This window comes from Ciconia boyciana, chromosome 8 (genome assembly GCF_034638445.1).
Source record: "Ciconia boyciana chromosome 8, ASM3463844v1, whole genome shotgun sequence".
NCBI classification, from domain to species: Eukaryota; Metazoa; Chordata; class Aves; order Ciconiiformes; family Ciconiidae; genus Ciconia; species Ciconia boyciana.
The window spans coordinates 51,938,280-52,060,175 of NC_132941.1; the positions used below are offsets into that span (position 1 = coordinate 51,938,280).

The window sequence follows — 121,896 nt, forward strand, 5'->3', positions numbered from 1 at the left end:
CCCACTGCGCAGGGGATGGTCTGCTGGGGACCCCCGTCCCCATGCAGGGTGAGAGGGGCAGGACCAACACCAGGACCAGCTGTGAGCACCAGGATGGGCAGGAGGGCTCCTCAACCCAAGCACCCCCACAATAGACAAGGTAGCATCCACAGTGTTTGCACCCTCCCTCACCCCCAGAATAATCCTTGTGGGTACAGGACAGTCGCCTGGTCTGTGTTAGCTTTGACCTACATGTATATTTTAACTAACATTAACTGAAATGGCAAAGTTTCAAACCAAAAGAGCTGCTTGGAAGAGAAAACATAAAGTCGGTCGAAAAAGGCCAAAGTGTTTCTGACCACATGGGTGGTTGGGCCAACGTTGTCCAGCAGAGCAAAGATAGCACTGAAAACCACAAGTGTCTCGTTTCCTCAAATCACTACTTTTCTGGTTAAAAACAAACCAGAAAAGAAGGATGTTTTGGCAGCAAGTTCCCCAGGTCCTGGGGAGAAGCCTGGCTGTCCCTGCTTTGAGGGACACAGCTTAGCCCTGGGGGGTGACATGCTGGGTGTCACAGCCAGGTCCCGGCCCTCCGCTCTGGCTTCCCCAAAATGCTTTGCACAGGGCTGAGATGCCCCTGCCCTGGCCTCCCTCTCCTGGGGGGGCTGCCTCCACCCCCAGCACCAAGTCCTTGTCACACACAGCGTGGCTGTCACCGCAGCGTCCCACCTGCCACCACGTCCCCTCTCGGTGCCAGAGGACAAACCCACCCTGCCCCAGGTGGAGCTGCCCCTGGTCCCAAACCTGTGCCACCAACCAGCCTGTGTCCCCTCCCCAAGCACCCCCAGCAAAGGGATGTGTCACCCTGTCCCCCACCCCCGAAAAAGAGGCTGCTGTGCCAGGACTGTCCAGAGAAGGAGTTTTGGGCTGGGGGATGCTTGCTCCGGAGATGTCCCTGACCCCCAGGAACAGCCACCATGGGCAAGGCGATCTCTGCAGCCAGACATCCTGTCTCCGGGCTAGTAATAGTCCTCCTCACTCTCCCTGTAGTCCTCAGGCGTCGTGCGGGGCTTCGGCAAGGAAAAGCCTGTCAGGTTGAGCTGGTCTGAAACAGCAGCGCGGGGATAATGTGACATTGTCCCCTCCAGTGCCTGTCCCCTTCCCCACCAGGACCAAAGCCAAACCGTGCACGGCAGCTTGCTGGGGCATCCCCAGCACAGCCCTACGCACCGGCAGCTCCCACCATACCAGTGCACCCTGCCCGAACATCCCCTCCCTCATCCCCATGAGAGCGTGGGGACAAGGCCGTGGTGCTCACCCGGCGTGAAGACAGTCAGGCTGGCTAATGCCACCACCTCCCCGACCCGGTTCCTGGCGAAGCAGCGGTAGGTGCCTTCGTCCGTCACCCGCACGCCCTGGATCTGGAGCCAGCCTGTCACTTCGTATTTCTGGGGGCCGCCTCTGAACTGCAAGAGGGGGGATTTCAGTTAGCCCTGGCGTGAGGAAAGCCCCGTGTGGGGCTGGAATGGATGGGAAGGGGGACACAAGCCCAGAGAAACTCTTTTTCCCCCCTGCCTAAGTACCACTCTGGGGGCAGGCACAGACCCCCTGGATGCAGGTCCCCCTTTTTCCCACTACCCAGGGGAGGTGGGGGGAATGGGCATCTTCTTGCCCCCGGGATGGCCTGGGAGCCCTGTTTTGGGCAGGACCCCACAGATGTGCGCCGGACTCCCAGCTGTGCCCCCAGTGCCACCATGGTCCCTGAATGGTGGGAGGATGCCAGGGTCAGTGCTCTGCAGGGTGGCTGAAGCAAGGGGGCACACAGCTGGGATGGTCTGGGGGTTTGGGGTCACACTGGGGAGCAGCACAGCCGGGGATGGGACGAGGCAGGGCAGGAGAAGCAGCTGAGCTGCACGGGCAGACTGGCAGCACGGGAGGACCAGGACCCTGCAAACTCTACCAGGGGCTTCACGAGAGGCACAGCTACCCCAGGACGGCTCAGAGGGGCCCAGAGTCCTCCATTTTGGCAGGCAGCAAGGTCCCAGACTGCTCTGGCATCAACCATGCTATTTTCTGTTTGTCCCCAGCGAGAAATAACCTTTTCCTGACCCAGCTGGGCTGCAGCTGTGTTTGCAGGCTGCTATTATGGTGCGGTGGCTGGGGGCGGAGGACAGCCGAGTCTCCTCCAGCCAGGCAGGGTAGCCCTGCTTGGGGTGAAGGTCCTTGGCTAGACCCTGCGACATGAAGGTCAGAAAGATGGAGGGGGACCAGCACATCACCCCGCAATGATGCTGGGTTACAACTGCTCCCTTGGATCCCCCCATCCATCCCACCACAGTTTCCTCCCCACCGGTGCCTGGCTGTGGTGCATGGCTCCTGTGCCTCTGCCCACACCCTCTAATAGCTGGGTATGCCCAGCTGGGCACTATATTTGGGGCCAGCTGCGGGCAGGATGCTGAATCCTGGGTGTGCCAGCCCTGGGAGGGGAGCCCTGTTCGGAGCAGCAGGCAGCAAAGGGCAGGGACTGCCTGCTCTGCTGGTGGGAACAGAGATAACCCAGGCTGGAAGGGGCCTCGGGAGGTCTTCTCCTCCAGCCCTGCTGGTGGGCCTGCGAGTGAAGCCAGCAGGCAGAGCAAGCTAAAGGCAGGGATGTGGGGAACTGCCTGCTGCAGGACTCTGAATATTTTTTAGGACCTGCATAAGTTCAAAAACTACTAGAGAAAATTGCAGAAGAGACCTATGCTGATGGCTCCTACCACCAAGACACCAGCCCTGAGCCCTGGCTCAGCCAGTCTTCATGGTGTGCAGGCTCTGGTCACCCCTTATCATCCCCAGGCATCCAGACTTGGCCACCCCTAGAGGGTGACCACCCTCAGGTCTGGTTGCCCACGAGCTCTGGGAAGGGCTGGGTCACCCTGGGACTGTGTCCAATGCCCTAGGCACACCGCTCACCTGGACAGAGATGTGAGGGTCATCTCCGGGCAGCAGCATCTCCGTGCCATCCTTCCTCCACTCGATGGATGCCATGGGGTAGGCGAAGACCTCACAGCCAAAGATGACATCCTGCCCAGTGATGTTCCATGTGTCATAGGGAGGAGAGGTGATCTGGGGCTCTGGGGAGGGAGGACAGGAGAGCAGGGTGGGCTCAGAAGAGGTCCCACCCTCGGCAAGTCCCATGGGCTTTCCTGGGCTGGTCTGAGCTGGTCTCTTCCGGAGTGGGAGCATTTGGCTCATGTAGAGATGCTGGGTCCCTTCCCATGCCCCTCTCCTCTTCCACCCATGGCAGACCCTCACCTGGGACTGGGGCCTCCCTCCCCAGCCCCCCCTGTTCCATGGGGGTTTGCTATCCCTCCTAGCCTCACTTTCCCTGCTTGCGCAGTGATGCTCAGGGACACACGGGCGGCAGGAACAGTTCAATAACAGCAACGCTACAAAGCAAAGCTCTCCTGCGCAATGGAGGCACGCTCCTCCTGCAGGGGAAAGGCTGAGGGGCACTCATCCAGCCCGAGGCTGGTGGGGATGAATGAGGTGGGTGAGCTTCCAGCTGAATGAGGCCTCTGCTCTGGCACGGGCTCGTGCCAGCGATTAAGGGAGCTGGCAGGTCCCCAGCTGCTGTATGGAGCCAATACCTCCAGGTTCCACATCCCTTCCCTAGAGGGATGGAGTGAGGACCACCCTTCCTACCCACACCTGCTCCAGGATCTGACCCATAGCATGAGCCAGAGGTCAAGGGAAGGCCTCCACCTCCAAATATACCTGGGGGAAAAACTCAAGGACATGATGATCTACAGAAAATAGTCAACCTTGGCACCCCTTGGGCTGTGGTGACAGCACTGGGCGACCTGTGTGGACTGGGCAGGCTGGGGCATGGTCTCCCCACTGCTGCCTGCCCCCCAGGACCCCACTGCGTTTTAAACAGCAGATGGAAATCGCGCAGCCAAGTCAAACCAACCCAGGTTTCCATTTGCAGGAGGCAGCCGCGTTTCTTGGGAGCACCGGGCCAGCGTGAACCCAGCACTGCCGCCAAGAATCCGCTAACAATTCCCTGGAACTTCCCCATCTGCTCCGGCAGGATTTGCTGCTTCCCATAAACCCCGCTCTCACTTGGCAAAGCTGCTCCCAGACATCTCCAGGTGCCAGATCCACAGGGGCTGCCCCAGAGCAGCAGAGCCAGGGGGACTGGGGGAGAGGGACCCCGGAGGGTGGGTACCCTGTACCCAGCCTCTGGTGCTGCCATGTCCCTGTGGATGCTGTGGGTTTGCTGCCCGGTGAGATATTTAAACCAGACTCTCCCTTGCTTGTCCCTTCCCGAGAGGTACAAGCCTCCATCCCGCTGCCGACGCAGCTGTTCCTGGGGCACTACCTGACTCGCAGGGACCCTCATGGGCCACGGTGAGGTTGGTGTCAGGGTGGGCACGGGCGACCTCCAGGAACCTGCAGATCTGGGCGTAGGTTTTGCCGTCGGAGCCGCAGAGGGCCAGGTGGGAGAGGCAGGTGCACTGGGGCTCAGGCACCTCTCCGTGCCGCAGGTCCCCAGCATCCAGCTGGCACTCCAGGTGCTCCCCGCACTTGCCGTAGAAGTGGTTGGTGTTGTCCAGGTCACAGATCTGTCCCTCCAGGTTGGCACACTCCCAGCAGCAGTCGCAGGCATCCCGCACTGTGCCAGCCAGGCACCCGCGTGGCACCGGGCACTCCTCCGGCCGGCACTCGGCACAGCCCTCCCCTTCCTCCAGCAGCCGCTGCCAGCCCCGCTGGAGGTAGTCAGAGGTGCTGGGAAAAGCCTGGCCCAGCTGGAGCGAAGCCCAGTGCAAGGAGAGCAAGGAAAGCACGAGGCAAGAGGAGCTCAGGGTCTTGGCTTCAGACATCCTTGCGGCAGTTCCTCTATCCTGGTCCCACCATCACTTGGACAGGGATCTCCAGCACTGCTCTGGCCTCCCTGGCTAGATCTGAGGAGCCATCCTGGCCTGCGAGGATGGAGGACGTGTGTTACCAGTGCAGAGAGCGTCTACCATGCCTCTGGTTCCCAGCTGGCTTGCCCTGAGTGGCAGCGCTGTATGATGTGCAGGGGATGGGCAGTCCCAGCCCCTCTCACCCCCAGCCCTGCAGCCACATCCTTCCCACCCTGGGGCTCCCCAACCAGCTCCTGCCCCGAGACGCTGAGCATCCTCCGGTGGGATGGGGCTGCTGACCCCAGACCCACCAGGTTTCATCCTTCTTCCCTGGCAGCCTGGCGGGTAGAGCCCAGCCTGACCCCACCACAGCCTGGGGAGCCATAGGCTGGTGGGGGGCTGGGCAGGCTGCTCTACACCGTCATGGCTCATCTGGTTTGTACCCTGCTCCTCTTCTCTCAGGAAGCCGCTCTCAAGCCAGGCACCCCTTTCGTTTCCCCATCACTTTGCAAGAGTCACGAGCCTTTTTTCCTCCCTTGCCATCCAGACAAGCGCAGCAGAGCGGCTGATCCTGCAGACAAGGGGCTCTTTCCACACTGGAGGCAGCCAGCCGAGAGGAGCCGAGCCAGGAGGATGCTCCCGGTCAAGCCTGGCTTTTGTCCTCCTCCCCTCCCTGTGCCATAACCCCTCTTTTTAGGCACCACCTGCCTGAGCAGGGGAAGAAACATGCCCCCAAGAAAGCTTTGTGACCCCCTCACTTATCACACAGGCAACTGAGGCTGAGCACTGGGGAACTCAGCACACAAGTGGGCAGTCAGCAGACTGGCAGCAGGCCCAGTGTGATCAGCCTGTACCAGCACAGTGGGTCCTGTCCCCAAACCCCAAGCCTGCATTAACCCCCCCCACCCCGGGTAAGCAGAGAGGCTGATCTGCCCAGGGCTTCCCATCTCTGCTTGGGAGATACATGGGGTCTTGCAGCCTGTCCCCAGAGGGGGTGTCGATGAACCAAACCCCTTTGTGAACACCCCCCGGCCCCCGGTTACACCCTGGCCACCTTCCTTGGGATGGAGTGAAACTACGGTCCCCTGCCCCAGGACCACCCAGCACGAGTGAGTGGGGCTGGAGAGAGGACCCAGGCAGCTGGGCTGCCCCCTCCCCTCCTGCTGGGAACAGCACCGAAGGGCAGGCTGCAGCCCCCCTAGCTGCACCCCGCAGCCCCCCCACCCTCTGGGGCTAACGCAGCCCAGAGCTGGGGTGGGGTGATGGGGATGGCCAGGTCGGTGGGCTACACGCACATGCACCCCCCGGATAACGAACCCGTTTACCGGAGACCACCGAGCCCCCCAGGGGTGGAAAGGGGCAGGGGGTCCCGGTGCCGGAGCCCCCTTCAGCCCTCCCTACCCCGGGCTGTACGGAGCAAGGCTCCAGCCCGCGATGGATGTGGGGGGCCAGGGAAGGGGGGGATGACTGCAAAGTTGGCCTCTGGCTCCCCAAGTCCGGGGTGCAGGCGCTGGAGCTCCTGGCTGAGTCCTGGGAAGGGGCACGGCGTCCCCTGGGGTCCCCCGGGAGCCACCCCGCCGTAAGCCGCCACTTACCGGAGGTGCCGGTGCCGGGGAGCGGCGGTTTCGGGGGGCCGCGGGCGGGCAGGCGCGGGTGCGCGGTGGCCGTGGCGGCGGGGCTGCTGGCCCCCGGCTGCTCCGGCACCCGCCGTGATGTCAGCGAAACGTGAGTCCCCCCGCCCCTCTCCGGGCCCGCGGCCCATCCCTGGACCGGGACCCGGGCTGGCCGGCACCCCTTCCCTGCCGGGGTCCCGCCACCCACTGCACCCCTGCATCCTAGCCCCGGGGCTCCGCCGGCTCTGGCCCCCCGAGACCATCACCTCTCTGTGGACCCCGACACCGGGGTCACCCCAAGCCCTGTGTCAGAACCTGGGCTGATGCTCAGCTCCATCCATGGGGCAGGAAGGGATCGGGGTGGGGGGCAGAGACCAGCTTTGCAGGGGTCCGTGGGGACAAGTGAATGAGAGGGAAAAAGCCAGGGGTGGGCATGGCTGGGGAAGTGGGCAAAAGCATCTCTCTACCTGTAATTTGGGTGGGAAACACAGGCTGAAACACCCAGCAGCTGCTGTAATTAAACGGGGGGATAATTCCTGGGGGATCTCTGCGCTCACCCCACCCCGGGAGCCAGGTATGAAGCGGGTATTGGGGTGCAAGCAATGGCATTACCTTGGCTGGAGCGGAGCTGTCAGGAGCAGTGGTGGGGCTGCTCCACACCACAGCAGTGCAAAACCTGCGTGCACAGGGCTGGGACTCCAGAGCCCCCCGGCAACCTGCCTCGCTGCTCCCTGCCTCAGTTGCCCTGGCTCCGAGGAGCGGGGCACCCTGCATGCCTTCGCAGCACAAACACGCTGTGCATTTGTACCTTGCTCCTGCCGCTGTGCCGGGGGGATCCCACAGCCCACTCCCCTCCTCCAGGCGAGGAATTTGTGGGATTTGCTTCCCCAGTGAAGCTCAGGAGAAGCGAAACAGTTGCAGGACCCCTCGGAGGATCTGGTTTCCTGCACCACGCTGCAAAAATCTGCTTTTGCTTTCCAACACCCTCCTGCAAACTCATTCCGGGCTCCGGGGCTTTCGCTCGGTCACGTTGCAAATCCAGCCGTGGCTAACGATGGAAAATGCGCCAAGCTTCAGCCCCCCTAAATCCGCTTTTGCCAGCCAAACCCCCCCTCCAACCCTCCACCGCAGAGGGGGGTTTCCTGCCAGCTCTGCCTTCAGCCTCGCCTCCCGCTCCCCCTCCGTGGCCCCCAGCCCCTTGGCTGAGGGCTGTCTCCCTCCCCAGCTCCCCTCGCCCGGCCCATCGAGCGCGATCCCGGCATGCCACAGGCTTTTGGGCCCCTCATCCATGAGTCGCCAAGCAGCTGGGGCTGCAGCTGCTTTGGGAGCAGGGAAGAAGTCGTGGGGGGGCTGAGGTTTTCCTACATGTACCCCCAGAGCCAGTTCCCACCCTGAGCAGAGAGGGGACAGGCTGTAGGTGACCCAGCTGGGGGCGCTGAGCCCCCTGGGCTGCCCCTGCCATGCCCCACTTCCCTGCCTTGGGATGAGGCATTGCCTGTGTGTTTGGGCATCCCTGCACCAAGCACGCCCTCGCTTGCCCCTGCCCCACACAGGGTTCAAAGCAGTGGGGTGAGCCTGGCCCCAGATGCCACCTTCAGCCCACACAGCTCCTGGCCGGCACAGAAATAGAGCCAACACTTAAATCCCAGGCATCACTGAAAAGTTGGGCCAGTGATAGTCCCTGGTTATTTGCTTCTCTTGCTCTTGGCAGGGGGGCAAGGGGGGACAGGCCCCGATGCTGCTGTCCTTCCCCACACACACGAAGACCCCAGCCCTGGCTCCTTCTCCCACATGCCATGGCCCGGGTGCATGGCATGTCCCTGTGCCATGGGGTAACCATGGCCTCTGGGTGGCTGGATTCATCCGAGCATCACTACAGCATCTGCCACTTGCAAGGTGGGGAGAGGCCATGTCTCCAGACGGAGATCCCCTGGCCAGAGGTGAAATCCAGCCACAGATCTGAGCAGGGAAAGCTCCAGCTGTGGTGCAACACAACCCAGTGCCTGGAAGCCATGGGCAGCGCAGCGCAGCGCAGCTCAGCATAGCTCAGCTCAGCGCAGCTAAACAAGATGGAGCTCAAACCTGGCAGGTAATTAAACCTCCTGCTTAATGAGACTATTGAATGTGCTAATAAATAGTAGCAGCTATGAATGAGGGGTGGAAGATCTAACCTGTGCTTAACAAGGAGCTGCGCTCAATCACACCTCGATTCAATCAGCGCAGCCCCCGGCTGCACCCGGGGCTTGTGGCTCTGGTTGCTGGGAACAGATATGGGGGGAGAAGGGTGGTCGCAGCCCTGCATGGCCTGGCACTGGGGTAAATCACATTCCCAGCTCCCCGCCCATGCTAGCCAGTTATCCCTCCTTTCTCCTCACTTGCCCCGAGCCCAGTGAAGCTCCTGAAATTGGGCTTTGAAGGTGCAGCGAGCCTCAAGCACCAAAGCCCCCTCCTCCCTCCCTGGTGGGTTGCTCCCCGCCACCATTTCCCCCCCTGTGATGGTGCCATTGAAGCCAGGAGTCTGTGAATGCTCCCAGCAGACCCACAGCCATGGCATCCCTCCAGAACTCTGTCATCAGGATGTGCCCCTGATGGCAGAGCTGTCACAGCAGGTCCAGGGTGCCCCACTGACCCCCTCCGGCCCCAGGCTGATCTCCTGGACTACCCCACAGGGATCTGGGGCTTCCAGCAGTTGAGGCCAAGGAAAAAAAACACCCTGGAAAAAAAGTCCTGGGCCAAGTGACTCAAGGCACGTCATGTCAGGGAGGGTTGGCGAGCGACGTCAGGGCTGGCGGGGACAAGAATACGGGTTATGTCACGGCAGAAGCAAATGCCACTGGGAGAAGCTGGGGCAGGGGGTGCTGCCGGCACACTGCCTGGGGCCGCGGGGGTCTCATTCTGATAATAAACCAAATCTCCCTCGTTTTGGCTCAAACCCACTGCTCCTCTCCATTTCCTGCTGTTTGGAGAAGCCTGACACAGCCAGGATCCTGCCATCCCACCCCAAGGCCACGCAGCTCTTGGGGGTCCCAGCCATGTCCCGGGGGTCCACCGTGGGGACCAGGGACGGGCAGCAGGCAGGTCCCTCCCGCCTGCGTGCCAGGCAGGACCCGCGCTGGGAAGCAGCCAGGCTCAGGTTTCTCCAGGCTTTTCCAGAGCAAATTCCTCCCAAGAACAAACCCGTCAGCAAATTCTTGGGGAAACGGTTGCAGCTGTGAGCAGGAGGGACGGGGGGCTCTCAGGACGGCCCCGAGGAGCAGTGGCCGGGTGGCGAGGGATGCTCCGGTCCCCGGGCTGTCGCGGTGTCCCCGGCCGGAGGCTGCCGGGCCCCTTCTCCCGCTGAGGCAGGAGCCGCGGCTCGGCTCCTTCCCCGCAGGAACCCCCCCGCTTTCCCGGGATTTCTCCACCAGCCCCATCCAAGAGCGGGTCGTATAGCCCTGGGCCGGGTTATTCCCGGGGATGCCCCCCCTCTGCCGCCGCCCGCCTCCCCCCCCCCGGCTGACACGGCCGTGCCAACTTTGGCACCTCGGGGCCGGCTTAGCGCGGTTCCCGCCGCCCCGCCACCTGCCGGGCTCGCCCCGCACCCCTGGCTCCGCAGCAAACAGGAGCACCCCTAAATGTCCCTACCCCTGCCCCCCCTCCCGCAGTCCCTGCCTGGCCCCCGCACCGCCTGAGGGGCTGACCCGGTGAAGAGTGGCAGAGAAGTGCAGGCAGGAGGTGCAGGCAGCAGGCTGCGGGGTCTCTGCTGCCACCTCCAGGGCACTGCTGGCCTCGTCCCCGTCCCCTTGCCGTGACACTCTGTCCCTGTACCTGGGGCCTGCAGATCCTGGAGCAATCCATGGCCACCTCAGTCGTCCCCCCCCATCTCCCTGCACCCCAAAACAAGCCCCCCCATGAGCCCACCCTGGGGACCCCCATGGCAACGTAGTGTCCTGAGGGGCTTTGGGACCCTTCTGGGGAGCGGGGACCCTCTGCTCAGCCTGTCCTGGGTGCACGGGGCTGCACAGCCCCCCAGCCAGCGTGGGTGCTCTGGAGGGTGCTGCCAGCTCGGTGGCACGGTGCCCTGTGCCCGCTGTCCCCTTTGCCACCCTCCCTTTCCCCAGCCTCCAGCAGCGCCAGCGGGGCTGGGACGCAGCCAGGGAAGGTGACCCACCACCAGCGCCCCGGCACCCCCTGCCACCGGGGACAGGCGCTGGGGAGGGGGAGCCTGCCCACCTCCCCTGCAAGAGGCTGCCCATTTCCAGGCGTCATTAAAGAGCAATTAGCTGGAAATTAAGCTGAGAACAAGTATTGATTAGCTCATTAAGGCTGGGGGAGCCGGCTGTGGCGGTAGGAATTGCTGCTGCTTGCCCTCATTATGGGCAAGGTTAAAGCTTGCGGTCGGGCAGCTCATTAAAAATGCCAGGGACCAATCGATGTCCCCGGCCCAGCACAGCCCAGCACCCCTAGCACCCCTGGGGACACCTAGCCGCTGCCCTTCGGGGACTGGCCCGTGACCGCTGGGATGAGCCAGCTTGGGAAGGGACCGAGCATCCTTGCTCCCCCCCCGCATCCACTGCTGCACCCTGCCCCCCCCCGCAGAGGCAGCATTGTCGTCTTTGGACTTGTCAACCCCCCAAAACTCACTGGCTGGGGGGTGATCTTTCCCTCTCCCCCTCAACCAGGGGACCCATGGGGACAGGTCACCTCCAGCCCAGTGAAGTCACGGAGTCCATGGGCTCTCAGCAGCGCTGCCAGCTCTTGGAGAGAACAGCCAGCATGGCTGATTTGCAGGGCAGCACCCCAGACCTGCTCCCCACCAGAGCTGAGTTTTTCAGGTCTCAGTCTAGCAGTCCCAGCTTGTGGGGGTGGCGGACAGAGCAAAGGGGATCTCAGGGATGGGATGAAAGCAGCGGGGGAAATGGGGACAGGTGAAAGACACCCCGTGGCTCTGTGTGGCTGAGTGCTGCTGTGCCACCATGCCCTGCACCCCAGTTCCACAGCTCTGGAGGCTCTTGGGGTGAGCGCAGACCCTGCCTGGCCATCTGGCCGGACCCAGCCATCCCAAGCCCCTGTGTCTCCAGTATCCTGTCCCCTCCAGTGTCCCTCCCATCCCCATGTCTGCCTCTCGTGGCCACCGGCAGCTCAGGGGCCAGCTCCCAGCCAGTGCATGCACAGAGCGTGTCCCCGCGCAGGCTGGTGGTGCGGGGGGGGCAGGTGTCATCATTATTTTTGTTTTCTTTGCACTGCCCTGGAAATATATTGTATTCTCAGCTAATCCTGTTCAATTACACCACAATAAAACACATAATAAAAACGTAATTCATTTTTCCCGAGCGCTCCATCTCCCTGTGTCTTGGCAAGCTATTAAAAATTTGTCTTCATTTTTCTGGCAAGAGCCTTGTACCTTTTCATCTTTAATTTATGAGAGCAGAATAGCTACTGACAAGCCCTTATTGCACGGCGAGGGGCTGCATTATTTATAAGCCGCCAATGGCTGGCTCAGGGGAGATATTTGCAATATGCCGGGGCCAGCAGAAGGAGGGGGACAGATCCCCGATGCGCCTGTCCCAATCTGTTCCCCCACTCTAGGTGGGTGCTGGGTGCAGGTGTCCTCCTGGCTGCCCCTGGGGGGAGCACCCCCTGCCCGGCTTCTGCCAGCACCTGCCCTCCAGGGAAGCTCCAGCGGCACAGGGTGGCTCTGGGCTGCCTGGCCCTTATCCCGCCAGCTGCTGCATCTGCCCATCTTTGGCTTTGCAGCGACTCTTGCTCCTCCGTCCCGGCTCGGCACAGGGGCTCTGCAGAGCGTGGTTCCCTCCATCCTTCCTCTCCTTGCACGGACGTCCATCGCTCCTTCTGACTGCCCTGGCCTGTGGGTGACACAGCTGCTGCCTGCAGGCTTGCCAGGGTCCCATGATAGCAGCGACATGCTCTCCGATAGCTGTGCATAGAAAGCGGGATAAAAATATCCTCGCTGGAGAGGCAGGCGCAGGCCTGGGGCCGGGATTGAAGCAGAGCGTCCTGTGAGTGGGCTGCGAGAGGGGGTGGGAGCGTGGGCAGAGCCAGGGGATGCTCCAGTCTCTCCAAACCAGCAGCATCCAGGGCAGCAGCTTAGCAGAGCCCTCTGCGCAGTGGCGAGGTGCAAAGCCCTTGGTGCTAAAAAAAGCCCTCCTGACAGCTGGATGAGCTTAACCACAGGCTGAGCCAGCCAATGCCGCTGCAAAGGCAGCGGGCTGGAAAACAGGGAGCAGAGCCCGGCCTCGGGGGGCACAGGGGCACCCCGGTGGCCAACCTGCCCGTCCCTCCTGCTCCCATCCTCACCCTGACGGCAGTCCCTTCCCACTGTATACAAATTGGCAAGCAACATGCTTCTCTTTGCTTTTGGTTTTGTATAAACAACCTGCCTTTATTATTTGGTATATATAGGTACATTATATGTATATAAAAAATAACTAGAGGAAACCACAGTGCACTTAAAGCTATTCGAGAAGGTCCACCTGAAAGCAAGCACTCCAGGAGGGGGTAGAGTGAGCCCTCGGGGGGAGCCCAGCCCTGAACAGAGATAGCATTAAAATGAGAATAAAAAGGGGGACTCTCTGCTGGGATTAAAATGTGCCATTTGCCCTGGGGATAGAAGGAGCAGAAAGCCAGATTAAATCCCCGTAGCAGCCCAGAGGAGAGCAGAGGGTGAGCTGAGAGTGTGCGCCCGGGCTGGGAGAGCCCCACCCGGGTTCGAGCCACTGTATGCACTTGAAATCACTCACCCCTGATTTTTGGGGGGGGGAAGTTTCCCTCTCTAGGAGCCACTCTGCCATCCCCAGGGGCCAGCTGGGGAACATGGGTACACGGCACCATGGGGAAAGAGAGTGGGGGCTTGGCACAGAGGGGTTCAACCCTCAGTCGCCATGATTGTCCGCTGCCTCCTAAAGCTGGGGAGCACCGTTTTCTTCCTTACCCCACATCCCTGCTCGCAAGGTCCCTGGTGCTGCTGCCCACGCTCCCCCGTGCACTGCACACAGCTACACGCAGGGTGAGCATGGGAGACATGCACAGGGGTGCCAGACAGGAGGTCCCCAGAGCGGGGCTGAGCCCAGGCGTGGGGACAAAGTTCGGCATAGTGCAGGGCTGCGGGCATCCTGGGAAGCAGGGCTGAGCACCTGGGACCTACGGATACACGACGGCCAAGGGAAAGCGGCGGTGGCCCCGAAGGGATCTGAGGGGCAAAGCTCAGCAATGCGCTGGCCTGGCGGCTCTGCGGCACGCATCTCAGCTGCCCCGGGCCCCTGTTCAGAGCCCTTTGTTGAAGTAGACGGTCTCCAGCTGCGGGTCTTTCTCCCGGATCCGAGCTTGGACTTCAGGCTCCAGGCGGCTCACAGGCATGGAGCTGTTGAAGGGACACAGATACAGAGGATGGAGGGGGAATACCTACCAGTGGCCTTGGGTTGGGAAACCACCTGCTGCCACCCCTTCCCCGCCTGCACCCCACGGGGACATTGTCCCCATGGCCCAGCGCAGACCTTTGGGTCTGCACAGCTGGTGCACGGGGATGTGTGTGTGCACACAGTTTCAAGCCTCTTACCACTCGAAGGAGCAAAAATATCTCTTAGGAGTCAAAGAGCACAAGGAGCCCACGCACCCCCCACCTTGGGGGGTGGGAGCGACAAAGGCAGGCAAGGTGCCCATCCTTACCTTTTCTGTGGGAAGAGCGCGCAGCACAGAGGGGTCGCGAACACCAAGCTACAAGGGAAAGGCATGGAGAGGAGAAGCTGGGCTGCGTAAATCACCTGCTCCCACCCGTGGCCTGACCCCAGAGCAGCAAGGAGGCAGCCCAGAGCCGTGCCAGGTACTGAGCCAGGAAAGGGGTAAGGAGATGCCCTCTCCAAGCTCCAGACCCTGCATTCGGCTCCTGAAGCGGGGCAACGCCTGTCCCCATCAGTGTGGGGGAACAGCAATGCTGAGCAGGAGCCCATGGCAGGCTTGAGAGACATCAAGATGGAACAAAACAGCTCCCAGCCCCAGGATCTCATATCGCATCCCACCTGCCTGTGGGGCCACCAGCCTGGCCGAGCTCCGGCATCCCCCCGAGGAGCTCTGGGGCGGCTCTCACCTCCCCTGCCAAGCAGAACCCCCAGCAGCACTGCCCCCCATACCTGGGCTCGATCTCCACCCAGGGAGGCAATGCTGGTCGGTGGATGGTGACTTACCAGAGTCCCACCAGGCCGACCTGCAGCGGAGCGTTCAGGTATGGGTACCGCTGCCGAGGACAGGGAGAGGCCGCACATCAGTGGGGTGGACGGGGTGGGAAGGTGTCTGTTCCCCGACGGGGTGCCAGCCCCGAGGGGTGCCAGCACTGTGACAAGCTAGGTGTGGGTCCCCCTGCCCACCCTCCCATCCCAGGACCACCAGTACCTTCAGGAAAGCTCTCTTCTCCAGCGCGTTCATGATCACCGGGGGGATGGCTGGGGCAGAGGGGAAGAAGATGAGCTCCCAGTGCTCACAGCCTCCCTGCCAGCCATGGGACCCCGTCCCACGCTGCCAGGGACCAGCGGCAGCTCCCAGACACAGGTGGAGAAGGGGACACTCACCCATGGCCGGGGCTGCCATGCCAATGCGGGACACCACCACCTGGAAAATGGCCTTCTGGGCTGCAGCCGTGGACTCGCCCAGGCGGTTCCCATTCTCATCAGTGACGGGGATCCCCAGCTTGAGCTCTCTGCAGGGAGAGTGGGGGTGAGGGGACCCCAGGGCACACGGGTGCGGGGATCAAGGGACAGGGCAGGGACACAGCACAGGGGCACGTCTCCAAGGGATGTTGGCATCCTCCTGTATTCCCCATCCACTGCCTACGTAATAAGTCGGCGGGGTCTCAGCTGGACCCACATTCACACTTTGGGGGGGTCCTCAACAGGGCTGGATAAGGATGGGGAGCTCACAGCCGGCTGAAGCGATAACCCCTTGGGATGCAACTGGGTGCTTGCACCCTCAAACCAACCCCCCAGGGTAAGGGATGCCAGCAGGGACAGGAAGAAAGTCCCCTGCAAGCCCAGGGCACTGCTCCCCACGTCACCCACCAGTGAACTCCAATGTGAGCCCGACCACCCCGTCCCAGCTCAGGGGCTCACCTCTGCCTCATCAGCGGGATGTTGATGCAGTTGGCAGCAGCCACAGCTGCAAAAGGCACGTACCGGCCGATGATGGCTGGCAAGTGCTGGGGGGGCAAGCAGGGAGCATGTCACGCAGGGGGTCTGGGTGCAGAGCTGGCTGTCCCTGGCTCTGCCACCGTCCCCCTGCAAGACTCTGGTGAGTCCCAGCCCCACCAGGGAAAACCGCTCCCTCCTCCCCTACAACTCCCAGCCCATGAAAGCTGGACAGCCCAGCGGGTCCAGGGGGTCCCATGTCCCCTCCCAGCCCTGGAGGGTGGCCGAGGGATGAAAGCTTGGAGAGATCCAGCTGGGGATGGAGCGGGGCTGGAGGGACAGGCCATCTCCAGAGCCATCACCGCGGAGAGGGGCTGCCTTCTGTGGGTGTCCCCAGGAAACCCCTTTCCTCCATTTTCTGCCCTGCCCCGGGTGATGGGGTGAATCCCTTGCTCAGCTCAGAGGGACCCCACGGGGAGGGTCCAGGTGCCCCGGCCAGTGATGGCCAAGCGCCACCTTACCTTGGTGAGAGATTTGAGCCCCAGCGCTGTGACGACTGCCCCCGTGGTCGCGCTCACATAGGCTGTCCCCAGCTGGCTGCAAGAGCAGGAGGTGACACCGATAAGCCAGGGTTCCCCCATCCCACCACCCCCCCAAAGGAGGACACAGCATGCCCTTCAAATAGCATCAGGACATCTGGGTTCCTCTGCCAGCTCTGCCGCTAACCCTGACAGCCCCATCGTGTCCATCTCTGGCTGCGCCAGGTCCCCATTGTCCCATCTCACAGCCGGCTATTCACGGAGCTATTCAAGGCACCCCCCTGGCATTTTGGGGTGCCCCAAGGACCTGGTCAGAGGGATGCTTACCTGGGGGTGATGGGTGCATCCCCGCTGCGGTTGGTGTAGTTGACGATGGCGTTGAAGGACTGGTTGACCCACTGCCAGAACAGCACGGCCGGCGTGGTCCTACCAGAGAGAGGAGGGTGCTGGTGGCACTGGGGGATGCCACCCATGCTCCTACGGCACGGGTGCACTGCGGGGAATGGGACATGTGTCCCCTCCTCACCCCAGGACCAGGGGTGAGGAGGGGACAGGTACCTGTAGAAGGTCAACATGCAACCGGTGATGGTCATGTTCATGGGGACCTGGGCAGACATGCGTCCCACGAGGAGCATCTTCTCGCCCGTGTCGGGGTGGAAGGCCGAGTCGTAGATGTACTTCGCCCGCCAAAGCTGGTCCTCCGTCAGCCCCGGGGGTACCGTGCCCGCCCTGCCAGGCAAGCGTAGCACCCGTTGGGAGACCCTCTGCCAGCACCCGTGCCCTGCCTGGTCCCCCACCCCATGTGGGGCAGCTGGGAGATGCCTTAGGGACCAGCCAGGCAATTTGGGGGGCTGGCTTTGGCCAGGGGGGGCCAGCACCGCTCCCACCCCTGGGATGGCCCTGAGGCTGTATCCTGCCTGCAGGCAGTGCTGAGGGTACCCCCCCCGGGTACCTGTAGTCCTCCACCACCCGACGGGCCTCCTCCAGCGTGGCCCCCGAGAGCAGCAGGTTTCGGGGGTCGGTCACCATGAAGAAGTGCTTGGCCCGGCCCTGGAAGGTGCTCTGGTCCCAGCGGGGCTCCCGGATGTTGATGGTGGCAGGGAGGGACGGTGGCATCTTCTGGGGGGGGGCAGTTAAGTGGGATGCAGTGCCCGTGTGTCCCCCCGCCGCATCCCTGCTGGGGCAGCTCTGGAGCTCCCCCAGCCTGGGGGAGACACGGGTGGGGGACAGGGAGCCCCTTTGCAGTGGAGCCGAGTGGGGACCCCCGAGCCCACCCAGCAGACAGGGCAGCTGCCGGGTGGGGTGACCCCACCACTGCACCCCCCTCACCCTGAAATCTGTCAGTGGGGAGCCCCCAGCCCGGCTTACAGCAGCCCCCACAGCAGTTAGGGACCCCCACCCCAGCAGGGCACCCCGGCCACGGGGGGGGGACAGGGACCCGCCGCCTCGGGGCCAGCGCTGCTGCCAGTCACAGGGGGGCGAGGAAGGGCACGGGAGGGAATATCCCCCCCCCCACGGGAAGGCACCAAAACACACGGCACGGCCCCGTTTCCACGCCCGTCCTTCTCCGCGAGAAGCGGGGCTCTGCTCCCCCCCTCCCCGGGCCGAGCATCCCTCCCCCACGCGTGACCCCCCCCCCCCCAAAAAGGGCCCGGGCAGGGGCTCCCCCGCACTCACGGCTTCCCGGGCAGTGCCCGCCGTGCCCGCGCCGCCGCCGCCACCCCGCTCCCGCCCGGCGCGCTGACGTCCGGCCTCGTCACGGGGGGGGCGGCCCCGCGGCGGGGGGAGCCGGGCGGCGCCGCGCGGGGGGCGGCGGGGGCCACGCGGGACCGGGCCGGCGGCGGGGGGGACGGTACGTGCCAAGCCGCACGCGGCGCCTGCTGCCCCCTCCCCGATCGCGCGCGTGGGTGCGCGCGCGCGTGGGTGTACTCGCGCGTGGGCGCGCGTGCTCACGTGGGTGTGCGCGTGTGCGCTCACGTGCGTGTCTGTGTCCGTCCGTGTGCGTTCACGCCGGCTTCCGCGCACCCGGGTGCTCGCGTGTGTGTTTTCACGTGGGTGTTCACGTGCGTGTTTCTGCGCGTGGCAGTGCGCGCAAGGCCGCCCCCGTTTCAGCCGTGTGTATCCGCGGGCTCACGCGGGTTTTGATGCCCGTGCCACGCGCGCGCGTGCTTGTAACGTTGTGCTCACCCGTGTCGCGTCGGTGTTCACGCGTGGCACGGCAGGTGCGCGCGAGTGCGCGCAGGGCGGCAGCGCCTCTGCAGAAGTGGGCGCCTGCTTGTGCCTAGGGCGGCGCGTGCGGGCACACGCGTGTGCACAGCCGCGCCTGCGCGCGTGCGAGCAGGGCTGCGTACACGCGTGTGCACCGCTGCGCGTGCAGCGGCGCTCCGTGGGCGCCTGTTGAGCGCGCGCGCAGGCGGCACGGCTGGGCTCGCAGGCGCGGGCGTGCGCAGGGGTACAAACACGCATGCCGTGGGCGTGCGCGTGCATGGGGTGCGTGTGTGTGTGGGTGCGCGTCCCCACGCCGGCCGTGCCCCCCCAGCCCCGAACCCCGGCGCTCCCCCCCCGCCCGGTGTCGGGGTGCCCCGGCGGGGCTGCCCCCGGGCGCGGCGCGGACCCCGCCCCGCCGGCAGCGGGGGGACGCCCCCTCCCCGCTGCCCGCCCCCGCCGCCCCCCCGCCGCCCTCCCGCAGCCCCCCCGGCCGCCGCGCATCACCTGAAACCGCCGCGGTGTCGGGTTCGCGCTGGCGGCGCCGGGCCCCGCCGGGGGGTCACGGCCAGCCCGGGGGCGGAGGCGATGCCCCCCGGGGAGGGGCACACGGGGGGACACGGGCGCGCATCGCCGGAGTGAGCGGGGGGCGACGACGCGCCCCCTCCCCTGGCCGTGCCTCAGTTTCCCCTGCGTGCCGCCGGGATGCTCCGCGCTAAGGGCGGGGCTCGGGGGGACACACGCCACATCCCTCGCCCCACGCGGCCCCGCGGGGGGACGCGCCCCCCCGAGCCCCCCCGCCCCGCGCCCGCCGGGGGGACACGCACGCAGGGCTCCCCCCCAGCTGCAAGGCCGGCCCTGGCCGCTCTTGATTGACAGCTCCCGCGCCCGATGGCCGCGCCGGTCCCGCAGGGGCAGCCAATCCCCGCGGGCGGGGGGGCGGGAGGCGGCGCTGCCCCCCCCCGGCCTCTCCATCCCCCCCGCGCTGCCGGGTGTCTCTTTCGCAGGTGGCACCATGGGGACAGGTGAGGAGGGCACGGGGCGGGGGGGGAGGGACGGCGGTAGGGGGGTCCCCAGCGCCCCTTCGGGGAGGGGGCACCGCCGGCTGATGCTGGGGGTGGGGGCAGTGGGGGGCGCCGTGGGGGGCTGGCAGGCGGCGGGGACACCAGCGTGTCCCCCTGGCCGGGGCCATCACTTATTTATTGAGGTCAGGCTGGGGCGAGCGGGGGACGAAGCGGGGGGGGGGGGGGGGGGCCCGTGATGGCGTTTAACCCACGCCTGGAAAATCCCCGCGGGAACTGCCCCACGGCAGCTCCCGGCGGGGTAAATCCGGAGGGGCTCCGGGGAGGATGGGGAGGGGCTGTCCCCCCTTCTTGCTGCAAAGCTTCCCCAGGGAGGGGCCGGGGGGGGTCAGGTCCTGCTCTCTGGCGTAAAGCTGAGGTCCCCGCGTCCCCTCTCCGGAGCCTTTCCGGATTTACGCCGCCAGGTAAAGCCCCTTTGCGCCCCCTATTCCGGGTTTATGCTACCAGCTAAAGCCCCTTTGCGCCCCCCATTCCGGATTTACGCTGCCAGGCAAAGCCCCTTTACACCCCGGCATCTTTGCCCCAGGGCAGGGCAGCCTGTGCCTGCCCACCCCCGTGGTGGTACCCCGCAGCCCTGCAGCAGTTTGGCCCCCAGGGCGCTATAGGGCGGGAGGGGACAGGGCTGCAGAGGGGATCACGAAGCTCCTTGTCCCCCCAGGCCGTGCTGCTGCGCCCAGGACCCGTTCTGCCAGTGCCGAGCACCCACGCCAGCCGGCCCTGGCATCGCGCTGCTAAGAGGGAGCAGTGCCCAAGCCCGGGCATGTGCTGCTGGACTATGCCATGTCCCCCCCCGGCCGGCGGGCAGCCCCAGCCCCGTGAGGAAGCGGCCAGCCCCGAGCCGGACGCCGGGACGCCGGGGTGCCCAGCGCCGCCATGGCCCAGGGCTGGGACGCAGCGCTGTCGGGGATGACGGCGGGCAGCCGGTCGCAGAGCTCCAGCAGCGAGGCCAGCCTGGCTCCCCGCTGCCTCCTCAGCAAGCAGAGCCGCCTGCTCAACGGGGCCGCCCGGGGCAGCCGTGCCGCCTCCCCCATGGGCCGCGTCATCCTCATCAACACCCCCATCGAAGGTGCGTGGGGTGCCCTCGCAGCCCTCTGCCCACCCGCATGGCCAGGAGGGCCTGGACGCCGGGGTTCCCTGGGTCTGGGGTCAGGGAGAGTTGTCCTGGGACTGGGGACATCCCCCGCAAGAGAGACACCCCCCTCCCAGTTGCTCGCACCCAGCCTGGGTGACACGTCCCGTCCCCACAGCCAGCAGCAACGAGAGTGACATCATCAATGCCATCACGGTGGAGAAGAGCGTGGATGGCAGGCTGGGCTTCAGCGTCCGCGGCGGCTCTGAGCACGGGCTGGGCATCTTCGTCAGCAAGGTGGAGGAGGGCAGCGCTGCCGGTAAGTGGGACAGGGCGAGGGACGCCGATGGGGACAGGCACGTGCCAGCAGGACCCTCTCGGGACGCTCCCAGTGACATGGTGCCACAGTGGCAATGCCACCCTTCATGGTGGCAAGCCACTGTTTGCTCCCTGCCGCCTCTGGCCGTGGGGTTTTCAGGCTGCCCATGGAGAAGGGATGGGGATGGGAGTGGGCAGCCCTGTGCCGATGGCTCTGAGCTCCATCCCCAAGCTACAGCAAGGTGACGAGGCCCCCGTGCCTGCCACGGCCTCGGTGCGATTGCCAGGCATCCCCGCCTCTGTTGCCGTGGGGTTTGGATCAGGTTGGGGACACATTTACGGAGAGGACACCAAACAAGGACATTGGTGCCGGGTCAGGTGCCCAGCCAAGCTGTGTGCCCCTCGCAGAGCAGGCCGGGCTGTGTGTTGGTGACAAGATCACGGAGGTGAACAGCGTGAGCCTGGAGAACATCACCATGAGCAGCGCCGTCAAGGTCCTCACTGGCAACAACCGCCTCCGCATGGTGGTCCGGCGGATGGGCCGTGTGCCGGGCATCAAGTTCTCCAAGGAGAAGACAGCATGGTGAGCAGGGCGTCCCCCCATGACACCACCCCAAAGCCCAGCCTCATGGAGGGCATGGTGGGGAGGCTCGGTGGGGGATGCTGGGTAGCAGGGAGGGCCCCAGAGCTGGGGGACCCCCAGGGTGGGGGGCATCGGAGGTCTCTAACAAAACTGGGGAGAGCCCAAGGTGGGGCACAGGATGGGATAGGAAGGTCTGGAGCAGGCAGGGTGGGTGCAAGCCCCATCCTCAACATCCCCCATCCCCATGACTCTTCCTCTGCTGGGTGACACCAATGGCCCCATCCTGCTGGAGGACAAGAGCCGGACCCCTGAGCCCTCCCCCCCCACCACACTGTGCCCATGCTCCAGGGTGGACGTGGTGAACAGGCGCCTGGTGGTAGAGAAAAGTGGCTCAACGCCATCAGAGAGCGGCTCCGAGGACGGGCTGCGGCGCATCGTCCACCTCTACACCACCTCCGATGACTACTGCCTGGGCTTCAACATCCGCGGCGGCAGGGAGTTCGGCCTCGGCATCTACGTCTCCAAGTACGGCCACCCTGGGGGGCACGCGGCACCCCGATCCCTGCTGTGCCCACGCTGGGGCTCGGCACCCCCTCCCTGGCTGAGCCCCCCACCCTCATAAGACTGTGGGCATCACCACTGTGGGTGCTGGGGCACAGGGCCGCCCGGGTGGAGGCATGGGGCAGGAGCAGGGCTCCGATGAGGGCTTGGCCCCATCCTGCCCCCCTGCTGCCCTAGGGTGGACCCTGGGGGGCTGGCAGAGCAGAACGGCATTCGAGTGGGAGACCAAGTCCTTGCAGCCAACGGAGTCAAGTTCGAAGACATAAGCCATAGCAAGGCAGTGGAGGTGCTCAAGGGGCAGACCCACATCATGCTAACCATCAAGGTACCCGCGCCCGGCCCTGCGGGAGCCCTGGGCGAGGTGGGGGGGGTCGGTGCGTCCCCGTGCTGGCACTGCCCCAGCTCAGCCCAGCGCCCGTGGGGCTGGCACAGCCGCCGGCTGGTTGGGTTTCAGGCGGGTGTGTGTGGGGGGATGCATTATTCATGGCTGGCACCGGATCGGGTTCATCCAGGGCGGCCGGTGAACGCTGACCTCCACGTCCTCTCCCCCCATGCCTAGGAGACCGGCCGGTTCCCTGCCTACAAGGAGATGGTGGCCGAGTACTGCTGGCTCAGTCGCTGTAAGGGCAGTGCTGTGCGGGTACCGGCAGGGACACCGGGCTGGGGCGGGGTGGGGCTGGGACCCCCATGCAAGGGGCGTCCGGCCCCGGTGGGGAGGGAGAATGTCCTCGTGCCATGGGGTCCCATCCCATGGCCTGAAGAGGGGGCCTGAAGCTCCCTGTGCCACGGTCAGCATCCCCATGGTCCCCATGGCCTCGCAGGGTCCTACCTGCCCCCCATTCTTCTAGGGGACATGGAGAGCCCCATGCTGTGGCCGGCAGCCCCATGGTCCCTGTGATCCTGCAGGGTCTCACATGTCCCCATCCTTGTAGGGGACATGAAGAGCCCTATGCGATGGCCAGCAGCCACCTGGTCCCCACAACCTTGTGGGTTTCCACACGTCCCCTGTCCTCGGGGCGGAAGCAGAGCTCCCGGAGGCCTGTGGTGTGTCACCCCATGTCCCTGCTCTGCCTTTGCAGTGACCAACGGGCAGCTGCAGCAGCTGTCTCAGACCTCGGAGACCAGCTCCTCCATCTCCTCCTACTCCTCGGGGCCAGCACCAGGGGCAGTGAACGGGCTGGGGACGGCCACCCCGGGGCCCCCCACCCGCACCGTGGATGTGGCCATCTCCACGGAGGATGGGCCACGGCGGGGCTGGGCGCGGGAGCGTGCCGAGCGGGCCATGCAGACCGAGCCGGCCACCGAGGGGCTGCCAGAGATGCGGCGCACGGTGCGGCCCCCCGAGCTGCTGCGGGACACGGCCATCCGGGGCCAGGGTGCGCGCGAGCCCCCCGGCACCCACCCGCGCCGTGCCTTCGCCCACTCTCCCAAGACGGCACTACTGCTGGCGCTGAGCCGGCCCCGGCAGCCCATCACGCGCTCCCAGAGCGACCTCACTGTCGCCGGTAAGCACCGGGGCACGGCCCCACGCGTGGGACTCACCCCTGGCTAGGGTCCCCCTCCAACCCTGCACCCCAGCCCTGGGCGTCCCATAGCTCAGTCTCTGCCCCATGTGGGGCTTGTCCCCTGCTTGGGCATCCTATAGCCCCTGCCCCACACGGATAACCTCGCCCCCGCTCCTGGGCATCCTATAGCTGAGCCCCTGGCCCCTACCCCGGCACCCTGGAGCCCCCACCCCAAATGGACCCCTGGCCACCAGCCCTGGGCATCCTGTAGCCCCAGTCCTGTTCTCAAGGCTTGCATGGCACCCCAAAGCCCAGCCCTCCAGCCCCTGGAGACCCCCTGCACCCCACAGCAGGTCTCTCTTCCAGTCAGTGCCCCCCAGTAGCCCCCCCACTCCCCCAGGTTCCCAGCCCAGGCCTCTTCCCAGCCCCCCCAAACATCATTTGGGGTGGCATCCCCTGGCTCCTCCGCTCCGACCCACCCCTTTCTGTCCCCAGAGGAGAAGCGGAAGAAGGAGAAGCCCGAGGTACAAGGGGCACGGGGGGCCCCCCCGGGGCTGCACCGCTCCAAGACCCTCGTCAACCTCTTCTTCAAGGGGGGTCGTGCCACCAGCCAGAGCTGGGCCCCACCCAGCCAGGAGCCCCCCGCCTCCGACCGCCGGGCACGCGCCAAGTCCCCAGGGCGCCCTGATGGGGACAGAGGTACTGGGCTGGGGGACATGGCAGAGAGGGACCCAACCTGGGACCAGTCCCACCTTCTGTGGGCACTGCGGCCCCATTGTGGCATCCCTGGCATGGGGGGGCATGAGGAGGGGGTCTCCAGGCATGCAATTTTGGCGATGGGCAGCGATGCTGCTGGCCCCCCCCAGGCGCTCACCCCTCTCCGTCTCCCTTGCAGTAGGTGCTGTGCAGAAGTTTGTCATCCGGAGCCTGAAGCGGGGTAACGGGGGTGCCCGTGTGCCCGGGGGGGCTGCGGGGCAGGCTCTGCATGCGCCTGGCCCCATGCTGTGTGTGTCTGCCCGACTCTGGTGTGGATCGAGCTAGTGAGGGGGGGAGTGTGGGGTGCCTGGGGTGGTCCCTGCCCCGCTGGCCACCCCTCCTTGCTGTGCCCCCCCAGAGAAAAGCCGGCGTGCCAGCATCCTGGGCCCGGCAGGCATCGCCGCCTTGCAGCCCAACGGCAGCGACCCCGAGGCCCGGCTGCCGCACATCCAGGACACAGCCGCACGCCTCCTCAGCCCCGACGAGGTGACAGCCGTGCTCCGCCACTGCTCCCGGGTACGGTGCCGCAGGCAGGGTGCGGGCAGGGCAGCACCGGCAGCTCCTGCATCCTGGGGGGTATTGCGACCAGAGCTATGAGCCCACATTAAGCTCTGGGAGGTAAACTGAGGCACGAGGTGGGGGACACCCATCTGCTGACACCCCTCCTGCGCCTGCAGTACCTGCATGAGGGCAGCGTGGAGGATTTGGTGCGGCCGCTGCTGGCCATCCTGGACCGGCCCGAGAAGGTCCTGCTGCTGCGGGATGTGAGGTGGGTGGTGCCAGAGGGTATCCCGGGGTACCCCAATGCCACCCGGCCGGGTGGGGCAAACCCAGAACCCCACATGTGCTCTTCAGCCCCGGTCATGCTCCATCCCGGAGGCGGCCACAACTTGTCCCCTTCCCTCCTTGTCCCGGCAGGAGCGTGGTGGCCCCCACAGACCTGGGCCGGTTTGACAGCATGGTGATGCCCCTGGAGCTGGAAGCTTTTGACGCCCTGAAGAGCCGCTCAGGTAGAGCCTGGCCCCCCGGGGACCTTCACTGGGGGGGACAGCAGGCAGGGGTGGGCACAGCCCAGGGGGAGACACAGCCCAGGGGGGTGACCGGCAGCTCTCCCTGCCTGCAGTGCGCTCACCTGCCCTCCGCCCAGCCCACCACGATGTCCCCCCCAAGAGACACCTCATCACACCAGTGCCTGGTGAGTGCCACCCCACGGGGCCTGCCTGGCCCATGGGCTGCCCCAGGAAGGGGTGGAGGGGTGCAGGGTGGAGGGGTTATGGGAGCAACTTGGGGGAGGAGAAAGGGAGCTGGGATGCCTGGGTGCAGGGGGTCCCAGGGGAGAAGGGGTCTGGTGTCTCTGGGTGCTGGGAGGTCCTGGAGTAGCAGGATCTGTGAGCCCTGGGTGCTAGGGGGTCTTGGGGAGGAGGACCTGGCGTCCCTGGAGAGAGCTGGGGTGCCTGGGGGTCCCTGGGTGTCAGAGGTCATAGGGAGGGGAGCCAGGGTGCCTGGGTGTCCCTGGAGGAGGAAGATCTGGGGCCCTTGGTGCCGAGGGGGTCCCTGGGTGGTGGGGGTCCCAGGGATCGGGGCTTTGGGGTCCTGGGGAAATCCCTGGGTGGTGGGGGTCTGAGGGAGCAGGGCTGTGGGGTTCTGGGGGAGGATCCCTGAGCCCCTCTCATTGCAGACTATCGGGGCGGGTTTCTGCTGAAGCCGGCGGCAGCCCCGGAGCCCGAGGAAGCTGGGGGGCTGCAGGCGAGCCCGGCCCGGCCCCGAGCCTCTCCCAGCCCCCGCCGGCTTCACCCCCGCACCTACACCCCACTCCCTGACGTGCCAGTGGATGCCTACGCCTGCGCCAGCCGCCCCCCACCCGCCACCAGCCCCCAGCCCCCCAACTGGCTGCTAGCTGAGCCCCCCCCGGGCGAGGGGCATGGGCGCTTGCGCAGCCCCCGGCCCACCTGGCACAAGGAGCCCCCCGGGTCAGTGCCCGACGGAGGGGCCGACGTGCTGGGGAAGCCCCGGCGGGCACGGCCCCTCCTCGCACCCCTCTTTGGGGGGCCAGGGGGTGAGGCGGGGGCTGGGGCGGCCACCAATGGCCCTGGGGATGCTGGCAGGGAGGAAGAGGAGGAGGAGGAGTACCGGCTGCTCACCGTCACCCTCTCCAAGCTGAAGCACTCGCTGGGTGGGTGGCACACGGGTGGGACCCTAGGGGTGGGGATGGGGTGGGGACCCTCCTCCTGGCACCAGCATCACGGGGATGGGTGGGACCCTCTTGGCAAGGGGCACCCCATTTAGGGGACGGGGCAAAAACCCGAGCACTGCCCCTACCTACTCCTCCAAAACTAGATGGGGAGAAGAGAAGCTGCCACCGCCCAGTGCTCTCGTCCCTGTAGGACCTACCAAAACAGGGCAGGACAGAAGCACGTCTGCCCAGGGGAGAGGGGTGCCGTGTGTGGGAGCGGGTGGGGATCCCAGCCTACCCGGGCGTGAGGGTCTTGTGGCTCCCTCGCAGGGATCAGCATCTCCGGTGGCATCGAGTCGAGGGCACAGCCAGTGGTGAAGATCGAGAAGATCTTCCCCGGGGGAGCTGCCTTCCTCAGCGGCATCCTCAAGGTACGAGGGGACCTCAGGGGGACCCAGCACACCCCGGGGGGGTGGGCAGGCATCCAGACATCCCCATCCTACAGTGCTGCTGGGTGCTGGCAGCCCCCTGGCACCCCAAAAGCAGCTGCATTTCACCCCACTGCCTTCTCTCACGGGGAGTCAGGCCGGGCAGGAGCTGGTGTCGGTGGATGGGGAGAGCCTGCAGAATGTCACCCACCAGCGGGCCGTGGACATCATCCGCCAGGCCTACCGCAACAAAGCCAAGGAGCCCATGGAGCTGGTGGTGCGGGTGGCTGGAGTCCCCCCGGAGTGACACTGCACCCCCCCTTCAAGGAGCTGTCCCATGCTCTGGAAGAGCTGGATAGCTCATTCCTGCACTGAGCTGTGGCCGGTCTCAGCACAGGCAAAGGGCATGAGAGCCAGAGCCACTCCACGGGCACGGAGGAGCTGCCTGCAGCAGGAGCTGAGGGTGGGGGGGACAACGCTGGTGAGGCAGGATGGGGACAGGCGGCCCCCAACCCTGCTCTGGACAGACAGACACAGCCCTGAAAAAAACACAGCCCGGGCTTGTTTTTAATGGGTGTTTCCAGGTGGTACACGGGCGAGCCGGGCTCTGGGAACGGGACACAACCGAAATAAAGTACAAAAATCCCCCCCTGGAGCCAGGGGCGACCAAGCCACAGCTGGGCACGGCCAGGCTTTTCCTTTGGTTTGACCCCCCTGGGTGCCCAGTTGGGCCCCCCACCTCTGCCCACCCCCGGGGTGTCCCCGGGGTGTCCCCATCCCCAGCTGGCACCCCTGGCACCGCGCCCCTCTCCCCTGGCAGGCTGGGCATCACAGGAGCGTGGGCCAGGCTTTTTTTCGGGGGGGCGGGGGGGGTGTGTAACAGAGGGATGCCAGGGGCAAGGGCATGGGAAAGGCACTGAGGGCAAACTGCCCCATGGCAGGGGTGAGGGGGGCACAGACAGGCAGGGTGTGAGCTGGGAGAGGGTGATATGTTTTGGTAGGTCCTATAAAAATAGAGTTATTTAAAATGGCACAGAAACGAATCCCCTGACAAACACACGGGAGGGGGGGGAGGGGGGCAGGGAGGAGGCTGCCACGGGCAGGGACAGGGCACCCGCCGTCCCCTCTGGAGGTGGCTGGGTGACAGTGCCCAGCAGGGGCGACAAGGAGGGGACAAGCCAGCCCTCCCCCTGCCCAAGGTGACTCTGGCCGAAGCCAGTGCCACTAATCCCCCGGGCGCTAAGAGGATCAGCGGGAACCAGCTCTGCGTGGCCCTGAGGCCGGGACTCAGCCCCCACCCGGCCCCACATCTCACGGGCACCCCCCTGCTGCGGTGGGTGCCGAAGCACCCTCACCCCAACACCTCCATGCTGGGGAAGGGGCAGTGCCTGCGGTCCCCTCTGCCCCCTCCCAGTGCCAGCGGTCTCTGCAGAGCTGGGGGGAGAGCAGGGATCCCATGCAGCCCCACGGCTCCCAAAATCCCAGGGGCTGGAGGCCCCCCCAACCCTCTGAGCACGGGGCGAGGGCAGGCAGTGTCTCAGATCTCGGTGGCCGTGATCTCCTCGAAGGGCGCATCGGGGCCGGGGGGGTCGCAGGGCTCGGTCACGGGGTCATCACCCTGGAGCCGGAGATGCTGGAGCCGCTGCTCGAGCCGCCGGTTGCGGCGGTACATCTGGATGTAGCTGTACTGCAGCTGCTTCTGGTAGCGGATGACCCGCTCCTTCTCGCCCTGCCACGTGCCACGCTCCTGCTCGAAGGCGTCCCGCTGCTCCTGCCCGCGCCGCCGCTCCAGGGCGACCTCCGCCCGCAGCCGCTCCAGCTGCCGCCGCAGCCCTGCGCCGCCCCGGGGCTCCTCGCCGGGTTGGGGGCATCCCTCGCCGGGTGGGGGGCACCCCCCGTGGGCAGCTTCCCGCAGCCCCGCCACCTCCTGCTCGAGCCGGCTGGCTTTGGCGCGGAAGAGGTCGGCCTCGCTCTTGCGGCGCTGCAGTTCGTTGGCGCAGACCTCCAGCTCCAGCGCCTTCAGGCGGGCGGCCTCCTGCAGCCCCTGCGCCCGCCGCTCGCCCACCTGCAGCTGGGCCCGCGCTTCCCGCAGCTGAGCCCGCAGCCCCAGCAGCTCGGTGCCCCGCTGCGCCAGCTCCGCCTGCGCCTCCTTCAGCTGCTGCTTCAGCAGTGAGATCTCCCCCGACTTCTGGCACACCTGCGGGGACGATGGGGCTCAGGCGCTGGCTGGGACCCCCCCAGCCGAAGCCTGCCCCCCCCGACTCACCCAGCGCCGTCGGGCGACTCACCTCCCACTTGGTCTCCTCCAGCCGCGGTGCCAGCTCAGTGCGCTCGCGCTGGAAGGAGGCGCAGCGACGCTCCAGCAGCTCCCGCTCCTGCAGCAGCTGGGCGAAGTCCTCCTGCAGCTGCTTCTTCTCCTGCTGCAGCTGCAGCACCTGGAGCTGCAGGACCTGCTGCCCTCGCTGCGCCGCCTGTGCCGCCTGCCGTGCCTGGGCCGCACAGCGCTGCCGCAGCCCCTCCAGCTCCTGCTCGCAGCGCCGCTGCTTCTCCTCATACACCTGGGGGCAGGGGGGCACGCTGGGGGGGCGGCACGGCACCCCCCCGCTTCTGCTGCCCTCCCCCGGACGGGGACCCCCTGCCCACAGGGAGGGGGGTGTCATGTTCCCCCCCCCAAGCAGAGGAGGGGCTCAGAAGGGGTGCGATGTAGTGGTGCTCGTGCTCCCCATCCCTTGGTGCGCTGGTCCCCAAACGTCAGCACCCCCAGAGTCTACAGGGCTCCCCCAGCCCCACCACCAGCGGGGAGAAGCTCCAGGTGCATCCAAGGGAGGGCACCCCAAGACGAGGCACCCCAGTCTGTACAACTAGCCCCCCAGACGATACGAGGGTCTCCCAGGGACTATATAGGATCACCCACGAGTGGGAAAAATCCCCATTCCCAGACCCCCAGAAAAAAGTATCCCCATACAAGGGTCCCCAAAGAGGTTCCCCTGCCCCCCAACTGGGGGGACACACACCCACACAAGGTGCCCCAGGGAGGGGGTGGGGGACAGAGGGACACGAGGGGCGTACCTGGCAGATGGCCACCTCGTTCTCATCCAGGCTGTCGCGCAGGAGCTGCAGCTCGGCCTCCCTCTCCCGCAGCTTGTCCTCCAGCTCCCGCACCAGCATGGCCTCCTCGCCGGGCAGGGGCGAGCGCCCGCAGGAGCCGCTCTCCGAGGAGGGCCGGCCCCGGCCGCTCAGCGAGCCCGTGCTCTTGCTGGAGGACGAGCGCCCGCTGTCCGAGTTGGAGGGGCGGCAGCCCCCCGGGGGGTCGGGGGGACCGTGGGGGGTGGCCGGCAGGGCACCCACCTCGGGGTGCTGGCTGCAGCCCGTGCTGTAGGTGGGCAGGCTGGAGAGGGAGTTGCGCCCCGAGTCCGAGAGGGTGCTGGCGCGGCAGCTCAGGGAGCCGGGCTTCTCGGCACCCAGCAAGTGGGTGAGGCTCACCTGGCTCTCCGAGAGCCCCGGGCGCGTGCCCGGCTGGGCGCTCCGGAGCTTGGGCACCACTGGCTTGAAGGCCATGGGGCGGATCAGGGTCTTCTCCATGTTCTGCCAGGGGAAGAGGGGAGAATGGGAGGGGCTGGGGGGGACCCGCCGCCCTCCCGAGGGGCTGCCTGGGGCGATGACGGGGGGGGGTGCCCCAGCCCCAACGCCTTCGCACCCAGAAGGAGACAAGGGCCAGGCACTGCCCGCTCCGTCTGCCCTCCATTGGGTGCTCAGGTGGGCTCCCACACACACCCCTGGCACGAAGGAGGGGACATCGAGGGCATGGAGACCGCCACATCCCCAGGGACACCAAAAATGTGGCCATGTGGCCCCCCTTCACATGCCTGAGCTGACAGCCCCAGGATAGCATGGGGAGCAAAGCCAAGACCCCAGCACCCACCCACACCGCTGCCGCGCCCCCCTCACCTCCTCCAGCTTGCCAGAGACAGGGACGAGCTTGGGGGGCGGCCCCCGGAGGTGGCCGCTCAGGGCTCGGTCATCACGGGGCTCGTCGGAATCGCTGCAGGGGCTGGTGGGAGAGGGGGCATCAAGCCAGTCGCCGCAGAAGCCCCCGTTGGCGTAGGCGTGGGTGACGCCGGGCACGGCTGCACAGAGCTCCTCAGGGGATGGGGGGTCCCGCGGGGTGGCCTGGAGCAGCCCCTCCTGCTTGCGGAAGGAGGCGGCGGGGAGCCCCCCGTCGCAGGGCTGGCCGGCGCGGTCGTGGCGGGGCCGGCCGGGCAGGAGGCTGCCGACGCTGCCCATGGCGGCGGGGGGCGAGCGGGCAGCGGCACGGAGCTGCGCAGCCCCCTCAGCAGCGGCCTCGAGGGGCACGGGCAGCGTCTGCACGATGGCCATGGCGGGGGGGCCCCCGGCGGGCAGGAGCGCACGGGCAGCCTGCAGGCAAGGGAGACAGGGTGTCAGAGCATCGGGCACCACCGGTCATGCCCTGCCAGCCGCCAGCATCCCCGGGTGGGCAGGGGCGCACCCCTGAACCCCTGTCTGCCATCCCCAATCTCAGCACGGGCCGGCCCGAGGGGAAGCAGGCAGAAGGAGATGCCAAACGAACCAGAATAAAACCAGGATTAGCTAAGGGGGTGGCACCAGCACCCCCCCAAGCCAGGCTCAGCATTCCGGGGGAGTGCCAGGTGGGGTGCCGGTGGCACCGTGGGGCAGCGACAATGTGGTCCTGCCCCCCGCCATGCCCTGGCGTGACCCTGCCATGGGAAGCATGCCAGGGCTGGAGGCGAATCCCGAGAGGCCTGCGGAGAGCCAGCTCCCAGGCGGCCTGCCCGTCTGCCTGCCCCACGGAGCTGCCTGCCCCATAGCACCTGCCAGCATAGCCCCCACAGAGAGTGGGGGGCAGCCCCACACACTGGGGACAGCCACTTCTCCTGCCCCACAGCCCCCACCTCTCTGCAGTGACCCCACAGAGAGTGTCCCCCACCCCCAACCATTCACAGTGGGGTGCAGGGTCCCCTGGAGAGCCGCCAGCCCCTGCCCATCTGCTTGCCAAACCCCTGCCGCCTGGGGGGCCGGGCAGGGGGTCTCTCCCCTGACCCACCACCAGGGTGGGGGAGCCGCACCACACAGCCCCCTCTGCTACCGGGGTACCAGGCAGGTGGATTGGAGCCCACGTGGAGCAGCACAGGACAGGGGGCTCTGCCCCAGGCAGCCCCCGCTCAACCCTCACCGGCCACCCCCTCCACTGAGGGGGCAGCTGCTGGGCAGGTGGCTGGTCCAGGATGCGGGCGCCAGGCTCTTTCCCAGCCCCAACACACGGGTGCCACTCGTTCCTGCCCCACACGCCCCCCTCCAGCCGGGGGGGCTCTGCCAGTGCCCTGCTTCAGCCCCCCTGCCCCAACCCAGGCCATACGCCTGCGTGACGTGAGGCAGCCGACGGGCCGGATCCGTCCCCTGCTGCCTCATCGCATCTTGCACATGGCTGCAGCTGGCACAGGGCGCGGGCAGGGGGGGCCGCTGCCCGCATGGTCTCGCCCGCCGAGCTGTCACCTGAAATCAATCCGCCTGCCAGCACCCGGGGGGGGGACGGGACGAGCAGGGGAGAGATGCCGGAGAGCCAGCCCCCTGCCACCATCACCCCCACTGGCACGTGCCGTCCCCGGGCACCGCGACCTCACGCCGTGCCTGTGACACCCCTGGGTGGGAAGGTGGGTGACTCCCCCCCCCCCCCGCTCACCTTGCCAGCTGCTGCCCATCCGTCCGGTCCGCTCGGGCCCCCGCACCGCGAACACGGCTCCGTCGGCCCCTGAAGCGGGAAGGAGAAAGAGGAGGGGGTCAGGGTGCCAAACGGCAGTGCGGGTCCCTGTGCCCCCCACAGCCCACCCTGCCCAAGCCCCCTGGCCGGCAGGGCCAGGGCAGGCGGTGCCAGCGTGGCACAGGGGGTGGCAGGGGAGCCCGGGGGCGGGTACGCTGCTTCCAGCACCCCCGGAGGGCTGGTGGGAGCAACGGCCCCCCGTGGGGACCTGACACCGGCGGAGGGGCAGGAGCAGGGATCAGGGACCAGGCAGGGACGTGGGGGCCCCTGTCCCAAAGGGACATCTCGGTGCCCCCCAGCTGCAGCCAGGCAAGGCGCAGCACCCCCCCCCAGCGAAACCCCCCCGGGACGTGCGGGTCAGGGGATGCCCCTGGGGACAGCCGGGTCCCCGCACGGCCACGGAGGGGACGCTGCCGCCGCCGGGACCCCGTGCTCGGCGGCCGGGCTGGGAGGCGGTGGGAAGGGGCCCCATCTTCTCCCTCCCGCAAGCCCCACAGCCCGCCCAGAGGGTCCCACCGCCGCCCGAGGGGGACAAGCGCCCGGGGGCGGGGGGGGGGGGGGGGCGGCCGCCAGCGCCCTGCAAAACCTCCCTCCAACCGCCCAGTAAAACCAGTCAGCAACTGGGGCGGCGTCACCGCCAGCCGCTCCGGCCGGAGCGCAGCAAAGCCAGATTCCACCGTTCCGAGCCCGAAACGGCAAGGGAAGGCTCGGCCCCTGCTTGGCCGGACCCCCACCCCGAGCTGCTGGGTGTTTCGGGTCCCCGGGGACCCCCGCGCCTCGGTGGCACCTCAGGTTCCCCCAGGGCAGGGGCAAGCAGCCCCTCATCCCTCCCCACGCACCCGGCGCGGGTGGGGGGGACACCCCCCCCATGCCTAGCTGTGCCCCCCCTCTAGCCCCCCCACATCCCTGGGCTCCCTGGGTGACGCTGCCTCCCTTGTCTGCCCCACGCCCCAACTTGCTCTCCCACCGAGCCCCACAGCGCCCTGCCTGCCCCACGGTGCTTCCACCCTGCCCGACCCCATGGCTCCCCTAAGGGCCTCATGGCCCCCCCGGGGCCTCCACTGCCCCACAGCTCCCCCAAAGTGCCCTAAACCACCCTCAAAGTTCCCCATGACACCCCCAAAGTGCCCCACGGACCCCCGGGGCCTGTACTGCCGCAAAACACCCCCAAAGTGCCCCACAGAGCCCCGGGGCCTGTACTGCCCCACAACACCCCCAAAGTGCCCCTAAAACACCCTCAAAGTGTCCCACAGAGCCCCTGGGCCTCTGCTGCCCCACGGCTCCCCTAAAGTGCCCCTAAAGCACCCCCAAAGTGCTCCAAAACACCCCCAAAGTGCCCCACGGGGCCCTGGGCCTGTACTGCCCCACAGCTCCCCCAGAGCGCCCCTAAAGCACCCCCGAAGTGCCCCGCGACCCCTCAAAGTGCCCCATGGAGCCCCTGGGCCTCTGCATCCCCACGACACCACCAAAGTGCCCCTGAAACACCCCCAAAGCGCCCCACGACGCCCCAGGGCCGCCGCTGCCCCACAGCCCCCAGAGCGCCCCGGATCCCCCCCAAAGCGGCCCCCGGGGGCCCGGCCCCCAACACCCCAGGCGCCGGCAGCTCCCCGAAGCGCCCCAAACCCCCCGAAGCGCCCCCGCTCCTCGGCCGCCCCACGGCTCGCCCCCAGCGCCGCCGCAGCCCCCGGCCCCGCGGGACCCCCCGGCCCCGGCCCCGGCCCCCGCACTCACCGCGGCCCCGCTGCCGCCCTCCCGCGCCGCGCCGCGCCCCGCCGCCCCGCCCCCGCCCCGCCCCCTCGAGGCCACGCCTCCACGCCAGGCTCCGCCCCTGCTCCGCGAGGCCACGCCCCCCGAGCGGGAAGGGGAGGGGGATACGGGGGGGGCGGGGGCTGGGGGGTGCGTGGGGCAGCCGTGTGTGGGGGAGCCCCCCGTGGGTCACCCTCGCCCAGCACAGCCCCGGTCACGTCGGCCCCGCGGGATTCCCGGGCTGGGGGGCTCATCCCCTTCGTTGCACTGGCCACGCCCTGCCCCGGGGGCCTCCGTCCCCCAGAGCAGCCCCAGGCCCACGGGGTGAAGGTCGCCCCAGAGGATTTGACCCCCCAAAGTTGCTTGGGGAGCCCAGCACCCCGCCAAGGGGGCTGGGGGGGCTCTGCCCCGTCTGCTGCCCCCCCTCCCGCCATGGGATGTTGCAGCTATTGCCACCCTTGGCTCGGGGAGAGCCCCAAATTGGGGGAAAACAGAGAGGAAAAACCCCACGTCAACCCACCCGCAGCCCAGGAAGCCGTGGGTGCCCACCTGCCCCACGGGGCTCTGGGATTGCCCAGGGTCCCCCCCCACCAGGCTCGGCTCCATCACCCCATCCCAGCCCCAAGGAGGGATGGGTGGGAGATGGGGGTCCCAGGCTTTCCCACTGCCCCACTTCCACTCCACAGCCCCGTGACAGCACCCACCCTGGGCTAGACCAGGGAGAAATGGGGGCCAGGGAGCCGGAGGGGGCCCTTGGGCCGAGGGGGGACACCCACAGCCCCAGCCACACCTCCATGCAAACCCCGACCCAGCTGTGCTAGGGGCCTGGCTCCCCCCGCCATCCCCCCGCCTTACCTCCGCTTCCCCAGGACCCTCCTCCGCCATTCCCCCCGGCCTGCCCTGGGGTGGGGGGGCTCACACCTGCACCGACAGCACCCAAGGGTGCTCTCCTAGCCCTGGAGAGCCGGTGCACCCCGGAAACCCGGGGCTGGGTGTGTACCACCCACCTGCCTCAGCCCCTAATTATGGCTCAGGTTAAAACTATGCCTGGCACGGAGGCTGGCGATAACCGGTGTGCCAGGGCCGGGGTGGGATGCTCTGCGCAGCAGGGACAGCCTCTGCCACCGCATCCCCCCAGTCCTCTGGGGGCCACCCCCTTCCCAACCACGGTCCCCCCCCCCAAGCCCCAGGGTCCCCTGGTCACAGGGACAGTGCTCACATGTATGCTTTAATAAAACTAGGAAGGGAAAAAAACCGAAGGGATTAGACCAAGATCCAGCCGTGGACTTGTCCTACCACGGCAAGGACTGGCCAGGTCACAGTATTTGCTGCCCACAGCCCAGAGGGCAGGGGGGTGGCCGCCCCCCCAACCCAGCAGAGCAAGGCAGGGCTGCTGCCCCCGAGGTTTTACTGCTGGTGATGCTCCCTGGAGAAAGGGGCTGGGGGAGACCCTGAGCAGAGGGGCTGGGTCAGGCGTTGGCTGCACGGGCAGAGCCGGCGAGCACCACGTCGCACCCGCCGGCGCAGGAGGATGCCAGCGCTGCCTTCAACCCGTCGCGAGCAGCGATGCCACGGGGGGCCGGCTCCCGTCCTCCCACCACATCCCACGGAGAGCGCACAGCTCTGGGGCAAGAGCCATCCACAATCTCCCACACTTCCCTCCACCACCTTCCCCTCGCTGGCTCCATCCCTGCCAGGATCGAGCCCAGAGACCCCCACCCATGACGGGGGGGGGTTCCTGCCATGTGTCTCTCTGCACAGTCCCCCCACACAGTCCCTCCCACCAGTGACAGCCCATGATTTTGGCTCCATTTTAGTCACAATTTAACGACCTGCCCCAGGTCCAGAGATCCCCAAGTCCCAGGGATGCTGGTCGCCGCTCCTCATCACCCAGCCCACGCTGACTCCGCTCCCCCTCCGTGCTCCCGGCACTCAGCACCAGTACGGACCGGCCAGTGTTTGCCAAAGTACCCTCCCCTGGCCACTATTCTCTGGGACAAGCCCACTTCTCCTCTCAGGTGGCCCCACGTCTCAGAGATACCGTGCTGGTGGTCAAGAGGCCTGTTCATACAGGAGGAGAAAGGGCTGCAGCAGCACACGGCTGCTGCTCCCGGGGCAGAGGGGCTGGCAGACCCCAGCCCCATGCTCCCAGCACCAGTCCCCGTCCCTCCTGACAGACTGAAGAAGAGACCTGCAAGGCTCATGGCTTCTTGGAGGTTCCCGAGCCTCCCTCCGGAGCTTTCTTGGCTAAAAGCTCCTTCTCCTCTTTCATCTTCTTCAGCTTGACCTTGCTTTTGCTGGGGGACGAGAAGGTGAGCGAGGCCTTGCTGAACTCCAGGGGGAAGACGCCCACGTCCCCGTCGAAGCGGTTCTTGGACACCTGCAGGTAGCGCTTCCCTGGCCCTGTCACCAGCTTACGGTCCTGCAGGATGAGGACGTTGTCGGCCTCCTGGCTGGCCTGGGGGGAGGAAAACATCTCCAGGAGGGTTCTGGGGATGCAGACAGAGTCATGGGGCTCGGAGGTGCTCACGGGCTGCCTGCCTGGCTCCTTCGAGTCCTGTTACAGGGCATCCCAGGCCACGGCAACTCCAGCACCTCCCCAACACCAACCCCTTGTCTTCCCTGGGACATCCCAGCAACCTGCCACGCAGACAGGCTCGAGCTGAAGCCACAGCATGCCCTGGGGAAACAAGGGAGCATGGGAGGGCCGTGCACACTCACAGAGCACCTTCTGCCCACCACGGCAGGGTCGTTCAGCATCACAGCAGAGACTGGAGCACTCAAAGAGCCCATCCCTGCACCTTCCCTGGCTCCTTCTTTAATTATCTCATACTACATCCCACTCACAGTCAATGAGCATTAATTAACTGCACCTTAAGTCCCAACAGAGCTTCAGCTGGCAAAGTCTTTGCTCCCTGCCTGCATCTCCCTACCAAGGCCTGGCCAAATGGGGACTCCACACATCTTCAGCAGGTGACAGGAGTGCTGGGGACATCCTGCCCTTCACAGCACCCTTCAGGTCCCCAGCGATGACTCGGTGCTGCCGGGAGCTGGGGACAGCTGCCCAATGTATCCCAGCCCCTTCCTGGGAACATGCCGTACCTGAGAGACAGGAAGGGCCACCCCAGCCCAGCTCACCTTGGCGGAGCCAAAGATGGAGGCCGTCTGCAGCTCCTTCTCGTCATCCTCCTTGCGGGGATGGATGACCAGTGTGATGTGGCAGGTGTTGTCCGTGGCGAACTTGCGGAAGGCACCGATGATGTAGTCCTGGGCAGCGAGCCTGCCACAGCAGTGAGAACGGGGTCAGAGGCTGGCACTGCTCGGTGCGGGGGGAGGGCAGCAAGGTGCTGCCGGGTTCAGCCCCACAGCAGGAAGCACCCAGGGGTCCGGGCTCACGCTCCGTGGGACAGCCGGGCCCAGGTGGGCAAAGGGATGGGGCACAACAGGGACTGCAGGTAACCGGCTCACCCTTTCCCACCTCTTCCTCCCCAGGGCAGTGATCGCCCTTCAGCGAAACAGGGCTGCCGGACAGGACTAAAGGGACACGCTGGGTCCCCAGCCCCTGCTGTGACACCCGACAGGGCCAGCTCCAGTGAAGAGGGTGGCAGAGGAAGGAGGGGACGGCTTGGAGAAGGGCTACCTGTCCACAGAGAGGTGCTCGTATCCCATCATGAACTGGAGGTTGTCGACGACCACGTGGGTGATGTCGTACATGTAGACGGCGTGCTGCATGGTGTCGATCACTGTCCTGGGCCAGGGGAGACCAGAATCAGCGGAGGCAGGGATGGGGATGCTGAGCCAGGCACGGGGACGGGGGGAGGCAGAGCTGGGAGGTACCAGGCTGGCTCCCGCTGGGCCCTGGGCACGTCCCACCTCCACATCTCCTCCGTCACAGGACAGGCGCAGCCCCACCCTCACAGGTAAGGGCAGCCGGATCAGGAGGACCCACTTGCTGCCCACACAGCCCCTGCCCACTGTCCCGTGATCCCCCCAGCCTGCGGGGACCCTCAGAACGCATGGGGATGTGTGCAGGCACCACAGCGCCTGGTCAATAAAAGGAGCTGGAGGTGCCTGTTCTCCCTCCTCAGCAAACAGCAGCGCTGCCAGGTGAGCAGGGTGTGGGGGGGGACACATCCTGCCAGGGGCAGAGGCTGGTTTTAGAGCAGCCACCTGGCACAGGGACAGGTCCCTTCCATCCATCCCCACCCCAGGAGGCTGTCACAGTACCCGCAACAGCAGGGATGCAGGCCGTTAAGACACACAATCCCCACGTGCCAGTCCCGGGACTTGACCAGCCCCAAATCCACAACCCACTGTGGGAGAAGAGCCCTGGCTCCCTAGGGCCCCACAGCACATGCCGTGAGGGGTAAATGCCACCGGGGACGAAGGTGTGAGACCATACTTGATGTTCTGCTGGCCGTGGAAGGTCATGAAGTAGAGTGGGAGGTCCTCGAAGCGGTCAGCCCACTCGTCGTACAGCTCCAGCTGGTCCTCCAGGCGCTGGGTGGCAAACTGCGTCAGCATGATCTTGGCCAGGCGGACGTTGTTGATCTCGAAGCTGCCCCACAGCGTGCACACCCCCTGCATGCACAAGTCCAGTGCGTACTCGCTGATAAAGGTTGTCTTCCCACTGCCCGTCGGGCCTGGCACAAGGACAACGATGGGAGGAATTAGCTGAGGGAGAAGATCTGACCTGTCCTGAACACACCAGGGGGTTGTTTAGAGGTGGAAGCACCAGGGAGCGGACTAAGAGCGGTCCATCCACAGCACTCCCACCATAAACAAGCAGCGTCTCACGCCAGGCTGCGTGTCCAGGCACACACAACCAGCAGCTAGTGGGTCCCTGCAGGGTGCAGGGAAGGGCTGGGCAGCCGGCGGTGGGGCACAGAGAGGGCTCAGACAGGAAGCAGCGGATGGGAGCAGGGGGAAGGGACACCCCAGGAGTCCCTGTGCCACCCCAAGCACGGAGCCCATCCTCACGCCAGCATGCCTGGACCCACCGCACCCAGGAACACACCCCAGCCTCTTGTGCAGCACCATGATGGGCTCAGCCAAAGCTGTGAGCAGAAAGAGACCAGGAAGACTTGTGAGGCGTCACCCCCAGGAGGGTGAAGCCACCAAAGCGCCCTCTGCTCCCCCCGTCTACCAGCCATTTGCGCATCACCTGTGAAGATGGTGAGCTCCCCTCTGCGGTGCCCTTTGAGGAGCTTGTTGAGCTCGGGGAAGCGCGCCCACTTGATGCCGGCCACCTGCTCGGTGTTGACCAGCTCCCCAAACACCTCCTCACGCAGCTGCCGGAAGGAGACGATGGATTTGTGGCTGGCAGGCAAGGCAGCACGCAGGATCTTGGTGAGGTTCAGGCCCTGGTTCAGAGCCTCCAAGGGCCGGGGCTGCAGGTCGCCGGGGCGCACCAGGGAGCAGCGCTTGAGGCTCAGCTTGCGGGCAAAGAGCTTGGCGGCTTCCCAGGAGCGCAGGTCCTCGCCCAGCCACAGCGTGATGCGCTTGAACTGCTCCAGGTAGGGGAGGAGGGCAGGGGGCAGGCAGGTGGACCCCCGCGGCAGGGCCAGGCTGGCCACCCCTGTAGCTTGGTGCAGGGCCAGGGCATCCAGCTCCCACCCAGTTAAGACCAGCTCTGTGTCTCGGCGCCCGATCAGAGGCAGCCCAAAGAGATTGTGATAGGAATCGAAGCGGGGTAAAGTCTCTTCCACGTAAGCTGTTGTATTCCCCTTCTTCTCCACCCTCACGAGCTTCAGGCCCTTCAGGGTCGCATCGCGGGGGCTGAACCAGGGGAAGACGAGGGACTTGGCAGTCCTGAGATAACGCACCCCAAAGCGTTTCAGGGTGGCGTCCGACACCAGGGAGATACCGAACATGGCCTTGGTCTCGTTGGTCTCATCCTCGTCCAGCAGCTGCCAGAGCGGCAGCGCCCGGTCCCAGATGCAGCGGGCATCCTCACGAGCCCGTCGCACGTCCTCCTCCGGCTCCTCCGAGCTGGCGGGGCGAACGCCGCGGTGCCGCAGCTCCACGTTGGCCTGGAAGTCCTGCCAGGTGCCCTCGGCCAGGGTGGCCGTGCACAGGAAGCTGCCCGTGGTCTTGTCAATGAAAAGCGTGTAAGGGGCGCTGGCGGCCGGCGGCGGCAGCTGGTCCTCCCGGCCGTCGGTGAAGGGGCTGGGGGTGTGCAGGCAGCTGTACCCGTCGTGGAAGGGGATGCCCTGGGCGCGCAGGTACTGCCGGATCTCGGTGATGGAGACGGAGGGCACGGGCCCCTCGGGGCAGGGCAGCACGTCCTTCTTGTAGCGCCGCTGGGTGAGGCGGCCCGGCACGCCGGGGCTCAGGGCGGCTCCCTTGCTCCTAACCCCCCCGCACAGCAGCGGCAGGAGGCGGCCGGCGGCTCTGCAGGGCCGCAGGGGCACCACCGCCATCCTGCCCGCCCCCGCCCCCGCCCGGGCCGCCCCGACACCCGCCCGCGCCGCTGCCGATCCGCATGGGCGGCGGCCCCGCGGCCCCCCCGGCCCCGCGGCCCGGCTCCGCTCAGGCGCCCGCCCTCACGTGGAGCCCCACGGACGCCGCCATTGCCTGACCCCGCCGCCGCGCTCAGCGCGTCACTTCCGGGCGGGGCCGGAAGAGGATGATCTCCCTTCCCGCGCGGTTCCGGTTCCGGGTGGGAGCGGCGCCATGACGGGCCGCGGGGCGCCCAGCCGGTTCCTGGCGGCCGTTCTGCACAACGGCGTGGGCCGCTACGTGCGGCAGCTCCAGCGCCTCCAGCTCCTCTTCAGCCCCACCGCGGCGGACGCCCGCGGCGCCAGGTACGGTGGGAGGCAGCCCGCCCGCTGCCCCGGCCGCCCGGGATGGGGGGGGGTGGGGGGGGACGAGAGGCCTGGTGACCCCTGACCTCTGACCTGGTGGGGGAGGGGCTTACGAGAAGCCGTGGTGACCTCTGACCTGTCTGTATAGGGAAAGGGGAAGGTGCTGCTGACCTCTGACCCACAGAGGTGGAGGGAGGGGAGGGGCCGTGACCCCTGACCTCTTACGCGATGGGGGAGGGACTAGAAGAAGGCACTGCTGACCCCTGACCTCCGACCCCCCGGCACAGGGGCAGACCGGGCGATGACCTCTGACCTGCGGGTGGCACACCCCCGACCTCTGCACTGTGACCCCTGCCGTGGGCAGGGTGCCAGGGCAGGGGTGGCCCCACCTGTGACCTTTGCCCTGGGGCGGGGGCTACGGTGACCTCCACCCTCTGACCCCACTGGGGCCGCGGCCCCCCGCCCCCCGCAGGCAGTTCGTGGAGGAGGCGGCGCTGGACTTCGCCCGGCGACACCCCGACGTCGTCCTCTACGTCAGCCCCCGCTCCGGGCCGGCCCCGCTGCTGCTGGCCGAGTACCGTGAGTGCGGGGGGCGCAGGGGGGCTTGGGGGGCAGGAGGGGGACGGGGCCCACCCTGCCCCGGCTCTGGGCCGCCTCTGCCCAGCGGCAGACGGTGCCGGGGCCGGCTGCCCTGCGGGATGGGGGAAGGGCAGCTGCCCCTGGGGGGGGCGGTGGGGGGGGGGGGCCCCGGGCTGACCCCCCCCCCCCCCCCCGCTCTGCCGCAGTGAACGGGACGGTGCGGGAGGAGCTCATCGCCAGCAAGACGAGCGAGGAGATCGCGCAGCTGGCCACCAAGCTGGCCGGCCAGTCCGGCCTGGACATCATCCGCATCCGCAAGCCCTTCCACACCGACAACCCCAGCGTCCAGGGCCAGTGGCACCCCCTCACCAACAAACCCTCCGCCCTCACCGTCCAGGGCCCGCGCCTGCAGCCCCAATAAAGCCTCCGCCCCGCGCCTCCGCATCCATCTCTCGTCCCGCGCCTGCAGAGAGACACCACCACACCGCGTCCAGACAGAGCCGCGTTTATTGCCGGGGGGGGCGCGTGGGGCTGTGCACGAGGGGTGCCAGACGTGGAGGGCGATGCCCCTCCTCAGGGGAGGGGTGTGCTTGGGGGTGGCTCATCCCCCCCCTTGCAGCAAAAAACAAGGGTGGGGGCAGGATGGGAGAGCCCAGGCGTCCGGCTCTTGCCTTTTCCCACTAAGCCTCGCTCTTCTGGGGCAGAAGGGCCTGGGCTCCAGCCTGTTATGGACCCCTGGGGCTGCCCCCCTTCCTGCCCTCCCTGCAGGGCTGAGCTCCGGGTGATGTCCTGATCCTGGAGGTGCCAGCAAGGAACACAGAGGGGAGGACACGTCCCCCAGCAAGTCCATCCCTCCCTGGCCCCGGGGTGTGAGATGCTCTTGTCACCCCAGTCCCTCGGGTTCCCCCAGGAGGGGGCAGGAGCAGAGGTAGTTGGGGGGTTTAGGGACAGTGGCTGCCCCCGAAGGTGCCATGAAGAGCGGGAGGCCCCGGAGGGAGGCAGGCCCAGGTCCAGGGCGGCTCCTTCTTGCTGCACGAGGACGTTTCCTCTCCCATACGTTGTCCCACGTGTGGGACAGGGCTGTGCCCGAACCCCAGTTCTCCAGCGGCACCACGCAGGAGGGCGGAAACGTGGTGCGCGGGAGCACTGCGGACGTCGGGGGGATGTAGGTGCTGCGCCGGTCCCTTGGCACGCTGCAGGGCACGGCGGTGGCTGCCAGTCCTGCTGCTGGTGCATCTTCCTGCTGCTGCTGCGTGCCGCTCTTCCCCTGCAGCGCCCTGGGGAGAGGGGGCAGAGCCCTGTCAGGGTCAGAGCCCCCGGGGTGCCACCTCCCCAGGGCACCCAGCCCTGTGTTTCACCTGGGGCCTCCTCGCAGACAGCACGCGCCGCTCCGCTAGCTGCTCCGGGGCGTTCGGGGACATCGGGCTCCTGGCCCTGGCTCTGTCCCTCGACGAATCGTCCTCTCCCAGAGAGGAAACCCTGGGGGGGCAGACATGGGAGAGCGGGCAGGGGCTGGCAGCCACCGAGGCCACCCCCGTCAACGCGAGATGTGTCCGCAGCCCCTCTCCTGCCTGCGAGCAGGCAACTGGGGGAAAAACCCTCCCTGGCCCCGCGCCGGGAAGGGACCCCGCACCCTGCGAGAGGCACAGGCACCGTGCGGCAGCCCCCAGCCCCCCTCCCTGCTCCTCACCCACCTCTCAGCAGCCGTCCGGCTCCCATGCGCCGAGGGATGCCCAGCAGGGCAGGCTGAGTCCATGCATCCACAACAGCATCTCTCTGTCACGCCTGGACGGACAGACAGACAGAAACTCTCCCTCCCCCCAGTGTCCACCTTCAGCCAGGCGCCTGCTCCTGCCTCCAGCTCGTGGCCGCCGTCGGTGGGTTTTTATACATAAATAGAACTCCCAAATTTAAATAGATTCTTTTTCTTTGCTTTTTTTCTGTACAGCGAGTCTCAAAAGTGAGTGAAAAGCTGAAGGAACGGCCGAGCCTGGGCCTGGCCTGGCTCTGCCATTCAGGAGGTAGTTTCGCCTGAGTCTTGTAACACTGCTGGCAGGGGGTGGGAGAAGGGGCCGGAGGGGAGGAGGGTCCCGCTGGCAGGACCCCCCCCCCGGCCCCTACACGGAGCTCTCGTCCAGCTTCTCCACCAGCTGCGTGTGTTTCCGCTTCTCCAGGATCTTGCTGAGCTCCTCGGTGAAGGACGCGCTGTAGAGCGGCGAGGCCAGCGGCTCCTCCTGCTGCTGCAGCAGCATGTAGCTGTTGCCGTTCATCTTGCGGAGGACGTTGGGCAGAGCCCCCACGCCGTTGGTGAGCTCGGCCGGCAGCGGCGGCGGTGGCGGCAGCGGGGGCACGGCAGCTGGCAGCTCCTTGACCGGGGAGGTGGCAGCCGTGGGCGCCTCGCCAGGGATGATCCGCAGGCAGCCGTCGGGGTAGGTGAGCTCTTCCTCCTCCTCCTCCTCCTCCTCCTGGCGGCCCTTGCGCAGGCAGTTGGCCGAGACAGTCTGCAGCTCCACGCTGGCTGGCCGCGGCTCCCCCAGGACGTACTTGCCCTTGCGCTTCTCCAGGCAGGACACGTAGAGGAGGATGGTGCCGAGCACAGCACACAGCACCACCAAGGCGACGATGGCGGAGACATAAGCCACCTGCATGTCGCCGGCCACCTGGCTGGCGGTGTGGGGCCAGGGGTTGGCCGTGGGGCCACGGGGCAGCTCGGGCAGCACGGTGAGGCTGTAGGCAGCCAGCAGTGTCCGGAGACCCCGCTCCTCCCCGAAGCAGCGGTACTCGCCGCTGTGCTGGGGCAGTGTGTCCGTCACCAGCAGCCCGTCCACCCCCACGCGCAGCCGGTCCTGCCCCGCGCCCGGTGCCTCGCTGCCGTTCAGCAGCCAGACGGCTCGTGCCAGGTTGGAGCGCTGGTCGCAGGGCAGCAGCACGTCGTCCCCCTGCAGCACCGTCCGGTTCTTCGACGGCAGGGAGCCTGCGGGGACACGCATCGCCTCGCACCCGTCCCGGCCCCCCTAAGGGATGCCGGCCTCCCCTGCGGTCCCGAGGGGCGGCGCAGACTCACCCCGCCCGGAGCTGCTCCGGCATCCCTCGTTGCCGCTCTGAATGTCCTGCACCAGCCCTGTGCTGCAAGACATGGGGGGCTTCAGCCACACAGCCCCAGCTGAGCCCACCCTTATGGGGTGACGGCCACGGGCAGACCCGCCACTGGATGCCAGACCCTTGGGGGTGGCACTGGGGCGACTGTGCCACGGGGCGATGTGCCGCAGCACGGGATGGGGCAGGGGGAAGGCTCGTGGGGACCCCGCTGTGTACGGGCAGCCCGTCCCTACCTGTCCGTGGTGGCGGTGGCGCGGCAGGCCCTGCCGTCCCAGGCGCAGTAGGGGTCCCGGGCGAGGACGCAGTCGTAGCAGGAGGCGTACCTGGCGCAGGAGGCCAGGGGCACCTGCAGGATCCCGCTGGCTGCCCCCACGTACAGGCTCCTCTGAGGGGAAAGGGCTGGCTCAGCACTGGCCTGGCATGGTGTGGCTGGGCTGTGGGGTGACCCACAGTGCCAAGAGATTTCCCCCCCCCAGCCCCACAGCACAGCTCTCCCTTGGTGGGGAGCACAGGGAAGGGCCCCCAGCTCCAGTCAGCTGCAGCCGGCATCTGGCAAGGAGGTGGGGGCCAGGCTGGTCCCTTTCCCCAGGCTGCCCCGCTGGGCACGTATCCCAAGCTGGGGTGACCCAGAATTCACGTCCCCCCTGTCCACCAAACAGCCCAATGGCAGCTTCGCAGCACAAACACGCCCCGTGTGTGGCGTCCCCCAACTTCTTCCACCCTTCACCTGGGCGTGGGAGATCACCAGGCTCTCCACGGGCTGCGGGTCCCTGAACACCTGCACCTCCTCCACGATGTGGATGCCAGAGCCCACCACCACGGCCTTGTGGATCCAGCCGTCCCCTGGAGAGCAGAGCGGGGGGGTCAGGCGGGGGTGTGGGGTGTCCCCCCTGCCCAGCAGAGACCTGGCAAACTCATCCCGTGCTCACCCGTCCCCATGAAGAGCACATCATAGGAGTGGCCGTTGAGGGCCCGCACCCTGTCCACAGCCAGCTGGCTGTACGCCACGCTCTTCTTCACCAGCAGCGGCTCCCCGCCGTCCGGCTTCACCTCCTCAAACATGAGCGGGTGCAGCTTGACAAAGTCCAGGACACTGTTGGGCAGGTCCTGCGAGGAGTTGTAGCCCTTCCTGCGGGAGTGGTCCGTGATGCACTGCCCGGGGGAGACGGGGGTCAGGGGGGATGCGGCCGCCCCATGCCCGCCCTGCTCCGCACCCCCGGGCACTCACGGAGCCAGGCCGGGGCTCGGGCACCGCACCGTCGTAGCGGGACCACTTGCGAGCTGACTCCTGGTACTCCATGTAGGGGCCCTCGAAGGCGTGCTGCACCGCCGAGATGCTGTAGCGGCACACGGCCGAGGCCTCCATGGTCCTCCTGGGGGGCAGAGCCCCACCTGAGCCCGGGCAGACACGTGGGTGCTCCCCACCGACGCACCCCCAGGTGCTCAGCGCCCGCCTGCGCATCCCCTCGAGCATCTCCGGTCCCTCCCGTGCCGCAGACTTTTATCCCCAGCCGTTTCGGCCGCTGCCCCGCTCACCATTGCGCTGAGAGGGTGAAGGCAGCGTAGAAGACGGTGCTGGCCCAGCTGCCCCCGTCCAGGCTGCAGACGCTGTGCAGCACCTCATAGTAGGGGATGTAGCAGACCAGGCGTGCCTTCATGAAGGACGTCCACTTGCGTTGCAGGATCTTCTTCCCTCCCACGTCGCTCTGGGAGGGTGCAGGGAGCATTTCTGCACGGGCTGGTGGGGGGGTGTGTCCCCCTCTGCCCGTGCCTCAGTTTCCCCCAAGGTGCAGGCATGCATCCCTGAAGGTGCAGTGCCGGGGAGGGCCGCGCTTGGCTCCCTGTGGCCGGGGACATGCCTACCTTGCAGACACGTGCCACCCGGGCCACTCGGGCCACCTGGCTCTTGTCAAAGAAGGACGTGGTCTCCTCGCCTGCCCGCTCCGTGAAGAAGTAGTAGATTTTGTCATCGTCGCCCACAGGGCTGTCCTTGCTCTCCCGGACCAGCACAGAGGCCACGAACTCAGCATCTGGGGGACGCAGAGCGAGAGGTGGAGACTAGGGACCCGCCACGGGACAGGGGATCTCTCCTCGCCTCGGTTTCCTCTCATGGCAAACCACACAGGACCCAGGGCCACCCCCCGCCCCAGCTCCACGCTCCCTGAGGCGACGCACAGCGTCCCACGGCCCGTGACGCCGGTCCTGTGGGGCGATGGGGACGTCTCACCGTTCAGCCAGTGCAGCGGGGACTCCTCTGTCTTCAGCGGCCGCTGGTGCAGGTTCCTCCGGATGTCGGGGAGGCTCCGAAACTCGTAGCGCGTGGCGGTGTACAAGCCGCCATCTGGGCAGGGCAGGCAGGGCAGGCACCCGTCAGCAGGGCCCTGCACCCCAGGGACAGCGGGGACAGCCCCGAAAGCCACCAGCATCCCCGTGCCCCAGGCAGAGGAGGAAGAGGAGGAGGAGGACCAAGTCCTGGCTTGCTAGGGCCCCCACACGCAGAGCCCACCCAGCTGGGGACCCCCCGTGAGGGCGCTGGGGATGGGGCCAGGGCCGGTGGCATCCCGCATGTCCCTGCCAGCCCTGGGAAGGATGCCGCTTACCCACGATGAGGCCGGTGTAGCCACGGGCGGGGTCGTATGGGCACTTCTCCTTGCCTTCCTCGAAGTGGGATGGCAACGTGAACCTGTCGGCATCCTTGAGGGGGACAGGGGACCGGGTTAGACAGGAGGGGACAGACCGGCCTCGCCTGCCAGCCCCAGGCTCTCTGCAGAGGCTGCTTGCGGGGACAAAGCGGTGCCCACAGCCGTGCCCTTATTCAGGCGAGACAAAACCCCCGGAACCCTCCAGCTGGCCAGAGACCACATGGAGAGCCAGAGCCCCCAGCCAAGGGCGGGGAGAGGGCTCAGGGGGGACGGGGAGCCCTGGCACCCCACTTTGGCATTGTGTGGGCACTGGGCAGGAGCCAGACAGCGCAGCCGATGCTCCCGGGATGTGCCTGGCCGGCAGACGCTGCCCAGCCAGGCTAGGTCCCCCCCAGGTGATGTCCCAGTCATGGCAGGAGTTATTTTCTTTGGGGTTTGCAGTTCAAAGCACGTCAAATAATGACGGGGCCCTTCCAGCTCGGCGGCTCCTCTGCCTGACTCCCAGGGCGTGCAATGGCCAAACCGGACCGGCGGCACAGCCATGGGAACAGGCACGGCCCCTCCGGGGCTCCCCAGCCACTCCGGGAACGTGGCCCCAGGCCCCTTTGCCCCCAGCTCAGGAAGGGAGGTGGGCAAAGGGCGGCCAAGTCACCGAGGAGCTGCCGCATGGGGGTGAAAGTCCCGCTGCCGGGGGACGTGGCTGCCCCTGGCCACTCTGCTGTGAGTCACGGCCACGCGGAGACCCCCGGCCTGGCCCGGGAAATCCCTGGGGAGGGGCCACTGAGTCAGCCCTGCCACCGTCACCCTCCCTGGGCATGCCTGCCACCGGCCACCAGCCAGTGTGCAGCCTCTGCTTTGGGAAGGGAGCCTGCAACAGCAGAGGCTGGGGACCAGCTCCGGTGCTGGCACGTCCCACCCCCCCAGCCCCGCTGAGCCCACGTGTCCCCCCACGGCACCAATCCACCCCCAGCCATCTCGCTATGGGGTCAGAGTCCAACCCCAGCGCTGGGGTGGGGACTTTGGGTGTCTGCGTCACGGTGCCTGCGTCCCCAAACCGACCCACCCCAGCCTGGGGGTCACTCGCCTCCCCCCTGCCCTGGGACAGGGGTAGAAAGGGAGTGGGGCTGCGGGTGGAGATGGTGGGAGAGGACAGGGGCTGCACCACCTCGGGGTGACAAGGTGGCAGGGGACAGGTGACAGCCATGGGACCAAGCGGTACTCACGATGGCGGCGCAGAGCGGGTGGAAGGCGTAGGTCCCGCAGGCGTAGAGGTGGGTGCTGTTCAGCCTCTGCAGAAACCGCACGTGGTTGAAGCACTCGGTCTGCAGAGGGGGAGAACAAGCATTACAAGCCAGGAAAAGCGGCGGTGGCCCCCCCGGCACCCGGCACCCACCCATCGGCTCTACCTTGTTGTTTTTGCCCTTCTGCAGGCAGTCCATCTGCTTCTCTGGGGAGGCTTCCCAGTGGATCTGCAAGGGGAAGAGGGACTGCCACTTCGTGACCCCCATCACTGCGTGGTCCCCCCGTCACTGCAGGCTCCAGCCTCTGCCAGAGCCATCAGAGATGCTAAAATCCTCTCTTTTATTTAGAGAGGGGATGGCTGCTCAGAGCACGAGACAGCACCCTGCCCGTGTCCCCCCAGCCCGCAGCGAGAGCAGTCCCACACCCTGACCTGCGGGCAGAAACCCCAGAGCACCTGCAGGAGCCTGGAGGATTTCGGGGTGTCCTTCCCAGAGGGAGCAAAGGTGTGCGCTTCCCCTGCCCCTCGTCCTGCAGGGGTGTCCCTGAAGCAGGCAGCTCTGAGCTTGGGGACATCTCCCACTGCTGTCCCCACGCTGCCTGGCTGGGGAAGAGGACCAGGCATCCACAGGGGACCTGGGGACAGACCTGGGGACAGCACCTCCAGGCAAGACCTGAGATGGCGAGCGGGAGGATGAGCCAGGGATAGGGTGGCCACGATTTGGGCAGGGACCGGGCAGCGCGGGACAGGAGAGGACAACCAGCCGGTGGCAGGCAGAGGCCGGGCTCACCGTGCGGTGGGAGCCGTCGGCCACGTCACTGGAGTTGAGGGCGAAGATGGCTCCCCTGGCGCCCACGTAGAGGATGCCCCGGTCGTCCTCCAGCAGCAGGGTGCTGTAGTTGAGGGTGCCTGTACTGAAGCGCCGGATGCCCGACAGCTCTGCAAAGGGAACAGGGGGCTGAGGGAGGAACCTGGGGCAGGCACGGCACGAGCCATCAGGGAAAAGACAGAGGACGGAGCTGGGAGCGGGTGGGAAGGCACCCGCTGAGATTAACAGGCGGACGGTGCCGGGTGCCAGTGGTTACGGCAGGAGGAAAGGAAGAGGGGAAGTTTGGTAGGAGGTGAAAGGCACTAATTGGGCTCAGACTCACAGGGGAAATTTCCCCCCGCCAATTAAAACAGCAGCCCAGGAATGGGAGCTGCAACGTCCATGCCCAGCATGGACCTGCCACGCTGCTTGGGGAACCACTGGAGGAAAGGAAAACACGCTGGCAGTGACCCCAGCTCCGAACTGAACCCATCCAGTCCAAAAGGAAGGACGCAAAAAACCTGAACCAAAACTGCCGTGTAAGGGGAAGGCTTCTGCAGCGAGGCTGGGTGCTCCCTGCCCACCGAGCCAGAGAAACCATCCAATTTGGGGTGCTGAGAGGTGTGAGGTGGGACTCAGCCCTGGCTAGAGGGACCCCAAGCCAGGCTTGGACCCTCCTGCCACAGGAGGAGAAAGTCCCGTGGGGCTTGGGACCCTGGAGGCAGCTGGGGAGGGAATGACCCCCCCGAAGGAGGCATTGCCTGGGGAGAAAAGGGCACCCCAGCTGCAAATGAAACCCTCTCCCACCGTCGACTGCCGAGCTGGGCTTCACTAACAAGGTCAACTAAGTTGTGTGGATGCCCAAGGCACGATGACACTGTGGGGCTGGCTGACACCACAGAGGCTGGAGGCCAAGAGCCCAGTGGCAATTAAAGAAAACCATGGAAGAAAGCTTCCTGCTGACTATTTGGGCCATGAGAGCCCAGCCTGGGTGTGATGCCCGGCTCAGCACACCCTCTAAGGGCTGCTGGGCAGGGCCAGGGGCTCGCCAAGGCTGGCTCCCTGCACGTCCTTGTGCCCCTCTGGCTTTTGGGGAGATGCCTTTGCCCTGCTCCATCCCTCGGGGCACACCGACTCCAGGCACCCAACGCCAGACAGCCATGCAGGCTCCAGTTTCTGGAGCCCAGGAGACCGGAGTCCCCCATGTAGCCACTCCGCCCATGCTGAGCCCCCCGCTCCGGGGGGCTGGTGAAGACTGGACGCAGTCACAATGCACCAAACCTGGGGCTGGCAAGATCCCAAACCTCACCGCCATCACCAAGACCCGCACCCCCTTACCTTCAAAGGTGACCGTTGTCCTGGGGGTGGCATCCAGGTCGGTGGCAGACCGCCGTGACGGGTAGCCCATCGCCGCCGCCACGAAGAGAGCCGTCAGGAGATGGGCCATGCCTCCGCTCATCTTCCCACTCCCCCGGCAAGGGCAGCCACCCAGCCTGCTGCCGCCGGGCTGGCACAGCTGATCCTCAGGATGTGCTCCCCAGCTCCCCGGGATGGGGCTGGCCACCAAACCCTCCTGAAACACAGAGCACCAGGTCAAGACACTCCCGCTGCCCCCAGCACCTCATGAGCAAGCGGGCTTGGGAAGAAGCCAGCTGCGCACACGCATGGACGCTTGACTGGGCACGGCCTCAGCCCGGGGACGGCTTCAGGGAAAAGCAAACCCTCATTTGCCAAAGGGGAAACTGAGGCAGGGTGCAAGGCGTCGAGCCCTGCAGCCAGCACAGGGCGGGGAGGGGAGTTTGAGCGGAGCGACCCCCCACAGCATCCCCCGGCTCAGCATCCGCTCCGTCGCAGCGGCGGCAGTCGCTTGCTGAGCACTTGGCTGGGTTGCTCGGAGGCTCATTTTCCTCCAGGTCTGCTCCGGGCTCCTCCCTCCTTCGCTCCCAGCCATCTCCTCCCGCAGCTCCCCCTGACCGAAGGATATGCTACAGCAGAGCCAGCTGATCCCCCATTCCATTTTCATACCCAAAAAGCAGGCATATTTACCCCCAAAAGCAGAGAGCAGGGCTCGGGGCCAAGCCCTTCTGCTGGTCTCTTGGCACACTGGGGTACCCTAAGCCCCGCTCCCCAGAGCGGCTGCGGCAGGATGGGCGGCGAGGGGGGCTCCCAGGGAGCCCAAGGGCTCCGCTCCTCCCCAAAAGCACAGCTGGCCGTCTCCTGCCATGCAAGATACTTGTCCTCAAAGTTCTGCCCTTCCTGAAATGACACAACTCCCGAGGACAGAGGCGTGGGGAAGGATGCTTCAGGCACGCAGCAACGCAGGGTGAAGGAAAACCCATACAGAAGCCACTTGGCATCTTCATCCAGTCTTTTCAAGCGAGAAAAGTTTTTCCCCCCAGTGTTTTTCCACGAGATTTCAGTTTCTCTTTCATCCCAAGCTGCCTTGAAGCTCAATATCTACCTCAGCTCTTGCTTTCATGCATCCAATCCCTCCCGAATAACCCCTCGCCTCTCCTGGCTGTGTCGAGCAAAGCCACCAGTTCATTTTGTAGGTGCTGAGGAGGAAGGAGACGCTGGGTATCTCTGAGCAGGAGAGCTCCCCATAAGCAACCAGCACCTATATGTTTGCTTAGGGGTTTTTTAAAATATATATATAAACCAAATACCTGGCTCTGTAGAGAAGCTGTTCAAACACGCTTGCTGCAGACAGTTTCCCTGATGCAAATGCAGAGGGGAGGTAAAACCAAAGTGAAACGAAAGTGAAAAGGGCTTTGGGGATGAAAAGGAGAAGCAAGAGGCTGGATGTGGGATCCAGCCATAGCCCTGCAGCCTGCATTAAGCTGCTGTTTCCTTCAGGGAGGGTTCAGACCCAGACCTCGCACCTGTGCTGGCCGCTGCCCTGGAGCATCCCGGGAATGGGGCAGCGGGGAGATGTCCCCCCCTGCTCCCTCCTGCCTCGCTGCCCCCCAGGTGCCAGCCCAGTGCAGAGCACCCATAGAGCACCCAACGCCGGGAGCGGGCAGGGTGCTGCCTCCGGGGCTGAGCTCCCCAGGGAGCAGAGGACAGCAACCCGGAGCATCCTCCCTCCAAGGAACTCCTGTTCCCAGGACAAGCCCCGTCCGGACCGAGGGTCTGCCCGCAAGCAATGGGCCTGGCAGGGCGACGCAAGGCGGGTGAGTGGGGATGGAGGTCAACGGGAAACAAGTTGCTTTGGGGGCACCATGTCCGGCACGAGCCAAACCCACCAAGCTTTTTGGGCAATGCAAGCGGCGGGGTCACATCTGGAGCACCAGAGCACCTGAAAGCGCTGCGGCCAGCCCCGCGCTGACACCTCTCCATCCTGCCAGCAGGAACGGGGCCACCCCGGCAGCTGCGGGGACCCTTCCCCAGGCCCCCGCACGGGGACATGAGCCCGGAATCACGCACAAGCCACAAGATCTGCCGTGCACCTGGGCTGGGAAAGCAGAGGGGAGGAGAAACCTTCTTACGACAAGGCAAACAACGACTTCTAATAAATGAGTAACAGCCCTGCGAGCTGCCTGCACGCTGCCAGGCGTCCTCACCTTATCTCCCCCGAACAAACAAGCCCTGAACTTTGCCTGCTGCCTGGCTCTGGGCACAGCAGGGTTTGGAGCCAGGAGCGCGGCCGGGCAGGGAGGCAGGGACGTTGCTTATTGCAGGGCAAGCGCAGTGCTGCGTGCCAGCCCCAGCTAACATTTAACCAGTGCGAACACCGAGCCAGCACAGGGGGGGGAAAAAAAAAAAATAAATTAAGCTGTGAGGCTGTGCAGGGTTCCCAGCCGGGCAGGGGCCGGGGGGAGCAGCCTCCCCTGCTGCCGGGGCCAGGCTCCTCTACTTTTTCCAGGGGAGCAGCTACACCCATTTCCAAAGGCTCCTTCACCCAAGATCAGATGTAACTTTGTCCTAAAGGACATTTAATCAGTTAGCTGTAAAAGCCAGTTAATATTTTACTCAAAGGGAAGGGCTGCTCTGAGCTTCTCCTTTTCTTTTTATTTTTCATACCTAGGGTGGGGGAGAAAGAGCAAGAAGGAACTGAAACCATCCTTGCCCCGCTCAGATCGTCACCTCAGGCTGCAGCCGCACCAAGCCCCCTCCCAAACCCATCGTCCCCCCCTCGGCAGGGTGCAAGTTCAAAGCTCTGGGAAAAGGCGAGGGCCAGAGGCCGAGGTGGGAGGCAGAGGAGGTCTTGGTCCGTGGGACCCACCAGTTGAGCTGGGGATGGTTGGTTTGCTCAAGCCCAGCTCTTCCACGGGAAACGGGGAAAAGCCAGGAGGGGAAATGCCGCAGGGAGCTTTCTCTGGGGGAGGGAGACAAAAGGGGGAGAGGAAGAGGCTGAAAAGCAGCAGCAGCTCCAATGAAATCTGGGGTTTAAGAGAAAAACTGCCCAGAAAAGCCCATCCCATCACTAGGAGCGAGCTCCCAAGCCCCTTGGCGCCTCACCTACTTCCCACCAGTCAACCCACCCCCCAGACGGCAGGGGGGGGCCGACATAGGACCCAAAATACAGCCCCAGCTCCCGCCCCGGCCGGCGACACTGAAGGAGAGGGGTGGTGGAGGCAGGATCCGGCCACGGGGCTGACGGCCTCCCCAAGAGCGGGGCGAAGCCAGGAACCAGCTGCTCTAATATCGCAACGTGCAATGTCCACGGGGACCAAAGTCCACCCTCCCACCGGCGGCTATCGGTGCTCCTGCGGGATGCAGCCACAGCTCCCGGCATAGAGCTGGGTGAGCCCGACCCAGGCACCAGCTCGGGCCAGCGGGACAGGTTTGCTGGTCCCCGGGGAACGTCAGGAAAGCAGCGGGGTGGCAGAGGTGTGCAGGCGTGCGTGAGCGCGCAGGGGAGCGAGCCCCGGTCAGGTCTGACTGGGTTTACTGGGTGACGACGGAAGCTGTGCGAGCGTGACTGTGCCGGCCTCAGCCTCCCACCGGCAGCCAGCCGGCACAGCACACCCAAACGAGCTGGCCCAGTCGGCACCTCCTTAAAATCCCCACAACCAGCGTCTCTGGAGGCACAAAAAGCTTTTGATGAGTGAATTTCCCGGTGGCAGGTCTCGCCGACCTGGATCCAGCCAAAGAAACCAGACAAAGCTGCCACACCCCTCGACGGCCGCTGCACCAGGAGCTTCTGCTGGCCATGGTGGCCCCTTCCCACTGTCCCACAGTTCTCAAAGCCACAAGGCAGCAAAACGTGGGAGCAAGAGCCGGGCGTAAGCCGCGGTGCAAGGAAGCTGCGCTGTCAGTGGGGCTGGCAAATATGGAGGGACTTCAGCTGTGGTCTTATGGGCCCCCCCATAGCTGCTCCTCGGCAGCTCAGCCCAAAATGATGCCAGCTTTTTAATTTAAAGGGAACCCAGGAGAAAGAATGGAAACGCCGGGTGGGAGCAGCCCTTCTCTGGCTCAGCCCCAGCATCCATCCTGGATGGCAGGACAGAGATTTGCAGAGCGGGATCGGATGCTTCTCCATCCCACCACTCCGTGGACAGCTTGTGGTTGCTCCACCGACCTCTAGTAAAGCCCAAGCAGGCTCCCAGAATGGCTGCCGGACCTTTCTTCCCTCCTCATGGGCTGCCCCTCTTGGCATCGTGCATTCCTATGAGCAAGGGATGCCGGCTTCCCGGTGGGGGCCAGGATTTCCAGCGGGTCTCCTCCAGGTTACAGGGTTGCAAAACAGCCTTAACAAAACTGCCGGCAGGGACTGCACCAGGAGACACCGTTTACACCTCGCTTTTTCACGGTGGCCCAGCCCAGGCACTCCAAACCCCGTGCAGCCAATTCAGCTTTTTCTCATCAGGGCCAAGCCCGGCACGTGACCCCCCCGGCCCCCTCGGCTCCCCTGCCGCTCGTTCCCCCAGCCATGTTCCCACTGTCCCAGCACTGTTTTACCCCCCTGGGGATCCACGCAAGTTGCCCTCAGGTTCAGCCGAAACAGGCCGACCCCTTCCCGGCGCAGGGCGGGGAAAGGCGCCTGCCTGGGGGGACGAGGTGGGGAGAGCTCCCGGCTCCCAGGCGTGGGAACGAGCCAAGGAATTACGGGAAAAGAGCCATCCAGCGAGAGGGGAGCCTGGCCCCTGCCTGGCTGCGAGCGGCGTGTTTTGGGCCCCCCTTCCCCGGAGCTGGCAGACCTTGGGTGGGAAATCCTGCGAGACGCGGGAAGAGGAGCCGGGATGGAGGTTGCCAGGCAACTTTAATTCAGCCCTTGACGAACTTCCAGCACTTTGCTTCTGCTGCGGAGCCCAGCCAGCAAATATTAAAACATCAGGTCCACCTCGAGCCCAGGATGTCCATCCGTCCATCACAGGGGCTTGCTCATGGCCCCGTGCCCGGGGTGCCCTGCGAGGCGGTGGGTCCCCCCCGGCAGCATCCCCGAAGGACAGCCTGGGATGAGCCGCCCTTCCCGACAGAGATTTGCAGGGGCAGGATTTGACCCATGGGACTGGGCTGGCGCTGCCACACGGATATTTCTCAACCAGCTGGGATTTTTGTCAACAACAGCAAGAAAAAAATGCTAACGTGCTGAAAGCCTTCTGGGAAGAGGGGATCTGTGCCGGGTTTGGGGGCTGGGGACGGGGAGGGAAGGAGCACAGTGACCTCCCCGGAGCCCCTTGCTGAGTTTATTTTAGTTGCTTTCTTTAAACAAAACCATGCTCGACCCTGAGGTGCTTCAGGGGACACGCACGAGAGCTTTGGTGATTTGGGAAGCAGATATATTTTTACCCAAATTTGGGATTCAGGCACAGCAGAGGGCAGGGAGAGCGGTGACAGTGGCTCCTCTCAAGGAGCATCCTGCCCTGCTCCCACCACAAAGCCCCCACACACGGCACAGCCGCCATGGAGCCGGGGGGGTGGCGGGCATCGGTGGGCCGTGGGAACGAGATCCAAATTCCCCCGGCATGGCACAGCCCCCATCTGCCACCGGCAAAGCCCAGCACATCCGGCGGAGGAGAGCGCCCAGCTCTGATCCTGCCAACGTCACGGCGGGGAGGAAGCGTGTGAAGGAGCAAAGTGATGGATGGGAGAGCGAGCGGGGCTGGCCGGGGACGTGGGCCTGTTAAGGAGCACTAGTGCCGGCAGGAGCCAGACATCTAAACAACCCTGAAAAGACAAGCTGATCCATCAGCAATAAAAATAACAGCAGCACAGTTTCTGACAGATTTGGCCCACTGGCCCCCCAGCACCGTGCCTTTAATCTCCATCCCCCTGCAGCATCCCGGCAGGGGATGCCACCCGCCCAGCGAGGGGCAGGGACCAGCCACGGTGTCCCCGTGCACGGCTGCAGGGATCGGGGCATTTTAGCTTCTCTCCAGCTCCCCGTTTTCACTGTTCTTACAAGAACTTGTTCCTCTCCTTCATCAGGTCAGCTCTAACACAGAGCAGGAGGTTCAAAGGGGCTGCCAGGCAGCAATGGAGCTCACTGCCAAGCCCCCGAGAGAGCTCTCCTGCCATTCCCATCCAAACCCACCTGAGAAAATAAGGAAAGCTGCTCCAGCCTGTGCCATGGGCAGGCATCACCTGCCTGCAGCCGCCTGCCAGGCACAGGGACGGCTCCTCTCCAGCAGCTCCTGGAGAGCCGCAAGCAGATAGCAAGATCATGGTGCCCAGGACGGCAGGACAGAGTGCTCCTCCGCTCCCCATCCATATGGAAAACCCACTAATGCCGGCCATCAGTCAAAACAGCTCCTTGCCCGGCTCCATCGCCCCAAAAACCTTGCTCAGAGCTGGCCCGGGAGGGAAGGGTGCAAGGAAGGGAGGCTGAAGGGCAAACCCTTGCAGCTTGGCAGTGGGACCGGGAGCATTAAGGGATGCCCTAGCCAGCCTGGACCTGGCACCCCCAGGCAGGGCAGCAAATCTGCCCTTGCAGGAGCAATTCCCCGTGTGCCAGAGGCTGTTTGGCTCTTGCAAGCCAGCTGTGAGGACACAGTCCCCGTGGCTTTTCCCTCCCATCCAGCACATCTCCCCCTGCAGAAAGCCCACGGCAGCAGCCCTGAGCTGACCCTGCAGCCCAGGAGCACCTGAGAGCCCAGCTGGGAGCCGTGCAGGAATCGGGAAGTGAAACCGGAGGATGCTGCGACGTGGTGGCCTGACTGACTTCACCCACCGCCAGCCCATCCCCACGTCCAGGCCACGGGGGAGGCAGAGTGCAGCCACCGAGCCCCAGGATGAGGGGTGCAGACCCTCGGCACACAGGGCAGCACGGCGGAGACCCCCGGGGCTCCCATCTCCTCCATCGCAGGGAAGAGCCACGCTCAGCACTAGCAACATCACTCCCAAACCCCAACATTTTCCACCCTTTCCCGCCTCCGCTGCAGCAGGCCAGGCTTCACCGCGTGCCAGCAGCCCCTCGGTGGACTGGACAGATGGACAGCTGGATGGACAGCCCTCCACATCACAGCAAAGTTTCCCAGCGAGGGAACATTCGCATCCAAGTGGCTCAGCGCTGGATGTGATCTGCAAATTCAGCCTTCAAGGGCTTTGTGGCTGAAGCACATTGTCTCCACGGCAGAAGCAGGAAAATAGTTGTAGAATTAAATTCCCAGGAACAATTAGAAAGAAAATGAGGAAAAATCCCAACCCTAAATGTAAAGGGACATTTCAGAGCCAGCAGATTTCGGGGCTTTTGATGCATTTGAATCCATTTGCTCGTCCCCGTGGCTACAGCGTGTTTCATTTCACTGGGCTCATACAATACAAGACATGGAATTAAGTCGGGTGTTTGTTTAGAGCCGGTTTGTCTTCCAGTTTTTTTCCGAAGCCAGGTTTGAGTTTCAAAGACATTTCTTGGCAATGCCCGGGGTTCCCACCATCGGTGTGGCGCAGGGCTTACCCGAGGGGAAACCGAGGCTCAGAAATCCTGCACGACCTGGGGTCCCCTCGGAAGCGGGGGCAAGAGCTGGAGCACAACCCAGCTCGCCTGGTGTGAACGCGGGGCTTTCTGCTGCAAGCCCGCCCTTCTCCCTTTTATTTATTCCAAAGATAAACTGTTTTCTTTTCAAAAGTCCAGCAAAACCAGATGACGGGAGTGGTTTTATGGGTTCCAGCTTTAACAACCTCTTCTTGTTTCCTTCACTTCCCTCCAACGAAGCTTCAAATTTGGGGTCAGACTCAATTTGATACTCAACTTTGTGTTCAAAACTGCACGGCGCAAGGCAGCAGCACCTGGCCTTTCCCACAGCTGTTTGCATACCGCCAGCTTTGCTGCCCCAAAATCAGTTCCCCACCTTATTTGCCCGGGCTGGGCTTTGCAACAGGCAAATGAGAGCCCTCCAGCAGGTAACGGGAGGTGGGGTTGTACCCGGGGGGAGCTTTTAAGCAACAAGAAGAGCACAAGTCGGAGCACACCCTGAATCACCAAGCTGCATCCCCACACCAGTCGGTAACACGGTGCTCGAAACCCTCAGCTTCTGGACCGCACAGCTCGGGCCCCGGGAGGAAGGAGGGGGTGGGTTTGGTGATGACTTTGCTACGGCAAAGCCCTCGTACTTGTAAATCACCAGAAGCGGTGGCACAACCAGGCAGGGAGGGATGGCAGCAGCAGCGTTTCCTCCTGAAGCTCCTCCTGAAGCGCCAGCGGGGCAGGGAGCTCTCACCTTTGATCGGGACCAGGCACCCGCTCAACACCTGCAGCAGCAGCTGGCCACTGCTGGGGGGGGGCTTTCACAGCAGGGGAACATAAAAAACTCTGGGGGCATCGTCCACCCCCTCCCAGAGAGGCAGTGGGTCCCCCGGGACTGGCTCCCCCCCACCAAACCATCCATCACATGAGCCGCTTCCCAACAAGTCCCATCACGATGCCAAGTGGAGCCGGCGGGCAAGCGCAGGGAGGGAAATTCCCCGCACGCAGCCAGGCAAGGCTGGCACCGCGTCTCCACTGCACCCACCACTGCCCTCCTGCATGGGGTGCCAGCAGAGCCCCCCTCGCTGGCCCTGCCGAGCCCACCTGGATGCTTCTTCCCAGCACATGACCTGTCAGATTTGCTGAATAAACCTCCTGGGTCCAGCAAACCTGCTGAATTCCTGGCAGGGAAAGTGGTGAAAGGTTCAAATGGATGTTGGAAAAGGCAGGGGGAAGAACAAGCTTACAACACAAAGCCCTCACCTGCAGGAACCAAAAGCGTTGTTAGGGTTTGTTTTTTTTTTTCCCCTCCGGTTGCAACACAAAACCAAAGTCAAGATAGGGATCGCAGCACGCTGGAGGGGGCAGCTCCCTGCCCCTCGTCCCTCCGGGCAAAGCGAGCCCAGCCAAACGCAGATGAAGCAGAGATGCGTCCTGCAGGACACGCACGCAGCATCGCTGCGGCTGTCCCACCTGGGTTCGGGGTTCAGGCGGGGGGTCCCAGCCTGCGCCCGCCGCAGAGGGAGGCAAAGCAGCCTCCCGCCATGGTAGGCCAACTAGCACAAAAAATGCCATCGTTGTTATTAATAATTTCCCTGCCTCTGGGGGAATCTGCACTCCTCGTCCATTTTGGGCAGTCTCTTTGTCTTTGGAGACTGTTTTTCTTGGCACCTGAAGAGCCCTTTCATGGTTCCCTCTCCCACTTCATGCTCTCAGTTTTAAAGGCCAGGCACAAGCCACTGGCCCCGCTGCATACTGGTGGGGGGGGCAAAGAGAGCCCCAAATCCCAGAGCTGCCTGGGTGCATGGCAGGTCCCTTCTACCCCTCGGATCAGCAGTTATGAAGCTCAACCCCAACGCAGACAAGCCCCCAGCACAAGCCGGTCCCCTCCACCTGGGAACATCTGCAGCTCCCACAGTAATGCATCCCAAGGAGATGAATCTGAAGGAGCCAGGGCTCAGACAAGCCATGTCCCACGGCCCGTCGCCTCCCAAGGGGAAGGGGGGGGAGGCAGGGATTGCACTGCACCACCTGCATCGGTTCAGTATCGGGTCCCAGCCGGCTGAAACACCAGCTGCCCGCAGGTAACACTCAGTCTCCCCAAATACTGGCAGCAGTCCCCATCTCCGCAGACCCCCGATCTGCTGGGGAGGGGGGGGCTGTATCTAGCCCTCCCCCCAGGAGCTGGTGCCCTGTCTGGCTGCAATTTACACCATCGTCTTCCCTCACCCCCTTGGCATGTCCTCCCGTCACTCCTGCCCCCCCAGCCCCACCTCACCCCACACCCCACACCTGTCCTCAAAGCAAGCTATCTGCACTGCCACCAGATCCTGCATGTCCCCACCTTCCCTCCAGCTTGTCACCCCCAAATCCTCACCTGCATCAGACCTCCCCTCTCCATCCTGACCCCAAGGATCTAGCCCCGTTTCCCCCAGGGCATCATTCCCTGGACTTCAGCCCCATCAGGTCAGATCCCCGCTCCTCCTTCTCCGGACCCTGCCTGTGCACCCAGCACCTGCATCCAGCACCCCAGATCCTGCCTGTGGACTCAGCACCCAGATCCAGCAGCCCAAACCCTGCCTGCAGACCCAGATCTGGACCCAGACCCAGCGCCCCAAGCCATACCAAGGGACTCAACACCCAGATCCAGCACCCCAGATCCTGCCTGTGGACTCAGCACCCACATCCAGCACCCAGCCCCAGCACCCCCAGTCCTGCCTGTGGACCCGGACCGAGACCCAACACCCCAAACCCACCACCCCCGACCCTGCTCGCGGACTCAGCATTCAGCCCTAGCACCCCCGACCCTGCCCTGCGGACTCAGCACCCAGCCCCAGCACCCAGCCCCTGCCTGCGCATGCAGCACCCGGACCCAGCAACCAGACCCAGCTTTCCGGATCCTGCCTGTGGACGCGGCGCCCAGACCCAGCCCTCCCGGCCCTGCCTGCGGACCCGGACCCAGCGCTCCCGGCCCTGCCTGCGGACCCGGACCCAGCACCCCGACCCGGACGCAGCACCCGGCCGGCGGCTGTCCCCACTCGCGTCTCCCCGGCGCTTGCCTGGTGCGGTGCGGCGCTGCTCGGCTCGGCGGTGCAGCAGGTGCGGACTGGGCGGCGCGGCGCGGCACGGCGCGGCACGGCGCGGCACGGCACGGCGCAGCACGGAGCGGCGCAGCACGGCGCGGCGCAGCACGGAGCGGCGCGGCGCAGCCCGTCTGAGCGCGGCCCCGCCGCGCCGTACCGAGCCGTACCGAGCCGCGCCGCCCGCGCCGCACCGCCCCCTGCCGGCCGCGCCGGTGCGCGGAGGCGGAGGCCGCGGTGCCCGGCCCCGGCCCGGAGGCAGCCGCCCGCCTGGACAGGTCCCGCGGAGGAGGAGGGCAGGAGCAGCAGGGAGCGGAGCCGGGGCTGGGCTGCCCCTGCCTGCGCTGGGTCTCCCCAGCCAATGCTGGGAGGCAGGGGGCAGCACTTCCGTCAGCTGAGACGCCGCCGTGCAGCCCCCCCGGCCCGGGGACGGTCAGCACGGGGCACATGGGGCTCGCTCAGCACGGGCGGTTTGGGTTATACAGCCCCAAAAAGGCCCCTGGCAGAGGAGCCCGTGTTCAGGCCCTTCGCAGGGCCAGGGAGGCGAAGGGCTGGTAACTTGGGCTTGTGACTATAAAATAGCGTTACCGAATGCAGATAAGCATCATCCCAGTCTGCCAACGCGGCACAGGTGCTGTCATCGCGCTACAGCCACCCAGCCGGTGCCGCGGTGCCCTGCTGAGGCTCCTCACTCCCCAAACCCACCCCTTGCATCCACATCACGCCTGACCAGGGCACCCCATCTTCACCCTCCTAGAACACACGCCTCCCCGTTTAGTCTGTGTTTACCCATGGTGGAAGCTTGTTTCAAAACACGGGCAGGTAATGGTTTCTCCAGGGCCCTGTGTGGAGCCTTTTTGTCCTGGGTGGCTTCTGTGGCTCCTCCCCACAGGCAGGAGCTGCCAGGTTCAGGCCTGTGTTTGCTTTCCTTTCGCAAGCTTTCAGCGCCTGGCCAACCCTCCCTCCTCACCCGTCGCAGGAGGCGGCAGGCCTCCCGAAAACAAAACCCCGAGCACTGTATGTAACCAGCAGGTTGGATCTAGGGCAACTGGGAATCAGCTGGTGCGGGAGGTGGGGAGGTGCTGTAGCTACGCACGCCAGATTACAGCTCCCGAAGCTGGCGGGGTGACCGGGTGCTGCCAGACCATGGTTACAAAGCCATGCGGTGCCCAGTCCCGGCACCGGCACCCTCGGGTGCTGGCTCATCCCCTCCTCTCCGCACCAGCCCCCCACGAGGGGTGAGGTCTCCAGGAAGGGGATGAGGGTCCCCCAGCCCCGCATCCTGCAGACCCAGAGCCGGACCCACAGCAGGGCTTAGTACTGAGTGGGTTGTGCTGAACTTGCTCAGCATCATCTGGGAATGAGGGTCGGCCCCGACTGAGCCCTCCCCATCACCTGGACCTTTTACCTGGGAAGGGCAGCAGGGGCAGGGTGCTCCCGCGGGGAGCCCGGCTGACATACCACTCTTGGGGCCTCTAAGTGCCAGGGTCCTGCCTCCTAAAAACACTGTGGGTGGGAGGGAGAGCAGCAGAGGCTTGAATCCCCCCAGTCCCCACACACTGACTTGTCTCAGCCAAGGAGGGACCCACCTGGGCGCTCCTGCCGACAGGGTGGCTCCCGTCACCCTCGCGCACGCCCACCGAGCAGCCACCTTCCCCTCGCCCAGCACAAGGTGCCGGGACCTGTTCACTGTCCCCACTCCCAGGGACCCCGGGAGAGCACAGCAGAGACGCTACCCACCTCCTCCAGCGCTCCCCGTCCTCCCGCCCTCACCTCCTGTACGCTCCAGCGGCTAATTACCATTTCCTCCTGTCCTTGGGCAAAACCCCAGCGTCTCCTCCGCGCCTCGCCGCGCCTTGCCTCTCCGCCCACCCTGCGGAAGTGGGATGCCCACACACCAGGAGCCGGGCTCACCCGCAGCCTTGCCCAGCTGGACTCAGAGCACTGCTCGGGCAGCAGGAGGGCCAGCTGAAGCAGCAGGTGCTGCCCGCCAGGCAGGGATACTTTTGGCTGGCCTGTCTTACCCAGGAATGGGGGGTTCGGGTGCTGTGAGGTGTCCGGTCCCCCGCAGCCGCTCCAAACCCCATCCCCTGCCTTAGCAGAGGCGCAGCTGGAGGCTGCGGGGCCAGTGGTGGGGAGAACTGGTCCGTGAGCACTAGGGAAGGGGTGCCAGGCTGGGACGGGGCTGCCCAAGGCTCCCTCCTTCTCCAGGGCGCTGCGTACATCCCATCCCGCAGCAATACTCCCTGCCCGTGCAGGCAGCACAGGCAGGCACCCTCCCACGTGGCTGCAAGCCGAACCCGGCACAAATTGGAGCTGCGTTAGCTCCTGGCCTCGCAGTGGGGTAATTAGTGCATGAGCAAAGAGTGAGCAGAGCCTGGCGCGTTCAGCACTGCGTATTTACAGGCTTGAGCTTGCGAGGCTTTAATTAATTAACACGAGTCATCAGCAGCTGGAAACAGATCTATTTTCAGAGCCTTCGCCTGCTCTGCTGCCCCCGTGAGATTATCTGAAAGAATTTAAGGACCCACGAGGTTGAAGGCCAGGGCCTTGCTCTTATTTGCACAGCTTTCCCAAGAGCCAGCGCAGGATGCGGGCGGCAGGAGCCGAACCAGACCCGTCCCTCTCCCGCACCTGCGTCCCTCTGCCCCGCGGAGCAGTGCTGCCGAGCGGGGTGGTCTCGCTTGTGCTCCAACCTCAGCCCGGAGCCCGCAAGGTGCTCGAAGGGGAATTTCCCGTCGGAGCAACCCTGCAGCTCCCTGGGACAGCCTGGAGCAGGGGGCCCTTCGGGTCGTGCCATGGCACTTTGGGAAACCGCCCTGCCCATGGCCATGCAAGGAGATTTTATCCCTAATACTCTCTTCTCCCCGTTAATCCAAACGGCCTTTAGGAAAAGGAAATGCTTTAGTGCCCTGATCACCAGCACGGAGTCTGGTTACTGTTTAATTTCTTCTCCTTGTCACTTAAACACCGTGTCCCACGGAGAGAGGACTGGGCAGAGCGGGTTTGTCCTGTGGGACAGCCCCGTCCACACCAGGGTCAGCTGCCCTTTGCCTGTGCTGGCAGCTGTCCATCACAGCACAGCCCCACCGCTCCGGCACACGGCCAAGCCAGGCAGATGCCCATGGTGCCCATGCTCAGCCGGCATGTTTGGGTTCACCCATCTCTGCCAGATAACCTCTACCCATGGCAGCAGGTAGAAACGCCCGTGGCCGGCCCCTTTCACCCCTCCGATGCCCAAGGCGCCAGGGTGAAGCCGTGGCAGCTCTCCTGTTTCACTTGGCACCGCATCCCCGTCCCAGCCGGCATCCCAGATAACGTGAGGAATTATAACAGGGCCACGGCGCTGTGAAATATTGATGGGATTAGCGCGGATCAGCTCTCCCAGCACACATGCCAAGCTCACCCCGAGCCCGTGAGCCAGTGACCTGCACGCACGTGGGTTGCAGCTCAGCACCCGGGACGGCAGCGCTGCCAGGTGCTCCTTGCCCAGCCCGCAGCAGGAATCATTTCTCCAGCTGCCACCAGCCTGCAGCCTTCCTGGGGGGGACGTGGGGCATCCCGTTGCAGCACAAGAAGACATGCGTTAAGTTGCTTAATGCATGACACCCCTGTGTCTCAGGCTCTGCTGGGGATGAAGTGTTGTCTGCTTTGGTTGTAGCTCAGCATCCACTGCCACCCTGGGCCCCAAGGGACCCCCACCCTGCCTGCAGCCCTGAAACATGCCAGCCCCCAGGCTCCATCCCCTTCACTCCCCTTGCCCCCTCTCAAGTTCATCCCACGCAAGCAGGACCCTAGGGGATACCCCATGCACGGGGGTGTCCTGGGTGGCTGGCAGGAGACCCCTGCCCTCCCCACCACTGCGTGCCTCTGCTCTCACTGCTGGGAACCAGGTTTGCCCAGAAAGAGGGTTTCATTATGGATCACAGCGGCATAAATACAAACAGCTTAGCAGGATCAAATAACAGCCATCATTAAACTGGAAATACGCTGGCAGGGGTACGCATCACGGCAGCAGTGTGGCGCGAAGCCCCCAGTTCTGGGGTTGCAGCGCTGATAGGGTGTTGGTGCCTATCAAACCCATGGGGCTGACCAGGATCTGCAGCCTTTGGTAGGAAACTGCTTCCCAGGGTGGGTCTGGTTCCTCCCCAGCAGTGCCTGCAGCTTGCCTTTCCCTTGCCCTGAGCAAGAAAAGCGAGATAAAACCCTAGCATATGCAGTTTGGTTTGCCAGCCTCTGCAGTCCGAGGGGCAGCAGGCAGCTAACCATTTCAAGCTGCTCTCCAAACTGGTTTGAAAGCCCGCTGGGAGTTACAAAATCACGGCACTCCAGGAGCTGGGGATTTATGAAACCCACAAAAGATTTGTGAAACTCATGCTAAAGCCGTGCCAGCCCGCACCATGCCGAGAGGCATATTATAACATCAAAACCACTGGCGGAAAAACGGGTACTTTTCCCTTCGGACATGAGAAAGCAACAATGAGCAAACCAGCCTTTCTCCAAGCCCCTCCATCCCTTAAGCACGCTGCGAGACCGGCATCGCCGTTTTGCTGCCTCTGCGGAAGAAAAGCCCAGTGGGGAGCACACCAGCCTCACACCACGGGGTCGGTCTCTCTGCTCCAGCATCCATCATCTCAGCAGCATCCTCTGCGCTCTCCAGGACCAGCCTGCCCAGGCTCCGGGCCGGCAGCACTGTGCGAAGCAGAGGAGCAGAAAGAGCCACCAGTGATGCCTGGAGCCCGGCAGCGGCACTCGGGGCTTCCCAGCAGCCGAGCACACGCTTGCCAGGTTTGGCTTTGTTTCTTGAGAGCATCATGGACTCATCAAGCCAAGTGTGATGCTCCACAGATTAGCCCCAGGGAAAAAAAAATATTCCAGCAGGCACAGAGCATGAAAGGCTCGGGAGCCTCTTCCCTTCGAGTCATTGAGCAAACTTTCCAAACCACTGTTTCTTCGGGCTGAGAGCCAGCAAGGAAAATTACAATTGCAGAAGAATTTGTCTGAGAAAGTTATAACGAGCTGGAAAAAGACAGGGGCAGGCCAGAAGGCAGCTAAACAGCCAGCCCGTGCTGCAGCCACTCCAGCCCAGGGCTCGGCTTTGGGTAGGGATGGGACTTTTCCCCCCCAGCTCAGTACAGCAGTGGAGTTGCTGCCCCGACTTCTGGCAAGATCAGATGCTGGATTTCTCCCCTGTTAAGTGTTTGGCAGTGGAAATTGGGATGTTTTGCCCAAGGACATTTGTTGATGAAGGCTGCCAGGTGCCGGCAGCCCCAGCCACGGAGCCAAGCGTGGTGCCAGGGCGGATTTTCTCAGGGGAGAAGCAGCTGAGTCACAGCAGCCTCCGATCTGTTCCCACAAGCCCGGCTGCGAGAGACGCGCAGGAGTTCACGGAGGACAGGCGCTCGCACGGGCAGCCAGCAGGGTTTGGTTTGCTCGTCTGCAAACCTCTCCGAGCCGGCGGAAAGCATCTCTCTGGCTCGGGATCTGTCGGCAGCACACCTGCGGGGAAGGGCTGGCGAGACTGCGGGAGGGCAGGCTCCTGACCTGCCTTTCAACCAGGCAGGGCTGCTTCTGGATGCTCCTGCAGCATGGGGGGCAAACGCCAGCAGCCGCTGGGAATCCTGTGGGAGAGGCGAGGGTGGTGTTTCGGGGCCTGACATGGGGTCTCATCCCGGCTCTGGGGCAGTAGAAGGACCAGGGTGGCTGCAGGCAGGGAAGGGGCAGAGCCCCAGCTCCAGCCCCAGGAGGTGACGCGTGGCTCCAGCCCTGGGAGAAGTGGCTGGCTCGGCTGGACATCAGCAACCCTTCTGCCCATCCTAGCTGCTCCCAGTAAAAGCAGGCAGGCTCCAGCCTGGCCAGGGAGCATGGGGGTCTCTCCCTGTGTTTCTGCAGCCCCCTGCATTTTCCCCAGCATGGCAGGTCAGGTCCCTGGCACGCACTGCCAACAGCAGCGACACACAGCCCTGGGGATGCACAGGGGCTGGGGCAACACCGGTGGCTTTTAAGAGCTGCCCTTTTGGGTGAGCTAACGCGCACCCCACAGAGCTAAAGCCAGGAGGGTGCAACAGCCCCCAGCACCCACCCTCTGGGCCAAGCCGCCAGCCAGGATCCACATCCACACGGCTTCATCTTTTGGCCGTCTGAACCCCCGTGCCCAAGTGACCTCTCCCCAGCCCTGCCTGCTCCAGCCCAAAGCTCGGCTGACCCGTGGGCAGCCTGCCTCTCCTTCCCAGGCACCAAACCCCAACGCTGCCATCGCCGCCATCGAAGAAGAAACAGCCCGAGCAGCGCAGTAAATAACCCCCCACGCACAGGCAGAGCGCTGGCAAGCAGAGCCGGGCGCATCCATCACTCTCACAGTTTTTCTTTGGCTCTGACACTTTGATAGGGGCGAGGGGGTGGGGGAAGGAGAGGAGCTTCCAAAATTTATGAGCTCGGATTTAAAAATACATCTCCTAGAAGCGCTGCAAAACCTGGAGATGGTGAAGGCTAGTGGCTTAAAAGCTGCCGTCGGGAACGAATGCGAAAGCTGTGCCTGCCTCGGAAAGAGGGATTTGGGAGACCAGCATGGCTGATGTCGCAAATGGTGTCCCCGTTGGGATCGTTTTGCAAGTCACAGCTCTCCGTGCCGTGCATTGCAAGTGAAATGGAAGGTAGGGGTAACAAATGATGAATTCAAATCCCTCCAGCCCAATGGTAATGTCAACCTTAGCGCAGATAGGATTTGGACTGTCACCTTCAATATCCCAGAGTTTCTCCTCTACATCCCTGACCTCCCGCTGCTCCATGCATAGCCAGTCTCACAGCTCCATTTGGAAACAGATCCCCTCATGCAAAGAAAAGAGCTCGTAGCTGTAAATTTAGCTGAAAACATCTCTACCGCAGGGAATCACATATCAAATAATAAAGCCAAACGAATGTCAGGAAGAACTACCACGATATCAAAGTCCTTGGTCTTTACAGATGGACTCTCCCTCAGCAGGGTGCCACAGAATGAGCAGCTGAAAAATGTTACCCAGTCATTAAAAACATCTAAAAGTAATTTAGCCTGAGTGACAATGATGCTCAAAGCAAGTTATTTGTCTGCTGAGATAAAACGAGCTATTTCAAGCTTGCCTTTTGTTGTAGTTTTCTTTTAAAGTCAGAAAGGACTGAAAAACGCCGATCTGACAGCCTCCCCAGCAGAGCCCTGGCACTGTGGCAGTGGCACAGTGCAGGGAGCATCACCGTGAGTTGCCCCGATCCCCCCGGGCGTTGTGCTCCCACCTCTTCCAGAAGGATGCTCGGAATAGACCAGGAAGATGGTCCCCGGGGCCACCGCCGCATCTCTGCTGAGTTACAGTGCCATTTAGGATGATGGTTTTGCCATGGAAACATCTCCCTCCTAACAACAGATCTATCAGCACATGTCCCAAAAGCAGCCCGGCATTCATTACATGGTAATTTTTGCTTCTCTGTGATGGAGGCCAGAGCCTTACCCTTCCCATGCTTTTCTTTTTTTTAAAAAAAAAAACCACAAACTTCTGGGTTAACCCATCAAAAGCATTGCATAAGCCCAAGGTTCCTCTAAAATCTCCTCGTAAGGAGATTTTTGGTGGGCTCGTTAGATACACAGAGCATTTCAAATGCCCAGTGTTAAATATTTCAGGTGAAACATAACTCTTCTAAGTGTAGCCGACCTTGCTCTGAAGCTCCAAGTCAGTGAAATTTCTCTGCAGCCTTCAGGAATTGATTTGCTTCTTGCTGGTACCTTCTACGTGTACCGTTCAACAGAGTTAATGTTTTCTGAAGCTTGATATTTCCCCCCTCCCCAAGTGATCAGATTTTGGGAAGCGGCGGTGAGATGCCTTACAAGCAGTTTTCATCCCCAGGTTTTTCCGAGCGGGCTGCATCCATCACATCCTGGTGCTTTAGCACATCTCTGTACAAATGGTACGTTCGAGAGTCAGCTGAATTCCTTTGATTCATGTTCCTGCATATCCATATAACTAATTTACCTTTATTAAAAAAAAAAAAAAAAAAGAAGAAGACAAGAAGAGGGAGCTATTAAGAAGGACAGTGTCAAAGCCAGCAGAGTGAGCGCCGGAGGGCTGGGTTAATGAGCTGCGCGGTCGCTGCCGTCCGAGCACCCAGGCTGGCTGGAGCCAGGAGCTGCTCTCCCAGCAGGGCTGACTCAGTCCTTCATCGGGCAGAAACACGCTGCAGAGTCCTGCACCCCCTCTTTCGGCTGCCCCCTAAAGCTCCAGCATCCATGGTTAACCCCGCTCGCTCCAGTCTCCTCTGCCGGTGTTTTCCTGGGGAGGTTCCCATGTGCGTTGGGCTGGGGCCAACCCCCCTACCAGCCCCAGCTGCATCCCTGTGCTGCGGGGAGAAGGTGAAATAAGAATACGGATAAATCGATCTGCCCTCACATCTCACGCGAAGGCCGCCCCGTTCGCCTCCCGCAGCCGGACAAGCACGCTGCCTCCCCCTCTGCCTCCGCCAGCAATGTCACCGAGCTGCTCCCTTGCAAGGACACTTCCAAGGCGAGGGAGCGGGGATTTGCAAGACACCCGTCATGATCGTTTATTCTTGTCATTTCTGACCCTCAGGGTAAGAAGAACATCAGAGCACTGCAGGCACGAAACAACAAGCTTTGTAGGTCATATCAGCGTGTAAAGTACCATTAGGAACCACAGCATGAAGCATGAATAATACTCCCTTTATTCCACCGTATACCTCAACGCCCTTTAAATAAATGCAAATGGTTATTTATGGACGGGGTTTGTATGAGACGCCTGCTCAGGAACACAGGGCTAAAACGGAGCTGGAGCAATATGTTTGCTATCTCCCCTATATACCAGTCAGAGCAACCACAGGGCTGATAGGCTTAGTGATAGTCCAAGGGATCCCGAGCAAAAGAAGAGCAGGGAGATCATTGTAAATCTTCCTCGCACAGATTTATGTGCTATCCATTAAACCAGAGCCACAAAACACACGTCCTTCCATGCCACCCTCCTCTCTGCGAAGGACAGCAGGGCAGGAAAAACTTTGAAGGACCCCAAGCCTGGAAAGGGACCTTCAAGAACTGATGGCATCATTTCTGAAAAGCCACGAACAGTCAACCTCGACGGCTTTCCTTAAACCCTTTCAGCAAATAACGACCTCGATTGCCAGAAATGATCAGATAACGCAAAGGCAGCGAGAGATGCGCAGCGAGTCACCAGCTCCCAAGCCGCTGAGCTCCCTTTTGTCTTCGCAGTGACAGAAGCCACGCTCCCAGCTGGAGCGGGGTGAGGTTGCCCCCAAGAGGCAAATCCGACACAGCTGCTAGAGAGGGAAAATGCTGAATTCTGTTCTGAAGATACCACAGAGGAAGGATTTAAAAAAAAAAAATCTCCTTATATGCCCTTATTTTCACTTTGCCACTAGCTGGAAAACATCTGTGGCTGGGGTGGGAGGGGAGAGGAAGGCGGTCAGCTTTGGCGTGCGGTTGGTTGGGTGTTACTGTGTTCTGCTGGAGCTCCTGAACCACACGACTCGTTTTCCTAGTCTCCCTTGCAGTGTCATTAGAAAGATCAAAAAAAGGCACTGCGGTTTTTTCAGCCACACAAGGCATTTGATCCCATACACCTCGCTAGGCTCCTTCTGAGCAAGGGCTGGCAGCTCCTTCAACCGCAACTTCTGTCTCAGAAGCGGAAGGAGAGACACAATCGTGGACACGGCAGACAGTTTGGAAACTGCGAGAAGGCATGATGTGAAATCCCTCAGCCGTTCACGTAAAGCATACGGGCAGCCAACCATGCTGGACCAAAATCCTAGTGCCTTGCAGAGGGTACAGGAGCAGGACAGACGCCTGGGGTACCTCCCCGGCACACTCGCTCTCACCCGCCAGGGATCAGCAGCCTGAAGCTCTCTCAGCCAGGGATGGCTGCTTTGATTTCATAGACCCTGATGGATTTTTCTGCTGCGAAATGCTCTTTGAACCTCTAAGCTTTTAGCATCCACAACATCCTGAGGCAAGCAGATCCCCAGCTCCTCTCTCCTTTTGTTTGCTTTGAGCCTTCCTGCTAATAAAAGAACTACGGAGTCTGAAGCCAAATTACAGAGCGCCATTGAATAACTTCTCCCTATTTACCCTTTTTTAGGCCATTTGATTGTCAAGCTCTCCATCTTACTTTCCAACATTACAACTATTTCTGAGCTGGAGAGATGCAGCCGACTTAGGGCCACCGCAATTTGTTCCTGTCCTATACACACACGTGCAGATTCCCTCCCAAAGGGCTAAACCTGTGATATAATCCAGCCTTTAACCATTCCTGGAGCTGCTTTTCAAGACGACACAGACAGTTTAAATTCCCCAGCTGAGATGTACCCAGGGTACTCACTCGTCCTGCGCCGGGCTCCTCGTGGGTCCCCCTGCCCCGCTGCCCCGCTCAGCCGGAGAACATCCCCTCATCCCCAGCACCGAGTCCCTGCTGCAACACCCCAGCTTACTGTCAGCTCCAAACTGGAAGCGTCATCTCCAAAATGACTGTCGCGCTGGCTCCTGCCAGACTCTTAATTATGAGGAAGGCTGACACAGTTTCTCAGCAAACGACGTTCGTGTACTGTGGGGAAAAACAGAACGAGGGCAAGAGGAAAAATGGGCTAATAAGAGAAAATCAACTGGAGGGAAAAACACGTTGTGCTGTGCAAACCTTAGCATAACAATGCTGGAGCCCAAAATACTGGAAAAAAAAAATAGGTTAGTACACAGGGGAGGCAGGCAGCGCTCCACAAATGTGGAGGACAGCTGATAGGCAGCGCAGCATCTCAGCGTGCTCATCTGCCAGGCCTCTCCCCACAGCTTGGGTTAGGGCAAAGGGGACAGGTTCAGTTTCCAGCATGCAGATCAATGTGTCTGAGAGCCTGAACGATGCCATCTGAAGAGCCCACAGCCGCCCTGCATGATTTATGCTGCCTTTATAAAAGCCTGCAGCGTGAATAAAGCATGAAACTTAATGCCTAGACATCCTCTCCCCACTGCCGAGCATGGCAGCTTTAAACTATTATTTTTATTCCAACCGCAGCCTGGTGGCCAGCCTGGAGAGGAAAGGGACCCCCTGCTCCTGCCTGCGCTCTGAGAGCTGGGACTTTCATCTCCAAGCAGGCTTTAAGAAAAGGAAGCCCGAGACCCAGAGGCAAAGCCATGGAGCCTGCAAGCTGAGCCCCAGCTCACAGCACTCGCTGCTTGGGTGAAGGACATTCACCCAGCATCACAAAAGCAGCAAAAATCTATTTACCCTTTCTGCTTTTCTCTGCGAGAGGGAAGGGAGCATCGCTCACCCGGCTTCAGGCAGCTGCAGCGGTGAATGCAAACCCAAAGGGAAGCACTGGGAGAAGGGTGTGCGAAAATGGCCCCTTATCCTGTGGCCAGGAGCCCTCCCCTACACACCATACGGGCCAAACCTGCCTTGAAAAGCTTTAGGTCTTCCCCCAGGCTGATGACAAAGATGCCTTGATGACGATGAAGGGAACAATTCCAGTCGAGTTTCCATCCCCTCCCCTGTGACCTCCCTACAGGGAACCGGGAGGCAGCAGGGAGGCTGAAGATGGAACACTAGCAGCACCTCACCATGCAGAGACAGGGGAGGCATTCAAAAAGAGTACGACACATCCAAATGCTGCTTAAAAGTCACCTGCAAATACATCTTAACCAGCAGCCTGGAAGTATGGAGACCAGCTTTCAGCACCCAGACCAAAATATCATGACAGGAAGATGTGAATGTTTTTCCTCTCTCACCACCCAGCCCTACTTTTGATACCAGATAAAATATGCCCTTTCAAATTCCTTACTGCAAAGGCAAAGCAGCGCTGGCTGAAAAAAGCAGCAGTCAGGCAAAACTAAAAGCACCTCCGCAAGGAGAAGCCCTTCGAGGAATTTACTTTCTCCTGCTGATCCTCCCCATCAGCGGCCCATGCTGTTCCCCAGCACTGAAAGCCCTTTTCAACACTAGATAAGAAGGGGCCCCACCAGTAAAGCTGGCAAAACATCCACAAGGCAAAACATCAAGGTATTTCACAGCCCCGGGGGAAGATGGGCAAACAGCAATTTGAACATCACCAAAGCGTTCTGATAACTTAAACCACAAGGAATGAGCTAAATCCACTGATGATTGTCTGACCTCTCTGGGCAGCTCCCTTGGAGCTCCAAGGGCAGATCCCACAGCAGCTGCCTAGGCTCCTACAAGCTCATCAAGCCTCTTCTCTGCTCTCCAGGCTGGCTCCCTACACACTGCCCGGCCGGTCCCGAGAGCCTTTTCTCTTTTTTGGGATGCTGAAACAAGCTGTGATGTGCCAGTGCCAATAGCTGCCCCTCTGGCACAGCGGGGTGTTTCCCACTGGGGAACTTTGGGCAAGAAGTAGTTTCTCAAGAGCTCGTAAGCCTGAATTAGGAAGGTCATCTCCAGCAGCACCCTTTCTGATTTGCCCCTTCCAGTGGCAAAGAAAGTCACACGAACACTAAAAGCCAGTGGAAGGAAAAAAGAAAACCCCAACAAAACACAAACCCGAGCCATTCTATGCTATATATACACAGTTCTCCTTGGAAAGAAAAACAAACATACAAGACCAGAGTTAATAGTGTGGCTTGAAGTATTCCTGCTAGTGATGGGGTCAGCAGAAGAATCCTCTAACCTAGCTACCTACAAGCACTTGCTTGAATCTCCAAGAGGCGGTGTAGTCTCTCTCGCAGCCCACGTGCCTGGTGCCCACCCCTGGGCTAGGGCACCTCAGAAGACCCAGAGCTGGCTGCTAGACGATGCTAAGCACAGGCACCTGTGATGGAGACAGACCTGGCTTGTCTGTGCTCAGAAACTTACCACTGCAGTATCCATCCCTCATTATTAAAAAGGTCTTTTTCCACACCGAAATGCTACCTCTAAAATCCTACCATGTAGCAATCTCACCAGCTGCTTCACTGATAATAATGGCACACTTCACATGTTTGTTCCAGTCATCTGCTTTTCCCAAAGATACTCTCAGCTCAACTATCAGCTTTGGGGACTTCAGAGAGTTCCTGCAGCCACCGCATCAGTGAAGCGTACAAGTCCTACTGACCTTCAGCCAGACCTACCTGTGAGCCATTAATCACTTCTGAAATCCCCATCCATTACCAAGTTCCACAACAGGAACAGTGAGAATATGAGATGTGCAAATAGTTTCACTGGCAGGTTTCTTCACCTTAAAGCCAGAAGCTGTTTTTTTTTGAAGCCATACAGAGACTTGTCAGGGGAAAGAAAAAAAAAAAAGGCAAAGAGCCACAAATGTATATTTTATAGTCAGCCTTTAATTTTTTGTCTGTGATTACGGCAATAAAGTGCACCTAATTTCACATGAAATGAAATAACATGGCTCTTAACACAGCCAACATAATATCAACAGATAAACCTCAGTGCAAAATGCTTATCTGAAGACAGCCAAAGCAGTTAAGACATTTACTGTGCAAACAGCCTTTTCCAATGCCTGTAACTTCTGGCTGGGGGCCAGTAAATGAGTCGGCAAAACACAACAGCAGCAGGTTTGCTATTTCATTTCCAGGAGTCCTGAAGCAGCACTCCGCTCAGCAGCCCCTTGTAAAGACTCTGCAGCGATGCTTTGGGATCATCTCTGTAAGGATAACTGATGAGCTCCAATTCAACCCACGTCTAGACTTAAGCAACTGGGGAATTACTACTCAGCTACAAAACAGATGGAAGAAAAGTCCAGACAAAGTGGGAGGGGGGGAGAGAGGGAAAATGCCAGAATGTATACACAAGCATTAAGCATGAAAACACAGGACTGGCTGAGCTAAGAATTACTTCAAGACCTTCTCCATTTATAGTAAGCTAATCAGCTGTGAACTCAAGAACTACAACATGTGCCGTAAGACCAAAATAGGACCCGCAGCCATTTTTTTTGTGAAACAGAGCTGAGGCATGCCTGTTTAGCGTAGGGACATTTAATTAGAAAAGCATGACTGGTTTTATTTTTTCATTGTTCTATTAAATAAAAGTAAATATCAAAGTGGTTATTTCATCTGGAAAAAAGAACCAGCAGTTTCAATGTGCTTTGAACTGCAGTACAAAAGCTGTTCATCTAAACCCCTCCCCTTTCCTTCTCCAAAATATACAGGACAGCAACTTCAACTTTACATGGTAAGAAAATATATACACATTACATACAGTAAACATATTCTGCAGTTTTTTTAAACTTTATACAACATTAGAGAGAAAAAAAATACAAACATTAATGAAATTACATACAATATATTCAACATAGTAAGCAATGGCTACCAGAGGGAAAGTTGATACACTATCAAAGACAGGCAGAGCAAAAGATGGCGTTGTCATAACTATATTAACACCACGTAATTTTTTTTTTAGCCTAAAGCAGTTCTAGTGCCAAACAAAGATACCCTTTGAGGTAGATTCTTCCAATTCTTAAATAACATGTTGAGATTTAAAAAAAGGGATTTTCTCCCCCCCCCCTCGCCCCCTGAACAATGCCACGAGCATAACTTTTGTTTGAACAAAGATAAGCTGATTATCCTGCGAAGGGCACAGAGACACTGCAGTCTTAGGCTAACTTTCTAACACTTGAAATGAAAGACAAAACATTTAATATGAATTTGCAAATAAAATACCTTTCCCATAAGACGTGTCCATTCCATAGCACTTCCTTTATATGCAATATAAATACTTAAATTTGAAGGGTTTGTGGGTTTTTTGTTTGTTGGGGGGTTTTTTTTTAGCCTTATTTTACATTCTCATCTTGGAAAGTTGTAGGGAATTTATCATACAAGACAAGACAGGGTAACCTACAAAAATTAAAAGGAAACAGTATTATAAAACGTACATTTTGATATTATTAAAAATCCCACTGTTAAGGGAGTCCCAGTTGGTGCTTCTACACAATACATTAACTTTCTCTTCATTTGTACACACATCCTACAGACAAACCACAGTGTAAGATTTAAATGATGGCATTTGCACAGAGAGCAGAAAAGAAGATCACATCTTCTTTTTATTATTTCACAACCAGCTCTTGGAGCTTTGCGCACATACTGCGTGTGCGGCAAGACTTCACACAAAGGAATTCAGACCCCATATGGCTTTCAGCTTTTACATACGTGGCCAAATGCTCATCTCCCCAAATCTCCACTGAGTTGATATTTTAGGAATAGTATTTTCTCCATTTAGAGAAAGTGTTGAAGCCAGATAACAAATATAGATATACTTGTTTCTTAAAAAGCAGTACAACAATATTACAGGTATAATAAGATCTCATTTATAACTTGGTCTTATAGAATCACTTCCTGTGCAGTCACATTCACTGCATAAATAAATTAATGTCTGAAGATGAGGAAGTTAAGTTAAAATGAATGCATCACTGTAATAACAAATTCTATTTTGTTATTTGATAAAACACAACCACAGAGCAAAGAAGCATCCACTTAACTTGTTTGGGCACAGCCACTCTTAAGCTCTGTTTCCACCCTCAAGTGAACACGAGAGCAGCCACTTGTTCACATGCAACTGCTGTATTTTGTATTTTTTAGAGACATTGGAGGATCATATAAATTCTGCTTTGCAGATTAACATGTGCAAGCAACTCTGTTATTCAGCCCAGTTCTGAACCACTTCCTCACCTGCTCACATCAGGGGAGGTCTAACACTGTTTCTGAACTCACATTCCATGTCACAGGGCAGCCCTTTCCCAGCCATCCCAAAACAACGCTTGCAGGTGTGTGCTGGCAAGAAAACTAATACATACAGTTTTCAAATATGTCTTGTGATTAACAACGGAAACAAGAAAACTTCCCTCCGCTTTCAGTATGGTAAAATATTTCTATGCAATTCAGACAGTGCTAGAGAAATAGCTGGGTTTTTTTTTTTTTCAGTTTACCCACTTCAATTTTTCAGAAGTAGTGTATTTGTAGTAAAAGCAATGTTAATCAAATTAGGTCCTTCTGTTTCTAGTATTTGCCTGAATCAAGCTCAAGTTCTAAATCAGGTGACTGATTTCTTCTTTTCCAACCAAGGTGAAGCTCCATTCATTCTACATCTTCCCTGGTTTGAGTTTTTCCTGTTATTTTCCCTGAACTAGGCAAGATTTCATGAATCTGGCTCCCAGAAGTCATGCAGTTTTCCCTAAAGAGTAAAAACAAAATAGTAAACAAGTCAGAAAACCAATGATAGAAGTAAAGAGTAGAGTAGGCAAGTGCTTAGCTCGAGATCACCACAATGTGTTGCAAGTCCCTAGAATTTTATTCGGAAACACTTGCCAGTTTCCCCGTATGTGAATCAACTCCAAGTACCTCTGAAAAAACAACTCTGAAAGAACAGCATCATTATCAACTTCCATCAGTTGCTAAGTAGCTTCTGCAGCCATGTGTTACTGTCTAATTCCCTTCCCCCTCTATAAAAAGAAATGTCACACACACTACAAACGATGTCTTTTTTGCACATTGCTGGGAGCGATTAATAGTCTTTACAGACAAATGGTTGATTACACAATTTTTAACTGAAATCAATACTAAGCATATATGTACAATTTAAATTTTATGTAAGTGATAACTACATTACTGGAAAGCTAAGCTTTTCCAAGACAGGTAGCTTTATATTCCAAGAAAGGACCCAAACAGTTGGCCTGATCATGTTACAAAAGAAACCTCACAACTCTAGACTGGAAGAAACAGCTCTGAACTCTGGATATCAGTAGAAATTATCCACCTATTCCACAAAGGCCTGCTAGATATCATGAAGGCAAACATTAATGAAAGACTAATCACACCATTATTTACGACTGCATACTTTTAAAGAGCATGAAAGGCTTTTCCTAATCATTGCCTGAAATTCAGCACATTCAAAGGGAAAGGAGTTATCAAAAGCCGTCAAACGTATGTGGTTAGAGCCTTGGACTCAAGCAGTCTCCAAGTCACACGCTGCCAGACTACAGTAGGAAGCACATCACTGCATTCCTGCCCCAACATCCTTTTCGAAGCATCTGCTAATAACTATAATCAGAGACAGGCCCTGTGACTTGACTCAGTACTAGCATTTCAGTGTATTATGCAAGCCATTGACAAAAGCACAACTTTTAAGGATAAAGATGAAATCTTGGTTTTATTGAAGGCAGCAAAGTAAGAATTTTAATTAAAATCTATTCTAATACTTCTAAGTGTATTCCACAGCCATGCCAGTTATGAAGAAAAAAAATCTCTTTAAAAGAACATGCTATTTTCAAATGCTAAAACGTGAGTTAAATGCACCCGGCAATATGAAAAGAGAGAAAAAGGTTTCATTACAGTACCTGAGTAGGCCGAGTGGTTTGTATCATATCTTGCCATTTGCCATATATCCTAGCAACTAAGTCTTTTACCTGCAAATTCAGATTGATTAGTTTAGCCGTTTATGTTAAAAAAGCCAAAAATCATACCCCCTGTCATCCCCCCCTGCCCTGCCCCAAATCCATAAAACCCCGGATAACTCAACACCCAAGGTTTACTGAGAGGGAAGGATTTTACAGCTGGCACAAAGTATCACCACCTCAACTCCAACCAGATCCCTGTAATTTGGGACTCTGAATTCAAAGTCACGTACTCCACACAAACACATTACAGGCACATGACTCCCCATGTTAAGTGTTTGGAATCAGCACACAAACCTCTGGCCTCCAAACACACACCTCATCCTTCGGGTGAGTTAGGTTTGTAACCCCAGCCTGATTGTACCTAGAAAAGGTGCCTGCAACTGCAATCACAATAGCCAACTATGCAGCACTGTCTGCTTTTGAAATGAATTCCTTATACATAAAACCGTGCTTTTTCATAACCAATCACGAGCAGGTGTTTAATCCAAGCCATTCAGAACTGAGATTTGCTTCATATGCTGTGTTAAAACCCAGCACAGTGGCATCCTCTGGAAGTTACTGTACTATTACACAAATGAAGTGACGGGGAAAAACAGAGTAAGATTTTCCCTTCTCAGTGCAAGGGCAACAGAAACAAAAGTGAAAGCGACCCAAGATACAAAAATCCAAGGCAAGAGTAATTAACTTGTTAAAAGGATCCATGCTCTAGTAATCTGGCTGAATAAAAAAAGAAAAGTCTTCTTGAGAGGTAAGGATGCACACAACTGCAAATCTTTGAGTTAAAGCTGAAGAAGCCAAGGCTTTTCAAAGTTGAGGTTGGTCACTTTTTCACTGATCTGATTTGGCTTGCTATGACAGCATGCAAAGCGTGAAAGTCACAAAATTAGGACTACCATTAGTAAGCCCCACACCACAAAGCAAATGAAAGGCAATTATCCAAGCCTGATGTTACATCACATACACTGTTAGCTTAAATCCACAACATTTTTAACTAACTCATTAAGTTGAAAATAAGAGACACATGCAAGGTAGGGTAGTTTTTCAGTCCTCTGTATCCAGCCCTGCATGTAGCCTCTGCTCTTAAAAGTAGAGTCAACTATCAGTGACTGCCAGGAAAAGAAACAGAGCAACCCTGTGGGTTTAAGAGTTGAGATGCCTGCCTAAAAGGAAGACAAGCTCACATTTTACAGTTGTTAAGAGTCCTGTTAGCAAAAATAATATTTTCAGTGCATTAAAATGGGCATGTATTTATGTACATGCAAAGACATGATGCAGACAGAGAAACCAGAAAAAAACAAACCAACCCATGAGGAACTCTTAGCATTTCCAGGTCTGGATGAGGGAACAACACATATCAAGAACACTAAAAACCACCCTAAAACAAACAAAAAACCCAACTTATGTGTCTTACCTTAGTTCGATAAAACAGCCTTGCATCTTCCCTAATATCACATTTTATGTGCTTATCTAAGGCACCACAAAGCTTCAGTAAGTGTTGCTAAATAAAGACAAAAGTGTACAGCTATTTAAATCCTCCATATCAAAACGAAAAGCTTTCTTCAAATATTATTTTAATTTAAAAACTATATGCTTCAGGTTGAATTTTTTTAAGAAATATACAGTGAGGAAGGGGGAAAAGAAAGAAAACAAGATCGCAAGATCCTCTATCAGTTGTTGGTATGCACCCAATAAACCAGGTCTAAGAGCTTTAAAAAAGTTTCAAAGTATAGCAGAGCTATACATCACAAATTTTAAAGTTCCTACGCTAATTTGTAAATCCTTTCTGTCCCCAAAGTAGCAAGCGCAGTGCCATTCAGATCTTTTATCAACGGAAAAGTTCTGAAGTTACAATAGACAAAAAGAACCTTTTCAGTAATGACGACTCAGATATTTCCTTTGTAGGAAATGGCTGAGCAGGTAGAACATATCCAAAGTTTATGCACTGATCTTTTTATTTCTCTCTAAGTTTCTGGTTACTTTAATAAAGCAGTTCTGCAATTTCATAATCTCTTGATAATGGCTCCCAAGATCTTTTACATTCTGTGAATTTCTTCATAAAATTCCTGTTTTCAATCCCTCACTGAATAGCTGCAAAGAGGCTTTCCTCTGCCGAACAGGTGAGACGTGCTGAAATTCTACTTATAAACATTTGCTGGTGTCTCAAGACCATGACAATTTATCCCATCTAACTGGAAGAGGACCAGAAATGAAATAGTTATACTGTTTTTATACAAAGTCTAGCCTGCACAATATTCAGCCACACCTCTCTTGCCACTTGATGGCTAACAGGTCAGTGAATAACAGACTCTTTCTTCGACTCTTTCTTCATTAAGAAATACAGAGACATTTAAAAAAAAAAAAAAAAGATCAAGCTCTCCACAGATCTTCAGGAAGGCAGTTGTAAAAAACAAATCTCAAAAGATCATCACAATATAATTACTTTCTTTACCAAAGATGATTTTGTTTCAGATTACACTCTGGTTATCTTTTTTTGCATGGAGTAGGAAACCGAGACACTTAAGCCCCGAAATGTAATGAAACATTACTGCTTTACCTCTCTCAAACAGTTCATATGACAGATTTCTTAAAAGCCAAGAGTGATTCCACGGGGCAGAAGGGGTACACAAACACATCGCAGCAAGCAACTCACAGCAAATTATCACAGAAATCTGAATAGGATTACCGAAAGGCTAAGCAGGAGGTATTACTTAACAGACATTCACATCACATGGCACAAAGGAACTATCACTACAGAGAAGAGATACAACCCTAACTTTCACTTAATGCATGGCTGCACCCCAGCACAGAAAACTGTGATGTGCTTGAATGTATTTTACTGGATATTTTCAAAGTGGTTTTCTTCTAGACTGAAAAATTTCAACCCTACTTCAAAAGTTCATAGGATCATTTCTGTGTTGAATTAATAGAATTTCTGTGTTGAGGTAATCTCCAGTTACTTTCTGAGAAAGATTAACAAAATAAATGTCTGCTGATCCACAGCCTTATGTTTTGAGGTAGTTCCATCTGCATAAATGCAGAAAAGGTCTCCTTCTCTGCAGTAAGCACAGAGAAAGCTCTTCTGCATTTACTTTGCCCCAGAACAAAAGTTTCCCCCAGTGCTATTATCCACTGCTGATCTTCTATCACATGATAGCTCACACCAAAACAGACCAAGTATGCATGATAAATAGTCTTTTAAAATCTAAAGATCTAGCCACTGAAGTTACTTACCCTCTGATTAGAATTTACAACATCAAAGAAACTAGCTTCACTGACTAGATGAAGGAGGATGTAGATTAGGTAGTATGCCTGGAGAGAAATCAAAAGAGCTTTAGCAGTCAAAGCACAGTCATAACTCTTCACAGCTAGATACAGCACTATCTTTGCTTTCTGGAATGATTCTTCCAACAGCCAGATCAATGGACAAGTATGTCTACACATTTGCCTAATAACTAATTTGAAACAGTACATTTATATATTAGAAACATTTTAAAACAGTATTACACTGCTTTAAGTTACCCAAGTAATCTACAAAACTTTCTGTAGTTTTAATTACTGAAAATTAAATTCAGCAGTTGGCTTTATTTTCTCATCACCTACATCCAAATCAAAATACTGGCTAAAAGTCAGTCTACATGATAGACTCAAATAAGCAAACCAATATTCAATTTTTGGATGGATGGAAATACTACATCTTTCTAGTATTTGTTTATGAGAAAAGATTCATAAATCTCCTTCTGAAGCCTGCAGGTGAAGGTCTGGCTCAGCATCAAACAGTTTCCACTGATTAGATCAGAAGGAAGGTAGGATGGTCCTCTGATTACGGAAGACCGGACTCAAGACATCCATGTGACACAGCCATTCAGAAAATCTGACTATTTCCCTGCTTGTAAAACAGCCTAATACAGCTTCCTCCCTCACACACTACTTCTTTCCTTCCTCCATGACTAGAATAAAAATTGAAAGTGAGTAACATTTTAATTATACAGATGAACAGCAACAAAATAGTGTATGTACAGTTCTGTGTACAGTTCTGTCTACAGAACTGTCCTTAGTTAACAGAAATTAAAAGAAACATTCTCAAAATTGTAGAAGATGCATGAAAAGACAAATGCAAAAAAGCACTATCAGCTATATACCTCCTGTTCTAGTTCTGTATGCAGGTGGTCTCCATCGGCATTCTGCTGCTCCAGTCCTTCTCTCATCTTCTTTAGTAGATTAGAAGGTTTCATGTACACCAGAAACTGGTGCAGAAGAGACATCTACAGATACAAACATGAACAAATTGGACTGGTTTACTGGCAACAGAAAAATTGGAAACCAAAACCCACTACAATATTATTTGTCCACTAAGACAAGAACATTAAAGGGATTTTTAATTAAAATGGAAGTTTTCATGCTTTGGGTAATTTTTGACTATTCACAAACTAAAGTGTTTGTACATTGCCTCAATAAAAGATCAGCCCTACAAAAACAAAGAGTGACTCTAGATGAACACAAAAGGAAGAGTGAAAGAAGTGTAGATCTCTTTCCAAAATCCAAAATGAATGTTTAGGCACGTAAACAATACTGCACTTACAAGCTGCAGAACATGCAGGTTACACACATGTGCAAATATACTTCTAATACTAATCTAAACTAAAAACTACTAGTTGGTCATTTTGCAAGGTTCTTGAAAATAGGCTTACAGTATTAAAACATAAACCACAAACAATAATATACATATTTTCTAAACTTTCAAATTACACACACACAACATATATGCAGTACCTGCTTGTCACTGTCATCAGGTATTTCTATATGCTTTTTATTAAGAAGCTTTGAAATTATCACTAGGCTAAGACGTCTTCTTACTTCCCTGAAAAACAATTAAAAAAAATTAACTTCCCAGAGAATTTCTTAAATCCACACTGTTTCTACAAAGTATATGAGGCTATGCATGACTTCCCTAGACATAAACTTGCCTAAAACTATTAAATTGGATTTTCTGAATATAGGTGCTATTAAACTAGTAAAGAGACTAGTAAAATTTAAGTACCCTTATCTCATTGTAGCTTTTCTTCTGCACAAGTAAACACTGCTAGATGCTTGCTTCCAAGCCTGAAATTGAGGACTGAATTCTTTCTCCTTGCTCAGGTACATTATAATTTATTCATTTCAAAGATACAGAACTCATAACAGATTGACACTTAAAAGCAGACATGAATCACTCAAAGAAAATTTAATTTTTGGTCATTCAGACAAGCATTAGAGTAGGTGATGGACGTCAGAATCTGAAGTTAAGTTTTTCTTTACTATAGGGTACCAGGAAGTCCGCAGCCCAGAAAACTACACATAAAATGTAAAATAACCCTTTTTCACAGCAGAGGTGATCAAGCAGCTATATATACACAATAAGAACCGCACATACATCCGTAACATATGAGAAAACCCAAATACTTTTTTTTTTTAAAGCACCATGTAATACCTATTGCATTTATCAGACTTTGAGCTTATACAAATAAATCAGCTGCTAATGATACAAATAAATTAGCTGTTAATGATACTACGCATTTCTGATGTTATGGTGTCATTACCGTCCACGTATTATCCAGCTAGGCACCAGCTGAACTAGCCACAGGAGATTATGGTGATGACTGGAGAGTTCACTCACTGCCAGGCAGAGCTCAGGCATCTTTAAAAGAACAACAACAAAAAAAATCCTGATACTGAAGAATGGATATGGTGGGCATTTGTTTTATTTGCAAAGGAGTACATGTCTACTCCCTAGAAACATACACAGCATAAATGTTAAAAGGAACTGATCTAATAAGAGATGATGTGCATAAAGATATTTCTGCATTGCACCTGTAGTTAAGTCTGCCAAATACTATTTTACAGTAGGTAGCTGAGATCAGATTGCTTTTAATGACATTTTATCAGCTTAGTGCAATCATTTCTTCTTTCTTTCAGAGAGCCATTTTAAACATACAGCTATTTTAGTAAATATAAGATTAAGTTCAATACAGAAGTCCCCTTACAGAAGAGGACAGAAAAGCATAATGTCATGCGACAAAAACCCTCTCAGTATACCCACCCACCTCCTAGATCTCACACAAATCCAAAGCTCCCAATTTGTTCATATTACATTTTCAAGCAGTATTTTTCTGATATGTCAAATAAATGAAAGCTTCAAAACAGAAGTTTCTTGAAAATTAAGTTGCAGTTTCATAAATCTAGTACAAGAAAATTATTTATGAAGTTACCTTTGTATCCCAGTCTTTTATACTTATCAGAAGCTTTATGAAAAGGCACTGAAAATCTATCAAAGGAATTTGCTTTAACTGTTTCTCCAAGCTTATTTTAAATAGCAATAGAAGCAGCAGCAATATTTCTTGATCAGTATATCCACCTTGAATTACTGTTGTACAGAAACCTAGAAACTTTAAAAGAAATAAAAAGCATTAAAATCTGAAACTGTTTTAGCTTATTTTAAAATACGATGAGAACTTAAGTTTTCCACCCTCACACTAAAATGCACCTCAAATGATACATTGTTCTTGCAACACTTGTGTACTAACATCTCCCACTAACTGCACTCTATTTTTTTTTTAATACCTGCTGGAGGCTGATCTTCTGAACAATGGCAATATTCCCTGGACATTACAGGAATAGGAAAGATCTTTCTCCACTGCACAGATAATCCTCGTCTAACTGAAAGACTGACAGACTTTCTAAATATACAAATAATACTGAAAACATAAATCAAGAGATTTTTCCCCACCCAAGTATTATCACATGGGTTACTTATAATGCGGGACGTGTGTGTAAATGAGAACACAAATGAAGCAAGATATGTGTATTCTGTCTTTAGTGGAGATGCTCCAAGTGCTTCCTCTTGAACTAAGTCATTTTATAGTTAAAAATATCTAAAGAAATGATGTTAGGAGGATTCAAATACTTCCACAAGGAACTCTGAAATCAGTTATAAAGTCAGTATTTTCACCATACAACCTTTAAGCACAGAGAACTAGCCTGTGAAGTGTGACCAGCACTCATTCAGCCTATGGTCTCACGAGACACAGTGCATGGATCTAAGAGCTCACTTCCACAGAAGAGTCAGTCACAGCTCCACCTGCCCTCCATGAGCTCCTACCTCATTCACCTTGTGCTGCACAGGGACTGATCGCATACCTCAGAGCTGCACTAACACACCAAGGCAGCATAAATCATACCACCCAACATCAACTCCCCTTCCCATTTCCACTGGAACACAGAAATGGATAGCTTCTTCTACACGAAGAATCAAAGACGTTCATAAAGTGCCACAGCTGGAAAAGGGAGGCAGCAGAACTAAGCAGTTCTGAGTGAAGCCAATGGAAGTCAGGAAACTAAAGTTTGCAACAAGCCTGCAATAATCTCTGCTGAATGTGAAGCTGAAACCTCAGGATAGCATCTACTCACAAAACATGCCCAGGACTAGATTAAGACACCAGGGTTTTTGCTAAAAACCAAAACAAAGCAAAAAACCCTCCCTACCCCTCCCACCCCCCCCAAACCAAACCCACAAAACCCCTCCCACACCAACTGGAGTTTTCTCACCTTAATCACATTAATTAAATTGTTTTCTGGTAGACTGGAGAAGGCTGGACTGGCAGAGGTTAGCTCTCCTTTTGGCTGTTGTTTACTCACTGTTTCTTGCATCTGATTTCTAATAAGAGAGACACTAATCTGAGCAATAAATCAACAATTTAAAAGCCCACAAAGCTTTATTTGCATCAAACTGAAGAAAAAAAAAAACCCTGTATGTTTCAAAATGCCTTCAAATCAAAACAATCCTCAGTTACAGAGCACACACATCTATCTCAACTTGTAACCAATTACTTAAAATTCTGCCCAGCTATTTAGGCAACAATTCTTGTAAACCTCCATTAGGTAGGTGCAGGACAAAGGACAATGCTCTGGTTTGCTGAATCCTTACCTGACAGGCATTGTTTGAAGTTCTGGCTTATCTACTGTTACTAAGACCTGAGCTGAGAATTTAAAGAAGAGTATGGCTTGATGGAAGGGAGGGGAAATAAAGGAGAACCTTCTGATTCTACATTCTAAGCACAAGGCTTGATTTCACAGGATCTAAGCAATAAATATCAAAAGGAAAACACTTACAAAATATCACACTCGTTAAAGTTGGGCTGAAGATGCTGCAATGGAAAGAGAGATCTAAACGCAACACCCATATTGACAAAAACAGCTGACACATCAGCTAGTGAAGGAATCCATGGTTTAGACTGTTCATCACTGATGGAAGCTACAAGTAAAAGACATGGAATGGATTAGTTTTAAATTTAGTTCTTAGCATTAGTTCCTTTTAAGGGAAACAAATAAGCTCAGCAGTCTGCATCAATTCCACCAGCTCTCATCTCAGAAGAGTTGGTATATTGAACGATATGCTTATTTTCAGAATGATGGGGGGTGGGGGGGGAAGTAGTCTAACACAGTATTTTATGCTAGAGAAACATCTTGCCTATGTAACAGGTGAATTACTTTAAAGTTCCACCCATTTTCCCTCACAGCTCACTCATCACAGAAAGCAGAACAAGCAAGGAGGCAATATTTACTTTTAAGAGAATACATAAATTACCATTCTGTGTAGGTCCAGGTAAGAGGGTGTTATCATAGTGGGACTGGAAGTGGAGCTAAATAAGATTTGAAAACAGGCAAGGTTTCTAGAACAGAAGAGCTAAACAGATTGAATTCACTTATTTGATAGAGATAAGAAACAATGCTCATTGCAAAAAGGGCTGATTTGTATGATGACTTGTATCTGAAAGTCTGCAAAACTGTACAGAGGATTCTCTATAGGACACTAAACTAGCAAGGTAACATCAAACTAGACACAGTGTTTTCCAAACAATGACAGAAGTCACTAGAATTCAATTTTGTGTCTTAGAGCTAAGTTTGTAAGAAAAAAAACAAATATAATGGAACATAACACTCAAGACACTGCAGGTTCAGATCTCAATGTTCAATTCAGTAAAAAAACAACAACAAAAAAGATGCATCCTTAGTTAAGTACTGGAACAGAATGTCTCAATTGTTTAAAGACTCCACAGTTGGCAATTTTAAAGTGGTTAGACAGCTTTCCAGGAGCAACTGTAGACTATTTGATCCTGCTCTGAGGTCAGAGATCTGCTGGGATCTCTCCCAGCCTTAATTCTTTGAATGCTCATTCATCAGCTTGAACTGTTCATTCAGAATCAAGCTTAATGCCAGCAAAGCACAAAATAAAGGAGGCTACATTCCCTCTCATATCAGCTCACAATCTGATTTCAAACAAGATTCAAAATATGGGGTACAATTTGGACAGACCTGAGCAAGTACTTCAAGAGAACTGCATTACTTTAACGATGTTAACTGGCAGGCTTAAATGATTTAGTGACTTTTGATGGTTCTGAATAAAGTGAAGACATGGAGAACATACAAAGGAACTTGTACCGGAGAAGTATTTGAGAGTACCGATGAAAGAAGGCAAAACACACAAGACACAAGCAGCAGTGTGGGCTGAAGCAGATCCTTGAAAGTTTTTTGTGCAGGTGTATGATTCTTTTCACTTTTGCCATTTATCTGGAAAGTAAACTATGCAGTGCTACAAACTGGGTATGACTATGTGAAAAACATCTTGTAGTCCTTAAGCTACGAAATGAATGTCTGCATCTTCCAAAGTAAAAGATGGAAAGGAGAGTAAACTTTTGAGCAGACTGGGCTCCTCTTCAGGTCAATTCTATTTGTGAAATAGCAGAAGTGAGTTTAAAAGGCTCTGTAACAGATGCACTGCTTTGCAAATACATGCTAGCACCACATACTGTGGTACAGCTTGCACATACTCAGTGAAGACCAACTCCTAGCATTTGTGCATTACATAAGTAACAGAAGAGCCTAAATTCATGCCAGAATCACAGAACAGAGCCAGTGCCTTTCAATTCCTCCCCAATACCTTTCTATACTTAACAGAAGGGAACTGCCTTCATTCAGGTGGTCAGTTTTCCATCCTTCAAATGCTCACCATTTTTTAGTGTTATCTCCATCAATCTGTCTAAAATCTGGGTGGAAACACAATAGTCAGGATGAACAGACATCATCTGTGGAGAGAAAAGAAGCTACATGTCAAACACCAAGTTGCATGATGGCATCAGTTTTCTTTTAATTAAAAAAATAAACCAACTATTTGGTAAAATAAAATAAGAAACAGTAACAGGAAAAAAAAAAAACCCACAACCACCCCAAAGCCTCTAAAGCAAGATACACCAAGGAGAAGAGAATATTGTGAATATTGATTATTTCAAGCAGTGCACACATGCTAGGAATACTTTAAAATTAATTATTTGCAATATCAGAATGCTGTAACCCCATGTTGAATTTGTTGGTTCATAAGAAGGTACTGAGGGTTAAAAGAATGGAAAGTATCATGTATCGCTTTGGAACCCATTTGCATCTGTGATCAAACTGAACTCATTGATCAGAAGCAGGAGCAACAGAGTTAACTACAACCTTTACCAGTCATGGATAAGTTGAACATATGCAATCCTAAACCGAAACAATGAATTCTTAGTTTCTCATAGAACTCCCAACTACAAAAACATGACTAAGAAGTACAGGTCAGGTTTCCTGGAGCACTTCACTAGCCCAGCAAAAAACTCTTCTTTTTCTCCCTCAAGTGCTGGACAGTTGCCTGCTCTGTAAGTGAGCTGAATTGGCTCACACTTCCTCCTTATTAGAGGAACACCAGGGCTCACAGAAGGGGTGGAAGGCAATTTTTTACTGGCTGGAGGGAAGGACGTGGAGGAGCAAAATGTTTCCCTTTTGGCAAAAGCAGAAAGCCAGTCAACAGATCCAGGCTGCAATTTCACAGGCGGTCCAGCTTTCTTTTTTGTTTCAGGCACAGTCAGAATGTGGTAAATAATGATAGAATGGAGGTTGGAGAGGGGCATTTTTGTGAGTAACAGAACAATGTAAATTCCTGGGGATTTAGACATGGACACAGACATTTAGAAAGCAGACAGCCACCACACTTCCTTTCAGAATGGCTCCGGACTTTTTTCTAAGCCACAGTGCACGTTGACCTTTTCCAAATGAAAATTATTTGATAATGAGAGTATTTCTGATGATTTACAAGGCGATATATGTAGAAATTGTACTTTTGCATACTGCAGCATGTTTGGGGGTTTTTTTGTTGTTGTTTTTTTTAAGGGTGAAAGAAAATAACATTAACATTTGCTTGTGATTTGGCCCACGCTATTATATCCTGAAGTCTCTTCTCACTTAGCATGTACTGTGCCCTTTTCAAATGCAGTAACACATATGAAGATGGACAGGGATGTGCAGCTTCGCAGTCACTCAGAAAGTGTGGAGAAAAGTTATCCCTAGTGTTTTACCCCTAGTAACAATCAAAGTATTTCAGACTGGAGAACAAATCAGAACCCAGAAAGAAAGATTTTTTGATTTAAAAGTTGTTAACCTAATGCAACAGATTCACAAACTTGTTCTGATTATTCTTGCTACAACTGGCTTCCGGGAAGAATGTTACACATGGACAGAGTATAGCTGCATGAATAGTATAGTCCTACCTGGAAAAGCCACTTGAGAATTGGTACGGGACACAAGATACAACTGTAAGCAGAACTTAGAAAACCATTAATTGCTAAAGAAAGCTGCTGTGTTACACCAGAACTGTAAGACAAAGATGGGGGTGGGGAAAGAGGAGAAAAATCAATTAGTGGTTGAATCAGCACTTTCACAAAAGCATACGAACTTCCCCACCCCTCAGATCATCATCAACAGCAAAGATCTGAACATCCAAACCAGATATTATTCTTACACTCTTACCTATATGAAATACTATAGTAATTAAACCTTATTTGTTATTTAGAACAACTATATTTTTCTCCAGAATGCCATACTGTAAAATTTGGAAACATTTGTATTATTAGAGAATAATAGCTTCAAACAAACACTGATTTACACTATTGTACTATGAACCATTATGCCAGTCTACACAGACAGGCTGCCATGCTCAATGAGACCAGCGAATATGATTTTTTTACTGTCCCATGACCTTTACCAAAACTTTTAGAAGAAAAGAGGAAAAAAAAAAAACTACAACCAACTTTGTTTGACATTTTAAAAATCTTTTAAATAAAGAGTCTGGAGGCAAACTAAAGCAATTAAAGTCAAACAGTCTAATCCCACTGTGCAAATTTGTGAAGTGCAAAAAGTAGCTGTTGGAAGAACAGAAAATATGTAATTTTTATTACTAAATTATTTTAGCTTTAGTCTTCTTTAGAAAGTCAGGTATGTCATAAGCAGCTGGATTAATGATATCCAGTTTCCCACATACCCTTCCTTTAGTCTCCTCTATTCTCAGTATCTACTAAAACAGGCAGCTCTTTTGAGAGATCTGTGTCCTAACTTCTCCACATACCCTCTACCTGTCTGACTGAGCAAGTGGCTAGGAAGACATCCATGTGCCAATTGGACAGCCAGTACATGCCAGCTGTGCCAACTGGGCAGAATGCATAAGCAATTAAATCGTAATTGCCTTCTGCAAGGGATGATTTGTTTAATTCTCATTCCTCCAGTCACTGACTTAGAAGATGCTTTTGAAGCTTATATCCTTGTTATCTTCAAGACATATTAATGAAGAGGCCTGAAGTCAAAGGATTATATCACAAACATGACTTCCTCAAGAGACGAGGAGAAGCCACCCTCCTCCTCTTCACATCCACAATAGCACATACACATGTATACAAAATCCTTTAAGATTAAATTCTCTCAGTTTCACCGATGCAAGTTTGCAATAAAATGCCAACTGAAATAACCATATTTTTTTCAGGATTTGCACTTGTGGTATTAGGCAAGAATTTGTCCAGCTATTTGTAGCCTGACAGCCTCATAAATATAGAATACAAATCCCTGTGAGTTACAGAACAGTTGTGTATATACACAGAGACACACTGCTGGCTCAGTGACTGAATCTAACAGATGTAAGAAATTGTGACTTTCTGCAATCCTCATTAAGTGGAGCCCTAAGTCTCAGGCCCATTCCGGACAAAAACACAAGTGTCTTTCTGCAGACATAATGCAACATTTGTGGGTCACAAAGCAGTTCACCACAAAGGTCCTCTTTCTGTCTTGGGATAGTTAAGCTCTTGTTCATTGTAACATTTCACTTCTGCATTTATCTTCCACAAACTGGTCAGATTATCAATGATAGCCCAACACAGCAGAAATATGGAAGAGGCGAGAACACCTATTTTTTTTCTTATGTCTCATTTAAGATGTTTTTTCAAGGATTCCAAAGGAGGAAAGAAGGAAGCTTCAAGTAACAATTCACTGTTCTGTAAAACTAACCTGGAAAGGAGAATTTCAGGGAAAGGGAGTCAGTCTTACCTATTTAGTAAGATGGAGCTCATTTGCATGCAAAGATACTATTTTATCTCAAAAAACTGCTAACACTGAAGAAAACTGTACAAGTAAACACAATAGAGTGAAGAGGATACTGTTACCTAAGAAGGAGCTTTTCTATAGGATTTTGAGGGATGAAATGAAAATTCCTCAAGTCAAGGTTATGTTGATTGAAGATTTTCCCAGAGGTTGATAAATCAAATATATCTTCTCCAGGGTGGTAGTCAGGTATGGCATGAGCTATTACTGAAAATCTCTTTAGAAATGCCCTGTAAAATTCAAAATTGCTTTTATGAATTTAAACATTGAGAGGCTCTTTTCCAGTTGAGACAGTTATTTTCAGATGAACACATCAGCCTTATGTGAAAGCTGAATTGTTAAAATACAGTAATGTTGAAGAAAATCCACCCAACCCCGAAAGACAATAAAAATGGTTAACATTAAACATATTAACAACAACTGATGGAAAGAGAGATTAGAGAAAAAGACTAGAAAAGTGAAGAACTAGATTTAATTGGTTTTGGAGTTGGAAGGACCTGTGCTCTTCTGAGAGATCTTCATCTCCACTGGCATTCTCCTCATCATCTCCACCTGAAGAATCAGTTTCTCTTCCTTGTATGGCTTCCTGTAACCGCTTTTCTAGTTCATCTACCCTGAAATAACAGCAGCAGCAGAACATATCATCACCACTTAGTATTTACAACAGAAGACAACAAAATTTAAGCTCTGAATGTGAACCCAGGAGTCAGTAGCCAATTACGCACGGCAAAAGCATGTGAGATATTGCATCTGTGCAAAAACCAAGCATGTTGCTATTCCAAGATACAAAGTGGAAATTCATTAGGCTTTGGGAAACATCCAACAGCACAATCAATCACTAGTTTGTCAGAGACAAATACACTCAACCAACTTCTGACAGAATTCTTTGTAATTGCACAAAACTTTCAATCTTCTGCGGTTTTTTAATTTTTTTTTTTAAATGCCACACTAGCATTTTATTTGTTAAATAGTATTAGTTATAGGAGTATTCACTACTCCATAGTCAGTCAGCCCATAGTTACTAGGGTCAGATTCTTTAATAAAACCAGTTAATCACACATACATGCCCATCACTACCACTGGCCATCAGTACAGACACCAGATTGCACTTTCTAGCCAAAAGATCTCTTGCAAGAACACTCATTAGTTCTGTTCACTGAACTGTGTAACTACTCAAATACAGATAGTCTACACAACTTTGGAAACCAAAACTGAGCTACAAATGCCTTTGAATAAACTAGTACAGTAAGTCTACATAAATACTTGTTTCATGCCTGACCAGCAGCTGGTAGCTGGCTCAGTGACCTACAACGAAGGCATCAGTAAATTTAGTCCAGCTCTTGAGGAGCAGACAGATGTATCACAAGTCACTCATCATTGCTTGGAAGGAGCCTGTCATTCAAATTTTACAGTTAAGCCGCACTTGTAGGTCCTGTCAGATGTATGTTGGTGGCAACAGCAGGCAAAGCTTAGCTTGCTGCTACCCAAACTCCATCAGTTCTAGGGAGACATGGTAAATCTAAGCTTCTACAACTCCATCCCAAATTTTTCAAAGCAGCTTTAAGAAACAGACCTTTTAGATTCTTCTTTCTCCTTCAAGAGATGTTCTAAGCTGTTCACATATGACACCTGGCTAACAACAGGTGGCTTAGATAGCTGTAAATGAAATAGTAAGAAATTAAAAAAAAATACCACAAACTATCAATTCATTCAGACAACAAACAATCAAAATAGAAACCTCTTCCAATTTTAATTATATTTTACCTGAAGATAAAAACTCAAAGGAGACCCTGAAAACTAGGATGATTAACAGTTTACGTTTCTCAGTCTCTTGAAAATTTTATATAATGGTCAAATCTCTCTCAGTGATTAATTCAGAAATAACTGTGCTTCACAATGGATCCGAACAGAAAAGCAAGTCTCTGCGTCTGTCTCTGGGGCTGACCTCCAGCTAACCTTCACAAAGAGCATTAGCATAAGAAGCCTTTTACCTCACAGCTTTATTAGCATCATCCACTGAGGCCCTGGGAATCCCCATTCTCATGCATAAGACATGAAACTCCAAAAATTATTCAGTACCTCTTTGTTACTTTCAGGAGTCCCTAGAGGACAAAGCACCAGTGTTTGCTAAATCACCTCCAAAATCATCAGACAAAACAAAGTTTCCAATCAAAATCCTAATACACACCCAAATTAAGAAGCTAATAAATAGAATTAAAAACCAAACCAAAACAACGCACAAAGAAAGTCTTAACCACTAGCAAAATTAGTTTGTTTTTCAGTAGCCAGTGTTTTATTCAGCTAGTAGCAGACAACACAGATTTGAAATCTTTTATGGCCACAATTCAGTTCTTTGGACAAGCACTGCCCTTCTGACCACCACCTTCTTAAATTGCAAGTCTCTTACTAGCGACAAAGCTTCTTCCTATGAGCTCCTTCATTCTAGGAGAACACAATTCAGTAAGAGCATACCCTCTCACTGGAGATTTTCTATTACCCAAAGGTAAAAAAGTTAGTTTAAGAAGTTAGAGTCCACCTGCTAATAAAAGAGCCAGTTAACACAGCATTAATTTTTTGTATTCAGAGATATCTTTCAAATGTAACAAGCAGCACGTCTTTGTGTGAGAAATCTTGTGGGAAAGCTGAAGGCCTCTTACCTTATTTTATATCTGGTTAATACGCCTAGAACGACTTTTGAACTGAGGAATCAAGATTTTATTCCAATGTGCACATACACCCCTTCTTACAAGACGAGAGAAAAATGCTATTATATGCAAAAACCATAGTCATGGAAATTTTGGGACAGTTCTTAACTGTTTTGTCTTACTTGGCCATTAAGTATGCAGAAACAGGATAGGCCAAATGTTTTGATCCCATTCACGTTCCACAAACATTTGATCTACGCTGCATCTGTTTATCAGTCTTAAGCATTAATTACGTAGACATGTTGGTTAAGACTGTGGAATAGGTATGTAACCACAAAAGTCTGATCTATAATGTACTTGCATTATTAATGGATAGTAGAGATAAAATAATTATGGCTGTTCAGTATCTGCCTACAGAGATACTCTTAAAGAGAAAGTCTGTTAACAAATAAACCATTTCAGAGATTTAAAAACAGGAGGAGACAAGTACGAGAGTATTTATACAGGTATTCTGCTAACAGCAGATTTGTTTTCTACTGTAGAAAATAGCATTGGGTTGACCCCAGGCAGCAGCTAAGCACCACACAGCTTGTTCATTTCCCACCCAGTGGTGCAAGGGAGTGAATAAGAGCAAAAGTGAGAAAACTCATGAGTCGAGACAAAGACAGTTTAATAAGTGAAAGAAGGGGGGTGAGGAGGAGAAGAAAAAGTGATGCAAAGGCAATCACTCAGCACCTCCCACAAGCAGAAGGATGCCCAGCTAGACTCTGAGGAATGGCTACATGCCAGACCAGCTTCCCTGCTTCGTTTTTACTGCTGAGCACGACACTATGTGGCATGGAATATATCCCTTTGGTCATGTGGGGTCAGCTGTGCACGCCACACTAAGTCCTACTGCAGGATCTTCCTAATTAAACCATTATTTTCCAATAAAACTTCAAAATCACAACTTATTTGACAAGCTGTTATTGAACAAATAGGCTAGCTTTTAAAAACACAGATCAATTCACCAAAATACCCTGTAAACTGTGATTCAAACACTTCTTCATCCATCCCTTGCGAGAAGTCATTCAGCTTTTTGAAATCCTTTCTAAAAGACTTCCAATTTCCATGAAATTCAGCCTCAAAGAAAACATCACGCTTACAGATCAAGAACTCATGCACAGATTTCTGACAATCACAGACTGTGACAAGGATATGACTTGAGTCTAGCACACAGATCTCTCAACAGATAGATCAATTTCCTCTAGCTAACTACAGCTCATAAAAATCTTACCTGATCAGGAAAATGAAAACACTAGATCCCATACATCTTCTAAATGTAACCTCCTGCCCTTTTTTTTAGGGGGAAAAAGCAAAAACAGAACTCCTAAAAACCACCGAAAGGCATACAGCTAATGCAATCTGGCTGCACAAACCATCTTTCAGCCATTCCAGGGGCAAGCATAGTAACAAGCACCCTTTCTCTGACTACATTGCACTGCACAGCATAGGACCCTTAAGTAAGCTGAGTAACCCGTTTTCCAGGCAAATAGCTCTGAGTTTTCATGCATTATGAAAAAGGAAAAAATCATACCAAAAATACAATATAACAAGGCTGATGCAATGCTTTTTTTGTTTTTTAGCCACTTACATGAAGCTTCAGTAATGGAGTCATGGTGTCCTGGGAAAAACTGCAAAGACAAGATTCTTCCAAGGTTCCTGCCTGTGGCTTGGGACTTGAAGACAGAATTTTTTGTAGTGGCATGAATACTACTTCTTCATCATCATCATCTAGACTGCATTCCAAACTCTCGTCTTCACTATCAAAGCTGCTTTTTGCTTTTCCCTTAAACTTGGACTTGTCTGTACAGGTGCTTTCAACTTTTAACTTGCCTGAGAGTTGTGAAGACAGATGACCACTGTCCATGCACCTTTCTTCAAAAGACAATGAATGGGGCACACTTTTACCAGTTTCTTCTGAGAGTGCAGGTTTCCCAGAACCTTCCACTGAACAAGAATCAGAAGCATTTTCTGAAGTCTTGTCTTTTGTTTTTGAAAAACTGTTGCTGGATTGAATACTGTAAGCTTTATTGTGTGCACATCTATCTGGTCTTTTCCCATCTTGCTCCTTCTTAGCATCCAATACCTGAGATAAGCCAGCATTCTGGAGATGAGATTCCACACCTTTTGTTTGTTTTAAGTGGTGGAGAGAAGGCAACACAGTACTTTTTTCCTGAGAAAAAGGAAGGGACTTTTCCAAGAAAAAGCATGAGTTAGCCACCTGCAATTGATTCTCTTTGGTATCCACAACAGAAATACGGTTATTTTTACCAGGACTGTGTGCAGAATATGAAGATGACAAACCTACAGAGGAGCAATTATTTTTCTCATTTTCATCGCTTGAGTTGAGGTATTCCTCTGGAAGAGTAGAATCATGTCTAGGTAGAGCAGCAGCCTCCATTAGCTGCAGAACATCACCACAAGTAGACTTTAAAAGGATATTTTTTACAAAGTCAGACCTCCTATTTTTGCATTTTGCAGATGACCTACTAAAAGCAGGGTCATTCAAACTTGATAATTCAGATTGATTTGAACTGTCTGCATCCACACTCATGGCAGTGCGTTTTCTTTTCCCAGGAAAGTCTATTTGTTTGGATCGCCCAGAAGACATCTTAAATCTAAGGCAATGTGAAGGAACAGATTGGCTCTTCCGCATACCAGCGGCCATCTCAGATGATGTTCTCAGTGCATTTGGAGAAGATGCCTCATGTTTTGAAACCTGCTTTGGCTTTGGTTGAGATGGGTCATCTATGAAGCGTTTAAGAAAAAAGTAAACCACTGTTGTCATGTTTAAAAAATTAAGAAAAAAAAAATCAAAACTATAACAGCTTACCCTTTAAAAAACTAACTTCTGTTTTTAAGTCAACTATGACTGCAACTTTTATCAGAAATTACAATACTTCCATTCTGCTTGAACACAGCAGACCACAATTAAGATTTAGCTAATACTATACTGGTATGTTATTATGGTAACTAACTTGGAAATGAAATTAAATAATTTTTTTTTAAAGCAGCTCAGTAGCTCCCATAGAATACTTTTTCTACACACTAGAATCAATCAGTCTTTGGAAACGGACAGTAGTCCAGTTGAGGTATGGGACTGGAAAAAAGTTTCTGTAATTATATGTAATGGTTATAAATAATGAACATTATGAAAAGTATTTTGGAAATACTGCAATAATTTTAACAGTGCTCATGAAAAAGCATTCAGAAGATGAAGAAACCTGTTTTCAGGCTATGGTTCTATAGCAGCAGAGCCCACCTTCCTCACCATGCTTTTCTGCCTCCCGCCTTAAACTGGCACCAGCACCTGGACACTTCATGGCAAGGTATTTCAAGGAGCTGATGTGGCCGAGAACTTCCCAACTCAATTTTCAGCCAGATCAGCTCCTCGCACCACTGGCCAAGTCCCAGTGCTAGCACAGGCGGAAAGTGAAGCATAGCGACAGAGAGTCCGATAGGTTTACACAGCCATGGGCCCAAAACATGGGAATACTCTCCTTGTTTTACCCTTCCCCCCCCCTTTTTTTTAATCATCCTACTGACCTAGCTCAAGCTTCTATTCACGTGAGCTTTTTATATTCAGTTCTACCTACTGTAGAACAAAATTACGTGGTTAAAAGGGACAAAAAGCAACAAGAATACCAGCTAAACTTTAGTGTTTGGTTCAACAAGAATGTTCTTTCTGGACTAAGCTGAAAGGCAAAATTTGTTAACCACCACAGTGAATATGGATTTTCCACAATGCAAGAGAAACCATAAAAATAATCAGGGATTAAGGGCTTAAGACAAAGAAACATCACAACTTCTAATTAAGTTACAAACAATCTGTTTTTTACTAAAATCCCAAATTACTTTTAAACCTCTTCAAGTTTGCCACATATTAGAATAACCTTGACTATACAGCAGTATTTTTTTGAGAGAGAGAAAACAGAAAAATCTAACTTCGAGAAAAAAAAGCCATTAAAAAGAGACATTAAGTGATGAACCTGATTGTTTAATTAATTCCATATTAATTCCATATCCATAACTGCTTCTACCTGAGGCAGTTTCCCTTGAACCAGAATGTGGTATTTTTCTTAAAGGACATCCATTTCCCTAAGAATAAAGATGGAGAAAATAAAAAAATTAATCGCATACTTTTTAAAACCAGGATGTTCACATCTTGAGCCAAGCGTTGAATCTAGCACAGACTTAGTTCCACACACCCCCAGAAATATGGTAATAGACTTCATTTCAAGACAAACTTAAAACACAGCTGCAAAGATCGCAACAAAAGGACTCTCCACAACCCGAATTTTGTATCTTTTCTTCAGACTGGCCTTCAGTTCTCAATCTCTCCACTTTTAGGGCCATTAGCCACTTGCATCCCTGGGCTATACAGCAACATAGCCCCGCTGGCTTTCCTCAAACACGCCATTAGGAACTTAAATAACAAAATGACAGAAAGCACAGACAAGCAAATACAGAGGGAGGGGCATGAAGGAGAAAAAGAAACACAAGCCAAACAATCTTTTTTGTTCCATTCATAGCACATTATGGAGGCACACATAATGATCTTCCTTGCAAGTCACCAGCAACCTTTTAAAGGGGTTGCTTGGTTGGTAAAAGAGTGAACATAATTCAACCTATAATTAAATACTTCACGCTTAATAGGACCACTCCCACCTCTATCTAAATACTGTGGCTTAAGTGCATAAATCTGAACTGCTACTAACTGCAACTTCTAACTAGCAGAAATTTGCCTGGTTGTTCCCTACACTACATTGTAAGAAGACATGAGGTTATAAGACATTTAAGATAATAAAAGACATTTTCTCTACAAAATACAATTTGAAGTTACAATTGCCATGGTATTTTCATGCTTGCATCTAACCCAGAATATCTCCCCTGCTTCTAAACCAAGATTTTTAATTTATTGTAAAATAGCTAAGAATCATCTTACCCAAGCATGCCCTAATATTTACAAAGGAACAGCAAAAGAGCATAAACTTTTGTTACATCTGAAAAAGGCAGCACCAAGAATTTCATCCTACATTGGAAAAAAAAAAAAACAACAAACCAAAAAAACAAACCAAAAACCACATGCACAATGGGTGACTGATTTCTACCTTTAACAACCCTTCCAAAACACACCTGATGTGATACACTTGTTCCTGAGAATGGCTTTACAGGATGTGGCTTAGATTGTTTCATTCTATGTTTCTTCTGCTTCCTTTCTCTGCGGAGAGCTTCCAGTGACAACCTAAATTCAGAGTCAGTTGGAGCGCAGGGCAATTTCATGGGAAGCCCTGGGTTTTGGCAGAGAGATGTGTTGTTCGCAGTGCCATTATTTCTAGCACAGGCTTTTTGAGTATCAGCTTCTGATGATGAAAGCCATTTGTCAGAGTCCGAACTAGTGTCTTCTAGATCCATACAGTCAGTTTTCTGTTCCCGACTATTTCCACAAGACAACGGTGCTCTTGTTACACCCAGACACTTCTCATTTCTTCCCTGTTCCGACTTGACAGTTTTCTCTTTTTTGGCCAAGAAACAGCTGCGAGACCCTGCGGTAATGAGTCGTCGAATCACAACTTTTGGGTACAATGAACCCAGTGCCTTGCATGCTTTGCCATTCTCTAAAATGTTTACACTGTCCTTTTTCTCTTTAATTCCTCTCCAAAAGGCATCTATCACAGGACTTGTGTTTGGTGTTTGGTCTGGCATCTTTTTTCTTCTGACCTTCTTTGGAGAAGATATTTTCTTTTCAAAGTGTTCAGCGCATAAAACTGACAGTCCGATTCCTGCATCTTTTACATTTCCTCTGTCTGGTGAACACAACACAGTTCTGTCTTTATGGCCAAGGTCTAAGAGAGAAAAGAAAAGAAATTATTCACAATCACAATATTGGAAAAAATAAATCTTACTGGACTGTATTACTTGATATTTTATCTCTCACACACAATCCAAAATGAATTTACTTAATCATTTAGTTTTGCTAGTGCCATGCAATTTATTTCATATAAAAGAACTGCATGATCTATGTCACAGCTTCAGTTGTTATAAACAATCTAGCTTAAGTGCGAGACAATAACTTGAAATAATTACATCACTGTTTAAAGAAATTCATTTTAATAGGAAATTAACATTTTCGGTTACATTATTAGAAAAAATTAAATGTGTTCATTTTGAAATATTTGTTAAGCTATACTCCTTAAATTGCTGCTCCAATTTGGAATGAGATTGGACTATACTTCTGCACATTTATATAATTAAAACTCATATAAATATCTTCTATTTAAAAAACATATATTTACCTTGGTTTAAAACTGGTTTGAAGAACTCTGTAATGGTCTGGTTTCTGAAGAGAAAACATAACTTTATCTTTTTAAAAGAACAATACCTAAATGCCCATACAGTGAATATTGATAAAATTAAAATGCTGTAATTTATTTCTACAGATTTTTTTTTTTAATGTCAGCAGCTGTTATTTCTGATAGCTCTTTCTGATAGATCAGAGAAAGCATCATCCTCCTCATTGCCTTCTAGCCTTCACTCTGCTTGGCTAATGAAGCCAACCTGTCAGTTTCCTCGCTCAAACTGTTTCCTTTATCATCTGAGTAAGTCTTAACCACCCTTCCAGCTTAATCAAAGCGTTCTTAAATGGGACTGACCGTACCGGTATCCAGTATTCCAGATGAGACCTCACTGGCATAAGAGCCATAGCAGCCTTATGAAACTAGACACTTTTTGTATAAACAATGCATGCCTTGCTAACGACTGTGCCTTTGAAGAGAAACTAAGAGACTAGTGAAAGGGGAATACGTAGGCCTTCGAAGAAGAAACTAAGTCGAGGAACTTCAAGGACTGATAAAGGAAACCTCTTGTTACAAGGGAGATTGCCATGCTGGGAGGATATGGCACTACATGAAGTCAACAAGATTTACAGAAACTAGGGGAAATGTAAAGATGGCAGGGAGAGATCACGACCACCGACTCAATTAAGGACCAAAGAAAGCTACCCCCCCACTTCCTGCAAGCATACGCAGAGTATTAAAGTAGCACTGTAGCTTTATGTTGAAATAAGAGAAATGTAGACCAATAGAAAACTGCTTTGTGTAATTCCTTATGCATATGTATAACTAGATCGTATAAATACTGTACCTGCATGACCAAACGGTGTGCTAGCTTTGTGGCATGACCACCTAGCATCCATCTCTGCGCAGACATGAAATAAAATACCTCTGCCCTGTGTGTATATTGGCGTCTCGCACACTCAGTAAACGACCTCACACTTGTGGGATAACATCACCTCATGTGATGGTGTTAACAACCTCCCCATCTCCACTATCAACACTTTGAGCTGGTAACTCCTCCTATAATTTTTTTTTTTTTAAGGTGTTATAGTGGTAAGCAGCTGGCCTTACCAATACCAGCAGTGACCAAACCCTCTTCAATGCATTATTAGTTGCAGCCAAGTCTAACCACAAAGTTCAACTAATCCTGTAACTTTCTTCCTGTTGCCCAAAACCCTTTGTTCACCACTGTTCGTTGCTTTTTTCACACATCTGGTGCCAGGCAGGGATGCAAATTCCTATCTGCGCTATTACCAGACTTCTCAGCAGGAACTTGTACCAGCACTGCCCTTAACAAAATACACATGACAGTGGCATCCCTCCCAGCACACATTATGGGCATCTTGCGGCTTCTAACAGAAACAGCAGTCTACAACCATCTTATTTTTACACATACACAACAACATTATTAATAGCTTTAAATCAGAGGTATTTTCCCTAGCAAGAATAAGTAGGAAGTGAGAACACCAAGGCATTTCTCTGTGAGAGAATGTCACTTCTAAAAATGGGCAGACTGTCCAAGTAACGCACAATTTGAACATTAAAATACATCAAGAACTGCCACTCTGCTCTGCTCTGGTGAGACCTCACCTGGAGTACTGCATCCAGCTCTGGAGCCCTCAGCACAAGAAGGACATGGACCTCTTGGAGCGGGTCCAGAGGAGGGCCACAAAAATGATCCAAGGGCTAGAGCACCTCTCCTAGGAGGACAGGCTGAGAGAGTTGGGGTTGTTCAGCCTGGAGAAGAGAAGGCTGTGGGGAGACCTTATAGCAGCCTTCCAGTACTTAAAGGGGGCCTATAGGAAAGGCAGGGCCAGACTTTCTAGCAAGGCCTGTTGTGACAGGACAAGGAGCAATGGTTTTAAACTAAGGGAGGGCAGATTTAGACTGGATTTAAGAAATAAATTTTTTACAATGAAGGTGGTGAGGCACTGGAACAGGTTGCCCAGAGAGGTAGTGGAGGCCCCATCCCTGGAAACATTCAAGGTCCGGCTGGATGGGGCTCTGAGCAACCTGATCTAGTTAAAGATGTCCCTGCTCTTGCACGGGGGTTGGACTAGATGACCTGTAAAGGTCCCTTCCAACCCAAAGCATTCTACAATTCTATGAACTATGAACTTGTTGTTGTTGTAGTAGTCACCTTCCAGCCCAAACAGAATCCAATACATAGCATTAGCAGCAAGGCTTATTGAAGCCTTAGGCCACAAGCTGTGAACTTCCACCCAGATTCACTGACCGTACACTGAACTTTTACCCAGCTACATGAAGGAAGGCCCACAAAACCGGTACAAACCAGAAAGATAAGGAAGCTACAATCATCATCAGAAGTTACAAGTTACACAGATAAGAGAAGAAATGACCTGCCTAGAGACAATGGAAGGACCCAACAAAGAATGGGAAGACCCCAGACCCTAATACTACTATTGGTCCCAACTGCCTCATGAGGGGAGGGGAACTTAAAGTGGAAGGCTGTAATTGCCCAGGGATTTCTTTGTTGGGGGTCCCTCTCCGGAGGCACCCAGCTCGAGCTGTTTTCACCACTGTACCAATGAATAAGCTCATCTGGTGGACGTCGTATCAGAGACTCTGCTTCAGGAAACCTAAGGTCGAGCCTGAGGGGAGAAAAAGCACCCGAGAGCGAGTGTGTGAGTGAGCAAGGAGTCGAAAAGGGTCGCCCGTCGGCTCACCGGAGCTGCCCGCTGCGAAGGGACTCCGGTCCTAGCAGTTAAAGTCTTGGGTGGCATGTGTGTGCGACTCCCTGAATGCTGTGTGAAGGCTCGGGCAGCAGGTTCTCCTTCAACACTATCTTCTCCCACGTAGCAAGGAAATTTACTATCAATTTCAAGGCTATACTTATGCCTGTTTTGGAAGTTTCTCTTCAAGTTCCAACAAGATATTGGTGTGAGAAAGCAAGAACAATACAGATTTGTTTAAGACTTTCCATCTTTTTTAATCTTTCTGTGCCTTCCAAAACAAAGCTATATCTTTACTGTCTGCATAGCAGTGATTACAAAGGCAAAACTTATTTATTCCAGGTTCTAAGCTAACGCATTCAAGCATCCATACACGACTGTGGTTTCACAGACTCAATAACCATTTTTGAAGTTCAGGCCAGAACAACCCACTGCTCACTTATTCAAACTAAACTTGGATTTAATTCTGAATCTTTCCGCAAGCTTGTTACTTTCACTTTTGCATTTTCTACACGGCTTCTGCATTTTTAGCACCTACACAAATACAAAAAGCTGTTTATAGTGCATTGATACTTCTTTAACTGGGCTACTGGCAAGCAGTGATGCTTGAGTATACTGCAACTCAACAAAAAGCCACCTGTAATCAGAATATGTGAGTGCACAAAACTGTCTTTTTGGCTTACTAAAGAGAGCAGAAAAACAACCTGTCAAAGACTACTTACCTCCAACCTGTCCCAGCTTAATTTGACATAGGCCAAAATAGGCCCATTCTTCCCATGTGCTGAAGCGATGGGGTCCGCAAATTTCAGTCCAACATAAGAATCAAAACACTAAATTGCGGGTTTATTCGCTGTTATTGCCGTTGCTGACTGACTTGTCTTTCTGCCCTAGACCACCTCCCACCCTGACCTCACCCTCTCACCGCAAGGCTCTCTCCACCTTGCATTCCTCAGGACACTCCCAGTACTTGCTTGTGACTGCTCTCGCAGCTGCAAAATCATCCCATGCCCACAGCTTCCTGCTCTGCATATCTTTCCAAAACCCTTCTATTTTCCTAACTAAGCAACTGTACTTCTTCCTTCCAGGTTAAAGCCCCATCTGCAACACCAACCACTGTCGGCAGTCCAAATCTCATCTTCAGTTACCTCTCAGATTCCTCTCCGCCCTTGAATCCTAAAGACAAACCAAAACCAAAGCCTTCTGCTATCTTCTTCCTTCTTTCCGCAGCCACTAATTTTGAATGACTGCTTATATCCCTTCCACATCCACTATCTCATTGCTGTATCTTTTTGCTGTCTTTTATTCTAAATGCAAGAGCTTGGTAACAAAATTCATGTTTGTTCCATAATTATACAAAGCCTTGTATAACACAACTGAGAGAATGGAGGCACTGCCGCTAAAAAAAAGGCCTTCCCTCCCCCCCCTCCCTGGGATAAAAGTTTCACTTGAGTAGAGAGTGATTTGTCTTAGACTATTTATTTTAAAGTGCTTACCCACTGACATTTTCTACTTTGTATTCTACTGCTTTTTGGAAGAACAAGGGATAGGAACTGTCCAGCTAAAACAGAATAATTATTTCTCAAGTGCTGTGTTGTATCTCAGACAAGGAAGTGTACTAGGAACTTCAAACAAAACCAAGGGTGAAAAAGGAAAAGAAAAAAAAAAAAAAGGCATGTGATACAGTACAAGGAGGAACACAAGAAAGTACTGGGCTTTCCAACCTGTGTTTCATATATATGAAAGTACAAAAAGAACACGTGATTTTCTATGTGAACAGGACCACAACTGTTCACAAACTATTCACAGGAGGATTTCCACTATTGTTTTAATAAGAGGTCAAATAATCAGCCCTAAAAGAATGAAGAACTGATGAAGCAACAATAATTATTGTTTTTCACTCTTTTTTTACCTGACATGAAAGTCACAGTTGTTTAATGTATCTTTGTCAACAACTACATAGCTCTAGCTAATGCATTTCAGCAAAATATATAAATTCAGCAAAACATATTTATCCCCACTAAAAATTATTCCACCATTTTTTGTGAAATCTCATCTTAACTGAGACACCAGGGAGACCACTAAGAAACCCAGATAAGAAAAGGCAAAACCCACAAATACCTGATCTCACTTAACAAAGAAAAAAGCTACACAGCCAGGAGATGCACTTAACAGACCTTTTAGGTCTTTCAAAATTAAGGGCACAACCTGCATGAAAGAGGGAGGGAGGAAATTATTTCACTTGTTTAAAAAGACAAACACTTGAGTATTCTGTAAAAGTAACTAGTGTTTACAGCCATATCAGTGGTTATCTCTGGATAAAAACTGTACTTTTAAAAATCTGTGCTGGAAACACTAGCAATAGCTCAGAGAAAGCAAAGGCACACAACATAGGCATAAACTACAAAATGTACATACATCTCTGAAAATGGAGCACCTTGAAAAGCACAGCAGAAATAACAACAACAACAAAAAAAAAACAGAAAAGAAAGTTGCACATAAAACCTCACAACAGCAGCAAAACCAAAATACAGAGTAGTTTCACTTTCTTGGGCAAGAAGCAACACAGGAAGAACTGAACTTTTACCTTCTCCCTTTCCTTCAAAGGTCACAGCTATCAAAAAAAGAGGATCAGCAGGAATGAACAAAATAAGGTGCTGCTAATGGTATAAGAAAATTATGACTTGCCTCACACTGCAAGAAACAAAACTTATTTAACTTAGCAGCCTCTGAAAAAACTCATCAAGTTTTTGGCAGAATTTGGATTTCTAGTTGGTAGACAGGTTCATCATGTCTGAAAACTGCCACTGCCTTCACTGGAGACCTTGTCCTCCAGCACTCTTAGCAGTACGGTTCACAGCTGGAACAGGCTCGAGAGCTGAATCAATGACAACCAAAGTTCTCTCTTTAGAGCCGAACTGCTGAAGCCTACCTAGCTCTACAGGTAGAGTTGCTAACAGACACCGAGACATAAGATGGGAGGACATATGGCTACACGTGGGAGGGGGACTCTATTTTGAATGCTGTGCCGAAGGTGCTAGTCAGTACTTGGCCAGGCATCTTCTTCAGTTTCTTTGTATGCTGTCAGGCTGCCTGCCTATCAGGCACCTTTCACCTCGGCCCACAAACCATCAGCACCACATGAAAACAAGGGCCAGCGCATCAGGACTGGAACTCCCAGCGGTGCGAGTAGGGACGAGGAGGGCACCCGCCGCCCCCCGCGGCTGGCACACCGCCGTGCTCCCGGACAGTCTCACACCCGCATCTGCCGAGCCTGGCCGGCGCTGAAAGCCTGGAGCTGGGAACAGCCCCGTGAGGCTCCCGCAGCCGCCGCCCACCCGCAGAGCGGCCCCGGCCCCGGCCATGGCGCCAGCCCCTCCGCCGCGCCCGGGGAGCCGCCCTCCGGGGGCGCCCCCTGCCGGAGGCGCGCTGCACGCCGGGAGCGCGGAGGCGCCCCGCTGGGCGGGCACGGTGCCTCGCGGCGGTCGCGGCCGCCGCCCACGCGCCCGTCCGCCCTTCAGCCGCTCCCCGCCGGTACCTGAAGTCTTGGGCCATCCCTCTGGCCGCGGCCGCTGGCGTAAAATGGCGTCAGGACCTGGTGACGGGCGGGCCCGGCGACGGCACGCCCACGCCGAGCGGCCGGGTCATGGCGCGGGTTGCCCGGCTGACCCCGCGCGGCGGAGGGCGGCGGGGAGACCGGCCGCTCCCGGCACCCTAGGAAAGGCCGCCGGCCCCAGCGACAGTCGCCTCCGGGGGCTGCGGGCAGGAGGCGATGGGGATTTTTTTTATTTTTTTTTTTTTTAGGCTCGATCGCTGGTTGGCTGAGCGGCTGAAGTAGTGGCGCCTCCCGTTGGTTCTTTGCCGCCAGGGGCGGGCCGGCTAGACGGAGCGCGGTTGTGATTGGCCGCGAAGAGAGCGGGAGGTGGGAGCGTCCTTCCGCGGCCGAAGGAGGAAGGGCTGTTTGGCGCCTTGGTCTCGTGCCACTCACCCCCTCCAGTTCGCGCTCTCTGATTGGTGCGCGCGGGGCTGGCCCCCGCCCCGGCGCGAGCGCGGGGCGCCGCCCGGCTCCCTCCCGCCTCAGGGCGCCTCTCGGCCGCCCCGGCCCCGCGGCCCCGGGCCCCAGCCAGCCGCCTCTTGCCCGAGGCCTGCGGCGGCCGGGCTCCCCTCAGGGAGGCCGCCCTCGGCTTGGGGCACGCTTAGGGTGATTCCTCTACAAGCAGAAGTGTCCCGTGAGGGAAGTGGCCGGGGACAGGCAGCGAGCCGCGGGCCATGGGGCTTATGCTAGAGCGGTGAGAATACCCAGAATGTATATCCGTCTCCATAGCCGCTTGACAAAGTTGCAGCTGTTGGGAGGCTAAAAAGTTGGGAAGGGAGTAGCTTTTGTGAAATCACCCACATCTCCACCAAAACAGCATCCAATCCTGTGCCTTTCCAATCACAGCCTGCCCTGCAAGCTTCACTCTATTCCTTACTTTACACACACCCACCCACCTCTTAAAATGTATCTTGTGTGTGATCGCCCTATGTGCTGCACTGCCACATTTAAAACACTTTGGCCCAGGGTCAAAAACCTGGACTAGACAACCTGAAGAACCAGATTTGCAAGCTTAGAGAACCCCAGTACTGCTATCTGTAATGTTCTGTGCAAATTTACATAATTAGTTGCTATAAAAATTAGCGGTAGCAAAATGTTTCCACGCTAGTAGCTGTAACAGTTCAAAGCAGGCACCGCACAGTTACAAGCTAATCCCCGCCATTGGTCTGCGGAAATAAGAGATATCCCAACAGTGCCCTGAAGGTTATCTGGGACAGTTAATGTTGCAATCCATTTTGTTGGGGTTTTTGTTTGAGGTTTTGTTCAGCACTTTGCCCAAGAGTGGAGATGACCAAGGCCACTCTTTTCCTAATGTTTTTCTTGGATCCAGAAACACCAGGAGACAATTCACTCAAATGGAAAGGAGTGACCCATCTGATGTCTCTTTCCACACCCTACGCGAGGTAGGCTGGCCTAGGAAAAGTCTGCAAAGCAGAAGTAACAGTAATGCAAAACTGCAAGCACAAGTCAAAACAGGAAACTGGTTTTGGAGCATCTGAAGTGTCTGAGTCTGCCATGTGCTATGCACTCCAACCCACTTCCTTCCAGCCTGCCCCACCCCTCGGTCTGTTTTTCAACAGCTTTCATTGATCTAATTTATGATGTCTTAAACCCAGCCTCAAAAGAGTAAAACATTGGCTGCCATCACATCATGTACCTTCCTCCTTTCTTGCTTTAACCCATCCTACACACACTGTCTTCAGCTGCGAGCTCTCTGCCCCAGGGACCATCTCTGACTATTATGTTTGTAAGAAACCTGCCAGGAGGGGATCTCACTGTTTGACAACACGCTTCAAGACCCACCATACACAACAGTACAACCAATACATGTTTATGCTTGGCGAAACTTTCTTGAGCAACAAATGAAGAACAGTTGGGATTGCTGTCATATAGATTTGCTTGAAAAGACAATAGCGTATATTTGAATTATTGCCTAATGGAGTGTTAAAGCAAAATTCATGCCCAGTGTTAGCCAGGAATTCCAGAAATATTTTTATGTCACATTGAAGGAGCAGATGAAATTGAAGTAATATAAACATTTGCTTTACCTTTCAGTTTAATACTTTTACCCTGCAAAATTGCAATAGACCTAGAGGCATGTTTACAGTTATGTGACCTGGAGACGTAAACCATTACAAAACACAACAGAATAATCAGATACAGAATGCATTGGTAAGTTTGCAGGAAGTGTGGAGACACCAAGCAGCTTCTACAGAAAGTCTGATTCGAGCATTGGTGATAGCAAGGTGAAGCTGTTTCTCAAAAGAGGAGACAGCAAGAACGCAAAAAACAGTAATTACCTAAGTAATAACATGGTTTATAATAACCTGCTTATGGCAAGTGTCTGAAATACAGAAACTGCAGAAGGCAGGGTATTGTGGCACTGAGGACAGTGCGGGAAGTAAGAAAAAGGTGCAACAGCTGTAATAGTAGCAGCTTGTTTGGGTTTTTTTTCCCCAAACAGCAGAGTTGTACATACACACATGCTGTTTAAACTAATACATGCCCTACAGCAGGCCTTAATTTCAAATAAATAAATAGCAACAACAGTCATTAGGCACACAAGTATAGCTATCAGTAAGCAATCATAATACTCAAACTACTTTAAAAAACTTACTTTGGTTAGAACAACTCTTATCACTATAGATACCAATTATTCCCAAGAAAGAGGGAATCTTACTTTCCCTGACAATCTGGGAGCACTTCACTGCTTACAATTCCCTTCCTCCAAATTAAGCAAAAGTTAGAAGACGCTTACCTCATGCCTTGCTTCAAAGAAGCTGGAAAATCATTTGCCTCCTGCCCAATCCCACATTATTGATTTTCATTTCTATTAGTCCTTCCCATCATGCAGTCTGAACACCCACAAATAACCAGAAACTTTGAAAAAGTGCAAATCTGGGAAACTTGATAAGGTTTTACAAGTAGATCTGGAACTATACTGGGGGTATTACGCAAGTCATTCTTTGTTATTTATTTCATCTCTTCCTTAATTGCTTTCCAGAATGACTCATGCTTTTATTTTCAAGCAAAAGCAGGAAGTATCCCAGAATGCGGAGGTTTTAAGCCGTATCCACAGGGAAATGGTTGCCCACCACGCAGCTATATCATGATGAAGAACTGTGATTTGGCCACAGCCCATTAACATCTGAAACATACCGGTCACAACCATCTTTATTATTCTGTGATCTTATTATTATTCTGATCTTTATTATAATATTTTAATGTAAACATTCTAAATAGAATTTTAAACCCTGAATCTGAAAGGGCACATATCCTTTTGTCAAAGAAACAAAGGAGGTGAAATCAAAGCACCACTTCTAGTCTGTGAAGAAATTGCCCTTAGGCTTTTGAAAGCCTAGCTGGACTTCAGGATTGTCCAATTTCCATTTAAATACATCAGTACTTTCAGCCTTTCTTCTAGAAAACCACCCATCACCACAGAATTACCTTACTTTAATGCTAGAAACTAGATATTTCTGAAGTCTTAGAATGGTAGCTGAAATCATACTGTAAAAAAACCACATCAGTTTCCTGAACAGTTTTAGTTTGCTTTCAATTTCAGAAGCTGCAGAGATAGTTAATACCTCAAATTTATTTGTAGAAGAGGAAGAAGGTTGTGCCTTCCCCTTGTAGATCCCTCACCCAAGGAGTTCTCTGGAGACACCTGCTCCTCTGGCAGAAGAGACCTTCTTAGACACACTCCAGCTTCCAGGCCTCCCAACAACTCCAACCACCACCTGTGTTAGGCTCTTCTGCTTCGTTGCAAAGGAGCAATCACCAAAGTGGCCACACATGGCCGATGCACGGAGAGCCAGCAGATCACTCATGGAGAAGTGTGTTTAGGTATACAGGCCATCACACATTCACAGCCTTGGGGCCACCCTCAGCAGTCAGAAGAAGCTACAACCTGTGTTCAACCACTAACTCAAACTTCTTCTTCAAACCATTTGTGAGAAGAATATAGTTTTCCAGGGGGTGATTTGCAGCCCTGATCTAAACAAAGAAGGAGGTGCTGCAGGTTGCAAAGTCACATAGCGTATGGCATGCAGGGCATTGCACATGGATGGCCATCTTAAGCTATGAACCTGCATCCACTTTATGACTGTTTCAAAGCTCCATATGAAATACTTACCCTAACCACATTCTTTGAAATTCTAGGGACCTCCTGTCTCATTAATGTGTCTGTTCATTTCCACCTTGTTTTAATATGCCTGACCTCACCAAAGGCACAGCAAAGCACATTCAAAATCATTGCCTTGAGGTAGCACAAGGTCAATCAGAGTGAAAAGAGAAGATAGTTTTCTGAAGAGGTAGAGGACCGTGGAACTCTCCTAGAACATTAGGCACAAGAACAGAAGCAAACGCAAGCAGTGAGGCTGCAAAAGGAAGATTTCTCTAAGGAACCACAGGGAGTGACAGGTAAGGGCAAAGACAGGTATTATCATAAGCCTTCTCCCCTTGGAGTTTAAGTGTTGTAAATTGCCTTTTTCCTGATACAGGATCAAGTTTGTGGAGAAACAAATCAACCAATATTTATTAGCATACCTTTTATTAAGCTGTTATAGTAGACTTATTAATAGCAGATAACTATCCAGACAGTAAGTTCAATTATTCTTTCACGATTCACACACATGCAATCACTCAGCGTTACCCAGTGGGGAAGGGGAAGCTGACAACAGTTGTTTTCTCAGATACAGAGGCTCATACTGATGTGCCAGTGGCTTCAGGGTCAACACTCAGAAAGTCCATCTGTTTCTGCAGATGCATATGTAATCCTGTAATCTTTGTCGGCATATAGCCACCACCCTCTTCTTGGATATGACCTGAGTTATACCACCCATTGTTAATGGCGTGTGTGCTGGTGGCCTTATGTAGATTCATCTGACTATGTCCTGGAATCATCAGTTGCTGTGGATTCAGTAAGACCTCTTGGCTCTGGAACTCAGCTGTTCCTGGGACATTTCCGCACACTGCCTCTCAGCGTGTATTTTTCCTCTGTTCAGTTTCCTGTTTTCTGTTAACTATTTCTCCATCCAGATGTACCTATAGAGTGTAGATGTACCTAGATATACCTATAGAGTCTGTTAAACTCAGAAGGGGGTTTTGAGACACAAATGCTCCAGGTACGCTGTAGGCTGTTCCTCCCAGGCACAGCACAGGCAGCTTTCTCCCACCAACCACTATGAACACCTTTGGTCACAGTTTGCAGCACAGATTCCCAAATCTGTCTCCAAACCTGGATCTTCCAGAACACTGCTCACCCACAAAGCTCAGCATTCCACCACTCCAGTCATACATTTCCTTTATTTCAGCAGCAGGAATCACTACACTGTGTGTTGGCAATATAGTGATGCACCTGGGGGGAGCTCAACTCTCCAGCATCCCAAACCCAAAGACTCTCATCCATCATTCTCCTTCACAGACATTTAAGTAATTTCTTATACATTGCACAATGCATTTTCCTGCTTGTGATTATCTTCTACCACACATTTTTTCCATAAATTATTTTCACTACACATGCATTTAATCATGCTTTCAAGCTATATCTAATACTTAGCTACTATCTGTTCATGCCGTATATCCCAGTGCTATATTCAGACACTATCATATATGACACTATCATATCCTACCACAGGTGTTCTCTGACAAACACTGTTATGTTTGATGGCTGCAGATACCTGCATGTTAGTCTTACCTAGCTGCTTATTAGTCATGCTTCCAAGCTTCCCATTATTTCAGCTAAACAGCTATAATAATGACGTTTCCTATCCTTCACAGCTTTGCTTTGGTTTACCCACACAACAATAGCAGAGACGGGCTGTGACAGGAAGCAAAGACCAGCTTTGTCTCAGCATCCATTTATATATCATTTTATGTGGCACATATGAGGAAAGATAGGAAGCAATAGAAAGAGGGTGACAGATTTGAATGCCTATATGGCAAGGAACGGGTACAGACAGGAAACGTTTAGAAGATTTTTCCTTGTTTTTCCTGGGAGAACACAGATGCTGAAAAAAGTTGTGGAGCTGGTGGAAGGGATAAATGTGGAAGTGTTCTGATATAGGCAGCCATTACTCTTTGCACTGCAAATGTAAAGGGGACTGCTGAATGGTACACAGTTTTCTTTAAAGTAGAAAAACACTCATCCATGAAAAAAGAATAAGGATGTTTTCTTTAGACTTAGGCTGGCTTCCTCTGACTGAAAAGTATACCTGAGGATATAGCTAGAAGCATAGCTGCAGCTCACGTGAACGTGTCTGAGCTAAGACTGTGTAAACTCATCAAGTTGATGTACTACTTTTCCAGGCACTTGCAGACCCAGCTTCCTGGCTGTGCCTGCCTCAGCTGCTCTTTGTTCCCTTCACCACCAATTTGCTGTGTGGTTTCAGCACAGCCACAAATTACAGTACAGTTCAGATGCAGACATTCCCTGGCATTCCCAGTTTTCTTTTCTTCCATCTTTCTGGAGAACCTCTCCCCTTCCCACTTTAATTCCCAGATGTTATCAGATCAGGTGCTCAGCAAAATCCCTACTGAGCATTCCAGGAACCAATTTATACCTCCTTTACCAAGCAGACACTGATATCCTGACATGCAGCTCACAGAGCAAAAGCCTGCACTTTCATTTAGGTGAACATCTGGAGAGAATATTTATGGTACCAGTTTCAACTGCAATAACACTTTCATTGGTGGGGAGCTTTCATATCTCAAGACTGTGAAGTATTTGCTCTTCTTTCAGAGCCTGCTTCATCCACAGAATTGGCATCTCTAGCCAGGAACTCAACTGGCACACTAGTTCCCTTTTTTTGGCTGGACAAAAAGCTGTCAGCATTGCACTGATGTGTCAAGGGGACATATTGTGTAGAAAATATAATCTGTCCTGGCTTCGTGTACCATAATAATTCTACTATAGTAATATACATCTACTAATCACTACGTAGTTTGCTCACACCTTTAACACACACTGATCATTCTCCTGACAGCGTATCCATTCCCACAATCATTTTCATGGAAATCTTCAGATCAATCTAGGTCAGTTAAGTTCCACCTATTCTACTTCTCCTATACCCTATCTTTTAATTATTTAAGCCTTTCAAAGTCGTCAGTGCCAGGACTTTCAATACTTAAACTTCAAAGGCAAGAGCCATATAACCACATACACAAAATTTCCTTATCATGAGCACCAGAAATAACTTGGTTTACAGCTTAAGCAAATTAAAGTAAAAATGGAAATGGCCTTCACCTGTGGCTTCTTCAGCAGACATCATCTATCACGTTAACATTCACCAAGGCCAGTTCCCGTCCTTGCAGATCCCTTTCTATGGAGGCTGTCTCTTGGAGAAGAGCAGTGCTATATTCTTGGTAAACATCCTGTTCATCGCTGATTGTTTCTGCAAAGATTAATCACTCTTGACACAGAGGTCAAACAAAATACAGCAATGAGGGTCAATCCACTGCTAGCAGTCAATGAAAAGGGTTTTCCTTCGGCAGCTTATCAATGTTTCTCTGGCTTTTTCTCCACAACATGAACACATTGCTTTCAGCATAACACGCAACAGAAATTTTACTTGGTAAAGTTCAGTCAGCTAATCAAAGTTGCAGACCTCTCTCCTCTTCTTCCACTTACATGTTATGCTGTGAAAAACCTCTTAAAATCACTTTTGGAAATATTGAGGTAATCCCTACATCAGCCTCAAATGTTACCTTTCTTTTACAATCAGAGATCTAATGAAGTCAGGGACTGCTCAGCCTGAAAAATAATTAATTGGGAAATGCCTGCTGGGACAGCAGAAGAATCACAGGCTCCATCAGAAGTAAGCAGAGACAGGACATTTGATTTCTAGTCGAAGTGAGTGAACACTTTGTTATATTTCAAAAACAAGACATGCAGTCAGTCAGTAAAATCCCTTACGCTGCCTTACTACTATTTTTAATCTAAGTTCCACATCTGTGAGCGAACAAATGGAAGCCCGATATATCAAAAGTGGCAAGTATTAGCAAATCTTTTTTAAAGGACTTTTTCTTTAGTAACCAGCTAAGTCTGCAGCACCAGCCATTTCACCTAGAAGCCAGGGACTGCACAGTTGTCACTTCAGTGAGGAAAAAGCCTAGTGGATGACATCATTGCGGCTTGGTGAGAAAGGAACAGGCTTTGAAAAAGCAGAAAAGAGTTAGATGTTAATAGAAAAAGAGGTTAGGCCAGCAAGTGAACCAGCTGGGCTGTTCAGATCTGTGCTGGTAACAAGGAAGTTGTTTGGGTTTGGTTTTTAATTTGTCACTGATATCACAAATATGCCTGGGATACCGGCTGGCCTTCAGAAAAGACATAACTACTCTAGTAGAATGATTAGTTAGGGACATTTAGCAAACTGGCAAAAGCCAACATCTACTTAACACAAATGCAAGCTGTAAGTGCTAATCTAGAGTCTCTCAGTTTTATGACCAATACCAGGATGGCAGCAAGCTTTGTGGACAGCCTGTGAAGGGACCGCTTCCTCCTACACCAGTTCTAAGAGTCATTGCACACCTACAAAATGCTACAGATCATGATACACCACATACATCTACCTGTTCCAGGAAGGCTGGCATTCAGATAGAAATGCAGATATTTGTAGCAGAAATACTAAGGTTGATATGAAGGAAAGGACCAGCAAAAACTATTAATCATGCAAGGGCTAGAAGAGTGGCTTGTATCGACAACCAAGAGCATGATCAACAACAATCAGACTAAAACATTGACAGATGAGATGTTTACATCCTGAAGCCTGTGCTCTGATAAGGCCACAGCAGAAACAACTCATCAGGAAACCTGTGCTACAATAACAGGATGGTGACAAGGTTGTGTCACCTTGTACGTGCCATTGCTTTCTGCTGTCCTAATGGGAAGGCAAACTGGCCATAAGGATACTCACAATGAGACAAAGACAATAGGCAGCCACCTTGTCTAAGACTTATGGAGGAAGAAGCAAGATTCTTAGGGGAAAAAAAATTCACTGCAATAACTTTCTGACTTCTTAAGGGAGTAAAAGACCTCCCAAAAATTGGTTCAAACCAACTCAAAAACTACATCTAGTATGATCAAGAGGAACACAAAAGATGGAGCAAGGATTTGACAGCCAACGTCTCATCCTTTGTGTTTCACAAGTGATCCTTGTGAGCTTTGACACGTCTTGGAGTCCATGCGTATGTGGGTGTGAAAGTGTGAGTGAAATGTGTGACAATATGACTGAGTGAAGTAAGTTTTCTTTAAAGTAAACTTCCCCTTTCATGAAGATTCACATTAAATCATGTTACATTAATGTTATTACAGGCATAGGGCAGCAAGTGCAGCATACATCTCCCCTTTGTAGAGTCTCGTATGTTTTTCTACACCCTCCCAGTCTAGCACTCCAGCAAGCTCCCCCACGCTGGCCCATATCACAGAGAGCTGAGATGAGTCATAAGCTTTTTCTTGGATCTAAAGCCAAATCACTGCTAGAAATGCACAAAACTGGGCAGCATGCAGGGTCGGCTACAACAATTTCCACCTAAGAAAGATCAGGTATCACTACAGTGCACCACTAATTGCTCTCCTCTGAATTCCCTCGAGTGATTCACAGCTTTCCTGAAGAACAAGTGCAAACCTGCACACAGTGCTCCCATGGCGGCCCTATGTCGAGCAGAAGCATCTATCCCCATATCTGCAGGATAAACTCCTGCTCATACACCTAGGATTTTTTCCCCTCTCACACACAGTTGTGATGTGCTATAACCTGCAGATCATTTCTAGCAGAGCTGTCGCTGAACAGTCGCTCTCCATCTGACAGTCTTGCAGCTCATTGCTTTAACTCATTGCCATCCTTTGTTCCCCTCCTTATTGCATTCCTGAGACTATTTCTCAAGATAACTTTTAACTCCAATCCTGTAATCCAGTGCTCACCATCCCATCCGAATTCACAACAGTTTAACAAACATACTCTGCAAACGTAGTAAGTATACCTTTTATCCCATTATACAGACTCTAAATGGAAACACTGAATGCCCTTGGACACCAGACAGGCTCCTGTAAAACTTTAGCCAGTAAACCCTTCTCTTCTGGCAACAACCCCTTAGTAACTCACCTCAGTACAAGTGAGCACTGTATAGCTACAGATGGCCAGGAACTGGTGCAATTTGAGCAAAAAACCCTCATGTCAGTTTTGCAGGCTGCATGTCAAGACAGACAGGTACCTAAATGTACATGGTACATGCACAAATAGGCAAATATACCTTGCCAAATTCTGTTGTGCAGGGCTACGTTGTTAGGGATTTCTGAGCTTGGTAGTTTAAAAGTGGTTTCAGGTATACTTATGCTAGTTGGAGTCACACTTTATAGCGATTGTATGTAAATACACTCCTAGTGCCCAAGTCACAGGGTAATCAGGCAGCTAATTGCAACACAACATTCAAAGAAATCAATCTGCTTTTTGCAAAAGTTAGATATATGCAGGCATAGTGAAAACTAAGTTAAATTGATAAGCCAAACAGTGGAAGAATATATGCACACTTAAATCTCAGGTGACACCTATCAGAGGCAGGATTTGGAAGAAATATGGAGGCAGCTGCCTCCATACAGACACCTAGCAAACAGAATATAGGCCCAGAACTGCTGTTAGCAGTTTTCTCCTAGAAATTGGGTATTCTGTAGGTGATAAAACAAAAATTAAAAATACCCCAAAGCTCTGATAGAAGCCAAGTATGCCTTGAGTAGTTGAAGTAATGAAGTCTCACTTCCTTTATCATTGTAACTATTGTCCCCAATTCCTTCATAACTCCTTTATCTCTTATGTTTCACCCTCCCATTGGGCAGGACACAGCACGTTTTGGAGCCAAGCGCATGCTGATGAGCAAGTGCAGATGTGTGGTTGCAACTGAATATACACATATCTGTTAAGGAATTAGAGATCACTGTGACAGGAGTGCTTAGACTGATAAATCATACCAGTTTTAAGCTTCAAAACAACTTTACTATATTGGCATTCACTGACAACACCCTTCATGCGAATAATTCTCACACTATAGAACCTTATCACTACATATGAGCTCTTAAACATAGGATCATAGAATGGGTTGGAAGGGACCTTTGAAGATCATCTAGTCCAAGCCCCAGTGATGATCCACATGATCATCATATATTCAAATCAGCCAGTCCTTCATCCTAAATTAGCTGCGAGCACTCAGTACCATGGTGCTGACGCTGTACAGCCAGTACTGGCAGCTATGACCTGTGATGGTCCAAGTCATAGATGCTTTCAGGCGCCAGAGCTCTTCAACAAGGACAGTCAAAACTGAAGCAGGCACCCTCTTTCTTCCCCAGCCCAAACTGGAGATCTTATCCCTCTAAGCCTGTCGAATTTCTAGCTAGTGGTCTGCCCTTGGCCTCTGCCTCTGGACAGAGTGCTGCAAGGCTCCTGGGGAAGGGAGGTTACTTTCCCAGGCTCTGGCACATGCTTTTATCACACCCCTGCCTGGGTTTGTTCCCCCCTCCCATTTGCTACGCAGCTTCTTCCTTCCTTAAGGCAAAAGCAGTCTTTTTCCAGGCCTCAAGGCTACACTTTTTCAATAATCAATCATAAGTTGTTTATGGGTTTCTCTCTCTCTCTCTGCTTTCAACCCATGGCCGTATTTTCAAAGCCTTTGCTGCTATCTCACACTTAAACGGGGAATCATAACAAACAGTGCCTGGTCCCAAGCTCCGCTTCACACAGGCAGTTCTCAAAACAAGCTGATAACTAGCCTAACAAGCCAGGACCAGGGCCTTGCACCATCTTCTGTCTGGGTTGAAAATTAACTAATATTGAAGTTTTAGTATGTGTCTCTTATGGGTGCAGCAGGCATCCACTTCGGCTGCAGCAGCAGTTGGGTAGCTGGCTGCAGTTCTGCCTCCCGGCCCTCTGGGACCTAGATTTGGAAGAACTGTCAACGGTCTTGCAAGAAGTCGTTTCTCCACAAGGACCTTTAGGTATATTTTCTCAGGAAACTAAAAAAAAAAAAAATATTGAGTCTTCTTAGATCATTCCTCCCCTGCTTCTCTTTACTGTTCAGTTCCTACATTCAGTATCCCCAGCTTGGCTAAAGAAGAGAGATAATTGGTGTCCCCCGCCATGTTCTACTTCATGTTTTCATCACCCTGAGCATTACTAAAACAGGCTCCCTCCACTGCAGCATCCTGCTTCCAACCAAACCTGGTTCTGTCTACTTTCAGAGTTTCACTGGAGACCCACCCTGGGACACCCATAGGTGTTTTTCTCAGTAGCTTGTCTGCCACTTAATGATGAACTGTTGGCTCTGGCATCTACATAAACAGTCTGTGCTGATCCACAGGTCAAACTCTGAGCTAAGACAAACTGGTGCGGTTTCAAAATAAACCTTGGGAAATATGAGTGACCTTCTAAAACCCCCGTTGACATTTTAATCCTTAGAAACTCCATTTCTAGGTGCAAGGTTAGTATTTTCAACAGGCTAGCTGAGTTTGATTATCTGAATATCATCTCTGATAATGAAATGGTTTGGAGCTCAGCTATGCCTTTAACTTTATATTGTGTGGCAGCCCCAGTTTATAATTAACTTGTAATTATTAAAATTTTAATTATCTTGTTTATAGAAAAGTCATAGAGGCTCTTTACTCTAAAACCTTTATTTTCATGTAATTGCCTTAAGAAATTGAAGATTTTTTTAATATACAAAGCATGATACAGCATGAGCTCACCTAGAAAGCATTTCCTATGTTAAAACTATGAGATGGTAGAGTTGAGTCATACAAAGCATGAAACTTTTACAGCTTCATTAAATGGGCCACAAAAAAATGTAAGAAATGGTTATAACTTAGTAGGTATTCTTACACTTCCCTCAACTGGGCCAAAGGAATTCCCTTTTAATTCCCTCTTAGGGAAGAGTTTAACTTGTAAAGATAAGACTCTAATCAATTCAATCAGTAAGTTTCAGCCATGTTCCCCATCAGCCATAGCTCTGCAAGACAGTTCATTGCTCTCTGCCCTCTGCTAAAGGCTGCCACTGCCTCAGCTCTCCTATCTAGTACTGTAAGTGCACCTTCACCCATTTCCATCAAAGTAGCTTTTCCTGGCTTATTCAATAGATTTTTTGCTAACCCAGAGTGTTTTGGCTGAAACGAGTGTGTGTGTAGAAACAAAGATCTTTCTGCATTTTCCCACCAATAGCTCCAGCTCATATGTGCTTTAATTTGACTGAGTTCCCATAAGTTAATTCACCTTTGCTTCAGTTGGGTTGATCCTGGAAGAAATATTTATCTCAAATGGTTTGTGCATGTTCCCTCTCCCTATCAGCCAAGCCCTTCAAGAGGAACAGGGTGTACATTTGCAGTATGTGCTTGCTCTTCCCATATTCCTGCCCTCAGAGCGAGCAGCTGTGGCCCTTCAAAGGCAAGGAAGCAAAACCATTTTCTTGTCAGGCAAGGAAGGCATTTTTCACTCTCATATACTCAAGAAAGCTTGATTGCTTCATAATTATCGATAACCGTTTTGTTGTTGTTTCTTACATAGCACTGCAGACAAGGCTGATTGTATTAGGCACTGGCCAAACACAGCAGCCTTTTGCTTTTCTTTTAATTTGAGGACTGGAAAAGCATCCCTCAGCAAAAGGCTTCAGCGGCAGTTTGATCCCTGAAAGGGGGCTCTGCTGCAACGACACCCCACCTGGAACACTTCCAGCCTCCTCCTCACCATGCTGGGCTCAGCACCATACCACCAGACATCCATACAGCCCTGCGGCGAGCAGACTGCGAACTGAAAATAACCCAGAGGCAACAAGAAGAAAGTTTATATATTTCAACGGAACCAGTTCCCTGCCCTGCTGCATTACAGGGCTGCATACATGTGGGTGCGAGTGGGAGGGCAAGAACCAGCTGCAAGGCAAGGGATGGGATTTGCTTTTTCCCCAGCAGCAATAGCACTAAACCCTAGCCTTCTGCAAAACCAAGACAAATTGAAGAGATTTAATTACCATACCCCACATTCTGAAAAGAAAGCAGGTACTATTCTAGAGGGCATTTTGATTTACTCGTGATATCTATTACAGGAACTAATGTTTAGGATCAGAAACCAGACAGACTGAAATGAGAAGTAAGAAACAGGAAAAGAGTGCCAGTGGTTAACTAGTAGAACAAATTATCAGGGGAATTGTTGGTTTTCTCATTTCCTGATGTCTTCAGATCTGTCTTTTTGGAAAAAATATGTACTTTAGTTTAGCATAAATCAGTGGGCTAACGTCAAGAGAAA

General features: G+C 54.8%; 8 protein-coding genes across 18 annotated transcripts; 2 read left to right on the forward strand and 6 right to left on the reverse strand.

Annotated features, from left to right (window-relative positions):
- Positions 1-998: 998 nt before the first annotated feature.
- Positions 999-4,844, reverse strand: KAZALD1 (Kazal type serine peptidase inhibitor domain 1). Its single transcript, XM_072870613.1, has 4 exons — positions 4,343-4,844; positions 2,932-3,092; positions 1,298-1,445; positions 999-1,084 (listed from the first exon to the last, which is right to left on the reverse strand). The coding sequence occupies exons 1-4, from the start codon at positions 4,842-4,844 to the stop codon at positions 999-1,001; spliced, it is 897 nt and encodes a 298-aa protein (XP_072726714.1).
- A 7,994-nt stretch (positions 4,845-12,838) lies between these two features.
- SFXN3 (sideroflexin 3) lies at positions 12,839-19,191 on the reverse strand. Of its 5 annotated transcripts, none has more exons than XM_072869949.1 (11): positions 18,846-19,191; positions 17,086-17,252; positions 16,692-16,862; positions 16,461-16,559; positions 16,116-16,191; positions 15,580-15,665; positions 15,043-15,170; positions 14,867-14,916; positions 14,662-14,711; positions 14,147-14,194; positions 12,839-13,841 (listed from the first exon to the last, which is right to left on the reverse strand). In XM_072869949.1, the coding sequence occupies exons 2-11, from the start codon at positions 17,247-17,249 to the stop codon at positions 13,745-13,747; spliced, it is 969 nt and encodes a 322-aa protein (XP_072726050.1). In that variant the 5' UTR covers positions 17,250-17,252; positions 18,846-19,191; the 3' UTR covers positions 12,839-13,744. The 5 variants fall into 5 exon arrangements, with proteins under 5 accessions (XP_072726050.1, XP_072726048.1, XP_072726047.1 ...); XM_072869947.1 differs by lacking the exon at positions 18,846-19,191 and adding an exon at positions 18,321-18,614 and having other exon boundaries at positions 17,086-17,249; XM_072869946.1 differs by lacking the exon at positions 18,846-19,191 and adding an exon at positions 18,321-18,614.
- Positions 18,758-27,478, forward strand: PDZD7 (PDZ domain containing 7). 2 transcript variants are annotated; one of them, XM_072869943.1, is made up of 17 exons: positions 18,759-19,363; positions 20,079-20,486; positions 20,668-20,808; positions 21,216-21,390; positions 21,739-21,915; positions 22,129-22,276; positions 22,511-22,571; positions 23,031-23,456; positions 23,952-24,155; positions 24,352-24,393; positions 24,571-24,728; positions 24,890-24,981; positions 25,131-25,222; positions 25,336-25,407; positions 25,891-26,385; positions 26,716-26,816; positions 26,971-27,478. In XM_072869943.1, the coding sequence occupies exons 2-17, from the start codon at positions 20,294-20,296 to the stop codon at positions 27,118-27,120; spliced, it is 2,727 nt and encodes a 908-aa protein (XP_072726044.1). In that variant the 5' UTR covers positions 18,759-19,363; positions 20,079-20,293; the 3' UTR covers positions 27,121-27,478. The 2 variants fall into 2 exon arrangements, with proteins under 2 accessions (XP_072726045.1, XP_072726044.1); XM_072869944.1 differs by lacking the exon at positions 24,352-24,393 and having other exon boundaries at positions 18,758-19,363.
- Positions 27,354-34,386, reverse strand: LZTS2 (leucine zipper tumor suppressor 2). Its single transcript, XM_072869945.1, has 6 exons — positions 34,342-34,386; positions 32,533-32,601; positions 30,762-31,229; positions 29,883-30,398; positions 29,102-29,371; positions 27,354-29,010 (listed from the first exon to the last, which is right to left on the reverse strand). The coding sequence occupies exons 3-6, from the start codon at positions 31,188-31,190 to the stop codon at positions 28,351-28,353; spliced, it is 1,875 nt and encodes a 624-aa protein (XP_072726046.1). The 5' UTR covers positions 31,191-31,229; positions 32,533-32,601; positions 34,342-34,386; the 3' UTR covers positions 27,354-28,350.
- A 1,190-nt stretch (positions 34,387-35,576) lies between these two features.
- TWNK (twinkle mtDNA helicase) lies at positions 35,577-40,958 on the reverse strand. 3 transcript variants are annotated; one of them, XM_072870000.1, is made up of 5 exons: positions 39,521-40,955; positions 38,759-38,999; positions 37,997-38,104; positions 37,495-37,636; positions 35,577-36,814 (listed from the first exon to the last, which is right to left on the reverse strand). In XM_072870000.1, exons 1-5 carry the CDS (start codon positions 40,776-40,778, stop codon positions 36,557-36,559), a joined length of 2,007 nt encoding a protein of 668 aa, XP_072726101.1. In that variant the 5' UTR covers positions 40,779-40,955; the 3' UTR covers positions 35,577-36,556. The 3 variants fall into 3 exon arrangements, with proteins under 3 accessions (XP_072726101.1, XP_072726103.1, XP_072726102.1); XM_072870002.1 differs by having other exon boundaries at positions 36,637-36,845; positions 39,521-40,957; XM_072870001.1 differs by lacking the exon at positions 35,577-36,814 and adding an exon at positions 36,874-37,036 and having other exon boundaries at positions 39,521-40,958.
- Positions 40,959-40,987: 29 nt separating this feature from the next.
- On the forward strand, positions 40,988-42,177 carry MRPL43 (mitochondrial ribosomal protein L43). The gene is made up of 3 exons (XM_072870003.1): positions 40,988-41,162; positions 41,635-41,741; positions 41,948-42,177. The coding sequence occupies exons 1-3, from the start codon at positions 41,032-41,034 to the stop codon at positions 42,160-42,162; spliced, it is 453 nt and encodes a 150-aa protein (XP_072726104.1). The 5' UTR covers positions 40,988-41,031; the 3' UTR covers positions 42,163-42,177.
- Positions 42,178-43,642: 1,465 nt separating this feature from the next.
- SEMA4G (semaphorin 4G) lies at positions 43,643-62,268 on the reverse strand. Its single transcript, XM_072869999.1, has 15 exons — positions 62,251-62,268; positions 50,869-51,103; positions 49,513-49,661; positions 48,889-48,951; positions 48,706-48,804; positions 47,441-47,534; positions 47,068-47,181; positions 46,704-46,870; positions 46,377-46,546; positions 46,069-46,213; positions 45,770-45,992; positions 45,568-45,683; positions 45,074-45,225; positions 44,806-44,867; positions 43,643-44,715 (listed from the first exon to the last, which is right to left on the reverse strand). Exons 2-15 carry the CDS (start codon positions 50,987-50,989, stop codon positions 43,859-43,861), a joined length of 2,532 nt encoding a protein of 843 aa, XP_072726100.1. The 5' UTR covers positions 50,990-51,103; positions 62,251-62,268; the 3' UTR covers positions 43,643-43,858.
- Positions 62,269-74,752: 12,484 nt separating this feature from the next.
- SLF2 (SMC5-SMC6 complex localization factor 2) lies at positions 74,753-110,475 on the reverse strand. 4 transcript variants are annotated; one of them, XM_072870137.1, is made up of 20 exons: positions 110,379-110,454; positions 101,297-101,340; positions 100,137-100,846; positions 98,990-99,098; positions 96,592-97,748; positions 93,887-93,969; positions 92,811-92,927; positions 92,376-92,543; positions 90,438-90,540; positions 88,877-88,952; positions 86,980-87,121; positions 86,416-86,524; positions 85,080-85,256; positions 84,411-84,508; positions 83,605-83,692; positions 82,974-83,096; positions 82,066-82,143; positions 80,246-80,332; positions 78,775-78,843; positions 74,753-77,612 (listed from the first exon to the last, which is right to left on the reverse strand). In XM_072870137.1, exons 1-20 carry the CDS (start codon positions 110,381-110,383, stop codon positions 77,577-77,579), a joined length of 3,579 nt encoding a protein of 1,192 aa, XP_072726238.1. In that variant the 5' UTR covers positions 110,384-110,454; the 3' UTR covers positions 74,753-77,576. The 4 variants fall into 4 exon arrangements, with proteins under 4 accessions (XP_072726238.1, XP_072726237.1, XP_072726240.1 ...); XM_072870136.1 differs by lacking the exon at positions 110,379-110,454 and adding an exon at positions 107,564-107,720; XM_072870139.1 differs by lacking the exon at positions 101,297-101,340 and having other exon boundaries at positions 110,379-110,475.
- Positions 110,476-121,896: the final 11,421 nt, after the last annotated feature.

Bases quoted from the DNA above. Each gene is read 5' to 3' on its own strand.
- KAZALD1 (XM_072870613.1), bottom strand. From the start codon at position 4,844: ATGTCTGAAGCCAAGACCCTGAGCTCCTCTTGCCTCGTGCTTTCCTTG. The intron at 3,093-4,342 runs GTAGTGCCCCAG...CTCCCTCCCCAG, and splicing joins TGAGGGTCCCTGCGAGTCAG to AGCCCCAGATCACCTCTCCT. The intron at 1,446-2,931 runs GTGAGCGGTGTG...CCCCTCTTGCAG, and splicing joins ACCCTCACATCTCTGTCCAG to TTCAGAGGCGGCCCCCAGAA.
- SFXN3 (XM_072869946.1), bottom strand. From the start codon at position 18,599: ATGCGTGTTTGTACCCCTGCGCACGCCCGCGCCTGCGAGCCCAGCCGT. The intron at 16,863-17,085 runs GTACCCGGGGGG...CTTGCCTGGCAG, and splicing joins CGGGTGGTGGAGGACTACAG to GGCGGGCACGGTACCCCCGG. The intron at 16,192-16,460 runs GTAAGCATCCCT...CTGCTCTTGCAG, and splicing joins GATGCACCCATCACCCCCAG to CCAGCTGGGGACAGCCTATG.
- PDZD7 (XM_072869943.1), top strand. From the start codon at position 20,294: ATGGCCCAGGGCTGGGACGCAGCGCTGTCGGGGATGACGGCGGGCAGC. The intron at 20,809-21,215 runs GTAAGTGGGACA...TGCCCCTCGCAG, and splicing joins GGAGGAGGGCAGCGCTGCCG to AGCAGGCCGGGCTGTGTGTT. The intron at 23,457-23,951 runs GTAAGCACCGGG...TTCTGTCCCCAG, and splicing joins GAGCGACCTCACTGTCGCCG to AGGAGAAGCGGAAGAAGGAG.
- LZTS2 (XM_072869945.1), bottom strand. From the start codon at position 31,190: ATGGCCATCGTGCAGACGCTGCCCGTGCCCCTCGAGGCCGCTGCTGAG. The intron at 30,399-30,761 runs GTGAGGGGGGCG...TTCCCCTGGCAG, and splicing joins TCTCTGGCAAGCTGGAGGAG to AACATGGAGAAGACCCTGAT. The intron at 29,011-29,101 runs GTGAGTCGCCCG...TCGTCCCCGCAG, and splicing joins TGGAGGAGACCAAGTGGGAG to GTGTGCCAGAAGTCGGGGGA.
- TWNK (XM_072870000.1), bottom strand. From the start codon at position 40,778: ATGGCGGTGGTGCCCCTGCGGCCCTGCAGAGCCGCCGGCCGCCTCCTG. The intron at 39,000-39,520 runs GTGATGCGCAAA...TCCTTGTGCCAG, and splicing joins GGAGCTCACCATCTTCACAG to GCCCGACGGGCAGTGGGAAG. The intron at 38,105-38,758 runs GTATGGTCTCAC...CCCCTGGCCCAG, and splicing joins CACGGCCAGCAGAACATCAA to GACAGTGATCGACACCATGC.
- MRPL43 (XM_072870003.1), top strand. From the start codon at position 41,032: ATGACGGGCCGCGGGGCGCCCAGCCGGTTCCTGGCGGCCGTTCTGCAC. The intron at 41,163-41,634 runs GTACGGTGGGAG...CGCCCCCCGCAG, and splicing joins GCGGACGCCCGCGGCGCCAG to GCAGTTCGTGGAGGAGGCGG. The intron at 41,742-41,947 runs GTGAGTGCGGGG...GCTCTGCCGCAG, and splicing joins GCTGCTGCTGGCCGAGTACC to TGAACGGGACGGTGCGGGAG.
- SEMA4G (XM_072869999.1), bottom strand. From the start codon at position 50,989: ATGAGCGGAGGCATGGCCCATCTCCTGACGGCTCTCTTCGTGGCGGCG. The intron at 48,952-49,512 runs GTGAGCCCGGCC...TTCCCCTTGCAG, and splicing joins CCGACGGCTCCCACCGCACG to ATCCACTGGGAAGCCTCCCC. The intron at 46,214-46,376 runs GTGAGCGGGGCA...TCTGCCCCCCAG, and splicing joins TTCACCCTCTCAGCGCAATG to GAGGACCATGGAGGCCTCGG.
- SLF2 (XM_072870136.1), bottom strand. The intron at 85,257-86,415 runs GTGAGAAAACTC...TTTCTTTTAAAG, and splicing joins ATTTAATTAATGTGATTAAG to TTTCTAGGTTTCTGTACAAC. The intron at 83,097-83,604 runs GTACTGCATATA...TTGTATCTGTAG, and splicing joins CTGATGACAGTGACAAGCAG to ATGTCTCTTCTGCACCAGTT.